Source organism: Poecilia mexicana, unplaced genomic scaffold, assembly GCF_051168715.1.
Source record: "Poecilia mexicana isolate PSO_F unplaced genomic scaffold, ASM5116871v1 scaffold_7, whole genome shotgun sequence".
Classification (NCBI taxonomy): Eukaryota; Metazoa; Chordata; class Actinopteri; order Cyprinodontiformes; family Poeciliidae; genus Poecilia; species Poecilia mexicana.
In genome coordinates this window covers 30,075,513-30,209,689 of record NW_028263376.1, presented here as the reverse complement: position 1 = coordinate 30,209,689, position 134,177 = coordinate 30,075,513, and the positions used below count along the sequence as shown (strand labels likewise).

General features: G+C 39.4%; 6 protein-coding genes and 1 long non-coding RNA gene across 9 annotated transcripts; 5 read left to right on the top strand and 2 right to left on the bottom strand.

Moving 5' to 3' along the window:
• Positions 1-233: 233 nt before the first annotated feature.
• Positions 234-51,927, bottom strand: espn (espin). The gene is made up of 14 exons (XM_088007438.1): positions 50,885-51,927; positions 43,742-43,935; positions 36,257-36,443; positions 35,937-36,119; positions 34,298-34,429; positions 32,023-32,278; positions 31,409-31,692; positions 26,510-26,671; positions 23,541-23,790; positions 14,656-14,801; positions 14,127-14,510; positions 5,573-5,651; positions 4,154-4,175; positions 234-3,067 (listed from the first exon to the last, which is right to left on the bottom strand). The coding sequence occupies exons 1-14, from the start codon at positions 51,182-51,184 to the stop codon at positions 2,920-2,922; spliced, it is 2,727 nt and encodes a 908-aa protein (XP_087863564.1). The 5' UTR covers positions 51,185-51,927; the 3' UTR covers positions 234-2,919.
• On the bottom strand, positions 9,464-12,528 carry LOC148158477 (espin-like protein). Its single transcript, XM_088007437.1, has one exon. The coding sequence runs from the start codon at positions 12,184-12,186 to the stop codon at positions 10,165-10,167; it is 2,022 nt and encodes a 673-aa protein (XP_087863563.1). The 5' UTR covers positions 12,187-12,528; the 3' UTR covers positions 9,464-10,164.
• A 10,651-nt stretch (positions 51,928-62,578) lies between the features above and the next one.
• Positions 62,579-63,384, top strand: LOC106915555 (transcription factor HES-2). The gene is made up of 3 exons (XM_014983217.2): positions 62,579-62,668; positions 62,764-62,947; positions 63,053-63,384. The coding sequence occupies exons 1-3, from the start codon at positions 62,579-62,581 to the stop codon at positions 63,382-63,384; spliced, it is 606 nt and encodes a 201-aa protein (XP_014838703.1).
• Positions 63,385-66,736: 3,352 nt separating this feature from the next.
• Positions 66,737-72,458, top strand: LOC148158476 (uncharacterized). The gene is made up of 3 exons (XM_088007551.1): positions 66,737-66,978; positions 67,104-72,328; positions 72,445-72,458. The coding sequence occupies exons 2-3, from the start codon at positions 67,861-67,863 to the stop codon at positions 72,456-72,458; spliced, it is 4,482 nt and encodes a 1,493-aa protein (XP_087863677.1). The 5' UTR covers positions 66,737-66,978; positions 67,104-67,860.
• A 134-nt stretch (positions 72,459-72,592) lies between these two features.
• Positions 72,593-74,466, top strand: LOC148158475 (uncharacterized). The gene is made up of 2 exons (XR_015763870.1): positions 72,593-74,276; positions 74,402-74,466. It is a non-coding gene; the product is annotated as an uncharacterized LOC148158475 (long non-coding RNA).
• Positions 74,467-79,985: 5,519 nt separating this feature from the next.
• LOC106915562 (transcription factor HES-2-like) lies at positions 79,986-81,024 on the top strand. Its single transcript, XM_014983227.2, has 4 exons — positions 79,986-80,212; positions 80,307-80,402; positions 80,522-80,609; positions 80,708-81,024. Exons 1-4 carry the CDS (start codon positions 80,123-80,125, stop codon positions 81,022-81,024), a joined length of 591 nt encoding a protein of 196 aa, XP_014838713.2. The 5' UTR covers positions 79,986-80,122.
• Positions 81,025-82,264: 1,240 nt separating this feature from the next.
• On the top strand, positions 82,265-132,790 carry acot7 (acyl-CoA thioesterase 7). 3 transcript variants are annotated; one of them, XM_088007436.1, is made up of 10 exons: positions 82,265-82,299; positions 82,408-82,567; positions 87,066-87,183; positions 88,487-88,643; positions 99,671-99,762; positions 100,874-100,988; positions 101,961-102,047; positions 113,834-113,950; positions 118,611-118,795; positions 132,288-132,790. In XM_088007436.1, the coding sequence occupies exons 2-10, from the start codon at positions 82,521-82,523 to the stop codon at positions 132,384-132,386; spliced, it is 1,017 nt and encodes a 338-aa protein (XP_087863562.1). In that variant the 5' UTR covers positions 82,265-82,299; positions 82,408-82,520; the 3' UTR covers positions 132,387-132,790. The 3 variants fall into 3 exon arrangements, with proteins under 3 accessions (XP_087863562.1, XP_014838710.2, XP_014838712.2); XM_014983224.2 differs by having other exon boundaries at positions 82,299-82,567; XM_014983226.2 differs by lacking the exons at positions 82,265-82,299; positions 82,408-82,567 and adding an exon at positions 84,937-85,154.
• The last annotated feature ends 1,387 nt before the right edge of the window (positions 132,791-134,177 follow it).

The following is a 134,177-nucleotide window of genomic DNA, read 5'->3' as shown; positions in this document are numbered from 1 at the left end:
AAATTAATTCATACTTTAATCAAGAGACTTGTATGAAAGTGTAGATGTGAGAAACAGCATTGTAAAATGCATTTGGATATTTTTTTGTTCAAAGAATAAATTATGTTTAACTTTTCTTGCACTTTTATTTGTTGTTTCTTTGTAAGAACAATAAATTTAACTAAATATGTTTGCAGAACAACTTTAAAAACATCTCAACATACAGAGGAATAAATCAAGAGAAACACACAAGCGATGTTTAAATGATCTGAGGTTTATTCTGCTCATTTTTATCAGTCTGAAGTTATTATGACAAGAAAACAAGCCAACATTCTACATCCAAGCGAGGCTGGGACATGTAATATGAAATCTGGAAAAAATGAAAAGACAAAAAAAAATCTAAGGGTCACTATGTACAGTTTATATATTAATATATATATAGAAAATTAAATGGCAATGACGTACATCACTTTAAATTTTAATATCATATGGCATCTGATGAGAAGTGAGTCAGAATATTTCCAAATGATCAATCAAACCCGAACAGATGAATTAAAGAGATTATTTGTAATGATGAGATTGCAAAAAGGGAAGAAAACTTTATTAAATGTAAATGCAACGATGCGTGCTCTATTTCAAAAATATTTATTTTCTAATGACCTTTAAACCAGTGGCTCCCTTTTTTTTCAATTTCTAACCCACAAAATTGAGTATTGCTGTTTGATATACACAAATTTAACTAACATTTAACGAGTGTAGCTACAAGACAGCCTTAACTATTGCACTATTTTTATCCATTTACAACTACAGATTTTATCTTTATTTATTTTATTATAACTTTTAAGGTAAAAAAAAAATGGAACAAATAATTATTTTTTAGTTTAACTTAAAGTTCTTTAGATAATCTAAAGACCACACACTTGGTGTTTCAAGACCCATATGGGGGTCCTGACCCAGACTTTGGGAACCACTGCTCTAAACAGATCAACACCGTTCTAATGTTATATGGATTGTAAAAATATTTTTAAATTTGTGAAGGAGGAAATGATGAAATAGTTCTCAGCCTGAACTCTTAAAGGATCTCTAAAATGTCTAAAAGTGAATCATACGGTACTTTTCAGACGTCTTCCTCATCTTATACGTGCGACTGGTCAGTGTAAATTTCGAACACGCTAAAGCACGTCAACTCACCTAGCTAGCAGTGCAGTTTATCATTAGTGTGCCCGTCTGTGAGAGACAAGAGTGGTCTCTCTGTGATGTGTAAGCAGATCTGTTCATCAAAGATTCATCCTGCAGCTCAGTGGGACGGAGGCAAGAAACAAGCAGATGGGTTCGGATCAGACGGCTGCTGTGGATCGCAGCTCTTTGTCTTATTTGTGTTTTTTTTTTTTTTTCCAATCTTAGGTTCCAGGTATCCTTGTTATTAAACATTAAAAACATGCTTGATTCTTATAATGCAGCGATTCACAAAAAGATTCACAATCATGATTAAACAACGTAGTTTGACATTCCGGTCACATTAAAACATTCTAATAATAAATTTGAGCTTTGTATTATTTTTCTGAGCCAAGAGCAGTTAATATGAAATTATGTTATAATTTTATATTAAAATTATAATTTATTTTTCTTAATTTATTATTTATTATTATTCCAGATTCTTTGGAAAATACCCTTATCGAATGAACATTAATAAGCTGTTAGCTTTGAGGTGGAATATAAATGAAACAACCAGTGGTAGTTTCTGCCAAAACACTGGCAGAATATTAAAGGGATAATTCAGGTTTAATTGAGGCTCCATTAAGAGGTCATAAGAAATTAATAGCTTGCCTGCAGGAGTCACAGGGATTTATGTCTATTTATTTGCACTGAGTGGATATTCACACAGAAACTGATGAATATTTACATAGGAAGACAGAGGCAGGAAGTGGTCTGCTATCAAGGACTTTCCTGTTGGAAATTAACTGACAGTCGAACATGCAGAGCATTTCCATAAAAAAATGACTTTTGTCACCACCGATGCTTTACATTTTCTGTTGGCTTTCCAGCAGGAAGATTAATAGTAACGCACTTCCTCCAAGCGCTTTGCACTGCATTCAGTCATTAATTTGTGTGTAAATAATCACCAGCTTTGGGGTAAATAACCTTCTAATCCAAACGTAACGACCAGATAATCAGGATTTAAACAAAATGAAGCGACTGAGATGGACATCTGCAGAAGGTAAGATACCAGCTGCTTATAACGTTCTAAGAAAACCCCGTCTTTGAGCAGCTGAACGATCCTGCAAAAGCACAATCAGTGCATCTGTGAGCTTGACGCTAAATGCCACGACTAAGACGAAACATCGATGGGACACTGCTCATTCTTATTGATGCATTGGCTGCTTATTGATTACAAATGATATATCTGAACTACTTTTCTTTCGATTACAGTCTGAAAAATAGACAATTTCATAGCAACAACAGTCTCATACGTCACGTTTTTCATCTACCAAAAAACTTAAATCTCCTACGTGACACATCTTCCAATAATTTGCGGTTTTGTAGAAATGTAAGCATACACCAGCTGTGATTTTGACTTTGTGTTCTTTAACAAGTGCCTTAGCAAAGAAAAAGAAGAAAAAAAAGAGGGTCAGTGCATGTCAGAAATGCTTTGCTAAACAATCATTTGTGTCCACGAGACTTTTAGTAAGAGGTGTAGGATCACTCTGCTGTGTTTCGTCCGAGCCGAGTCTCAGAGCTTGTGTGGACAGGCAGCAACCGCAGAAGCGGGCCTCAGTTACTGCGGGGCTCCGAAGAGTGACACAACAGAGTTTCAGGAGGGACGGGGAGACGAGCTCTCCTCACCTCTGTCTGTTCGGCGTGGGGTTAAAGAATGGAGGAGGGAGACACTTTGGACCGAGTGTGTGAGGGCGCAGAACGCTGCAGGGAAAACGGTCCAGGTCATTTTTTGGCTATGTCTCCTTTCTTCAGGATGATCTGCCGCTGCCAGGGGGCCAGCTTGGTCTCATCGTAGCCCATGGTCCGTAGTCGCTCCAGCTCCTGCTTCTCCTCGGACTCCTTTGCCTGTTTGGCCTGCTGTTCTGCTTTTCTACAAAGGTCACAAACAGGAATTAGGATGGCATTGGAATTTTGCCTAATAAAGCAGCACAATATTTTACCTACTTGCTTAGCACATACATATTTTTTTTGCTATGTTTTACACAATGACTGAATAGTGTCATTGTGAAGGTATATTTAACTTCAGGTACTCTTCTTTTAATTATTACTTTGTATCCTGCATCCATAGGATTAAAGTTTCCTAAAAAAAAAACAACAAAAAAAAAACAAACAAAACAAAAACAAAAAACAAAAAAAAACAAAAAACAAAAAAACCTTCCTGTTTCATTGCTTTGAATCTATCAAACTGTGTTGCCAGTTGGTATTTTTAATAGAGGCCACTCAAGAAATGTGTACACATCTCATCTTTGTGACTGGAAATGTTCTTAAAATCCAATTTAAAGAAGGATTTTGTTGTTGTTGTTGTGTAAATACAGCTCTGGTATATTACAAAACAATGTTCTGGACTGAAAAGGAGCAGGGACCCAGCCCAAAGCTGCAAATTAGAAAAAGTCTGACTCCTAGAATGCAAATGACAAAGAAATCAGGGATGAGTCGAGTCTTTTGCAAAGCAGCAGGCCACATTTCCTTCTTGTGGACCTTCTTCATGTCAGACAGTGCTGACTGAAAGAAATAGCCTTTAAGGCAAAGTTTTGTTCAACTTTTAAGATATTCAGCTGATAGTTCACTCCAAAAACACTTCCAGTAATAATCCTCTGTTATCCTATCCATAACATGACGCTGAAGGAAGTTTCCTACGATCAGCTGTGCTCAACCTGCTGTGCTGAAATATATCCAGATTTGATCTGGCATCTCAAACACCAGCTGAACTATTTGTTCTTGTGTTGTGAATTACACTGTGAAGAAACATCTGCATTTCTCTCAGTATTTGTAAATGTCTGTAACATTCGTTAATTGTGATTTATATAAGGTGATTATTTTTGACTCGACATTCAATGCGTCTACCCAAATTTGCAAATGAAAAAAGGGATTTCATTTTTTTTGTACCTCAATCCATTTAAATGGTTTATTTTGAATGTTAAAATCATTAGTGCGTGAAGCAAAAGAAACATCTTACCTTTTTTGTTCCCTGTCACATCAGGAGGTCAAAAACAAAAGAGAGAAGGCGTAAATATCTTGAAACAGTGAACAGGAATTATACAAGCTACATTAGCAATATCACGCAGACAGCTGCAGGATAAAGTCATTCTAATTCTGCCCAAAATTAGAATTTGACTAGATATTATTAAAAACATGAACATCCTGGAGTTAGTCTTCAAATAAGGAGCTATAAGCAGATTTCCATCTTTCCACCGCCTATACTTCCTGCCTCCTTACAGGGAAGCTGAAGCAAATTTGACTTAAATTTAGCAATGCAAAGAGAACGAGTGACTACATTACTTCTCTGCTTTAACATGAACGCTTAATGCAGCCAGAGAATGAGAGAAATCGTTGTTTTTTTTGTGTTGAAATTTAAAACAGACATCTAATGATGTCAGGATCGTCAAGGTTATGTTTTACTTGAATAGAGTCAGGGTACAAGGATATAAATAACATAAACAGCATTAAGGACCCTGTAATTTACATGCAGAGAAAGCAAAACGTATATTTCTCACAACTTAAAAAGAAGCAAGGTTGGCACTGACTGAAATAATTTATATGAAATAGTTCACAAATAGAGTTGATGTCCACTTTAAAATACTTACGATGTTTTTATTTACATGATAACTTCCCTTTTGAGGAGTTTGTTCATAACATTCTAATAATAAATGCTGTTGTGGGGATTTTAGAGAGAGGAAACAAACTCCTGAAGAGAAATAATCTTGGTTTCTTGTCATGCAAAACTAAAATTTGTTGAATCATGCTTTGTTGACTACGTAAATGCATTCACTCATCGTGTTTTTGCATGTCGAATATTATTTATCAACTGTGTTTTATTACTAACCATGCTTTCTCACTTATCTTCTTGTTAATGCTAATGTGAACTGGCTCAGGCTCAGATATGTGATTCATATCTAAAAACATTCTGACTGTGTCTCTCTTATTGATAGAAAAAGAAGGAAATTTAGCGATGCTAATTCCACGAGTGCAAGGAAAAAAATCTTCACTCTGAACTTCATCTACAGAGCTTTATGACACTGAATGAGTTGGAGAAAAAGACATTTCCAAACTGTGCAGTTTATTTCTCTGCTGTGTGATCTTTGTATATCTAACCTGTGTTGCAACTATCTTGGCCAGGTCTCTTGAGATCACAGGGAGAACACACGGCTGAATAATTAAAGCAAGCGAACGGATGGCTGAGCTCGGGAACAAAACGGGATTTCGCTGTTTGATGTCATGGCAACAAAGGTTGCGATCTACTTCAGTGAGGAAACTGGTGAAGTGAAGTGGCTACATATTGGTCTTACAAACATTTCCAGAACTTAAGAGTGTGAAACACTGTAAAAAAAAATAAAAATAAAAAAATAAAAAAAGAACAGCAGCCTTATTACTCACCTCTCCTCGTCCATTTTCTTCTTCATCATGTCCCTCCTCCAGGCTGGCATTGACGCCAGGCGCTTTGCTTCCTCTTCAGCCTGCGAGGACACAGAGAGGGTCCGAGATGGGGGCAAAAAAACGGGGACCCAAATCGGTCAGTTGTGGCGTTTAAACTCAGACTGTATACCTCAAAACCACCCAACTATTTTTAAGGATCACCAGCCGTGCTAAACAGACGACCAGTAAAATCTCCAAATACACGTGACATTCAATTGTTTATGAAGCAGTCATGTTTTTTTTTGTTTTTGGCTGTAGCTAAAAATTAGGAAAAAAAAAAAAAAAAGACATGTTGAACCTATGGGGTAGGAAAACAGCAAACTCCAGATTTGATGTAGCTGTAAAATGAACAGAATCAAAAGTGATAACAAATCCATGAGAGCATCAGTGGTGCTGCTGAAGTGTGTATTTGCTGGTAAATCCCTGCTCCGAGCTGAAAGAGCAGGCATACACCTGCAGGGAGAAACAGTGCTGAAACATGAATCCGACGTCTATTCATAATTCCAAGTACAATTTTCCTAAACAAAGGGCCATTATAAAAGACAAATACTCAACAAAGCACCCCTCTTTAAACAGTTGGATAAATTTTCAGAAGCAAACACACCTCACAATGTCTACTACCTCTCATCTTTTTTTTTTGTTAGGAACAAGACAAAGGCTGTTAAATGATCACATCACTGCTTTGCAGAATGTTTGCATTGAGAAATAAATGTAACTGGACCCTTTTTTCTCTTTGCGTCTGTAGCAGAGGGTGGAACAGCAGGAGAGGGGAGGAGAGCGCAGCAGTGTTAGATTTCTCATCCTCCCCTGAGATACGTTACCCCCTTCCTTTCTCAACCCTTTTACTAGAGGATTTCGCTGTAGCTATGGTGACTCCAGGTAACATTACCTGCTTCGTGAATTTTTAATAGTTCCCTAGGGAATTATTGCAAAGAAAAAAAAGAAGCTGTTAGAAATCCTTTTTTTTTTCTTTTTCTTTTTGAATTTCTAATTTGATCAAAATAAAATAAATTGGTCAAAGGTGAACTGTGCTAAGACTGGACACAGCAGTTTATTTTGCGCTAGTGGTTTCAATTCTGATTTTCGTATTAGTTCAATTTAGAATAAAATGCATATAAAGTTATAGTCCGCATGTACTAATAAGAGTCTGTCAACTTTCTAATGTTTAAGTCGTTAAACTTGAACTATGGTAATGTTAACGTTTGTCTTTTGGTGCAACCAATTATCTTGGGTTAACACAGAAAGTCAAAACATCTTCATGTCTTCCTTCATCTAGAAAATGTGTAACAATTTTGTAAACTTTATTTTCAACACGTGCTGGTCTTTGGCGCCAGTACTTGGATTTCTTTTTAAGTCACCAGACTTAAAAAGAAATGGCTGAGCTCTGGAACAAAACGAGATCTGGAACCATCAATAAAATTACCCCTACTACCTGCACATCGAACGTGAAGAAATATTGAGGCATTTGAAAATACGGTATGAGTTTATGGGATAGTTCATAAGCCTCTTACTTCTTCCTTTTTGAGCATGTTAAGATTATTGTGGTACAAAAAAGTCTGTCTTTTGCATTCCCTCTTCATGTTCGAAATAAATAAATAAAAATAAAGTTTGTAACTTGCTTGCAACTTGCTATTTTTTTATTTATAGAACTGATCTCAATCTTTCTGATGGTCTTTCAAAGATTTTTTTTCTCTAGACATTTGTGGTCTTTTTTTTGTTTTTCTTTTGTTTTTTTAAGAATTTCCAATCCAATAGAAGTTGAATATTCTCTTTTGTTAAGGGACTTGAAACCTTTTTACCCATTTTGTTAGTTGAATCAATGGAAAATCCCAAAGACAGAAAAATATAGACAGAAGAACATACACTAAAATATTAGTGTAGCTGACAAAAAAAAACCTGTTTGCTGAAAATTTGGCCTGGACTAGATGCGTTTCTGAGGTGAATAGGGTCTTTTCTTCTCCTCGTGCCTTTTAGTGGCTAAATACGATGAAAGGATCACTCTTCAAAAAGTAACAAATACATTTTGTCTTTGAATAGGAACCTTAAAAACTCAAACTCTTTCCTGGACTCCAAGCAACTAGCTGAGGGACAATTTGGAGGTGTGCAAACTTCAAGCTTCCCAATATTTCTTTTGAATATTTTAGATATGCACTACAAAAATATGTATTTGTGAATAGGTAGATTTTCTGCAAATAATTTGGAGTTACGCTCCAAAGAAAAGTCAGAGAATCATGAACTGTAACTGGGCAGGGATCGACTTTAATCGTCTTTTCTTCTGTTTTATAATTGACCTACAACTTTGATCTATAATCAATATTCTGCAGCACTTTATCACTGAAACTAATATGGATTACTATAAGTACAGACTCTGTGGGTGTCGTAATACTTAAAATCAAGCAATCGGTACATGAACTGATGAATGTGAAAGTGACTCCTTAAAGTAAAATGGGCATTTCGCCAACCGCCTGAATGACTTCCTTTGGGGCTGTGAGGTGATGAAGATTCACAGTAACCTCCTTATGGCTCCTGTAAGCCATGGATAGCATGACAGCAGGTGGCACTAAGAGGGTTACATGAAGGTAATCTTGATGCCACAGAATAGACACTATGAGAATATCGAAGCCACTGGCAGATCTCTGGAGGACTTCACACGGAGGAACCGAGTGTCTAAAGGGGCTCTGTCGCTGGAATCAGACTGGGTCTGAGAGGGAACTGAAGTTTAAGCCTGGTAGGCAGAGCTTGGGAAAACGATTTAGAACTTGTACAAACACAAAAATTTTCTATAAACTTTATTTTTGACAGTAACGTAGAAATCAGGTAAAAACACAATTCAGTTCCAGAATGTGAAAAAAAAAATCTGTGAAACACACCTTAATATCAGAAATAAAGCAAAACCCATAAATACTAAGGAATTTGTGCAAACTTCACATTTGAATGTTCCGAGAGTTAGAGCATCGAATATGAAATTCTTGTATTAGCTCACAGAAATCTGTCATCAAATTTTAAAGAAATTCTTCCCTACCACAAACCACAAAGTGCTCTTAAACCAAGACGACAATATCTGAGCATCAAAGTAACAACCAACTCATTGAGCAATTTCTATCAGGAATAAAATGATATGGTCTTTATTTTTTTTATATATTTCAAAACAAATTTTGAACTTAATGTTTGTATTTTCCGATAGAGCTTCAGAAAAAGACAAAACCACAAAAATGTGGACAGTATGACAAAAAAAAAAAAAAAAAGATTTTACCACACAGATTTTATTGCAGCTATGCTGTCGCTCCAGCTCATTGTTTCACACCTGGTTTGTAAATTTCTGCAGGTGGATTTTATTCAGGATTTATCGCAGAGTTCGGTTTGTTGTCCTGAAAGTTGGAACTCAGACCTGGAAATGATGCCACATCAGATCTCTTCACATTCTAGTTATAAGTCAGACAAACAGAGATGCAAACTACAGGTGGAAAAATACACTGATAAACATGTATTTATCTCCATTTTACTACTTCAAACAGTAAAGAAACATGTTAACAAGTGGGGGTTTTAAAGAACCTTCTGATGCCTCTGGTGAAATGATAAAAAGAAAATTGTCAGATGTGCTAAAGAATAATTAAATACCTTCAACTTGACCTTCACTATGTTTTTTAAATGTATACTTGATGTTGAACCTGAGGCTGATTGGAGAGCTGCAACTTTCCTTTCCGTAATCCAAGGGGTTTATGCTCGAAGTCTGGCTGGGAGCTCAGAAAATACAACTTCCAATTTCAAACACAATAAACTATTATTTTAAACTAAGCTTGTGACTAGAAATAAAAATAGTGTCAAATCACAATTTGACAATTCTGTCAAGGTGATGACCTGTTTGGCTGTTCTGTATTATGGACTTTTTTTTTAGTAAAACAAGCAAGCTAATATGTACTTAATGTGTTCAATGAGTGTTATTCCTATTATTTCACAAATTACAATTGTTTTCATTAGTCATGTTGGGAAGGATTATTTTGAAAAATAGAGCATGGCAGAGCTTCTCCTGTCAAATGTGATCACTGGATTATTACTGAACCTCCTCTCAATCATGATTGGACAAGGCATCTCAGCAGTCAGCCAAAAAGCCGCTGGTGTTTCATTTTATTTTATATCATTACATGGAATAACAAGAGGGGCCATTGATGGCTCAAACATTTGTGTCTTGCGACTGATGGAAGAACTACAATAGGACAAACTATTCACAACAGAGAATAAACAAATCACATTTTTAAATGGCAAATCTCTTCTGTAAAGATTATTTTGAGATCATGGCTTCATTTAAAGCTGCTCTTTATTTAAATGTTCTCACTTGAACTCAGTTCAGAACAAATCGTCAGCTCTGTCTCTCCATCAGAGCATATACAAATGGGAATGTCAGCACATCCAAATGAAGGCTATTTGCTGTAGTTTAATCCCCTAGATGACATGGCCTAAATGCTAACGCTCCCGATTAGTTTCCCTTTTCAGTAGGTTGAACTGTGCAGATTAGCCTCTCAGGTCCAGCACCATCTCTGGTGGTGGCCACTGCAGTTAGATGTCAAAAAGCTCCGCTTCCTTCTCCTTCCAAAAGGCAAAGCTTCGGTCGATGTATCTGATGATTTCCTCATTGCTGAACTCTTTGAGCTCATAAATAACTTTAATCGCATCCTCAGAAGTTTCATCTCTGGGTGAAGCTTGATCAACACGTGGTTCTTCTGCGAATCTAACTTTCATAGGTGGAAGGTCTTTCTTTGGTTCTGATCCTGCATTATCCATGGAGTTCTGTTTTGCCTCCACTTTTGTTGCACTTTCGGATTTCAGGTCCCTCTTCGATACAATCCCAGACTCATTTGAAGGCATCTGCTCATTGGTTGCCACAGTCTCTGGAGCATTGGCCTCCAACGAAGTTCTGTTGTCAGACACACCGTTCTTGGCAGCAGTAGGTGATACTGATGGAGGAACATCTAATTGGGAGGCTGGCGGAGATGGTTGTGTTGTCACTCCAGATGTTGTAGACTGTGGATTTGGAGGTGGGGGTGGAGGACAGGCAGGTGGAGGCGGGGGTGGGAGGGATTCATGCAGTGCAGACATTTCAGGAGATACGGAATTTAGAGATGCCGTCATCACACCTGCCCCATCAGCCACGTCTCCGAAATGCTTGACTTTTATGTCCTCAAAGCCATCTGCCCAGTCTCGTTTCCCACTCTCGATTTCCACCATCACTTCCTTGTGAAACTGTCTTATAACTTCCCATTTGTGGCTGCCAAGGCGGTCGAACATCTCGTAGCACATGAGGTGGCGGAACTTCCGCTCCCTGCGAGACATGTTCATTTCCAGTAACTGGAAGTACCCAAGCATGAAGAGGTCAAGGGTTAAGGTCTCATAGCTCACAGGGGAGCCATTGAAGTGTGGCAGGAAGTGCTCCGGCCAGTAGATCATCTGGGCCCGGCTTAGCCTCCGGATCTGCCGTGATGGGACTTGGCTCATAATTGATCTCCAGTGGCCAATCAGATTGCCAACCACTTGCTTTGACTTCATAAACATAATCATCTTATCATCTTCACTGTGCACTTCATCACCCATTTGAGCATTGAACTGGCTGTAGTCCTCACAGCCCACATCCAAGTAGTTTCCCCTCCTGCCTGTGTGTTTAGTCCAATAAGATTCTGAGATGGTATACTTCCTCCAGTGTTCAAGGAACAAAAGGACTATCCTCTCTTTCCTCATTTCGATGCACTCCTGTACATAGCTTAGATCAGTCTGCACCTCCAAGCTTCGTTTTAGGTGATTGTCAGTTAAAACAGGGTCTGAAGAAAGAGCCTGGTTGAACTCTTTAATATTTGTTGGAGCCATTGCCTCAGAGGAGACATACAACGGAGAAACATAGGCTTTGGTAACAACTGGTTCTTCAACAAGTGGCAAGACAGATTCTTCTACAGGTGGCAAAGGCCCATTGCTCCTATAGTCAGGAACTGTAGTGGCAGAGGAAGGAACACTGATATTGCTGGTTGGCTCTAGACTATAACTTGACTCACTAACCACTGGAAGTGACATCTTGCGTTTGTAAACCCTATCAGATGGGTCATTTGTAGACTGTGTCTGAGTTTGAAGCTCATAATTGGCCTTCAGGTTCTTCACAGAAACTCCACACTGCTTTATCTCCCTTTCCACGTCTTCTCTTGTTGAGAAGGACTGGGATCGCCCAATGTTCCCAGTGCCAACAGATGTTTGATACTGGCCTGCAGTAATATTCTTTGCTTCTTCTTGAGAATTTCCGGAAAGAATAAAATCCAAGATGTCTATCTCCTTGCCTCCAAGAGTGGCAAGGAGGATCGCCATGCTCTTGAGCAGGGTGGAGATTTTGCTGCACCAGGCTGGGAGATCTTCAGCTTGCCCGTGCACTTGTTTTGGATTGACTGAGAAATACTCCTGATTAAGAGCAGCAGAGACCGGTAGTAGCTGGTGAAGCTCTCGCTCCAGTTCCTCCAGGTCCTTCTCAACTTCTGACATCTTATGCATGACCTGCAGGTTCTCGATTTGTTTCTCAATTCGATTTAGGTCAGCTTCGGTCATCAACTCCCCAAACGGGCCTAAAATGGCATTGTGGACGTGGGAGTAGTGCCATTCCTGAGGTTGGTAGTGTCCACTTGACGCAAACTAAATCAGAGGTCAAAGGAGACCGACAGGACAAGAGGAAAAAAAAAAAAGAAGGAAGGAGGGTTTCCTTCAGCAGGATGTTCCTTGTTTCAAACACGCTTCAGAGCAAATCCATTCCAACACACAGGATTTACATGGATTTAGTGGTGCAATGGCACAACCTCATTACGGGCATTAAAGTCTGTGCTGTAATTTAGAGTCAAAGCAAACAGAGAAACCATTGTTCTTTTTGAATGAACCAGCAAAATTAAGTGCTGAACTGACCATATTTGCAGAAACTCAAAATCAGCTTTGAAGTTCCCACGTCTCTACTGCTGTCCTTCGGGAAATTGTACACCTATACAAACTATTATTCTAACACCTTTAAATCCTATTTGGGCCCTTGCTACAGGTACAACAGACACATCAGTCCTCCCAGCAACGGAGAAGACCGTATCAGGTGTGTGAACAATGCAATAAAGTTAAAACTGCTTGTATTGGTCATTGCCTAAGGAAAAATGATTACTCTACAGCAATGTGTTATCGGCAACCCTGGTAAAAATATTTAGAAAGTCTTAAAATCAAATGAAACGAAAGCAAAAATGAAAGACAACAATCCTCAACTTTTAAACTATTACTAAGCATTTTTTGTACATAAGCATTTTATCATTGTCAAAATGCTGTTTTAGGGACTTTGATGGCACTATTACTGGTTGACCTGTAGTGTGAATGGGGCCCATCATCACACCACTGAATCTGCATGTAAGGACTTGAAGCCACAGGAGTCCATCACCAAAACACCAGCTCACACTGTGTATAGTTTGGTCAAGTGTCTTGATGCTGTGATGGTTGATGTAGCCAAGTTTTAATTCACTTCACTTCAAAATATCTCAGCAATGTCTATGAGTAACAAAAAAGTCATGCAAAAGTACAAAAAAAGCAAAAACACTTTGATAACTGTTAAGTACATGTGTTAAGACTCTAACCTATATTTTAATTGTTGTTTGTGAGAAGACACATATGGATTTATTTAATTAAACCCTGTAAGATAAAACTCTCATGCATGCATCACAGAATGACATTTAAGTGAAATTTCTTCCTGCTGGATTATGCAAGAGGCAAAAGTGGCAACCTGTGCTTGCAATTAATGATTAATAAGTTAGAAATAATTAATTTGTATATAACCAGAGTCTTTGTTATGTTATCTGAGCCTAACAAGTGTTCAGATTGTGTCTGTATGACTTTCTAATCAGTACCACGTCTAATGATACTTAAAGGTAACACAAGTTAAAGCTACTGAAGACAAAAAGATAAATGCGGAGTGTTATCAGTTGAGAGGAGATGTGTGAAAAGATAATTTAAGCTGGAATCTGCTTTAAGAAGTTTCAAAATGCCTAAGAGAGGCAGTCTCAATTTCCAGCCCTGGCAGACCAACGTTCTGCTACTTTTAGGCGCTTCTCTGGTCCAACTCACATGAATGAGATAACTATCTGTGTCCTCAGCTCTAGCCCAGTCCTGCTAATGACCAATGAGTTGATTCAGGGCTTCTGAACCATGAACATATCCACAGGTTTCAGGACAGTGGCCCCAAAGGGATAGAGTTTGAAACTTCTGGTCTAAGATAAAACCTTTTCTTTGATGTTTAGAAAGTAGTTTTTATCTCGATTCAGTTACACTCTTCATGCACAAACAAAAAAATGATCATAAAATATCAAACATTCAAAGTACTAGCCATCCCGTTTGCATCATAGTTATAAAAAAAATGCCAATCCAATTTAATTTTTTGCATATTTCAAATTTAAGAGACCACAAAAGGGATAGCAGAAACACATCAACACACCTGTCATCTGGGCACAGTATCCTGCCACAAAACCTACCTTGCGTTTGTGCTCTTCCTCCTCCTGCATCTTGGCCTGAAGCTTCCTCACCATCACCTGCCTTTTCCACTCGGGGATGGCTTTCCCCTGCTCGTCATGAGTGGGCACCAACGCCTCAATGTCAGCGAGGCTCGTCTTCCTTCCCGACTCCGGCTGCGCCGCGCCAGCTCCGCCGTCCCCATTGACGACGGAGTTGGAGGGCAGCTGCTCGTAGCTCGCAGAGCCTGACATGTTCCTGGGACCAGTGGGGGTGGGGCTGGGGCTGGGGCTGGGGCAGGGGCTCGGGGTGACGGGCGGAGAGGTAACAGGCGGGCTGGACTGTGGGGGGGAGGGTGGCTGGGCCGGTGGGGTGGGTGTTTGGGTCTCTGGAGGTGTGGTGGTTCCCTTAAAGGAGATGAAGACACCTATTACACACCACAGTCATCCAAAGTAATTGTAATATCTGTGGCTGAACTGCTGGAGTCTGTGGCTCTGCATCGTCCACCATCTTGTAAATGAATTCAAAAGCGCCAAAAGGCTTTGGACCTACATTGTTGCCTGTCGTCCCCGTGTTGGAGAACACGGTGGTGTAGCCTTTACTGTGAGGCGTGGGCTTGAGGCTCTTTCCGGCTTTGATCTCTGCCAGCAGCTCTGAGTTGTCTCCGGTGGGGGACATCATGTTGAAAGATTTTGTGCCTGCGGACAAAGGGAGAGCGCGGACGAGTGAAACCAGGTAGAAAGACGGACGAGAGTGAGAGACAGATCCACTAAAGAGAAAAGAGACACTGGGTGGCGTTTCAGAACTTAAATATTTTATCCAATCAGGCAGATAACAATGATGAACCGGAGCGTGTTGAACAATGATGGGAGGTCAGTCGGGTCATCATGGATAAGCTGGACATGCATATTCGTTTACAGAGGTTTGCATTTATACTGTATGTGGGTCTGCTTGAAACATGTCTGATTAGATCACTGTTGCCTTAGCAACACCTGGACCCAGCTTGGATTAAAAGGTAACCATAACACAAAACCTGGCTACAAACTTCTTACTTTATCCCTTTATCTGAAGAGATACAATCAGAACAGAGCTACAAAATACACAATGTTCCTTTTTTTAATACAATGCATACGGCTTGCTAAGGGCTTGTAGAAGAGTTTTAGAGAAATGCCCTCAAGAAGGATATCAAAGTTACCGAATAATTATTTTATTCCTGTTTTCAACAGCAGTGTTTTACATTTATTGTGCTTTATTAGTTCGAGGAAAGAAATTAATCTCCCTCTTTTATCACCTCACGCTCTACGTATGTTGGGATTTCTACATTAAAGAAGGCATTTTGACTCAGTTCACAAAGTGAAAAGAAACAACAACAATTAATTGTTTTGGACAAGCTACAGCACTGGTTTAATTAGAAATACATTAGCCAATTGGCTCATGTATTTCTGACTAGAATAAGACTAGAATAGGATGATTTTCCACTAGACTGGGAACATTGGTGACAGGTCGTTTGGAAACATCAAAATCCTAACTTGCTCAGTCCATAAATGCGCCACACCAGGCCGTGCTAACAACAACGCTCCTCAGTTTGAAAGTTGAGAAGAAGGCTTGAAGTTATCTATTTACATTTTCAGGGTGTTAAAAAAAGATACCAGAGGAAGAACAAAAGCTGCACGAAGATGTCTAAAAGGGAAACAATTTCAGCAGAGGCATGCCAGATGCACTACAGGGCACTACAACGCAGAAATAAAACAGGCTTTGTTTTTAAATGTTTTCAGGTAGGAAAAATAAACTGTCCACCACATAAAATTAGCAAAGGAGTGAAGTTATGTGGGGGCAAATTTATTAGATAAAGCTGATCTCATAATGTATAAGTAGATCTTTATTCATTTGGTTTTTAATCTCTGCTTCTTTTCAACACAATAGATTTGGAAATGTTGGCTAGCTGCTGGAAATCTAAGTTGAGGTAGTAATTTACATTCTCAAGGGAATAAACACAACTGTGCTGTTACAATATGTTGCTGAAGACTTTGAATCACTTTGTATGTTTTAAATAAGCAAAGTCCTGCTTTACAGGGACACTTCTGTCACATGAGAGGCCTGTGAATACAATCTCACCACATTACGAATAATAAGAACATTTTATTTCCAGCAGGAAGGCTGGAAATAAATATTTTTGAACACTGCTCATGATAGTTCTTAAAGAGAAATCTGAATCAGCTAAAATGATTATTGATAAGTCAAAGCTCAACTAAAGCCAGATTTGAAAAAACAACCACAAATTTTTCATCGGCCCATCTCTAGCTTTAATCAGAGAAAAAAATTATGATAGAAATGATAAGAAAATGCATGTGTAGTAAAGTTGTCAGTTGTCTTAATAAAAAAAAATTAAAAACCTTTGGATTCATCTTTCACTGAGACTAATCCGTTTGTGGTGAGAGAAAGATGTATTCACGGTAAAAATAAAAAACAAAAACTTTTACAAAACAGATTTTCTATTGCTTTATTCTTGTTCATGTTTATTATCTAATGATTATATGAAATCTATCTTATCCTTAACTATATCGAAGGGTTAATTATAATACTCTTATCTACCAATACGTAGTTTAGCACACTAAAATTCATTTAAGCCTCAAAACTGCTTTCAATTTAGTATGAATGGGATCTTATCAGGATCCAAAAAGCCAGTCGCAGCCTCACCTGTTTCACAGAACGTTAGCCTTGAATGTAGCAAATGTCCTCAATCCCTCATTGTTTACCCAGCTTCTATTTGCAGAACGGATAAAAACAAAAGTCCCTCGGTAAAAGTGTTCCCTGTCGAGGCGACCACAATGGTTTGGACGGACACAAAGACTGGCTAGCGTGCCACCTCTCCTCACGCTCGCCCGCGCTCCCTTTCTCCCATGTAGGAGGAGAGAACAGCTTTCTACTAAAGACCCATCATCGCAGTTGGGGGAAATCTAAAGGAATCACCAGTAACTGGAAGTGACAGCAAGCCACTGGAAAGCTGGCCAGGAATTAACACACAAACACACGCACACAGAGAGGCCGTCAAATCGTCGGGTAGTCAGTCCACTCGCTGCCAAACCAATCCTCTCAAAGCTCGCACACAGTTCGCTTGGCATTTTGTTACATCTCATGCGACGTACGATATGGGATAAAAGAACCAGCTGGTTTGAGTTGACACGGTGTTTGAATCTGTTTAACTTTTCAAGTTACAACCACACACTTCCCCGTATTTTACAGAAGCTTAATTGGTAGATTAACACAAAAGTATTACATAAATCAGAAGAAAAAATGTAGTTTTCAAACATCTGAAACTTGTTACATGCATTATTCTTCCGCTACTTTCCTTAAATAACTTTAAATGAAATTCTTCAGACGTTCATTATGCAATATGTGGATTAAAACTAGCACTGCAAAAGCGTGTTCAAAGAAGATCAGGGAATGAAATGCTAACATAGGAACCCCGAGAAGCTAAACCACCACCACACCAGTTTACATGATCTGGTAGTGGCAGCATCATGCTGTGGGAAAGTCTTACTCCAACCAGGAGAGGGAGGCTGATCAGAGATAACATGAGCATGGATGGGTTGAATAAAGGACAATGCTGGTGGAAAATCATATACAGGTGGTAAAAGACCAGAAAGGTTCCTGCTCCAACAAGAACCTGCAGCATGAGCTTCAGTGGAGCAGTTTAGAGGAAAGTGTTTGGGTGAGTTAGAATGGCCCAGTTAAAGTCCACACCTAAATCCAATTGACTAAACACAGCTAAACTTAAAACTTTCAAAGCTACCAGAGACATGGCTTGGAAATTGGTATTTCAAATAATTTGTCTCATGAGGGCTGATAACAAATGTACAAAACAAAAGTTTTAGATTTTCTAAAAATCTTATAATAATAATAATAATAATAATAATAATAATAATAACAACAACTTCATGCTGGTCTGTCAAATAAAATCCAATGTAAGTTTAATAAAATTTGTGGTTGTATTTTGACAAATTGCAAAAATGTTCAAAGGCTAAGAAATTGTTTGACAAAATACTAACCTATTTAAATATAAACAGGTTAAAAACAAAGAATTATGACAAAAACCTCATACCTTAAGCCTTTCCTGACAGGTCGTTATTACAAAGATCCAGGACCGTTAATAGGTGAGTTTTAACGGGCTAAAAATCACACTGACGTTACACTTCAGTGCATCTGTTTGACTTTATGAGAAAGCAGCTGTGTCTCTGCGGACAGATAAATCCTGTTTAAAAACAGGGTGGGGACTCAGCAGGTCAGAGTGACATGTGGAGGAGTGACAGGTGCACAATGTAAGAGAAACAGCTTCACCTAATGAACATCTCTGCCTGCTCTCAGTTCAGACTCGCACTTTAGGTCTGCATGACACGTAGTAGACACATGGGGAAATTTAGGTGACAAATGTGTCTGTGGCCATTTCCTGGACTTGCAATTCAACACATGCATCTAGTCTGTCAAAGAGCAGCCGCAGCATATCAATTCAAGGCTCTTCGCTTTTATGGCCTCCATGTAGGGCTGTTGTAAACGAATATTTTAGTAATCGAGTAATCTATCGATTATTCTTACGATTAATCGAGTAATCGGATAAAAAAAAATTATAAAATGAAATATTGGTAAATCTGGCATAATACCGGTGTTACTATCAGATATCAATATCAGTCCAATTTTTCATATTTGAGCATCCCTAACAGTTGCTTTTTTGTAGTTTAGAAAACTAACCTGTAACAATAATAGCTCACTTTCTAAGTTAACCAGAAGAAAAGTTATAGAAAAATCTGAAATTATATTGAATTTAATAACAAAGAGGCAGGCTCACAAATATGCTTATAAAAAATGTCTACAATCCAGCTTTTAGTTTATGTATCCATCTTCAGTGAGTTTAATAGATTAATTAAACTCACCTTGCCACCTAACCTGTCACGCTTTGGGTTTGAAAATACGGGAAATGCCGCCTGGAGTGGGAGGAGAGGGCGAATGAACGAACATGGGGTGGAGGGGAGGAAATAGACCAGCGGACTGACGAACCGTTAGACCGGGGGACGAACACGGGGGGAAGCAATACGGGATATTTACGACACCTTCACTGGTCACACTCAGAAACTCATCTACCAGCCATGTACGATGCGCTCCGCCACCCGTTTCTTCAGACCGGGATATGAAATTTATTGTGCGGTTCGTCGGTAAAGCTACATTTACACGGTAAGCATCAGCTACTCAGCCGCCCGCCCTGTTCAGGCTATCCGCTCACCTCAGCGCTCTTCCCGCCGTTCGCTTTCAACCAGCAGCCACGGAAGAGAAATGCTGCCGTACTCCAGGCATTCCCCCAGTCATTTTAAGGATGCTTATTGGTTCCCCAAAAACGATAAAAAGTCGGGCATTATCATCAATCCATAAAATCCCCACGGGCCAAACTTGAAGATTGGACTTTATGCCGCTGAGACTTAGCTTTTGTCAACAACTCAGAGGCGGAAGTGAGAGCTCCGCGCAACGCAAATGAAGTCCCGGCCGGAACACGGTGCGCTAACTAATAAAACATAAATTAACGAAGCTTCGAGGCAGGTAAATTTTCCTCGAGGAATTTTAGTAATCGAGGTACTCGAATCATTCGAGGAATCGTTTCAGCCCTACCTCCATGTGACGTTTTGTTGTCTGATCAGAGGCTAGAAACAAATCCTATACTTCCTTAGACCACACTGCTCCTTACAGCGTTTGAGATAAAGATGCAGGGTGTAAAAACTGTCCCCCTCTTTCCTGCGGTAAAAAAAACCCTGCAGAACAAAAGAGCTTGACAAACTCTGCAGCCTATCCGGCCGGCCACCTGCCTCTCTGTGTCACCGCAGCAAGAAAAGCAGTAAAGTCATTTTGAGCTTTTTGTGTTTCTGGAACGGTTTCGTTTTATGACTATAAGAAGGGACAAATTAATAGGGACACAGCCTTCTTTATCTCTAAGCAGTTTATGGGTATTTAATTTATTAGATAACAGAAGGAGCTGAAATAAACCAGACAGAAGGAAGTTATAAAATATCTGATGTTAAGTCAAGTAATTGACACTTTACTGCAGCTGGTATTCAGCTTTCCTTTTTCTTCAAAGCTAAGAAAATGAATATATCCTTGTTTAACAGAACGTGCTTACTCACAAGCTGGAATCATCCAAAATCATCTTCCTTTTAAGGATTTCCATTTTTACGTCCTGTTGGTTTTAGAACAAAACTGTATTTCTTAGTTTCGTTGTACATCATTATGTAAAAAATAATATTTGTCTCCAAGTTTTTATTAACTGTGCTGACAGATGAGTTAAATAAAATAGATAAAGATTAAAGTGTGCAAAATAACCCCATTAATTATTGCGAAAATTATAGATAAATCAATAAAATAAGTAGTTTAAGCCTTGGATGACTTAAATGATTATTATATAATCTATATTTTTTTACAGCATTTCCAGTGGTCTAATATAAAAAAAATTAATTATCTGGATTGAGATACTTTATTATTGTTATTAGACACATTAAAAATTACTATTCTGTAAGTTGAATAATTGAACAATTAAACATTTTTTTACCTCCTTTACTGTCCTCCTTACTGCGCATGTTGCAATAACAAGTTATTAATAATAAAGCAATTATTTCTTAGCACAGAATATTGTCCTCTGCTGAATAAATGTGCCCAATTAAAAGGTTGGATTCTTTTATTTTTTTTCTCTATTAAATTAAATCATAAAGCTACAAAAAAAATATGAATCCATATTAAAGCATTTTAGTCACATTTATAAAGGGTAAAAATGTGAAAAGCGCTACGAATAAAATACATATAGATGATGACTTAAAAAATGTACTAAATAACTGCTTTATCACTTCAGAAAAAGACAAATCGATGGTTTCCTCCTGCAAACATTGAGCTCTATATTAGACGATCTTCCATTCTTCCAGCTCTTATTTTGTCACATGATTTTCCAACTCAACTTTTTAATTCAGTTTGAGGAGCTTCTTTGTCTCATATGTTAAAAACTATTTAATTCCAGTGACTGTAGAATAAAACCAGCACATTGTGAAGCTTCTGAGACAGTGAGGAACACCGGATGGATCTGTTTTAGTAAACAAGAAGAAAAAAAGTGTAAAAAAAAAAAAAAATAGTAAAATACAGTCGTGTGAAAACAATTAGGTTGCTCTATTACAGTCAGTATGTTTTTTTTTTGTTTGTAATTTTTGTAACACTGGATGCTCAACAGAAATAGATTAAATCATGTAATATATGTAAACAACAAAAGAACAGAAGAAGCTTTTTTGCAAAATGTAATAAAAATACATTATCTGTCAAGGAATAGATTCAGCTACTGACTATTCAAAATTGGAGTCAAAATCAGAATCTGATTTTTTTGCAAGGTTTCCACACAACCTTGTATGTATGTGTGTATATATATATATATATATATATATATATATATATATATATATATATATATATATATATATATATATATATATGTGTATACAAAGGCAGTTTTTAAAAAAGGATAAAAGGAACAGTATACATACACTTAGTGTACGTACTGACATTTTTTCACATAAAGAAAGGGGTTCCTGTTTTTTAAACATGTCTATTTTTGTTTCACAGCAGCGTAGCTGATGCCTTTTCATTGAGGCTCATTAGAGAAACAGCCTCAGAAAACAGTCTGGTTTTTGAAAATAAAACTATAAAGCGCTAATCTTTCGGTAAAAGTCCAAACAAATTGTTTCCAAGATAAGAAACTATTTGTTAGTGGCCCTTTTTCCTGACCCTGAAACTGTACGAGTCTTATTTAGAAGCGCCATCTCCAACAGGAGATGGTAGCACCTTATGATTCTGATAAGAGACTTAAAGAGTTCTCAAAAATAATCTGAAATCAGCCATTTCACGATACAAGTGGAGAACATTCGAAACCACTGCAACTACACCCAAGTTTGTCCTGAGAACAGACTGCGAGATGCTAAAACAAATCCCCAAAACCTCAAAATGGTCAACACAGAACCTAAAGCAAACTATTGCTACTGCTGATGTGAGAGTGCAAAGCAGACTGCAGCGGTTTGTTTCATGTAAGATGCACAAGGAACAAACATTTACTCTGCAAGAAAAACAAAAAGCCCAGATTGACAGTTCCCTCAGAAGAAGAACTTCTAGAATAGTGTTCTTAAGGCAGATGAATAAATAGAAACTGTGCAGAAAATCCACAAAATACTGTTTGAAGATGAATAGATTGTAAAAATCCTGGACCGAGTCAGGATCCTGATTAAATTGAAATGTCCTGAAGTGGCTTCAGAAGGACTGTACGACCTGGAAAACTCTCAAACATCTCACAGCTGGAGGTGAGGAGTGGAGCAAAGTTTCCTCATGTCGAACCCGGTGGAAACATCCCACTGAGGCTGTCGCATCTAAAGAGGCCAACAGCAGCTGTGAGAGGTTAGGGTGTCCAAACTATTCCTCCACTCAGAAACCACTTTTCTGCTCATATGTTTTACTTAATAAGTAGAACGAATGCAATTAAAAGACTTTTTTTTTCCCTCGAAAAAATGTCTGAATTTTTTTATTTATTTTTTCACATGGGTGCATCTATGAGGAAGCTAAAGTGGATATAAAGGTCTGGGAAGATCCCGACATCTATCAGGTTAAAGTCTCAGTTTGTACTTACTCTTCATCTGTCTAAGCGGCCCTCTGTCTGGGGGGGAGATAGAGACATTCCCGCCTTGAGAGCATCGAGGAAAAACCGCATCAGGCAACGAGAGAGAGGAAGAAAAGACAAAGACATGCAGAGGAAACAGAAGAAAGTGCAAAGATGTAATGAAAAGAAATAGAAATATTTAGGAGGTTGACAAATTCAATCATAGACCAACTTATTTTATTTTATAAAGTAATAGTTTTATCTTGTTACTCTTCCCCTTACTCCCGCTTTATGGATGGTTTACTTTCGAGCATTGTGCCACATCTGGATTTTCACCTCATATTTCTCCAACAGCTACTGAGGACTGTTCACAAGCAGTAATGCACGAGCAATAAGTTTAGTAACTTCTCATTCCCAACGTTTCCTACAAGCAGAGCGGAGTGTTTAGTGAGACAGAGTGATATCGGGCAGAGGGCCACTTAAGGAAATAACTGAACTCTAAACCAGATCTCGGGGTAACGGGACGCCCGCATCATTAATTTACAATCTGGTACTTAGAAGGCCAGGTTTGAACGCCGCTCAATGATAAATTGGTGGCTGACACTGACACACACACACACACACACACACACACACACACACACACACACACACACACACACACACACACACACACACACACACACACACACACTCTCCACTTTCTAAGAATAACACAGTAAAAGTATGCAAGCAAAAAAGTGGGAAGACTTGAGGAACAACAAAAGGAGGCACTCACTTCCTGATGAGGAAGATGGGCGCCTGTTGTCGGTGGAAGTGGGGGTGGAGCTGGGGGCGGTGCTGCCGTTGTTCTGGGTGGTTTGTGGCCCGGTGGGCAGTGGAGGAGGAGGAGGGGGCGTTGGCATCGGGTTGCTGGGGGGGAGAGGAGGCGGTGGAGGCGGCTGCGGAGGCGACACAGATTCCTCTGTGGTGCCATTTTCAGAGGTGGGGGCGGGACTCTCTGCAGGCTCCTCCAATAATACCGAACCCTGAAGGAAAGAGGAGGAAAACGTAGATGATGTCAATGACGTGACGCATCCTTAAAGTCGTCTCTTTCCTAGAGTTCGTTGGTGGTCAACGATCGGGCGAAGAGGACAGAAGTTTTAGCAATCATCGTCCCCTGGAGCGTCTTATTGAAGTTCCCTCTCAGCTTTTCCCATTTCTCATGGCACAGCCACAAAGCTGATTTTGAGATTTTATTTGTAAAGAACTGACATCGTTAGATTGTTTATTGGAGTGGGCAATATGGACTTACAATATATCATGATATTTTGTGGCACTATTGTGATAACAATAAAAGTGACAATAACAACTTATCTTTTTCAGGTAACTATTGCTGTGACCGCATGGCGCCACAGTTATAGCCTCAAAAACACAAACACATTTGTAATGCACTTCTTTAGGACACCATGAAGGAGTCTGATTTGATCACTAAACTGCACACAGTAACAACATTTAATCATATTTTCAAATTTATTGATACATTGAACAAACAGAGGAGAAAATAGTAAACCTAACAATCCCGACGGTTTTAATTGGAATTGGAATTAATTAATTAATTGGAATTTATTGTGGCAACAATTGACCTGTCCAGGGTGACCCCGCCTCTCGCCCAGAACGTTAGCTGGAGATGGGCACCAGCACCCCTCCGAACCCCACTAAGGGACAAGGGTGTAAAGAAAATGGATGGATGTGACAACAATTAAATAAAATTGTATTATAAGGAATTAATCTTATTCAAATGATGAATAGCATGATAAACCCCCATCCCAAATTGTTTATGTTGATTAAATAACCAGTAACACATTTATCATGCCTTTCTTGTGAAAAACCGTCAGCATATTTTGAGCTTGCATGATGAAAGTCCTGTACTTCTGCTATGAGGTGTAAAACTATTAAATTCTTGCAAAGGCTGCTGCCAGGGACAGATGCACGCCTTGTTCTCGTTTCCGGACGTCTCTAACCAGCTCATAAAGACACAATACCCTCACATGTATAAGGGAGCTAATATTACCTAATCCCACAGGGGGGAATCCTGCGCAGAAAACGGAGCGAATGGACCATCTGTCACTGCAACTGATAGTCCTGCACGCGTCGGCACGCTCCAAAACCATGCTGGAACTCAGCTGGAGGCGCATTAATGGACTGTGACATCTAACTGGATCTCCCACCGCCCCCCCGTCCCTCCCCCCCCCCCCGGCACTCCTCAGACACGTGCTCATCATTGTTGCTCCCTTCACTTTCCAGGCCTCCCCGGGGAGTTGAGGTGGAGGAGGAGGAGAGAGGAGGGGCATCCAGATGGGTCATGGCGGCACGTGCCGGTTCCCTTGATTAGCCCTTCCATCTGCTGGGGTCCTCGGAGACAGGGAGGGGCCCCTCTGGGGCTCTAATTGGCTCAATGTGGATTATAGCATGTGTCCCCCCTGAACACCCGCCACTCCTGATACTCGTGGGAGTTTCGGGTTTCTCCAGGGACATTGATCATTGACTCCAGCTGACTATTTATCCATCCTCTTGTGCTTGTGAAGTTATGTGGAAGCAAACAGGTGGTTTAAGCAGAAATTTACTAAAATGCTTCAGTATTTATCAATGAACCCAAATTAAGACTTATAACTAACTGCACATGTCCATATATGTAGCTTTAATCAGAACCTGTCATTTTGAATTAATTGTTTTGTTTTATGGGATTTCTTGCTGTGAAACACAAAGACAAACCAGAAACAGAAGAAGCATTTATTTAAATTACTTCCTAGGTGTAATCTATCTGGAATAAAATTTATTAAAGCGATTTGACAGGCAGTGTTTAGGGGCTTTAATAAATAAATAACAGGATTTTCAATATGCATTATTAAATTTATTTACTTTGATTTTATTTAGATTTCTAAATTTGGCAATTATCAGATTTGCCTCTTTCTTGTTTCGAGTGTGTAAATTCACATTTCATTCGCATTTATTAATAACAATATCAAAAATACCTGTACATAATATTATTATATGTACCGATAATATGATCTCTATTATTTTAGAGATAAATAGCAACTAAAACTAAATAAACTTATTTATATCAGTATGCTTTCACTTTTACTACTATACACTTTGCACTTTTGTTTTTAAGTATTAGGAATATTAATACTGTATAGAATAAAAAATAGATCCATTCTATTATGTAATCTATTGTATATCCTACTATACAAAACTATATTTGTTTTTACGTACTGAAATAAATTATTACTCATAGAAAAATGTTTAAATCAGATTTTTGTTGCCGCTTACAGGAAGCTTCATGTTCCAGTGCCGCTCATCCGTTTAGCAAATGACGCCTGTATAGAACATTTCCACAGAGGGGTGGAGACAAGAGGTGAGGTGATGGAAATGAGGAGTTGGAGACTGGAAAATAAAGGGTCAAGACAGTAAAAGATTATGTAACACACTGAGTGGTAACGCTCAGGCAAATTACTGCCCGTCAGTGTTGTAACCTTATGCCGATGCACATTCGCTCAGCTAAACCACACCCAAAGCTCTGACCTCACGCAGCAACAGCATGTCCAAGCTACCCTGGACGCTGCCAAAACACATGCTAAATAGATACGTTTTAATTTTCAGTGAACAGAAAATGAACTTTCTGCTACGTCAGCATCCAGCATGAGTGAAGCTTTGAGAAATCTTGTTTTGAGGCCCTTTCAACGTATTTAGATGTCTTCAACTTGCCTCCTCGTTGGGCGCCATGACTTTGCTCCCACGGGGCTCCGCCGTGTCGCTGCCCAGACTCTTGTAGTAGTCCCCAGTGCTGGGCTGTTTGTTGAAGCTCCTCGACTTCCTGTTCGAATCCACTCGCCGCAATTTCTCGTGGCTCTCCCCAGGAGTCAGCTGCTTCACCGATTTGAAAAGAGAAACGGACACGTCACCTTAAAACTCCCCATGCATGTTTTTTTTCCTAGATGTTTTTCATACTGTGTGAAAAATTAATCCATGTTTATGAATGTGTGTGGGTGGCAGGAGGAAAGCTGAACACCAACAGAACAATGTATTTACTCTGTTTTATTGCTGGATTAGCTCTCTCGTGGGGACCAAAGCTGCTTTATTTGAATAGCAGAACAAGGCTCTAATTTAGCCCATGTAAAGCCCTGGCATCCACTGTATGTTTCACCATCCACAGCCTGTTGGGTCACATCCAGATTTTATAATGAAGTGAATGAGTGAGCAGATCACTGACATAGCCACGTTCGTTTTAGGAATGTCACTTTCTGATTTAATATTGTGTAGAAAGCTGGATTTCTAATAACACGACAACAGTCAAATATTCTCAATCACAGTTTTCGCCGTACAAAATGTACCTGACAGGCTTTACATATTTAAAAGCTTCAGTGAGAAAAATGTTTCATTTTCACATGCCGGTGTAAAAAAAAAAAGAAAAGAAAAAGAAGAAGTGTTATATTTCCTGTTGGTTTCCAATATGTTTCCTTCATGCAAAAGGCCTTAAATTTTGCATAAAGTTATTGCCTGAAAACATAGCTATGCAACAAAACTTCCTGATTCCCATACTTTATTTGTCTGTGTTTCTCAAAAACTTGTGTTGCAAAAAAAAAAAAAGAAAAAGGATACAAAAAAATTCTACAGGTACAAAAATCTGTTTCAAACACTAACATGAAAAAGATATGCAAGTTTTAAAGCAAAAAAAGCTGCTTTGCCTTTCAAATCCAAGACTGAGGAACAGATTTGTATTTATTTACATCCAAAATGCTGGCACACAACTTGGACTTTTCTTTTGTTTTTTTTGTTTCACTTAACCCAAACCAGCACCTCGAGTGTCGGGACGTCTGACATTGACGTGAGTGAGCAGAAATAATTGACAGCTGACCCCTGACCTTCTCCCTTCCTGTGCGCTCTTGTGTTCTGAGTTCCTACAAGCTTCTTTAATTGTGTTGACTCCTGTCTGCTGTCAAAGAGACGGTCCCTGAGCGCTCATCAGCAGGCTGGGTAAAGCGAGCCCGGAGAGATGCAGATGGATCGTCATCCCCCGGGGAGACGGGTCGACAATAGCAAATGTACAAAGTGTTTTGCCAACCCCCCCCACCCCTGCCCCAACCCCCCACAATCTCTCATTTACGCCGACTCCTTTTCCTTTCATCGCACATATCTGTCTGTCAGCAGGAAGTGATATATGGCTTTTGTTCATGTGTTTCCTTATGTTTTTACATTTTATTAGCGTACAGAACAATATCAAGTTTGTTCAGTCTGTTTGTCGGACATACACATTTACATGTCATCAAACACAGGGAGGCAATTTGCGTCAAAAAATAAGATCGCTTCCGATGTATAATTTAAAACAACGAGCTTTTTTTTTGAGCAGAAAAACTAAACAAGTCTGATTTATTGCTCGAATGTAAAACAGCTGAAAAATGCAAATTGGAAGGAGATAAGCTTTGCAGAAAGAGGAGCAAAAAGAAAAAAAAAAAGAAAAAATGTCCTCGGAAAAGCAAACATCCTTTACCTTACTGCTAGTAGTCCACTGTTTCAGCGGCTTTCTAGTCTGGACCGAGCCACATCCGCGCAACCCAGCGGAGCCGATGGAGAGCAGCTGTCACCAGATCCAGCGCCTCACCTTCTCTCCGCTCAGAGCCTACCACTGTCACTCTACCTGGACTTCTCACTTTACCCACAGGCCTCATCAATAAGCTATTGGGCCAGCTCAGCAGCGGCTATGATGTCACCACCGTCCCGTTGACTGACCACACCCCGGACCCTGCCCAGTTCCGCTTATGCAAAGCACAGACTCCCATGTGTTCCTCTGGCCGTCGCCTTCGCCACACGCAAATCCTGAGAGGCTTTGGGATTATCAAAATATTCCAGCCTTCAGTGCAGGTGCAAAACCTTTCGGGAATTGCACTTGCAGCAGGAATAGTGCCAAAATAAAATGAATGTTCTGATGGATTGCATTCCAAAAATTAAAACTGGGACAGGCGTTAGCAGTCGTGGTGTTTAGGGAGGTTTGTACGCTGCACAATAAACTTTTGCTTTGAGTCAAATGCAGACAAATGAGTCGGGCCGTCAACAAAATCCACCCGAGGCTCACTGCAGCATTAGCATGCAGGTGGATTGTTTTTCACTGTTTGGTACACAGAGATCCGATTTGTGTGTCTTTTTGTGCACGTGTGTGTGCCTGTGTTCTGAGAACCAAACCTTATCTAAATTATTAAGACAGGGTGCGCCCTGAGCTGATCACCTGGGCACGGAGGGGAAAGCGGGTGACACAAGAGTTTCATTAAACATCTCCCCCGCAGAGTCACACAGAAACACACAAACACAAAGAGCTCGCTATGGATGCGTTCTATGGGAAAAACTCACTGACTCACCATTTATAACTGCAATGTGATCTATTTGCATTGCAGATGCATACACCCTGCCGATGCCTAAGCACATTTTTTCCTCCCTCAAACCAGCTGGCTGTGCAGCGTTTTAGCTTCATGCTGTTTGCATAAAAATATTCATCAGTCATTCTCAACCGAAGACCATGTGTCGTTTCTAACGATTTTATCCAAGCACAAAAGAATTAACCTGATAAGTCAAACATAGAACAAGAATTTTATTAGAAATTGTTAAATTGAATCTTTTTCAACATTTTATGTGACAAACCAACACCAAACAGCACACATTTGTCAAGTGGAAGGTAAAAGATTATTGTTCTCAAATATTTTTTTTACAAATAGGAATCTGTAAATTGGAAATATATATTCATCCTTCTTTATTCTGGCACCGTCAGATAAAACCCTGTGGAAGATTTGATGTAATCTAACTACAAAATATTACACATCTCAGTATAAATACAGCTTCTCTTGAGTCAGATGTTTGTTAGACCATATTAGAGAACAAACAGCTTCACGAGATCCATGGAAAGCCGCAGGCACTTTAGAAATAAAGTTGTAAAGAAGATTAAAGCAAAGCTAGGTTAGAAGACAACATCCTGACCTTTGAGAATATCAGATCACTGTCAAATTCATCGTCTAAAAATACAAATGACTTAACCCAAACAAAGCAGGAAAATACAACTAAACTGACAAACCAGGCAACCGCCAAAGAAGTAGCCATTGGGGTCGTGATAACTCTGGGCAACCTGTGGAGATCCAAAGCTCAGTTGACACCTACTAGTTTGAGCAAATGCGTTTTACGAATCTTATTTCAACAGGTTAAATCTCTGAGAGCTGGGTCTCATTTAACCCTTTCATGCATGAATTATGATCCTTTGTGTCAGGATTTCTTTCCAATTTTTTTGGATTTTCTTAAGGCATTAAAAAAAGGTAGGAAAAGAAATTTTGTAAAAAAAATTTTTTTTTTTTTTTTTTATGTGATTAATTGTAATTTTCTCCAAATACAAAGTTGTTATTTGAAAAATACATCAGTAGTATTGTTCTTTAGGGGTTATCTGAAATCACAATATTTTTTTTACCTGCAAGAGTCGTCTACAGTAGAAGGAGGGACCGGGTCGGTCGACAAGCTTTTTTTGTTTGTCGGCCATATTGGATTTAACAAAAATAATTTCTTGCATTTGCAGCTGATGGCCAGTAGTTGATAGTGTATTTTGTGATGCATTAGTGTCCACTTCAGTGGTCTGTGTGCATTTATAACATAAAAATCCACAAGAAGCACAAGAAAATGGCTTTTAGATAGTTGTCCACTGTGCATGGAAGGGTTAGAGACAGTGATATTTGAAAATTAATGTTACAGACACTCAAAATATCTCAAAAGATATTTTGAAAGGAATAATGGGCAAAAGATATGTTCAGTATGCACACATGCAAAGCTGCCAGAGACATATCCTTAACCCTTGTGTTTGCAAATGGGGTCCAACCGACCCCACACACGTAAAACTTGTATCATTTGCCTCTGTCCTCTACGTTTGCCTCAGTCCTCTACGTTTGCCTCTGTCCTCGCACACACAAGGGTTAAAAGAACTAAATAAAGCAAGCTTAACTTTTTGGATGTAAAATAGCAATAAGTTAAAAATCGTAAAGCACTTCACCTCGCAATCACAGTGCCAGATATGGCAGCAATCAGGAAAACACATTTCTCATGACAGAGTCAGATCAATCATTGCTGCGCCGCTAAATAAACTCATTCACATCTCTGTCAGAAACACAACTCCACAATGTCTGTATAAGCAAACCAGCAGAAGCAGAAGTGACATTTATATTATTGCCTCTCGACACTGCTGCTCCTCTTCAGACGTTTGAGTCATCTGTGGCCAGATTAATTAGTGTAATTAAAATCAAACCCATCACATCGGGCTTCGCAATGTGTCAGATCAGAGGCCCGGCTCGCTAACAAGCACCTTCTGTGGCCTCGTTAGCCATGCTGACACAATAACATCGTTGTTGGCTCACCGGAGAAGGCACACTGTTACAGAAGAGCTTCAGTCCATTTCATTAAAACCACTGGGGAGGGGGTTGGAGGAAGAAGCAGCTAATTGCCAATTTATGACAAACACACAGCTCTTCCTGTTTCTCTGTAAAACATATGCTGATAAAAAAATATATATATATATAATTTCTGGGACATGTCTGTTTTTGATGTTCAGAAACTTTACTGACAAACTGCCAACACCGCTCGTACCTCCTTTTTGCTGCTTTTGCTGTCCACGTGCCGCAAGTTGCTTTTCACCTTCAGGAACTCGGCCGACTGAGGCTCTTGTGGGGGCGGAGGCGCCGGGTAGCTCGGAGCCGGAGGGAGATTCGGTGGAGCTCGAGGGGGAGGCGGAGGAGGATAGGTTGGAGGAGGCGGAGGGTTGGGTACACCGTCAGCTCTGATCTCGTTCCTGCTGGCCGTGTCAGCGCCGATGTCTGGGTTCAGCATGTCCATGTAGGCCTGCATGTCTGAAATGGCCGACTCCGATGCACCTGTAAGAAGATGGCGGTCTCACAACAATTCAAGCAAAAATTACGCACTGGCACCGGTTTTTAATTTGCTCAATAAAGCTGAAATCGGGGATCTGATTTCCTTTTATTTGTAAGCGGTTTAAGTATGACTGAGAAAAAAATGACTGGAGTCACTACATAGAACTAAATTTATGTGGACACACCACTAGGGTGCAGCACCTGTACATAAAGCACCTGACATCAAAAGTGTAAATTTAAGGCAGTAACCAAACAGAAACATTGTAAAATACTAAATAAATGGATGAACAGATAAATAACAGTTTTAATCCCGTTGTTTAAAACGTCACAGACCTTGATGTGCGACTGAGTTCAGCTGGGTGGGAGGTCCTCGAGACATTGTAAGGCTGCTTCTCTTCTCTCCGGTGCTGGACTGGCTGGAGTTGGCAGAGTCGTAGTTGGACAGTGAGCTGGACGGCGAGCCGATGTCGAAGTGCGCTGCCTGGCTGGCTGGAGGCATGGTGGTGTTCGGGGAGGAGAGGCCCGAGTCCGGCTGCTTGGACTCGAGCTCCATCGAAGGGTCTCGAGACAAAACCCGATGCTCCACACTCTGTTGCAGGATTATGAAAGAAAGCATCACTGTACAGCGGCTCGCATTCACACAACCCGTTGGACTGTTTCAGATTTTGTCCGACTCAAACTTTAACACGTTTTATTGAGACTATTTTCCCATCAGTTCCAACTCTGCTCCTGCAAAAGAAAAGCATTTCTCTTCAGCCGCAGAAGAAATTTTGCGTGTAGAAAATTTTAGTCTTGTCTCATTTGTGATTCGATTACACACCAGTAAATCCAAGGCAAATGGTTACACTTCATTTTATTTAGGGGTATCACATTAAAGGGAGCTGAACACCATGCATAATTTTTTTCTTCCAATTCAAAATTAGTCCCTGCATTTAGTTGGCCTGTATCATATCAAATTATTACTGAAATTTGTGTTCGTAACATTAAAAAAATCTACAAAACCAAAACAACTCTATATGACTCATTTAATTAGAAGTTAACTGTATGCCACTTAGTTCTATTTTACAACTCAGAACAATTCTCATCATTATGAATTATCCATATGTTCAGACATCAGTTCATAAATCCTGTTGCCGCTCAGTCCCTGGTGAATTAAACGAGGAGAAAAGCATTATGAGTTTAATTACTGCACAGTAGTGAAACTTCTCACAGCTGATCAGAGCAGCTCTGGGGCTTTCGTCTTCTCCCAAAGTGCTCGACTCGTGTGGCTTCGTGTCCCTTGTGACAGAACAGAGAACATGAGGCAAAGGAGATATGTCTCCCCGGCACCAGCACTGTTATAATTACTCTGCATGCTCTGGGGCTTGAATTTGCTAGCGATGTAGGATGGTGGAAGTCAAAGGGTAAGTTAGTAATTAGCTGAAAAGCCTGGAATAAAGTCAGTTCGGTGAAAGCTACTTCACTTATAGTACATGCAACGGGTGTTTTACAGCTCAGGTCTCTGGGAATAACCAGAAAAAAAACAGAGTGCCTGGTGTTTGATTTGTGTTAGATTCACAAATAACCAAGTACAGTATGGTTACAGAATGGCTGTAATTAAATTAAATGCAATGAAAGTTTCAGGGTTGACTGAGTTAAATCTCTGTTTTGTTTGAGTTGCCCTCGCATGGACCCCACAGCCGACACTGCCTTATGTAACAGCAGCCATATTGAGGGCCCTGTAAATGAACTTGCACTGCCTCATTCATTGTGTAATCCTCCCTTATTAGAGACCCAGTTTTAGTGAGTACTTGTAAAGAATGAAGTTTAGTGCAGCGCTGCGGAAACTGTGAGAAACAAAGTGCGCTTCACTTCTTGTGTTTCGCCTGATTAACGTTGCTCAACTTCGGTCTGTCTAAATACTGGTGCAGTAAAAATTAAGGCATTTTCAGCAGACTGTTTACAGAAAAAAGTGCATGCTCCTAGCAAGTCTTTATACCACGGTTCTTTAAACTCCTAATCTACACGTGCTCAAAAGTACACATGCAGGCCTAAAAAGATACATGCAACTACACACCTAGACTGGCTGTGGATGAATAAACTGAGTTAATATTAACCTAGAGCTCCAAACTCAACTCTATGGAAATGTGATAACCCTTTGTGGATAAGAGAAAATTTACAACAAATTTATGTTGCATAGCTATTTACTTGGGAAAAGAAATAAACATAAATCAAATAAATAGGCCAAAACTGTCCCCATTATAATGGATGTAAATTTCTTACAATGACAGTTTACATTACTTTTTGTGTTTATAGTTTGTTAAAATAAAAATCGTCCAGCTCCTTGAAACAGTGTTGCATAAGCTTATTGTTTCGATGCAGCATAGGCGCGTTATCATGTACTTATGCTTGCTATCATTTCTGAGAGTGGCGGCAGGTTTGTTTCACAAAGAATATTTAATTATTTAAAAAAATAAAATGTGTTCAGGCTTGAAAACCAGAGGAATTTTATCACAAACCTCTCTTCCTTGACAGAGAGATTACCTCACAGCTTGGCTCGGTTCGCCAGCGGATCAGAGGTCAGAGGTCAGGACTCGTGGCAGTGGGACTTGTCAGCCACAGATCTTACCATGTTTTCCACTGTGCGCAGATACTTGGCACACTGGGAGTGGCCGTTGTATTCGGCCAGGTCCGCGGCCGTGAAGCCGTCCTGGTCCCGAATGCCCAGGTCCACGCCGTTTACCACCAGTATCTGACAGCACTGCGGAGCAGAGAGTTAGAGGAGGAACATAACTTCAGTCAGTCTGGATTACTGATGACAAACTCATCAATGTAATTACCTCTCAGGTTAATTGGTTTTGCACAAACAGTGGGAACAGTTTAAAGTACTGAATGAATATCTAGAAGGTTTAAATGTGGCCCACAGTGCTGAGAGATGCTGCAGTCTGCCAGAACTGCACTGTGAAAAAAATACATTGATACGTGAACGCTATTCTGCTTCTAACATTCGTGATACATACGTCTAGGAAATCAATGAAAATAAATCAGCCCTGAATAAAGACTTATTACAAAAATTATTTCTAATTGGCTCACAATGACTGAATATGATTGTTTTTGATTACCTATTTTTGATAAGCTAAAACAACGTTTAATTATAACATTGCTGTCCTATTTATGGATTATGACACGACTGGCTGTTGAACCTTTTCCACATTTTGTCATGTTGCAGCCACAATTTTTTTATATATTTTATGTGATTAAACCAAAGCAAAGTAGCTATAAATGTCAACTGGAGGAAAATGATACATTATTTAAGCAAAATTTCAAGTAAAAATCCCAAAAGTGTGATATCCACATTAGTGGTTAAACAGTGTCATGTCCATTCTGTCCTGTCCTCCAGTGTTTTGGGAATTTCTCTCAACCAGCTTTATGCCTCTAAAGACTCAAAGACTGGCTCATTCTTCAATGCAAAACATACATCAAATAGGAGATTAGGTTTTCAGACAAAATCCTAATTTATTTAGGTCTCGACTTCGCTGTTCTGATGCTATGATCTAATGTAGCTCTGATTGTCCTGAGGGAGGCTAAAGCTTCACTGTACTGACTTTCATCACCTTCTTCCACATTCTTGTTGTGTACCTTAAATGGATTGAAAGTCATTTCTGTATCCTTTTCACTTTCCTTCAGTGTAGACAAGACGGTTTGTACCTGTTGTCCCAAAGTGCACACCGTACTTCAGTCGTGATCGGCGCACATGCGCAGAACTGCCTCAGATTTTCACACATGATATCGTTTGGTTCTCCGGTATAACAGCTCATGATGTTCTTTAACTATACTTGATGAGGAGCTGGTTAATAAACCACCTTGAAGAGAACTACTTTACATCCTTCACAATGATGAACATTCGCCAAGCAGAAAGAATCTTTGTGCTGGTCTATCTCACAAAAAGCATGCGACATCCGTGGAAGTTTATGGCAAAATATTTATGGGGTATGAATACTTTCGTAAGAGCAAAATTTCAACGCAGCGTTTTCTATGAGCCTGACCATAAAAAAACTTAGTCAAAACAGCAGGTCACTGGGGAGAGGGGGGGAAACCGTACGCTAGACGCCAGTTATTCAAAACAGACGGGCTGTAAAACCCAGGATGGATGGATGAGCACAGAGAATGAAAACATCCTCTACTTAAATACTCAGATTATTCTTTTCTTTTATTTACAAAAGAGAAAAAAATTAACTTTTCAAGAGAGAACTTCTGATCACTCCCACCTCCAGCTCCCCGTTCTCAGCTGCGTCGTGGAGAGGGGTTCCTCCCCAGTTGTCGGTGACTATCTCCCCTCCATGCAGCAGCAGCCAGCTGAGCACCTTTGCGTGGCCACGGCTGGCTGCGAAGTGCATGGCCGTGGCCCCGTCGCCGTCCCTGTCCGCCAGGCTGATGTCTGTGAAACTCATCTGCAGGGTGAGAAGACAAGAACAGACTTCACTGGTGTTCATTGATTTCACTGCTCTTAGTGTAAATGAGAAGATGTCGTTAACAAATAGAAAGAAACAAATAAATTTGAAAGGATCTGACGTGCATGTCAACACACCAGCCAGACGATGACGGTGCTGTGGCCCATCTGAGCAGCAGCGTGCAGAGGCGTCATCCCGTCGTTGGCTCTGATGCTCGGATCTGCCCCACAGTTCTTGACCAGGTATTGGACGACCTCCAGATGACCCTCCTGGCAGGCCAGGTAGAGCGGCGTGGCACCATTCTTAGTTTGGGAGTTGACGACACTGCGAGTAAATAAAACCCACAAGCAATGAAAAGTCGTGGACAGCAAACCTGAGAACTGCTGCTACATTTGACCTGAAATTAGTGTTCTAACAATAAGTCATTAAAAAGGTGTTAAACAGGGAAGCTTTAATACTTCATAGTTATTTTAAACAAGATTGTGCTTTTCCCCCCACCCAATGGTAAATGTCTAAACAGCTAAAAAAAAAAATGCCATCTTAAATATAACCAGTGTTTTATGTCTTTTGTCAATATTCTGGTTCTAACATGTAGTGCAGCTGTGGCGCATCGTACTTACTAAGATTTTATGTGATCAACCAAAACAAAGAAGCACATTATAGTGAAATCTATCGAGAGGATGCAAAGTTTTTCAACGTTTTTCACAAAGAAATGATTGATTTGATATTATGTTTGATATATTTACAGAACCACCTAGACCCACCATTTCAGCTGTTAACATGAACATGCGTTGTTCATGTTTTAGGTCAACAAAAGTCATTGAATCGCCACACCAGTCTCAAGCCTTTAGCAGTGTAATGGACTGAATATATATTACAGTTTTCTAGTCACACTGACCACTCAAAGCACTTTACATGGCAGCCACATTCACCAAGTTATACTCACTAACATCCACAGATACACAGGTCAGTCGGAAACATAGGGACCCTAAATTAGAGTGAGGCCCTGGTTCCTTTTGGCATCCACTCAATCCATCTGCTGACCTGCTGACACAACGGAAGACACGCCGCAAAATGTCAGCAACGTAATTCAGTAAATTATTTGTTTGGATTATTATCTTTAACGGCCAATGAGTTGGATCAAGACAGCTGCCTGTTAACAGGTTTTCTACCATGACTTTCCTGTGTTTACGCCACGTTCCAGTTGTACTTGGAACTGGGAAATTCAACCTTCCCTGTCAGAAGTAAAATGTGGTGGAAACATGTTTATTTACAAGAATCTAAAATTATCTCAGGTCTGACATCAAACTCAGCTCCGAGTTTTGACTTCCCAAATAACTGGAGCGCAGCAATAGCTCCATCCATCCTCTAATAATCTCTAACCAGTTTCCCAGCAGCATGATCCTGCCACCACCAGGTTTCACAGTGGGGATGGTTCAGGCCAATTAGGTTTCATTGCATCAAATCCTTAAGTCAGTGGTTTATATGCTTGTCAGGATTCAATTGTTGAGTAGTAACACTGATTTATCCGTACTTAAGACAATAATCTTGAATCGCATTTCATTTCATCAGGCAACACCGAGGTGGATATTTGAAAAGTGTGTTTTCTCGTTGTTCCAATGATTCTGTCTATTCCAGATACGAGCCCTTGCTGGAAAAAGGCTTTTCAACATGCAATCCCTATTTTTAGCCTCAGCTTTAGACGAGTACGCACGGTCTGACTGTAGGTGCAAAACACATTCATCTGTTGCTAAAAGTAGACAAGCAGGCAAGCCCGACTGAATCTCATTCCCTGTTTTTTTTATTTTTTCCCCCACAGGTCCTTAGCCCGGCTCTCAAAGCTAAACTATCCAGCCCTAGTGTCCCTTCTTGTCCCAGATACTCTCTGTCGCAGCGGGATGTCACGGAGGAAACGAGTGCTTCCCGACTAAATCCCATAAGGTCGTACTTTATTTGGACTCTGACAAATGAGCAATGAGTCACTTAAGAGGATTACCAACCCGCTAGCTTTGCTTGACTCGCAATGTGCCTAACTGAGAGTTGCAAGTGGAACTGAGCCGCTACATAAGAAAGCTAAAGGGCTACGTCTCACCTTTGCAGAGGCTGCAGTTAAATCATGCCAAACGAGTAGTTTTAATATCAGTTAGGCTTATTCTGAGCTACAAAAGATAAACATGCACTGTATCTTAGTAGAAAACAAACGTTGAGGGCCTCTTTGAATGATTAAGTGAAAAGTTCCAGGTAGGAACAATTAGATAATAAATATTTCAACACAAGAAAAGGAAGTCGTCTGTGTTTCTGTCATCAGGAAGTGAGCATGTTAATAAATCTTTCATTGATGTAACTAAAGTGGGTTTCGCTCACATGTTTTTCTTAGAAGGAGAAAAGTGTATTTCTTTAATTAATCCTATTCACAAAACTTCACTGTGCTAAAGGTCACGTACTAAAGCAACCGGGACCAAACTCCTCAAAGTGGGGAGGCTTAGGAAGAGAAAAGGTGCTTCTGGAGAAGGAGTGTAGATTTCAAAGGGTTAGGAAAGAGGTTAGATTATTCTCTGACACAAGGCGCACCACCTCAGCAGGGACTGTACAGAAAAACTTCTCACACTGGAGTCGGAGACATATGATATATTTCCATTTCAGCTCCAGTGAGCATTTCGCCCTGGTAATAGTCTGACCACTGTACCTTTCCTTTCTGCAGTAACAAAGACTAAGGTTGTCTTCATTACAGTAATGTAATTGATGTCCTACAAATGGCCCTCCTGGCTAATGAAGGCTTTTGACAAGCTCAGTGTTTACGCCCTATTGAATGATGAAAAGTTTTGATGGAGAAATGGATGTCTCTTTTGCAACGTGTACATCTCACGCGTGTCTGTTTCATTGGCTATTTAAAAAGTGTTTAAAGTGTTTTACTGCACAGTTTTGAAAGTTTATTAAAGTTTCTAAAGGCCAAGGTTTTCTAAAGCATGAACTTTCTTCAAGTCAGGTGTCAGTAAATAGAGATTTACACAATTAAAGTTTTGTTGCACAAGCAAGAGGCACGGTACCAACACTTTTTTTTTTTCGCAAAAAATATTTTTTAGATTAGATTCAGAAACATTAAATAATCCAGAATGATGCCAAACATCAACAAAATACATATCTTGTGCACATATTAATTAACTGGAGATGGATGTTGTAATATTTTATCTAAACATAGTCTCTATGTAGCTGTAATGTCATGTTATGTTGCATCTTTTCATTTTAAACCTGTTGTGAAGGATGTTTGAAAGGGGCTTTTATCCAACTTGCACCAGGAACTTATTAGGAGGATTATAGAGCACAGGAGGTGCAGCTAAGCTATTGGTTTAATCAAATACTGCCTTATTTACTCATTTCTCTCTGTGAGCTAACATCTTACCAGCGAAGTCATTACGACACTAATATATAGTTAACGCCTCAATAATGGCATCTTGAAAATGTATTCTAATACAAACACATTCTCATCAGTTTTAATTTTAACCGTATATTGAATAAGAGGTTATCATTAAGTCTGTATCTCTCCCTGACCTGAAACCTTTACAAAGTTTTACATTCAATAGGTAAAAACTACAGGTTTTTACAGACTAAAGTTTTTAGATGGAAATGGAAGAAAAAAGGAAGGAAAGAAAAATAAGGAAGAAAGAAAAGGGAAAGATAGACACACAGAAGAAATAAACAAAATCAACAAAGTATTCAACGAAGGAAGGCGTAGCATTAGAAGATATGGGGGAAACAGAAAAAAGCAACATAGAGAGGGAAAGACACAACTTTTTGACAATGGGAAAGAGACTAAACTCTGAAAATATTTTTTTTCATACACTTATTTTATTCTTTCATATTTTTCCGGACTCTGTTTTCACTACTTTTTATGAAAGGGATTAAAATCCTCTACTTTCATGTTGAAGGCGTTAAATTTGTTAATCTAAAAGTCAACTCTATGCAGAACTAGAATTTACTAAGTTTCTATTTCGAGAAAAATATGGAGAAAAGGAGCCATCAGACAATATGTTCTCTCACTTCTGATGGAGCTTTAGATGGCTAACTTTCTGGATTATCTCAGCACAGAGTGATGTCCTTTTAAACTTCATGCTGGAACGGTCTCCAGGCCAAAGATCTTAATCTGCACTAATTGATTACATAAGATGTCTGCAGCTTCCCACTATCTCTCTTTCCCCCTCTCTCTCTTTCATTCATTCATCCACTTTTTGTGTAATGAGGCTATCTGGTCAGGCACATTGAGCTTTTTGTTTTGGCTCACTGGGAGAGACTGGCAGATAAAATGCTCATTTAGATGCAGCTCGCAAAACTATCTAGAAACACAAATGCAATGACCCATCCTGCAACACGACAAAATGAAAAAATATGTGATAAAAAAAGGACTGCATTTATTTCACACTAAGAGTTTTTTGTGTTTACGGATGTGGGATCAAGCTTTGGTCTCCACTGCAAGTTAATATTTGTGGAACATTTAATTGAAACATAACCATTTTTGGGGACATAATGATGTCAGATTTTGGGACCAAATTCTAATCTACAATTTAGCAAAACAAAACAAACCAACTGAAATCAAGTCCTGTACTCCTTTTACAGGACAAATTGCAAACCTGAGCATGTAATGTTTCTTTTTTTCCCACTAATTCTAACAAATAACAATTGTATCCATCTTAATATGTGAGAGGAAAATGATCTGATTTAAAGTTAGGCACGTAGTAGATGAATTAATTATTCATTAGTTTATAGTAACTTTCCAGGAGCCTTAAGAGGAAACATGATGATTGACCGATTTGTGACAGAGCCGTAGAATCAGGAAATCACTGAAATACAACCTGTCTGATGCTGTGGATTAGACCAGAATGGCTCAAAAAGCATAACATACTGCCCTGATCTGAAGACGTTCAAGAACAGATGAGAAACATCTTAGCTTTTAGTTGGTTTTTAATTTTTAAACTCATATTCCTCCTTGTTTCTCAGCCTGTTTCCTGTGTAGTTACTATCAATAAGAGCCACTAGCATCATAGCAAAAAGAAGAGCCAGGGAAACAACTGTATCCACTGGAGATATCCAAAGTGAAAACCAAAGTTGACCACAAAGATCCATTACTCCACATTTCCCAAAAAAGCATCTGGATTATTCCCAAGACTTTAGGGAAAATGTTATGTTGAGAGACGATGGTGGAACAATACTTCTGCTGTACCAACACATCGTTTCAGAATCAGAATATCATAACGACAGCCAAACATAGAGGCAGTTGTGTGTTAGGATCCTTTGTTGTGTTTGGTGAACTGAAACCTAATCATACTTTATGTTATGCAGCAGATAATGAACCAAAGAAACACCAATAGTTACACATCTGAATGACAGAAAATAAGAAGAAAAAAAAACAAAGGGTTTGTCGTAATTTGGACATAAATCTGACTGAGATACCTTGGCATAAGCAGTGGCTGAATTAAAGTAACTTTGCTAACAAGAGTTGACCACAATTCTTCCATGGTGATACAATTGCTTTGAAACATGAAGATGTGACAAACAAGCCAGCACTGTATAAATCAGTGGGGAGCAAATAGTTTTTCAGGACCGTGTATAACTACAGTAATTACAGTAGTCCAAACACTTTCTAGAAATTCCTTGTCAGAACTGCAGAATGATGTCTTTGTTGGCATTTTTATCATCATTAAGATATCCTGTTATGATTAAAAGTGAGGCATAAGTCGAAATGCAATGCTGAAAACAGAAAACACCATAAAGGTGTTGTTGTTTACCTTGACTGTATGTACTTTTAATGCCCTGCAGTCACCCTCTCATTATGTTACACCGTAATTAGGCTGCTTGTTAACAAACGCAATGATGCAACCAAGACAGTCCATGTAATCTTTGTGATTTTCCAGGTAGAAATAAAACAGAAATAACTGTTTAAAACTCAGTGATGCGCGTTTGCACATCACATTGAAGCCTGAACATTAAACTTCATCTCCACTGTGCATTCAGGGCTGGAGAGCAGAAAGTGGCTCCTCCATACAAATGGATTTGTTTCTCTCATTATCTTATCGCCATTTGGTGCTTCTGTGTGTCGCCGTGGAGACGACGGTAAACAGCAGCGGCGGGAGGGGCGGAGCGGAGGACTGAATGGGGCCAAGCTATCAGGGAGCTGCAGTGTCTCTGAGGAGCATTAAATTTTCAGCAGGTATGTACCCGTCTGGGGTGCATCCACACAATATTGGAGGTACAAAATGCGGCATGACCTGCCTTTTCCCTCTGAGGGCATCAGTGCATTATAGCTGTACTAAGAGGTCATGCTTTGTCACATTGTGTTAAATATATGGAATAAGAAATACAATAAATGTGATTATTCTTCTAAAGCTGTAAAAAAAAAAAGAAAAAAAGGGCATTACAACTGCAGCTGTTTTTAAATGCCAGGTAAAATCCTTGAGTAAATTTTGTACATCAAATATTCTGGATTTCAATAAATATTTGAAAATGAACACGCTGCATGTTCCATTGCAGCTTATAGTGGGAATGCACCAATCACCTGGCAAGCTTTCCTGTGATTGTTTCTTGTTCTGATTAATAAGCGTGTTGGAAAATGGCGGGATGAATATATGACAAACTCACAAACTGAGTTAAAACACCTCGGTTTGTGTTTCTTCCTCAAGAAGAAAAGCGAAGAAAAGCGCAGTCGGTCAAAGTTGGCGTCAGCGTGCGAGGACTTAAAGAAAACAGGAAATTGGTATTTCCCAGGAAAACCCTGATCAGTGCAGCTCATGTTTCAAGCGCTAGATCTGGTCAGATGCTGAACAAAGCGAAAGACACCGAAGCAACGGCCAAGTGAAACGTCACCGTTGGGCACCGTTTGTGCCCCAATAAGCCAGCCAAATAGACAAACCTACACAACAAACATTTCATGTCAGGCTTTTTATGTAAAACATAAAATATACATTATTAACCAATGTTAGCCAACTTGGCCAGTGAGCTCTACTTTTAATAGCAGGCTTGAAACTTTCCTTTTTGGTCACGTTTACAGTTACAGTAGCTCAGGCTATCCTGAGCTGCCTCTATAGTTATGCTGCCAGAAGCTCAGAATGCTACTGGGGCACAATGACCACTTTTTCTCACTTTCTTCTGCTGCTACTCTCCAATTTGCATTATTTGCTGTTGTTTCAACTGTTAACTTTTGGTTTTCTCTCCGTTTCTTTCCATAGATGCTGCATCTGGTCTGGAATTTGTCTTCCTGAATTAAGAGCATCACTGAGATAATACTGCTGTCAATTAATAGCTTTTCATCTCCTGCTATTAACTGTTTACCTTCATGAACATGGAAAATAATCCTTTATCAATTCATCTGTTTCTTTTTGTGTATAGCTAAGTATCACATTTTATTCAGAAAGCACGTTTAGGTAAAAAGTGTGTAATACTTTGGAGGGCTGCTGTATGTTGTACACACACTGGTACTGGCCGCTTAGTCCTGTAAACAAAGTCATTTGTAACCTCCTGCTAAAAATATCTCTGAAATCCCTCACATTGCCCAGATTAAGTCGCTACAGATAAGAGGAAACGGGCAACTTCAAAAGGGAGCATTTTAAACGCTGTGAAGAGACAAGTCTTACTTTGGGGTGTGTCCCAGTAACAGTCGGAGAGAAGCCAGATCTCCCTTGGCAGCTGCATAATGAACAGGTAGGGCTCCTGTGTCGGTGGAGGCCCCGGGGTCCACCTCGCCGCTCTTCAGCAGCCATTCGGTGATCTCGTGGTGACTGAAGCGACACGCAAGGTGGAGAACCGTGGCTCCAGAGCTGTCCTTGTCCTGCAAATCCAACCAGATGGAGAAACTGAAAAAGACACGCACTCACACAGTCTTCTTTTTTTTAATTATTTTTTTTATTCAGAACATAATCTGTTTGTGGAAGCCCGTAACGTCAAGGTGATCGGGACACATCTGCTAGATAGACTGAAACCAGCTGCCTGTGTAATTAAGAGAAACAAGATATAAAAATAAAAAAAAACTGATATCTGAATTGCTTTGCAGAAATTGTTCAGGCTCTGTACTGGTCCAATTAAAATTCTTCCTGGTCTTGGATGGGTCAGTCCCTGCATTTCTACATTGCTTGGCACAATTTTACTACAACATGGCAGTAAACAGAGGCTCTTTTGAACCTTTTCACTCCAGCAGAGCTGATTCACATACTCTGTTGTGTTTTATGTGATGCGACACGTTGAATATCCCACATCCGATTTAAACCTGGTACTTAATTCTATATCGCTATTATTTTTTGACTCATTTGTGAATTCCTTCCACAGTGTATTGTATAAATGGCATTTTAACTGTCTTTTTCTCCAAGTTGAAATGGATCTGCATGTCCTTCATATCTTCAGAGTTCTCTTTGTAAATACCGCCCTAAATACTGAAGCAACTTTGGGTCTTTGGAAATTAACTCTAAGCTTCTGGTTGCCCATCAAAATGAGTGGTTTTCAGAAAGTATTTGTTCTTTTTACAGATCCAATCTGATTATATTTTTTTGTCACGTTTAAATGTTTCTCGTCATCAAATACATCTAAATACCAGTCATCAATAACATGATTCAACACAAAATGCAGTTCCATAATCATGATGTTACTTATTAAGTAAAAACAGCAATCCAAACCAACTGGCTCCAAAGTGAAAAAGCTTTAGTCCCAGAACAATCAGTCAACCTTGGTAGCAACACTTCAAGCACTTTAAATTACAAGCAATTAATATTTTACATCACTGAGGAGTTCAGCCATATTTGAGGATTTATAAACATGAATGGCCTGTTTAATGTTACAATCGAACATCACAGAGTTTGACTAGGCCACGCTAAAAAGCGTATTTCATTGTGAGCCATTCAGAGGATTTGCTGGATTAATGTCCCACTGCATGACAAAAGTAGACAAAAGGCCTCGGCTTAAAGTCACAAAGTGATGGCCAGGAAGCCTCCTTCACGGTATTCAGAGTGACATCAGGATCAGAGCTCCACTGGCTGCAGGATGATGTTCAAATCCTGCAGAATCAAAGCATCCAAACCCAGTAAAGGGCAGTGGGAAAATAAATACATCAAAAAGGAAAACCAGAGCCAAAATATAGTAAGAGCTTATAGTGAATGGAGATTGCTAAGGAGTAGGCCATTAATAAAGAATAGTATTAGACAGTAGGGCTGTTGTAAACGAATATTTTAGTAATCGAGTAATCTATCGATTATTCTTACGATTAATCGAGTAATCGGATAAAAAAAATATAAAATGAAATATTGGTAAATCTGGCATAATACCGGTGTTACTATCAGATATCAATATCAGTCCAATTTTTCATATTTGAGCATCCCTAACAGTTGCTTTTTTGTAGTTTAGAAAACTAACCTGTAACAATAATAGCTCACTTTCTAAGTTAACCAGAAGAAAAGTTATAGAAAAATCTGAAATTATATTGAATTTAATAACAAAGAGGCAGGCTCACAAATATGCTTATAAAAATGTCTACGATCCAGCTTTTAATTTATGTATTCATCTTCAGTGAGTTTAATAGATTAATTAAACTCACCTTGCCACCTAACCTGTCACGCTTTGGGTTTGAAAATACGGGAAATGCCGCCTGGAGTGGGAAGAGAGGGCGAATGAACGAACGTAAGATGGGGTGGAGGGGAGGAAATAGACCAGCGGACTGACGAACCGTTAGACCGGGGGACGAACACGGGGGGAAGCAATACGGGATATTTACGACACCTTCACTGGTCACACTCAGAAACTCATCTACCAGCCATGTACGATGCGCTCCGCCACCCGTTTCTTCAGACCGGGATATGAAATTTATTGTGCGGTTCGTCGGTAAAGCTACATTTACACGGTAAGCATCAGCTACTCAGCCGCCCGCCCTGTTCAGGCTATCTGCTCACCTCAGCGCTCTTCCCGCTGTTCGCTTTCAACCAGCAGCCCCGGAGGAGAAATGCTGCCGTACTCCAGGCATTCCCCAGTCATTTTAAGGATGCTTATTGGTTCCCCAAAAACGATAAAAAGTCGGGCATTATCATCAATCCATAAAATCCCCACGGGCCAAACTTGAAGATTGGACTTTATGCCGCTGAGACTTAGCTTTTGTCAACAACTCAGAGGCGGAAGTGAGAGCTCCGCGCAACGCAAATGAAGTCCCGGCCGGAACACGGTGCGCTAACTAATAAAACATAAATTAACGAAGCTTCGAGGCAGGTAAATTTTCCTCGAGGAATTTTAGTAATCGAGGTACTCGAATCATTCGAGGAATCGTTTCAGCCCTATTAGACAGTGATACATAAAAGATGTCAGAAAATATATCTTTATGAAAAAGATATGAGTAACAATGAACAAAAAGGGGCAATTGCAATAAACTCACAAGAAAGTACGATACCCAGTTCCAAATTTACCTGCATATTTCCAAGTCATTTCTAATTTTTCAGACAAATTTTCAATGCGATGTTTCCTACAAGAACTAGAGTGCTTAGAAAGAACACATGATTAGTCTTATTGTCTAGATAATATCAGTGTTTTCAGTACACAGTGTTGACTCTTAACTTTTAGCTATTTCTACGTTACTTGGGATCTCTTATTTATTTCAGAACAACACAAAGCAGTGCAGAATTTGCTTATATTTTTGGCGTCACAATATTTATTAAGACTCATTGGAAACCCAAGCTGGAGCTCTTTATTGACTGGGATTAATTTGCATGTACTGGAAACACATGCTGTATCTGAGTCAGCATGGGGTTTAATTCATCATGTGAGGGTTTAACCACTGCAGCTCCAAGCACCCTTCCATAGTTCACCAACTGAGCTAACATTCTGTTTTTGTGACCCTCATTATACACTGTCAGTGCCGTACAAGGGGTATTAAGAATGCAAATCAAACTTTGCATATCTCATCACCATGGTAACATCTGACTGGTAAGTTTCAATCAAAAAAAGATGGTCATATTTTAACGTGATTCTAGTAGTCTGCGCCACTTGAAAGTATTGAAACCCTAACCTTATTTCACATGTAGTTATAAAACAGACTTGTACTACAACTGATCTAAACCTAGCTTTCAAACAGAGCTGGTTGAATGAATGATTTGAAAAAGATCACAGCCGTCTAACTTCCAACAGCTCACCACGCACATCAGAACAGAGACCAATCAGTGAAGTTGAAGTAACTGCCTGCAGATCTACCAAACCAGACCTACCTGCATAATCCCTTTGGGCAAAAAATCAAGAGGATTGTGTAGCACTAAATGCTTTGAAAAGCACCGTGGTCGTCTCCATTACTCAGAAATTTAAAAAAGTTTGGACTGCACTGCTCTGCACTAACCAGGATAACACCGTCTCGACTATAGGAGCCATCATTATCACCACTAGTTGGTGGTATTTCATTTTGTGTGCAGATTATGGTAGATGCAGATGTGGTGCTCTTATAGGTCAAGTATACTTCTGTTCAGGTGTTACAAACGAGGAGAGGCAAACAGTGTTCTTTGTCTAGAGTTCTGGTGGATTGTCTTTGTTCTAAATGGAAATAGCGAGATAAATGGACGGTATAAAGGAAATAAATTATGAATATCAATGGAAACAAAGATTGACATAGAGTACTTTAAATGTGTGTAAAAAAACAAAGCCTACTAAGAAACAACAGCTACCACTGTAAGATATATGACCTTAGCTGCAACACCAGCTGTGAAGTATGTTGGTGGCAGCGTTGTGCTGCTGGGTGTTTTTTTCTGCTGCAGGAACTATGGAAGCAGTCTGTACAGAGAGACAGACGACATCAGCAAACACAGCAAGGATTCGTCAAGAAAGCGTGCTCAGTGATCTCAAACTCAGAGTAAGGTGAGCAATCATCTTCTAACACAACTATGACCCAAATCCAACTGTAAGGGACAACAAATCGGTGGCTAAAGGAGCAGTCTGCGAATGTCCCCGAGTGTCCCAGCCAAAGCCCAGATTTAAATCCAGCCGAACATCTCTAGACAAACCTAAAAATGGCTGTTTACCAACACTGCCCGATCAGCCTAACCGAGCTCGAAAGGATCTGCAGAGAATAGAACAGAATACCGAGCTTGTAGAGACAAACCCTAGAAGACTTTAGCTGTAAATACAACATGGGCGTAGGTTTGGGTAGGGACGGTAGGGACATGTCCCGACCAATATTCACGGGATATGAAAAAGTCCCGACCAATTTTTGCCATATTGGCTCAAAGAACGTGGATCTACGATCTTTGATTAGCAGCAACAGGCGGTGCGCGGAACGGAAGCTTCTTAGTTTGACATTAATTATGAGCCTCCGAGACCGTGTCGGAACGGTGCTGTCGGGGGGGTGGGGGGAGGGGGAGTCAGTTGAATCGTCGGACGTTCTTTGATTAGCTGCAAAAGGCGGCGGCTAGCTGGGCACACGCGTCTCCTTCTGAGTCTCGAGACCATGTCGCCACCAAAAAAGAAAAGGACAGACATTAGAAGTTATTTCGCTACGTCGGCTGTAAGTACAGTGAGTGGACCCATAAGTTAGATATCTATCACGCAACGCATTTGTTGTAAAGTCCGGTGTTTAGTAAGGTCAGCACTGAATGTGAGGTAGAATAGGTCTGTTAATTATGTAATATTTTTTCACATAGGATGCTCAGACAGCAGAGCAGAACGATGGAGAGGTGGCTGGAGCTTCAGGGCTCCAGGTGAGGTGTTAGTTCTCAGATATGAAATATACTGTGAAATTATCTCAGTAAATATGGCATTTGAAGTGTTAGTCTTAAATTAAGTTAAGCTAGTGTGAATACAAACCAGGTTACGCTTTGTTTGCTCTATAGGAGGCAGTCAGTGTGAGTGCCAGTGACCAGGGAATATCCAGAGGATTTCTTTTGATCTTACTTGTAACGTTTGCTGAATTTTGTAAAGGAAAAAGTAAAGTGTTCTTGAACTGATCTGCTGAGTATGACTGTATCTGGTTGTATACACAAGATGTATGATATGGTTATGGTTGGGGGGAGGGGTTATTAAGCCAATGTGGGGGGGGGGTGTCAAGGTCCCCACCAAAACTTAGACCGAACCTACGCCCTTGAAATACAAGATGCTCATTTTCTCATTAAACACTAAAATCTGATTTTATTTCATTTGACTGCGTCAACTTATTCTTCTTCTAATGTCTTTTTTCTTTCATTTGTGGTAGCCGCTCTTCTGTGTGCTTGACCAAAATCGCAACAGTGCTGGAGAACATTTACTATCATTTGATGTTTGGCAAGTTGATCACAATAAAACAATTTAAGCAACAAACTCAAGAAAATTTTAAAAGTCACAGTAGGCTGGTATCTAAAACAGTTCAGGGCTGCATAACTAGTTTTCCTGCTAATGACAAAAGTACCCACATAGACTTCTATAGTCACATATTATGACATAACATTATGACCATCTGCCCATTGAAAGGAAACCCAGTGTCTTAGACTGTCTGTGTGACCTTCGAAAGTCAGTGTGGCAAAGTAAACATCTTGTAAGATGATCGTACTCCACCAGTTACTGCATAATTCATCAGTGATTATTTACTTTTTGCAAGAAGCAAAACAATAAAAGTATTGATGAAGTACCGGTAATCTTTTATATTCAACAAACTGCTGATTGTTCAGAAGATCTCTCAGATAAATTACATAGTTTAAGAATGTTGTGGCTTGCATGTCATAAGTAGTTTTTGTAGCAATAAACAGAAAATCTCATGTAAGCTACAAACCAACACTAAGCACTCTGACACTTGGAAACCAATGTCCTTGCACCATGGTTGTCAAACTATGGTTCAAGGATCACTAGTGGTACTTGAACTGCCTTTACTGGTAACCACTATGGCATCAATTATTCTGTAAGATACATTTGTTGTGATGTATCGACAATAAGCTCCAACAGCCATAAAGACGAATCGCTAATTATTAGCTTGATTATAATGCTTGATTGGACACATCTCAAAATCAGTGCAGTGGGAAAAAAAATTCTCTGAATTCCCAGTATGAACTGAAGTGGACTCCCAGTATGAACTGCAAAGTGAACCAGGAGCAATTGCTGGTTGATATTTATGCTGTGGTCTATTTGCTATTGAAACTGGAATTTGGATGTGGGATTAAACCAATTTAAGTGACTTCTAGTTCAGGTTAGAAAGTTAGAAAGTCAAAGGGGTTTGTTAACATATGTGCTTTGTGCCCAGGTTAATAACTAATAGCAATTCAAGCTGACAATAGTGTGTTTCTGCATAGCTGCACTTTCAAATCTTGGTTACATGTTTGCTTTAGCAGATTAAACAGTGTGTAAAAGTTTTAATGGCATACACTGTTGCTGCTGCAATCACCAAGTCTTAGATGGAGGGTCAACATATTAGATTATGAGTTCAGTTTTTGTTAGAGACTTCTGACATTCCCACTTGGAATCTGACGTCTAATCTGGCTATTCAGTTAACTTTTTTCAACTTACAAAACCGTGGAAATGTTATCTTCAGAGTAACATTTTAAACCACATTCTTCAACCAGTCATGCAAAGAACAGCAGACATCTTAGTTATAGAGGCCACGACTGTTGTTTGCTAATTCCAAAAAGTTTGAAAACAACAACAACGAAACTAGAGCAACGTACCTCTGGCTAGATTAGCTACTATTTTGACATGTTATATGAACATAGTATAATCTTTTTGTGACTATAGTAATAATAATCTTCCATAGAGTTAACGCCAGGTCAGAATAAACAGAACTGAGGTGTCTGGTTCAGGTTACTCACCTCCGGCCGACAACCCCCCTGGGTCAGCAGCCACTGTAAGCAGGCCAGGTTGCCCGTGGCTGCCGCATCGTGGGCCGGACTGGCCCCGTTGTTTGCCAGGCAGTTACCCTGCAGCCCTGCCTCCTCCACCAGAAAACGCAGGCAGGTCAGCTTCCCGGCCCGGGCTGCGTGGTGGACCGGCGAAGCCCCCAGAACATCCTTCACGTCGCTGCTGAGAACCTTCGCGGCTAAGAGCGTTTTGAGCGTCTGCACGTCTCCCTGCCTGGCTGCCACCAGCGTCCTGTCGCCCTCCACCACCATGGCTGCAGCCGGCTGCGGGTTAGGCGGCTCCGTCCCTCGGTTGCCTGCTATGACCCCCTCCCCCTCCCTGACTCAGTTCACCGGGCGGACAGGGTTAGCAGCGCTGCATCCATAAAGCCTCTGAACATGTCAGTCACCGGGTTAATTCTGTGGACAAGCTCGGTTATTGCTCCATGGGTCTCTATAAAGCGACGATAAACAGCGGAAAACGCCCCAGAAATAAACATGTCATCTTCTTTACATACTGGATTAAAAACTCACTGCATCCTACGCTGTTTGAACTAACCTCTGCTTTGCTGAATGAGTTATCCGCTTTAGCTCTGACAAGCAGGATTCTCCTGAACACCTGTTGCACAAGATCTTCTGAGTCCTATAAACTATTTTTATTTTGTGTGTTTACTTTTTCTACCGAGTTAATGTCTCCTATCATGTGGCTCGAAGAGTCCTGTTGTCTTTTAGGGTTTTTTTTTTCTCCTTCGAGCAGATGGCGACATGGGACGGTGCGCCTGATAAATAATCCAGCAGAGGGAGGACCGCTGAGCCTGTAACAAGTTGCTGCTCGCTGAAAATCGGCTCACAAATTAAAGGAGCAGTACGGACATGATGCTGGAAGTTCAGGGATTCCCGGGCGGTTCAACGGAGGAAATGATTAACCAATGGGATGTGTGTCTACAGCTAAACGCTAATTTAAGACTGTTCAAAGCATCCAGTGTAAAAAGCTCCACCAGCGTAAATTGTACATTAAAATGTTAAACACATGTGGTTTCCACATAGAAGATGTCCATCTGGTGGCTTTGTGTGGAATTAGTTTGAAGAAGGCTATATATATATATATATATATATATATATATATATATATATATATATATATATATATATATATATATATATATATATATATATATATATATATATATATATATATATATATATAAAACATCCATTAAAAGCAATCAACTCCCTGAAATATTAAAAAGTTACATGGATTTATTTTAACTTAACAATGCTGCTGTCTTTCTGTTGTAGATCACTTCATTTTGATTGCTGTAATATTTTCACGTGAAATAGTTTAACCAAATTCAGTTTTCTGTATTTTTCCACCCAAGACTCTCAGATTACAACTTTATAATTTGTAAGATATTTCCATTTGCTACTTTAGGCCACTTCAGGATTCCTACTGATATGCACTATATCTTACTGATTTGACCTGGACTAAGAAATATAAAATGTACATTAACAGTATTTAACTTGCATATAAGTGTTATCCCATTGTTTTCAGTTAGTGAGTATTAGTGTGATTTGAATTATAGTACCTTACAATTTTCCCAGGATTTAAAATAACATGTTGTGTACCCAATATTGGAATATCAAAAATAGTTTAACTGTGAAAACCACCAGACTGTAGATGGGTTCAGATGCAATAAACTGTTACAAATGCAATGATGTAACTGTGAAACAACAAAAAATTATTGCATTGCAAAATGAACTAGTGATGAAAAGGATGTATTCTACATGGATTTTTTTTCCTAAGGTGACAAAAGTACGTTTATTATTTAACCTTTACCAGCCAAATTATCTCATCATTTGAATTCTAATTTCCTCAAAGTAAATAAATAGATATCAGTCATGTGCACCATGGTTTAGTGTTTAATTTATCAGCCAATACTTAACACTATAAGGCCAAAGGGGATACAGAGGAAGCCTAACATTTAATTTCAAATACGTTTCACTTTATTAAAATGTTTGTAAGTCATTGTAAGCAAAGCAAAACTATACATTGCAGAGGTCGGTAATTGATTTAGGGCATTTAAATTTCATCTATTTGCAGTTACAGCAACCAAGTGTCACAATAAATATTCCGTAATATTTTTATAGTAATGTTGCTTTAAAATATGTACCACATAAACATTTATTTTTATGAACCAATCTTGGGACACACTAGTATGTGCCCAAGTTTGAGCTATGTGCTGTAACTGCAGTAATTATAACTGTAGTGCTTTTCCTCACCAAATGGTGGCAGGAGAGCTTCATAATCTGACACGCACCTGTAGTCTCCACCTGTAAAGGTGTTTGAGGCTCAAGTCATCATTTTAGCTTCTATTAATTCCTATCAACTGTTTCACACATGCCTCGTATATGAGGAAACTTAGAAAAGGACAGTAGATGTGGCCTCTCACGGTGTTTCTCAACTTTTTAGCTCCTGTGTTGTAAAAAGTAATTGTGAAAAAATCTGCTGCTCACAAGCGGATGAGAATCCAACCGACAGAAGTTGATGTAACAACACAAACACCAACAAACTGTTTTATGCGTTTATACAGTTAATCTCTTTTACATGTTATACAGCATTTTACTAAAATAATTGTTGCTATTTGCGTTAATTTATGAAACCATGCAAGTGATTTTCGATTAGAGATTCCGACTTTCTTTGAAAACCTGTAAAAATATATCGGTTTACACGCATTTCCTTTTAATTAGAATTAAAGGCAGTTTGCTCACGTGACGTCAACGAGTTGAGACTTTCTATTAAAAAGTGAAATCTGTGTGCAAAATTAGACCCAATTTGCAAAACATATGAATATTATTATTGGCCTCTTTTCGCTGATTATTGATAAATTGTTGTCAATATGTGAACCAACGGGAAACAAAAACAATATCTCCCTGGTATCTAATATCAGTCAGTTTAGTCTGACTGATTTTAAGCTGCTTCTGTGGGATGCGGCTGCTTTCCCTGTGGTCGTGAGGGGAGTTGGATGGGAGGGTGGTGGCGGGATTTTGGAGAGGCTCGTGCCTGGCGCGTGCCTCCTTATCCCATCTGTTGCGCAGCTCCAACTGTCACAGACACCGCACGCCAATTGTGAAGGAAGGGGAGGGGGGAAATTCCCACGAGAGGTCTGGTAGTTACAATTCCCCAGAGGAAGTGGATAATAATGGACCTCTAACAGGCTTTAAAGGAGGCACCAGTAGCAGAGAATGAAATAGGCCGCATCAGCACAATCCGAACATTTAATAACAGCAATATTATAACATGTTGGTTCTGATGTCAGTACAGAACTGCCCCCAACATGTCAAATAAAAACTAACTTTTCATACAACTTCTGTTTCTTGCATTAGGTTTCTGTATTTTTATTTTTATTTTTTTTAACCAGAAATAAGACACTATTTGCACATACATTTTGTGCTGATATGGATGCTGGGATTTATTCAATTTTCCTCATATTGTTATTACTTTTGCTGTGTTTGTTTTAATGTAGCTGTGAGTTTTTATAGACCCCCGTCTGTTTTGTTGCTCTGTACTGGAAATGTGTCCACTTAAGAACTAATAAAGTATTATCATATTCTGTTATTATGTATCTTTACCCAAAAACATGATTTCTCTCACTCTCAAACAATTGATTTTAAAGTAAAGACTGGAATCCTGCACCAAGTTCACAAATTCTATTTTGTTGTTGTTGCTGCTGCATTGTATCGCATTACAGCACATTGTATGTCTGACAGTCAAAGCCCGTCTCCTAAAACAGAATAATATTGACTCAAGCATTAAGCTGTATGCGGTGCAGCTGCAGCATCTGATGGCTGCTGTAACACAGGGTTTAATCGAGTGTTGTTAGTCTTTTCCCAGCGGCCCTCAAAGAGCTTCCCACAAACTTTGAACCAGTCAAGAGCTAAATCCCTATTGAACTGGAAAATAAAGGTGGAGGGTGGGTGAGGGGTGGGGTTGTCAACGGTTTTTCCCCCTCGGCCACTGGGAAAGCTGGGATATTTCTCGCACGCGTCAAACGTGCGACTGTTATTCAAATTGGACTCGTTTATTCAGGCGTGGGCCCCACGTCTATTGTATGTTCGCATCTGCTGCTGCGCGGGAACATTCAAATCTGGACGCTCTCAGCTCAAGATCAGGTCTTTTCAACAACCCATGTGGTTTTTGATTGCGGTGTAAAGTCTTTGAAAACCGACTTATATTCAGCCATTGCGTACAAAATTAGTGAAATCTTTACTATTTCAGCATTTAAAGTAGACCTGAGACCTTTCATTAGTATATAAACTAACTTCTATATATTGCCTAATTTATTTTATTTCATTTTAATTTTATTTAAGTGCGGTCAAATAGCTACTCCTAGTTGTAAAATAGTTTGAAAGTCTGACAGTAAATCTCCCGAGTTGCTGCAGATCAGCTCCTCGCGCCTTGACCCGAACCTCAGCTGGTAGGCGCGTGCCACGCAGTAATTGCTTTTGCATGGCTGAACTGGGACGCGTGCGTGCAGTCGTCCATCAGCGTCGGAGCAATAGGTTGTTATGATTTTATGTGCAACGTGTATTGTTTTGGGTTCATAGTGTACAGTCCATGTAAATATATTGCGATTGAAGAAAGTGATACGAGCTACGACAACATCTAAGTTTGTTTTGGATTCTCGCAGGCGAAAATTAACAGCTTTTAGTTTCCGTCCATTTATTCTAATAAACACTCCATCACAACATAAATCCCATGTATTGCACCAAAAAAGAAAGCACGCCACACAAGACAAGTTTTATTGAGCAGAAAAAAAGAAACACACAAAAGATAAATATTCTTTATTCATACATAAATTTCAAGATCCTTCCTTCCTTCCTTCTTTCCTTCCTTCCTTCCTTCCTTCCTTGGACTGTGCTTATATAACAGTTTGTTTTCGTTACACATTTCTGATTATTTAACATGTTTTGGAGATGTTTGTCTTATAAGCGTCATAAGGACATTTGTTCAATTGGAGCCAAATTGAACTAAATTTATGAGTTTTCATACACACTCAAAACTCAGTCACATCTGACCTTAGTTGCTTTTTTTTAAATGAAATTAATAAAAATTTATTGTAACAGCTATGCCGTAAGTTTTTGATATCAATTAAACAGTTGTTTTCTTTTCTTAAACGTTCACAAACATGTTGTAATAAACTTAATAAGTAAAAATGTGATATTTCGTTGCAGATCCCAGTGAGTTAATATCTGCAGTATTGAGCAAACTTTTTTATAGATCTCAGGACATTTTTATGTCTAACACAGAGACCTCTTTTGTGTCCTTGAACTCACCCTTCAGAAACGATGCTTCTCAGACAGCGACTCGGTCATCCGTGAGCTGCAGTGAGAATAACTATGGTCAGACTTTCTCACACCCAGACAGACTCATTAAGAGCGGGCTGACAGAAACAGGGGCAAGTGGTTATTATAAGCCAACGACAACAGTTAAAATTAGAAGCAACACCGAGCCGATTTGTTAACATCAGAAAAAACGTGTACATTTGTAAATGTCGGAAAATATGGAAATACAGCAAATAATCATTGAAAACCCCCGAGACAAGAGTCTCTGTAATAAGTAAAGAAGTGAAATAGTTGTTTAATCAGAATCAGAGATTCAATTATTGTGCTAACATTTGCATGTAAAATTAAGTGGGCAGGTTGCAGCTTACATGTGTTGTTCAACATGTCATGATCGATGTTAGTATAAAAAAACCCAACATCAGTATTCAAAAAACAAGACATTCTCCAAAACTTAAATTACATTGTATTACACAACAGTAGTGAGTGTATATGTTTTAATTATGCAGAATAATGACAAATCAAATCAACAGCAATGTGATGACACAAAGTTTGCACGCGATTAAATGGAATACTGCATTAAAGCGACACACATATAAAAACACATACCAGACGTGGCGCCGGCGCTGCTCAGCTGTCCATGTCCTGCAGGTCGCAGTTGCATTCAGCACCCTTCGCACACCACGAGTTTTTGGGACTCAGTGACAGGGACGCTGCTGGTTGTGGGCGGAGACTCCGTTGCAAGCCACGCCCACTGCTGGGCTGAGCCTTTACGCAGAAACACATAATCAAGTTTATTGTTTTATTGGAAAATTAAAATAAATAAACTGTGTCATTTTTCTTTTGCTGTTTGTTTCAAATCTGGCGGGTGGCTGTGTATCCATTGTGCTTCAGCTATGATAACGATCATAACACAAAATTGTAGAACTCTTAATGTTACATAATTGAATTTTACACATTGAAGTGAAATTAACAATGTTGCTTTCATTTTAGTGGTTCTCATCTAAAGGTTTAAGATTTCAAAAATACCCGTATTTTTATTTTTATTACGTCGCTTTTCTTTTTTTTAACGCATGCTCCCGTTGATTTCCCCTCGGACAGCTCTTAACAGTCTCTGTCTCTGTGACTTAAAAAAAACATAATGTAGCGGAGAGGAAAAAGCCATCTGCTGCCTTTGTTCACCCTGACTCGTGCTGTCCTCGTGTCCCTCATATTTCCCCTCAATTAGTACTTTAATGTTGAAACCCTCCAAGAAACCGTTCTTCTCCGCACCGGACTGCTCTTACCCCTAATATTAGGCATAATTTAACAAAAACATAAAGAAGCACAATCTAGAATTTCAGATTTGGAGCACCGTTTTCGCGCACATTGCGCGTAACAGCATCAGAGGAGTGACTGATGGTGTATGGAGCGCGCTCTGAGGCGCGCTCCATACACCAATAGCTGCTGATGGAAACAGCAGCTATTGGTAGAGAGGCCCATGCGACGCTGTGAGTTTACCTTCGTAGACTTTGAAGAGAAAAACAAAAAGACATACATGTGCGTGACCAGATGTAAGCTTGGAGCTTGGCTTTTGGCTTGGCGAGGCTTCGTTGGCCATACAAATCCTGTCTGAGCCATCGAATACTGCGCAAAAAAAAAAAGTTATTCGCTTGTACACATGGAAACGACGCTCAAGGAAGACGCTTTGCGCTGCAGACGGCTTCATCTTTTGAAATTGGAACAAGGACAAAAGGTACAATGGGTGACAAAGCGTCAGGAAATTAGTTTGGACGCAAATGTTCCAAATAAACTCCACCCTGTATTTTTTCGCTTTGTGTGTAAATTGGATAAGGAAATATTCTCCTATATGAATGCTTGTGTGACAGAATTTGGTCATAAAAACATAACCTGCTACCGGCGAAAAGTTTTTAAATATACGTACGTTCATTGTACGCAATTCATAGATCTTTATTTATATGAGATAGGTCTGGAATAACTCCAAATTACTGGACGCACTATCATCAGATTTATTTTTCCGACATTTTACTATAAATAGCAACTACATCCATCTATTTTAAAATCCAAATTTATAAAGCACATTTAAAACAATTTTCCTTAATGCTGTACATAAAAAAATTTTTAAAAACAAAACAGACATTTAACAGACTCATAAAATAGACGCCTGTTCAGGCGTCTGAAGCCCAAGAACAAGTTTTCGGACATATTTGGTTTGCATCACACGAAGATTAAGATAATCTCATCACTGGTCTAAAAAAGCAAAACCCTAATGTGCAGAATCATTTCAATCGATATGATAATCTATTTAATTTACAACCCTTTCCAAAAATGCTTGTACCTGATAATGCCTTTTACTTTAGCTCACATGACACAGTTAAACAACTCCCACGCTCTTTTATTTTTCGCTCTTTGTTACTATTGAAGCTAAAGGCTATCTTTTTTTGTTTTTAAAGAAAACTAGTGAAAAGAACATCCTGAAGAACACCAAGGACACAGTGGTCATTCCAGGGTTATAGTGTGAAAGACGTTTGACACAGGATTAGTTTATAAAACAGTGTCTCAAGGTTTGAAGATCTCAAACGATGTTCAGTTCATCGCCTGAAATGAAAAAAAAAGTCACAAAGGAAAGATACACATGTTCATATATCTTCTGTCGCCACATGAGCTGACAACCAAGAGACCAATAGATCTCAATGGATTTCTGTGGACCTCTGGAGGAGCTGCAGGGTCCCACAAATCTGGGCTTTGTGAAGGAAATCATTGTTAAATGTTAATTTAACAATGATTAATTAAATGTTAGCATTTAATTAAGGGGTATTGAATACACAACTGAAAAAAATGTAGAACCGAGGCTTTCAAGAACTGGCCCATATGTCAGTGGAAGATGTTGATCTGGGAGGATGATGCTAAAATTGACTTTTTTTTTTTGTCCAACGTCCACAATGGCAATTGTGAAGGAGAGAACGTGAAACAACCTTACACTAACAACAGTACCTCCAAAATAACCATAGTGGCAGAATAATGCTGAGGGGTTTGTTTTCTTAGCAAGAACAGGGAAGCTGCAATAGACTTCAATGGCCTAGTCAAAGCTCACACTTAAATGCAATTGAGAATCTGTAGCCAGACTTTAAAATTGTAACACCGCAGAAGATGGTCACCAAAACAAAAGAAACAAAAATATTGGAGAAAATACTCTCCATGTTGAAGTTCCTCTTATCAAATTTTAGTCCAGTCCCATTTATCGTTTCCGAATGCAAATGTACTCCACTCTTCTCAGAGTTTTTTTCTTAAACAAGTTAAGAAACATGTATCATTTTCCTTCAACTTTACTTTAATTATGTATTTTCTGATGGTAACACACACAAAAAATACACTGTAATTTGTGGCTGCCACATGACAAAATGTGAAAATAGGTAAGCTGTATGTTTGACAGAGCACAGACTCATAATTTGACTATCATCTAAAATACTTTAAACAGTTGTTCGTGATTTTTGTCAATAAATTCATATTGACAAAAATCACCTCCTGGTTGTTTTTCCTTGAGTATCTTTTGAGGCAAAAATAAGGCTGTTAATTCTATCGACATTCTATCAAACTTCACATTTATTTGTAACCTTTTGCAGACTCCATTATATTACTCACATACTCCTTTATATATATTACATGTCATTATTTCCATTATCTTATCTCATTCCATCATCATAACTGTGGCAGTCCTTCTTACTCTTTTTTTCCAGCAAGTACACACTGGAAGTTACTTTCCATCCCTTATCCAACTTTTCAGTCCTGAGCTAAATTCAGATTTAAATGTTTCCCAGACGCTTCAGTGCCATGTGGATGGTGGTGGAGGCGTTGATTTTGGCGTGGGAAGCCAGACGTTTTACAGGTTCAAAGTTCAAAACCAAAAGTCTGGAAGCCTCTGCGTGGCTCTGCTGGGAGACCGTCCGCATCATCACGGAGCCCACAGACGCTTGTGGTCGTCACGCCTCAGAGAAGCTGTAGGGCGCTGCGGCTCGTGCCGAACAATCTAAATGTACCAAATTTGAAGAGCAGAACTTTGAATGTTCTGTTACCGAGAACTAGTGTTTCTTTTAACATTTTTTGATCCATTGGTCCAACCCTGAAAATGAAGTAGGCCTAATAATTAATGTAATAATTAATGTTTCATTTGTGATAATAAAGTCTGACTAACAGTGTTTTTGAGCTCCTTATTTTCCTGATTAAAAGCTAAAAGTAAAATACACATTGGATTAAATTAATTCTAAAAGAAATTCTAGATATCTCTCTCTCTCTCCATATTTCCCGATTAACTGATTCCAAATGTTTTCTGTCCAAACTTCAACAAAGGATCATTTCGCTCCAGGCTTGCGCAGATGGATACCGACGCTGAAACCAAGACAAAAAAGGTTCCAACCGATGCCCCTCTTCCACGGGTTTTTTTTTTTTTTTTTTTTTGGTCTTATTTGAAAGGACCAGTTCCCAAGCAGGAGAAGATGGCAGTTATTTGGGGGCCCCATGGGGCAGGGCGCGTGCAAAACCCCCTATCTGTAAGGGCGTGACAAAGACCAGCATCATCTTTACCTCGATAGTGACATTTTTGAGTTGAACAACGATTTGATGTCGAACCGCTTATGGACACGTATTTGCCAAGCATGGTTTCATAAAGCGTTTGGTTTAATTTAGTCAGCGAATGTTGCGCGTAAAAATTGAATTTGCTCCATTTGAACATTTGATTTCTCATAAAATTATGAAGACTTCTTTTTTGATTTTGTGAAAACGTAGCTGCAGACGCAAGATAGCGGTTTCTTCTAAATATATGACCTTAGAGATATGTATATATATTTTCTTTTTTTACTTTAGTTACTAAAGTAATCGAGGCACAATAGCGCATTTGTTGCTGTGGCGCACGAAGCCGGAGCCTAGATGCTGACGGTGGGAACATGCATCAGGGGAGCGGTGGAGCGGAGGCAGACATGGGGAGGAGGGAGAGAGAGGGTCTGTGGTTTGGGAGGGTGGGGGATGTGATGAGGAGAAGGTTCCCATTTGTTGCGCCCATTGTGGCGCGTGCCGAACGCGTGAATCCCACCGTCAGCTCCGAGTCTGCGTCACCAAAAATCAAAGATTAAGTTCAACTCATTAAATCTTTTAGAAAAAAAGGTTGTGTCGTCTGAAATATTGAGAATTTTATTGAGGATTTGAGCTCTGATTGCGCGTTTATAGATCTTAAGGAACATAATTATGATGAGATGCTTTGTAAGTCTCAGATTTAAATACTCACTTTTGTGTTATTGGTGCAGTTTTTCTTTACATAAATATGTAGGTTTTATATTTTATATATCGTCTCCTTTTCAAAATACACATCCGTGAAAGTGCAAATCTCTGTTCGTTTTAACTCCATCCTGTTGATGACGGATCAGGCTCTTCTGGGGGCCCATAAGCAGATGTTAATCCATACATGGCGTGGCTTGGGTATCTGGTTCCTTTTTTTGTTGTTGTTGTTGTTGAATAGATTAATCTCGTCACTTTAGATTCATATTTGGCATTGCGTGTTTTGTTGTGGCAGAACGTAATTTGACTCTATAAACACATGAATCTCAAGGTCATTCACGTTTTTATCATTCTAATCTAACTTTTTAATGACAAACATCCAACAAGCTTTCTTCTTTCAAAAGGACACAGTTTGGTTCATGCATGAACTACAAGGTAGAATGAAATATCAGCCTAAGCAGAACTCTTTATAGATAATTGTTACTTAAGTCCCAATTTTACTAACAAAAGACGTGGGAAAGAAAGCAGATTTTCTAAACAAATTAATAAACGGAGTTGTGGGGCCTTGAAATTTCCAGAAGGATTTCAGTTACAGGACTCATGTGCAATTTGATCTAGGTCGGACGATAAAGTTTTGAATTAAAACAAACACACACACACACACACACACACACACACACACACACACACACACACACACACACACACACACACACACACACACACACACACACACACACACACACACACACAAAAGGGGAAAAAAACAAAACAAGAGAGCGAAACATGGTCACGAAACTCTGCATACCAGTGTACAAAACGCGGGTCCCCAAGAGGGACCAGATGGTCAGACAGCAACTCTGCTCATTTCCCCCAAAGGCATGGACTCTCCCCGCCCCTCAAAAAACACTCCCACCCCTCAAGCTCAATAGCTTGCGTTCCCTCCCCTCTGACGCCCCGGAGCCAGATAAGTAGGAGGCTCTCCGGCGCTCTGCCACACTCGAGCTCAGCTCCTCCAGGAGAAAGTACAAACAAGCACAACTGCAACAAGCGAACGAAATGAGTCCGAGCATCTCCGCTGAGGCTGGCCAGCCTCTTCCTGCGCGCTCCACTGTGGCCCAGAGAAAACAAGCCCACGAACTCAGAAAGGTAAGCAAACGAGAGTTCTGAACAAGCAGTGAGCACTCTAAAATGAAATGAACCAAAGAGCAGCGAAGATTTACAATCACTGTTATTCCTTCCAGACTTTGAAGCCCTTGCTGGAGAAGAGAAGACGCGCTCGCATCAATGACAGTCTCAGTCACTTGAAGGGTCTGATTTTGCCTCTTGTTGGCAAAGACAACGCGCGTTACTCCAAGCTTGAGAAGGCTGATATTCTGGAGATGACCGTGCGCTTCCTCAGAGATCTTCCTTCCTCCCCGGTCAAAGGTGAGCGCCATAACCCACTAAGAGGCTCTATTCCACTGACTGCCCCCTAATATTCTTCATTTTGAAATCGGTCCACTAATCACATCTCCAATCTCCTCCCTCCAGACTCTGCAGACAGTTACAGAGAGGGCTACAAAGCCTGTCTCCAGCGGGTCTCCGCTCTGCTGCCCAAAACCAGCCTGGACCAGGACGCGTGCCGGCGCGTCAACGACTTCATCCAGCAGACCATGTCCAGCACAGTCACACCGACCTGCCTGAACTGCTGCGCCCAGAGCTCCAGGACTCTCCCTCAGATCCAACACAGACTCTTGAGCCTCAAGTCCAGCTTCAGCTCCAGACTTGAGAGCAGGTCCCGCAGCGACCTGGGAGCCGGGGCCCCCATCCGAGCGCAGGCCCTCCAGCAGCCGGTCAGCGCTGCCATGTGGAGGCCTTGGTAGAATCTATCGGACGTTTATCCCATCTTTGTCTTATTATTATTTTGCCTGTTCTTATGTTTATTGTACGCATTCCGTCGTTCTAGCACTGAATAATCGATGGAACTGCTGTATATTTATATATAATGCGCTAATTTTGCGTTTGACTCGTGACGCCGTTGACTGCCTGAAGGCATGAAGTACAGATCACAAACAAACTGAAGTCTATGAACGTTTTAGAAAGCAATCCTCTTTTGGGGTTTCAAAAGAGACGGGCTGTAGACAACACATTGGTAAAACCCCGGGGGTTATTTATTTTGGAGGGTTGCACTGTGGACTTAAATATATTTTGGTCTGTGCAACAGAACAGTCTGTAAACACTATGTGTTCAATATAAGTATTCATTTTCCATTTGTGACATAAAAGCACTTGTTTCCTGACATGCGATGTTTTTTTTTTTCCTGTAAGATTTGAAATAAACGTACGCTAAACACAAACGACTGTCCTGGGTTTTTGCTGCAGTGGCTCAGACGTGTCATTGACCTTAATGAGAAGATTTAAGAGGAGGGCATGGGTGGGGGGAGAGGAAGGGAAAAGGCGCGCAATCGGAGAAAACCAGAGGTCAGAAAGAGCAAGCTGGTGCCGAAGAGCAGCTGGCCTATTGTTGGTGATGGAATAGGCGCCTCTCTGGTTACCGCCAAAACTGTGGGAAGATGCGTGTGAAGGGAGCCACCCTGAGAACGGGAGCGATTCCAACTTAGGAAACACAAGCAGCCATTATGCTTCTCTGTCCTCTTTGTTTTAGTAGCTCTTCATTAAAATTAATACCAGCTTTAAAGCCAAATATAAATGTCAGAGACCTCTCCGCAAGTAAGAGGAGATGTCATGGTTTTTGTTTGACACGAGTTAAGTTCAGAAAACAACTCAGCCAATATTATATTGAATATGAACCATTTATTTTCATATAAGGCCTAAATTAAGACGTGCACTGCAAAAATCATTTGCTAAGAGTAATGTATACTGTGTGTCTTTAATTTCACTAAAGATGGGAACACTGTAAATTCATTACCACATTTTTAACATAGAAAAACAAACAAACCAAAAATCATGTTTGTTTTTTTTAATCACATTTTGTCACATGACAACAAGCTGAAATAAATGTTATTGCTATTAATTAGTATTTTATTGGGTTGGTATTAGGAAATTAATGTTAATATTTTTTTCCTCACAAATGAAAAATGAAAATGTTGCAGTAGTAAGCTTTAAACTTTCAAACCCTGAACTAAGCAGGCTACTCCCCATCTTGTGAGAATGGTTTAAAACTTGTTCATGCCAAACACAGAGAACCAGGATGGTTACATGTAACCTTGGTAAAACATTATTTGTCCTTTCTCTGACATCAATTTCCACAACCCATCATAAGGTCCTCTGCACTCTGCTGCTACACTCGGATTTGTATTTAGTCTCCTTTACAAACAAGGTGCCAGGCTTTGAACGCCTGTTCAATCCATCATCTGCAGATGAAGAATATGACCCAATAGAAGAAGAACATTCATTGGATAATCAGTCAAAAGATCTAAAGTAACTCTGGAAGAGCTGCACAAATTCACAGTTTAAATTGACATTGGAAAATCTGTCTAAAAGGCAGCCTAGTTGTGCTCATAAACCTGTTCTTTGGCAAAGGCATTGTTGAAAGAAATCCATACGCAATGTTTATGCTTAAATGTTCCAACAAGCCACATTGATCACACAGCTGAATGGAGATGCTCTGGTAGACCTTAATAGACCTTGTGCAAACCTCGTGGTATAACTCTGCATGTCACTCTGAAAACACCGTCCCCTCTGTAAGAAATGATAGGGAAAGTGTCATGCTATGTCTAGTCTTTTCTTCAGGAGGGACAGGGAAGCTGTTCCGTTTCTGGTAAGGTGGATGGCAATAAATCTGCAAGCCTGCAGAAAACCTGTTAGAGGCTGCAAAAGGCTTGAGTCTGGGCTGGAGGTTGTCTTGCTGGAGGTTCAGCCTCCAGCAAGACAACAACCCTAAGCATTCAACAAAACCTACAATGGTTATATGACCAATGTTAACACCTGAGGAGGCCTTATCTGGACAATATATCACTCGACCAATTGTGTCCTTTTTTACAGCCTATGCTTCCACAGCCCTGTAATAAAATGAGAAATGGTCTGAGAAAGATTTTGATAATTATAAACCTCCCTTTGAGAAGATCCACTGCACAATCCTTTGATTTCCAAGCTTTTTAAACATAAAAATAACAACTTCTCGACAGAGGATTTAAAAAGTTTTATTTTTTTTCCAGATTCAGACTGCGTGAATCTTCGTACTGAGCCATTTTTTTTTTAACAAGAAAAATGACTTACTTCAACAGATTGAACAAAACAAGGTAAAACATTTCTGGTTTCTGTTGTGGAATGGTCCAACCAGTGTCCCAGCTTGAATCTGGAGGAGCTAAAGATTAGGGTGATGGCATGGAGACCATTGAACCTCAAAGACCTGGAATTCTTTACCAAAGTCCTCGGAATACCAGTGTAAACGTTCAATGAGCTGTGCTGCTGGCAATCAAGAATTTTTCACAGCTTATTGAAAGACAATTGTCAAAATGAAGAATTTTAAGACAATTTCAATGAATATATAAACATATACAAATGACATTCTCTTTACATTACTTTTGTTATCATTCAAGTGTTTGTTTTCTTATCAGAAACAAACATTGTGGTTGAATGAAAATTATCCCAAACTAATCCAGCCACACTAGACAGGGTCTAGTGGAGGAGTTAATGGGAGCTTTGGAGCAGTTTTGGTGTTGCTCCAGAATCTTCCTTTACTACGAGCTTGGGGTTTCCCTCTCTGGTGTATCACTGTTCATGAGTTCAGGCCCTCAATGGTTGTGTTATCTATGAATTCAAGATTGTTTTGTGTGTTTGAACTGTGGTTTGGAGGCAATCTTGGGTGAACAAGAACACTAGAGTGTGTTGAGGACGCAACCTTGGAGATCATTGGGTGGGTCTGAAAAGCCTACCTAACATGGAACGACACATCAAACCTTTGTCTCTTTACTTAGAGACAAAGGTGTGTTATCAGATGTATTGCCAGCAGTTTTTGTTTCAGCTCCTACTTTAACCAATAGCTGGAAAAGCTCTTGTGATGTCATTTGATCATCCATTTTCTAACACCCTTTCCCTTAGTGGGGTCGAAAGGGTCGCTGGTACCCATCTACAGCTAACGTTCCGGGCGAGAGGCAGGGTACACCCTGGACAGGTCGCCAGTTTGTCACAGGGCAACACAGAGACAGACAGGACAAAAACCATGCACACACACACACACACACACAGGGAGAATTTAGAGAGACCAATTGTAGCGAACGCAGTCAAGCATTTTTATGTATATTTTAGGAAATATTGTTTGGTTTGGTTAATAGCGTTATCTGACCACTTCAGCAATTACGTCATCACTTGGTCACGTGATGCTTTCGATAAAGGGCTGTAAGTTTCGTTTCATGCTCAGTTGGTTTGCAAGCGGTAATAGGAAAGACAAAGAACTGAAATTTGGAAGAAATGGACTTCTAGCAACTCCTAACCTTCTGGTTGGAGGGGCATACGGTATGGACAATTGAATGGAATATTCTTGTGTTTGTATATGTGTAATAAGTTTCATTCGAACAATTTATATAAGAGAACATGACGGTTTAACTGATGTATATTTGCCACTGTGTACTTTATTGCAGTGTTCACGGTGGTCTTGGGCGTTTATGTGACAGAAAATTCCTTTAATAAACGTTTGGAACCATCAGTCGGAGCGTTGCATCTTCATCAACCAGTGAGAAAAGTTGGGAGCAGCTATAGTGAACACGTTAACCGTATGAAGTGAACACGTTAACCGTATGAAGAGAACACGTGCACCGTATGCAGCTCAGCTCGAAGCCAGAGAACAACGAGGGAGACCGCACGGTGAAAGCAAGCTGTGAACTTCTCGCCAGCCATGCTGAGATGGATGGGGGAGAGGGAAAAAGGACCGTTGCAGCTTGAAGACTACAACTCGCCTGCAGCTTGAAGAAAACTACCGCTCGTCTTTCAACCTTGCAATCTGCTCGGATCGTTGCGATTGCAGTGACTTGCAAAATATGGCGGCGGCTTGCAATCAGGGCAAGGATTGAGACTGCGCCGTTTCCACAAGTAATCACAAGAGCAACAGCGCGCCGTGGTCGTGAGTGGTATCACCAAGCCTTTGGCTTTCAGGTTTTAGTTGATAAGAAACAGTATCACTTGTAAATATTTGAAATTAAGTGTGAAAGGCCATTGTGTGCATATTTTGTGTGAATATTTCTGGCCTGTGTTATTAAGGAACTAGATATTCCTACTTTGGATTTCCTGTTTGGTTCTATATGTGTATGCTTGATATTTGAAATTAATACTGAGGATTACTTATAGAGCAAGTTTAGCTTAAGGTTTTGCTTAAGATTTTTATTATTAATAATTCAGAAAATGGATCAAAGTGAAGAGAGTGCTCTTGTACTTGAGGGAGTAATTCAGGCTCTTGAAGAAGAAAAAATAGACTTACAAACCAAGTTAGAAACTGAAACAGATGCAACATTAAGAGACCAAATGACAGAACGCATTGCTGAAATTGATAACAGTCTGCAAGCACATAGCGTAGAGAGTCAGGAACCAATTTCTGAATCTGAACAACTTAGGCGATCAGAAAGAGAGCGTAGACCAAGCGAAAAATGGCTTAACTATGCAAAAGAAGAGAGTGCAAAAAAGGAAAGAAAGTTTATGTTAACTTATGTCAGCTTCAAAGGTGAGGTTCAGTACATTAGGAGCCAACTCAAAAAAGAATGTGACAAAGAGAGTCTTGAAAGTATGACAGCTACTTTAGAAAGATATGAGTCACACCTAAAGCAGGAGTATGACAGCTTACGTGCATTGACCACACCAAGCCAAGACATAAGACGGCGAATGGATAGCTGCACCTCAGTAACTAAGGAAGTAGTTGCTCTGTTGAAAATACGTTGCTCAGAAATAGGCAAAGAGTTCGATGCTGCCGCAGTGAAGAAATCACTCGTTAAATTACTTCAGAGAGACGATGCCAAATCAGTATATGGGTCTACTGTATCGAGAGCTGGCGCAGGTAGCGTAGCAGGAAGTCAAATGTCAATTAAAAAAACAGAAGTAGCTGCACGTTTAGCATCCAAACGTGCTGAAATAAACAGAGAGAGTGAAATAGCTGCACAAAGAAAGGAAGTGTTTGCTCAGCAAGAGAAGTTGAAAATGCTGGAAAACCAAAGGGATCTGGAAGCTATGCAAGCTGAATATGATGTGTATGAGGAGGAGGAAATGAAAATGAACGGAGAAACAGGAGAAAAGCAAGAAATAACTCTGCCTCCAAGTCAGCTCCAAGGAGAAAGGAAAAGTATAACTCTGTCTCCAGGGCAGTTCCAAACTCAACATAACCCAGTGCCATGTGCTCAGATTGTCCATGAAACACCAGTCTCTCCTCGTTCTGAAAAACAATCAGAGCAAAAGCTGAATGATGCGACACTAGTGCAAGCCTTCAAAGAATCTCTGATGTTAACAAGACTTCCGGCACCGGAGCCATCCGTTTTTACTGGCGATCCTCTGAAATTCACTGAATGGCGTACTAGCTTTAAAGCCTTGATAGAGACTACCTGTACAAGCCCAGCACATAGACTGTTTTATCTCAGAAAATATATAAGTGGAGATGCGCTGTCTGTGCTGGAAGGAACTTTTTACCGAAGTGATAATGAAGCATATACGCAAGCCTGGGATGCACTGAACAAGCGCTATGGGCACCCATTCATAGTGCAAAGAGCCTTTAGGAGTAAACTTAGTAGCTGGCCCAAGATAGGACCAAAAGAGCCACTAAAACTAAGAGAGTTCAGTGATTTTCTTGTTTCATGCAAAAATGCAATGCCTCATATATCAGGTCTTAAAGTTCTAGACGATTGTGAGGAGAATCAAAAGCTGCTTCAGAAACTTCCTGACTGGACAACCACTCGATGGAATCGAATCGTCACCAAGGAATTGGATGACTGCAAGCCATACCCAAGTTTTGAAGCATTCTCAAACTTCTTAGCCGAGGAGGCACGCATTGCCTGCAACCCGGTTTCCTCGCTTCATGCTTTGAAGAAGACAGACGAGAAACCAGGCACAGAAGTAAAACGCATCAAAGTCAGAACCCTCGTGACAACAACAAAGGTTGCTCAAGGGAAAGATCCTCCAGCTAAGGATTCAGGTGAATCAGCAAGCTCAACAGATAATTCATCTGCTGCTCAAACAAAGAAGCAAATAAAATGCATATGCTGTCAAGAAAACCACTTCATTTACAAATGTGAAAAGTTTGCTGCTCTGACTCTTGAAGAGAAGAAAGCGTTTGTGAAAACCAACAAAATGTGCTTCGCCTGCTTGAGAGTTGGCCATGTTGCAAAAGATTGTCGGAAAAAGGCTACATGCAATGTTTGTAGAAAAGGCCATCCAACTCCGCTTCATGACGAACCGGCTCAAGTGGAGAAGTCTGAAGCCAACCAACAGAGAGACAGTAACGCTACTGCTTCGTGTAGTATGAACATGGCGAATGCTGACCGCACTTCAATGATAGTCCCAGTGTGGCTGTCTAGTACTGTCAAAAGTAGCCCAGAGATCTTAGTGTATGCTCTGTTAGATACACAAAGTAGCAATACATTTGTCACTGAAGACGTGTGTGAAAAACTAGAAGCACACACTGAGCCAATTAAGCTCAAGTTGTCAACAATGACTGACAGGTCAATAGTGAATTGTCACAGAGCCTGTGGGTTAAAGGTCAGAGGATACAGTTTCGAAGAATGCATTGAACTACCACCAGCTTACACTCGAGACGATATTCCGTTGGAGAAGACCAGCATTCCAACTCGAAAAACAGCCAAAGGATGGACACACTTGCTTAACATAGCTGATGAGATGCCAGACCTGCTAGACTGTCCTGCTGGACTGCTAATAGGCTACGATTGCGTCAGAGCTCTAAAACCGAAAGAAGTCGTATCAGGAGCGGAGCATGAGCCATATGCAGTGAAAACAGACCTCGGGTGGAGCGTGGTTGGTGCCAAAACACCTAATACTGGTGGAGGAATAAATGCAGGATTCTGCTATCGCATCTCTGTAAAGGAAATTCCACCTATTACACCCGCATGTGCGATTAAGGCTCTTGAGAGAGATTTTCAGGATACAAATCCTACAGATGGAACGATCTCCCAAGAAGATATTCAGTTCCTACAAATTCTGAAAGAGGGAATCCATCATAATGACAATGGATATCTGGAGATGCCTCTGCCTTTCAGAGAGCGCCCCCAGCTCCCTAGCAACAAGCATTTAGCCACAGTTAGGCTGAAACATCTGAAAGGGAAAATGGACAAAAATCCCAAATACAAGGAGGACTATGATCAGTTCATGGTCAATGTTTTCAAAGATGGTGATGCAGAGGAAGTCCATGCAACATCAAAGGATGGGAACACCTGGTACATACCACACCATGGAGTGTACCACCCGCGAAAGCCAGAAAAGATCAGAGTTGTCTTCGACTGCTCTGCCAAATATGAAGGCACTTCGTTGAATGACCACCTTCTCACGGGACCGGATTTAACCAACGCCTTGACTGGAGTGCTGTGTCGGTTCCGACAGTATCCAATTGCAATCAACTGCGACGTGGAGAAAATGTTCCACCGCTTTCATGTCATTCAAGAAGATCGGGATTTCATGAGGTTCCTGTGGTGGGAGAATGGGAACACAGCGAGTGAGCCCAAGGAATACCGCATGAGGGTGCACATATTTGGAGCGGCATCATCGCCAGGTTGTGCGAATTACGGCATGAAATACCTCGCCACCAAATATGAGCATGAGTACCCCATGGCAGCAAGCTTCATCCGTAGAAACTTTTATGTGGATGATGGTCTTGTCAGTTTGGATACCGTGGAAAAGGCCAAGCAACTTGTCCATGAAGCAAGAGAAGTCTGTCAGAAGGGACAGCTGCGTCTGCACAAGTTTATTTGCAATAACGAAGTGGTCTTGGAGAGCATTCCAGAGAGTGAGCGTGCTCCACAAGTCAAGGACGTGGACTTAAACTACACAGAGCTACCAGCTCAGAGAGTGCTAGGAGTTAAGTGGAACATTGAAATGGATGTCTTCTCATTCAATGTGGTCCAACAAGAAAGAACAGCCACTCGACGAGGCATCTTATCCACAGTCGCCAGCATATATGATCCGCTAGGATTTCTGGCCCCCTACATCTTGACTGGGAAAAGAATCTTGCAAGAAATGTGCAAGCGAGGTGTAGGTTGGGATGAGCTTGTCCCACCAGAGTTAAGGCCGAAGTGGGAGACATGGCTCAATGATCTGAACAATCTTCAAACCATTCAAATAACAAGGTGCTTTGTTCCCAACAATCTTGGCACGATCCAGAAGATAGAGCTGCATCACTTTTCTGATGCCAGTAACGATGGCTATGGGCAGTGCTCGTATATCAGGATCGTGGCTGAAGAACAAGTGCATTGCACTTTAGTTATGGCCAAGGCTAGGGTAGCACCCATGAAGATTGTCAGTATACCACGTCTAGAACTCACCGCTGCCACAATCTCTGCAGCCATAAGTAAAGTTCTCAGAGAAGAGCTTGACTTGAAAATCGATGCTGAGTACTTTTGGACGGATTCACAAGTGGTACTGGGGTATATCAAGAATGAGGCCCGGCGTTTTCACGTCTTTGTTGCGAACCGGATCCAGAAGATTATAGACTCTACTGACCCCAATCGATGGTTTTACATTGAAACAAGTCAAAACCCGGCAGATTATGCATCTAGAGGACTCAAGGTGGCAGATCTAATGGCATCAGATTGGCTAAAGGGACCTAAGTTCTTATGGGAACAGGAAATTGTGACCAATCCAACAACCCCAGAGCTTCTCATAGGTGACCCAGAGGTCAAAGTCCTGAAAATGGATGTTGTGCAGGAAAATGACCTTTTGATAAGGCTGGCAAGGTTTTCAGACTGGGTCACTTGCCTTAACGTCATTGCTCGCATTCAGAGGCTGGCTCATAGGGACATATCTGGGCCTGTTACAGTAGAGGAGCGAAAGAAAGCAGCTCTTGTGCTGATCAAGGCAGCACAAAAGGAAGCATTTGGAGAAGAGCTGAAGCTGCTCAGCCAATCGCAAAAACTCAGGAGAACTCACAAAATGTATGAACTCGATCCGTTTCTTGAGGACAGAGTGCTCAGAGTTGGTGGCAGGTTAAGAAGGTCATCAGCGTCGCTAGAGTTCAAACATCCCGTAATACTCCCGAAAGAAGGCATCGTAACGCATCTGATACTTGATCATTGCCATAAAAGAACACAGCATCAAGGCCGAGGGCAAACACTCAACGATCTCAGAGCCAATGGCTACTGGATTATGGGTGCTAGTAAAGTTGTGGCCAAGCACATCAGGAGTTGCGTGACCTGTAGGAGGGTGCGGGGTCGAACTGAAGAACAGCGTATGGCTGACTTGCCTGTTGATCGAATAGAGCCATCTCCTCCTTTCTCATATACAGGCATCGACTGTTTTGGTCCTTTTTACACGAAGCAAGGTAGAAAAGAGTACAAGAGATATGGGCTGTTGTTAACATGCCTAAGCTCTAGAGCCATTCATATCGAGATGCTCGAGGACCTGACAACTGATGCATTTCTAAATGCATTAAGATGTTTCATTGCAATAAGAGGAACAGTCAGACAAATTAGATCTGACCAAGGTACAAATTTTGTAGGAGCAAAGAGTGAGTTGGGAAAGTGCTTGATGGAACTTGACAAGGAAAGGATTGCGACCTATCTCGCAAGAAAGGAATGTGACTTCCTTATGAATGTTCCCGAAGCCAGTCATATGGGAGGCATATGGGAGCGCCAGATTCGGACGACAAGGAGTGTGATGAGCTCTGTCCTAGCTCAGGCTAACGGAAGACTGGATGACTCCTCATTAAGAACGTTCTTCTATGAGGCCATGTCCATAGTCAACAGTCGCCCGCTGACAACAAACACCCTAACTGATCCCAAAGGTGCTGAACCCTTGACACCCAACCACTTACTTACTATGAAGTCTACAATACCCCTTCCACCTCCAGGAAAGTTCGTTCAAGAAGATCTGTATGCAAGAAAAAGATGGCGCAAAGTACAGTATCTCTCAGAACAGTTCTGGAACAGGTGGCGCCGAGAATACTTAACCAACATCAACCTTCGTCAGCAGTGGCATGCAACCAGACGAAACGTGCAAGTTGGAGATGTAGTTATCGTTAAGGATGAAAACACTCCCAGAAATGAGTGGCCACTAGCTAGAGTAGTTGAGGCACAGAAAGATGATGATGGTCTCGTACGAAAGGTGAAAATACAAGTAGGCCAAAATAAGTTAGGACCAAAGGGTGAACGCTTAACACAACCTTCATTTCTTGAGCGTCCAGTGCAGAAATTAGTTGTGTTAGTTGAATATTATTCAAAATAGCTCAGCATTAACATGAAAATCAGTCACCTATTGTAAGATCTATTGATGGAAATTTTGGGTAAAGGTTAAATTTGAAGTTATTGAAAATTACATGTTTTATTTCTTTGAATATGGTGAAAGTAAACCTTTTGTAATTTTGGTGGCAGTGTAGCGAACGCAGTCAAGCATTTTTATGTATATTTTAGGAAATATTGTTTGGTTTGGTTAATAGCGTTATCTGACCACTTCAGCAATTACGTCATCACTTGGTCACGTGATGCTTTCGATAAAGGGCTGTAAGTTTCGTTTCATGCTCAGTTGGTTTGCAAGCGGTAATAGGAAAGACAAAGAACTGAAATTTGGAAGAAATGGACTTCTAGCAACTCCTAACCTTCTGGTTGGAGGGGCATACGGTATGGACAATTGAATGGAATATTCTTGTGTTTGTATATGTGTAATAAGTTTCATTCGAACAATTTATATAAGAGAACATGACGGTTTAACTGATGTATATTTGCCACTGTGTACTTTATTGCAGTGTTCACGGTGGTCTTGGGCGTTTATGTGACAGAAAATTCCTTTAATAAACGTTTGGAACCATCAGTCGGAGCGTTGCATCTTCATCAACCAGTGAGAAAAGTTGGGAGCAGCTATACCAATTAATTAACCTGACAGTCATTTTTTTATACAGTGGGAGGAAGCCTGAGTACCTGGAGAGAACCCACACATGCACTGGGAGAACATGAAAACTCCATGCAGACAGGCTGAGAATTGAACCCATTACCTTCTTGCTGCAAGGCAACAGTGCTACCAACTGCACCACTGTGCAGCCTACTGTCATTTGATCAAATAGTGTAAATTATTTTATAGTGAAAATAAGTTGCATGAAGAACTTGGCAAATAAGTTCATAATTATCAAGTTGTATTACTAAATTCATGCAAAGAAGAGTTATATTTTGGGGGGGTTGGACATTTTTTATCAGTGTAACATGTGTAGCAAACAACCTTTATGTCATACTGATTTTGCAGAAACATGACCGAGTGAGCGCTCTAGGCAGCAAACTATCTTTTCCGGTAACCTAGTCAACATGGATTTAGGCAGTTAGGACAAAGGAAACAGCTCGTGAACACTTTGAATGTACTTTTAACGCTTTGAACCTTGGAAAACATTAGTGTTTGTAAGTATTTATTTGATTGGAAGACATGTGTTGTTTTTTTGGTCGATAAATAGCAATATTGTGTCTATTGACTAGTAATGATTTTTTCCCTTTCTTGTTACATATCAGTTAAAAAACGTTTCGAGTGTTGCATTACGATAAGTGTATTAAGATAAGTGTATTATCTTAATGTTTTGTTCAGTAACAAAAACACGTTTCTAAAAACTCATTCGTTAAGAAAAGCCGTCCTTGTGTGAAGACCTTTTGTTAGTTGTTCGCTGGTTGTCTAGCATATAGTCACATGTTGTGAGGACAGCACAGCCCTCGTGCTTCTGAATGCTAAAATTAATACTCTCATAATGGACTAAATGAAATATCAAATATTCTGTACTTTTTGTAGTATTTTTTAATATCTAAAAACATTTTTTGTTTTAAGCTTGCTTGCTTACTAGTAGAAAGCTTCTCTTTCATATAAAATAATTTCATAACTATAAGCAGGCAAGTTTCCCTATTTTGCAGTTGAGCTTTAGCTTTTCCAACTAAAGAAGAAACTTTTACATTTGACGCCTCTGTGTATATACATATTTGGTAGATGTTATCCTTACAAAATACTTGATTATTTTTGGCTACTGGTTATAAAATCCGTTACATGCTATTCTTGTTCTCTTGGACCTGTCCACATGAACATTTTAATACTCTATATTTCTGAAGGAGTTTATGTTTATGGCGGTAAATAATAATAATAAAAAAAACAATCCTAAAACTGCGCTTTTTTTGTTAAATGGCATGAAAAGCACTGAATGGCGTCTCTCTCCCACCACGCTGCGGTAAAAGTCACTTGCTCTGGAGCTTGTGTTTCTTAATTCCCATGATGTGTCGCTCCACGGTCAGACAAAGGCTCAATGTTATCCTGACCGCACAGATGGGTTTCTGACGCTGAATTTGCCTGAAAAGACAAACGAAGGGGGCTCTTATCGTAAGAAGGAAACGGAGAGGTGCTGAGCCCCTCCCTCTTCATCACCCTCCTCTGTTGCTGCGGGGATGGTGGGGGGTAGGTGAGGGACGCGTGGAGCAAGTGTGCCGCTCGGTTCCAGGAAAGGGCTTGTCTTTGTTACTTCACCACAAAATCATGCTGCTGGTCTTCATAATTCAAATACATAACATTTATCAATGCAAAAATGTCACATAAATTTAATGATGATAAAACATAATTTTAACCTATAGACAGCGTTGTTGAAGAACTAATTATATAAGCAAAGTTTAAGCAATTTGCAATTGGCAATAATCTGGTTGCCAATTTTAACAATGCAGACCTTTGTAATCTCAATTTTCATGTCCATATCCATTGTTTTTTCTTTCTTATTACTCTTAATTTTGCTCTTGAAGTATTGTTTGTCTTGTATTTTAATAGTGTTCTACCATGTGGATTTTTTTAAAGCTAACTGCGGTAAATTTCTCCTCCTACTTCTGCTAAATGTTATCCTTCCACTTAACTTTGCATTAATATGCTTGGACACAGCGCTCTGTAAACAGCCATCTTCTTCAACTTTTTGGATCTTACCCTTGTGTAGACCAAAACACAGTGCTAGAAATTCTGTATTGTCGATATATATATTTTTAAAATCGTACTCTTATCGTCTATTGAATTTGTGTTTAATCAACTGTGAGCTATGATCATCAACATGATCTTATTTCAACGTTTGAAATGTTTTTGTAATGAATTGAATTAGCCTATATATGGGTCATTCTATAATTGCAGATACATTTGATGTCCAGAGTCATTATTTTTGGTCTGGTATATTAAAATATTTCAATTTTTAAATGTTTTCGTAATTTATTACTCATTTTAATGGATCATAATATTTAACAAGTAAAAACATTTAAGTAAATACATTTAAAATTGTTTTATATAGCTGAAAAACCAAGATTTCTTGTTGTCCGAGTTGGGTACTGTCTTTTTTATTAACCTGAAAAATGATGCAAAAACCTATGTTTTATTATTTTTCTTTGGTGAATTTGTTTTTTCTGTCTTTTTTTAAACTGCCTAAAAGGTCAATTTAATAACAACATCACATTAAATTGACTCAAAATACCCTTATTTTTGAAAAAATATGTGTCCGAGAATTTTTTCTCAACTCTGTTACCATATGGTTTTGTCCCTGTAAATCTGGGAAATTGCCTTCTACGGCTATATAAACTGCATAAAATTAAGTCATTTACTTTTACTGATAAGACCTGAAACACACAGAGGTCTATGTGCCATTCTCTGGGAAATATTTTAGTTTAAAAATCACAATCACCAGGTGTTATCGTTTTCAACGTCAATCTTGTTACCAAAGAATCATGAGAAAAATACAACAGATTTTTGATCAGAGACAAGTTTTTTTAATGGTTTTTAAACCATTATCTCAGTGGTGTCATGTTTTTTCACAATTTCTACTCACAAGTGGAGTTTTTAATAAAAATGTTTGAAATTGTCAATTCTGTTACTGTCAACTCTGTTACCAAATAGGGTAACAGAGTTGACAATAACAGAGTTTTCAGTTCTAAATTATTATGGTCCTGTCAATTCTGTTACTAACACCAACTCTGTTAGGTAACAGAGTTGACATGTTTATGACATACTTTCACCAAAAAAAAAAGGAAAACTGTTGTCTAGAGCACCATATACATTGTTGGTTGACTTCTGCTGTGATTTAGTATTACTGACCAATTTTATTTCTAAAAGAATGATGGTTTTCAATGAGTTTTAATGAAAAACGTTTGACCCTATGCGAACAACTCTGTGAAAAGTTGAGTATCTTTTGATTGTTTAAAATGTATTTTTAAGTAAAACATCTCCATTTAAAGTATTTGGGTAGTAGGACACTTGGTGTAATGGAATAAAAATATTTTAGTCTGCTAGAATTTATTGTTTTTTTCACTCACTGTCTATATTGTCCGTAACAGAGTTGACATAACATACCGCAAAATATACGTTTTTTCTGAGAAAAAATTATAAAATATGTAGCTAATGTTTGGCAATTACAGATTTTTTTAAAGTTTAATACCTTTTCAATAGACTACCTAAGAAAATTTTTAAGAAATGAAAAGTTTTTTTTTGTCATTTCTTGAAGTGCCAAATGTATCTCCAATTATAGAATCACCCATATGTGTGTGTGTGTATATATATATATATATATATATATATATATATAGACACTAAGGATGACTGTATGGGAACACGATGTAACACTCCTGTAGAAAGAATCTGAGTCATGCCCAGAATCTTTTGTCCTCAACAACCGACAACGTTTTTCTTTTTTCTTTCTTTTCTTTTTTTATGCTTTTTGTGGCCAGAACTAATGAACGATAGCTTGGACGCTGAAAAACATCCAGACTCAAACTAAGGAAGAGTTAAATGGAGGTGGGGGAGTGGGAGAATGGCGTGTTGTGATTGGACCGGAATAGGACAGACCTATGAGATGCGTGCAGACGGGATACCCAAGCCAAAACACCGTGGAGATCATGTGTCTTGAATTTTGAAGTTTGGGCTGGAGGGGTACGGCGGGGTGGGGGAAAAAGGGATGAGGGGGTTGTAGGAGACGGTGCACGCGCGTGTCCCACTGCTTCGGATAAGAATCGGAGGGATCGAGAGCCACGACGCAGGAGATGAATGGGGGAGGAGAGATGGTGGTGATAAAATGGAGCTACAGGGTGAGGGTGGGGTCGGGGATTTGTAACAGACAGCCATCTGGTCCCCGTGGCGCGTGCTGCGCGCGTGGTTCCCCTGAGTGCAGAGGCATTTGATGGGCTGTCAATGTCGCTTCAGTTTTTTTTTAAATTCAAAACCAGAAACATTGGTGCACATTTTAGATGTTCGTTTGCAGAGAATTGAAAGAGAAACGACGCGTACTCAACGAACGCTTCGTGTCAAACTCGACTTAAACTTTCGCAAAATTCAAGTTCTGGAAAAAACAAAACAAACAAACAAACAAACAAAAAATACAAAACAAAAAAACAATCAAAATGGTGTAATTTTTATTTTAAGCAAAAGCTGTTGTTAACGAGCACCCCCATCCCCTCTTTATCCCCCGATTTTTCGGCCCCCACCTCTGCTTGAAGGGGTAGCTGCAGTCGGACACTCCCTACAGGTAGAGACCCTCCCCCGAGCCTCCAGACAAAAACTGCATAAAAACGTCATATGGATATGCTAAGCTTTTGTTGTCAAAGTATAGGAGCAGATGTTATATAAAACTAGCGTGGCTTGGGTGTGTGATCGGAGAACAAGTGTGTGTTTGAGGGGATAATTTTCTGAACACACACAAACCTGACCCCTATGTGAGTGATGCACGTACTGCAACCTGCTTTGGTCTGGATTTTCATTCAAAATACATAGAACAATTTAAACTTTGATATTATAAAGAGGACCAGAGAAGATCACAAAAAGGAACATTTAGGGTTAAACGTAATTATAATCAAATTACACCAGGACATCCAGCGATTCAAAAGCCTTCTTATCTATGTGTTATAGAGATATTGTTTGAAAATACATATACACAAATTAAAACATTTTTATCTCAAGTTACTTATTGTTCATGTCAAACTTCGAGAAGCACCAAAGCTGTGCTTTGTTGCGCAATTGCGCACTAATATTAGAGTTTTTGTTCAAAGAATGAATCGTAAAATAATTCAACCACTAAGCAAAAAAGAAAAAGTGGTGTTGATGTCTGTTTGGGAGTTTTGAAAATTACTTTCTGGTAGGTAAATAACCCACCATATGATTTGCAATGCTGTGCGTCTTTACGGACTGATTTCTCCAGCTTTCTGACGCAGCTTTTGTTTGGTTTATGTCTGTGGATCAAATTGCAGACACGCAATTTTTTTCCACATACCTTATAAACTGTGAACAGATGGTTATCTTATTAAATCCAATGCTTTTGTGTTGATTTTGTCGCATACGGGCCAGTCCGGATCGTTTGAGTCGGCTTGGGGGCGTAGCCGTGACGCACGGAAACCGACGCCGCGGACTTGGATAAATACCGAGCCATCAGTCCGTTAGCGACACATCCTCCCCGATTTAGCTCTTGAACGCTTCTGTGGTACAAAGACGACACTGAGAAATGTCTCCAAACACGATCTATGACGCTCTCCAGTCTTTTCCTCCAAGGCTGACTGTGGCCAAAAGGAAAGAGGCTCTGGATTTGAGAAAGGTAAGCTAAATGCCTGTTTTGTTTTTGTTTTTGGGATCAGCTCCAATTTTTTAGCCATATGAATGTAAACTCAAACTCTCTGTGTTCTCTTCAGACTATGAAACCACTGATGGAAAAACGAAGGCGCGCCCGGATCAACGACAGCCTGAACCACTTGAAGAATCTCATTCTTCCGCTCACAGGCAGAGACGTAAGCCTCTCTATTCTAATTTTATCAGAAGCAAAGTTAAAATGTGGCTCCATAAACTCAAGATAACTTTGAACTCTGCGTGTTTAACATTCGCCTTTGTGTTTTTTTTTTCTTAACAGAAAACCCGCTACTCCAAGCTGGAGAAAGCCGACATCCTGGAAATGACCGTGAAGTTCCTCAGTGACATTCCTCCTGTTAACGTCAAAAGTGAGTAAGAATTCTGCGCCTCTAAATCGTTTCAATCAGCACTTAAGCCCCGGACTCCATTTGTGAACATAAAAACTCACGTTTATTCGTCTTTTCAGGTCCAGCAGACAGCTACAGAGAAGGTTTCAAAGCCTGCCTCCAGCGCGTCCCCGCTCTGCTCCCCAAAACCAACCTGGAGCAAGAAGCGCGCCAGCGAGTCGAGGACTTCGTCCAGAAGTCCATGTCTGCGAACAGCGCGTCGACCTGCCCGAAATGCTGCGCCCACAACGCCAGGGCTTTCCCTCTGCTCCATCAAAAAATCCTGACCCTGAAAAGCTGCGTCAGTGCCAGCCTGGAGAGCCAGCCAGCGTCAGCAGCCAGCCGAGCGCAGTCAGGCCCGCAGCCAGTCCGCGTTGCTGTGTGGAGACCCTGGTAGAGCTCCGCAGTTAAAGATCCCTCATCTTTAACGACGAGGACTCTTTTATCGTGCTATTCTGATGTACTATTTTTAAGTTGAATTACTTGTAAATATGTATGGTTCTTTAGAACTTATTGTTGAAGTGGTTTGATGAAGTATTATATACTTGAGTTTTGCGCGCAGGTCCGTTGTCTTGTGTAAGTTGACAATGTTAGACAGTCGTATTCTTCTTAAATCCGCATGTATGTATACGTTCAATATTTAGTCCTCTCGCTGGATTGAATGATGAAGGGCTATTGAAACAGCCCTGTAAGACCCTGGGGGTCATTATGTGTACGGATTTGCACAAAAGACTTCAGAGTTCTGAATCAGTGCAAATGGACTTTGTAGACATTGAATGTCTCTGTAAGAGTATCTTCATTTGGGGACGTGCTGTACTTGTGCTGTTTGCAGCATCTATTGTATATGTGATGTAAATAAATAAAACTACGATGTCGTGGTTACGTCTTGAGTTGTTTTTTTCCCCTCTGTGCATACTTAATGGGGATTCGCTTGCTGCCTTAAAAACAATAAATGAATGAAAAATAAAATCAATTAAAAGTATTATTTTCAAATTAGAGCTAAAATTAAAGGGAAACTGGATTTAAGAGCTAGGGTGTAGAAATAAAAAAAGAAAAAGAAAAAAGAGACCATAAAAAGGATAAAAAAAATATACCTAAACACACTTTAACTGCAAAATCTAACCATAAAGCACTTAATATTTTTTGACATGTGCCTTTTTCTTATTTTTTTCTATGTTCTGGTTTATAAACAGGTGTAATTTTAATATATTGTGCTTTTCACTATCCTTTGCTTCTTTTTCCAAGCTTATTTAAACAGTTTTTATAATTTGGAGTTCACTTTAATTTTTCAAACTACTGCATATCTTATTGAGGGAAATTTATTTCAGCAGTTGAATTTTAGTTGTGTAAAACGCATCGCCAGACTGTGCCTGTTAAAAAGAGACTCTATAAATAAATATTGATTAATGTAACATTACATATTGGTGCAAAAATAGCATAGAATGTGAATCAACACGGGCACTTTATTGAATAAATAATTAATCGCACTGTTATAAGCATGTCTGCTGTGGGACAAATGTTTAGTTCAAATGCGCCACCTACAGACATGATCAAATGTAACACTGGTGAGGATGATGTTTGAGCGGTCTCTGCTGCCCCCTTCTGGTAAGTTAAAGTACTGACATAGTTTCAGTTTTTACTGCACAACGACATCTTATTTCACTAGAGCTCGGTATATAAACGCCATTCAAGTTTCCTTTACTTTATAAAGTGTAAACCATAATAATGAATAATCTGGTCAACATTTTTGCGGTCTCCGTTACTTTCCCCTTTCAAACAGTCCTGAAAGAGGCACGGTGACCACAGCAGCCCTGGGACGCCGCCGGGGGAGTCTGCCTGATTACTCAGTATCACGCAGGAACACGACACCGGCAGTCCAGGGGAGACCAAACCATGTCGTCGCCGGGGATGGACGAAGCATCCTCCCTCCAGTTATGCAGGTATGGCGTCCATGGTTAATTTTCTAATGTGGAGCGAAGATAAGACTCGCTTGGTTTGTCGGTAATGATGAGCACAGCGCTTTCTGCTCGCGCCGCCGTGTGACCGTTTGCTCACCCGGATGATAACCCAGATAATCCGCCGCTTCGGGACTCATTCTAACACAAGATGTCCACTTCGTCCGTGAAAACACCGCCTTTATTAAGTCAGCACTCCACAATATGTATTCTGCTTCGGTTTATCACAGCCTGCAGCTGCTGTTTTAAGGATCTTAGCTGTGACCTTAGCTCGATTAGCGACCTGGGCAGGAAGCGCTTTAACTGTCTAGAACAGCTCGTTATAGCCTAAAAGCTAAAATAAAGGTTAATTTTTAAGAGCAAGAGATCGATATCTCCTCTCCTGTGACTCCTGAAAAATCTTTGGACTTATGTTTTAAAGATATTATTAAAAATACACGACATAGAAAGAAACAGTTATTCAGCAGACTACTCTGTAGTGAATGCTAATCTAATAGCCGGTGTATTAAAAAAATCCCTTCTATGAATAAACTCACCATGTACGGCTGTAGCTATTCTCTTTCGCCTGCAGAGGGCGCTACATAACTCAATCGCAATATGTCTAATATCTGAGGTCGTCACATCCCAGTCTAGCTTCAAGCTAACCAATGGTATACAGTTTCATCGTTTAACCTACCAATGCCATTGGGTTTTTACTTTGTTTAATGAAACCCCAGTGACTGTAGATTGAATCTTCATTATTAATTGAATCAAAAATAAGTATTTCAACATGTTTTTCAGGTAAAAATTAAGAGACTTTTCCTTAGCAGGGATTTTGAAACTGGTTAGAGTTGATGAGGGGACAGATCAATCTAAACAATCCTATATGAAAACCTTTTAGAGGCAGCAAAACAATTGTTACAGAGACAGAGGAATGCAAATTCGAGTGTAGTGGCTCTGTCAAAGTTCAGAGTTCTATCTAATTTAGAATTTGTGGCACGTTGTGCTTGGGCTGTTTTGCGAAGAAGAATGTGCAAAACCTCTAAAAGTGCAAAGATTGGAGAGATAACCCAGCATAAGGTGCAAAGCTGATAGACATACAAATTTCCTTCTCCCTAAACATTATGCAATACTTTGAATTGGTCTATGACATAAACAGTAAAAGAGGTATGAATATTTTTGCAAGGCACTGGATACTGGCAGTTTTATCAAACACTTTTCTCACAGAAAATAAACTTAAGAGTACTGATTAGGATTTATGGTTGCATCCAGTTTAACAAGTTTGAAGCAGTCAGAACTTGAAACATTTCAGCATTTAAGCCTGCAGAAGCTTTGAAGTGATTCATGTATCGAACATTTAGATGATCAAAGAGTCAGTAAAGTTACACGTGTATAGAATGGCCGGAGCTGATCTTTTGCGCTTCTTTGAATCTTTCTTTCTACTATGCTGTACTCTACAACGCTGTAGAGCACTGAGTGCGTGTTTGTTTTAGAAAGCAAGAACATTTCACATGTGGGCGTGGATGCAAATAAGTAAAAGTAGTTGACTTGTTTGGTTGCAGGGAAAAGGAAAATACCTTAAAAGGAAATGTTTTGTTGCCAAGATGTCCATTTATGGGTTGTTTTTTTTCCCCTCCTGATACTGACGATAACTCTGCCTTCTTCACTCAGTAACTGTGTTGTTTTTCTAAAACAATCCAGCAGTGAAGCAGCTAATTTGTTTGCAAAATCAAAAGTTGCATTCTAACGAAGGCAAAAGACAAATTGCTTCAACCTTATTTCAGTGCGGATTGGAGCAATCAACCCAACTCTAGTTTCAAATCTAATTGAAAAAAGCTTTTCATATGAGAATAGAATGACTGCTACGACATAGTCAAAGGTGTAAAAACAAACAAAAATACCCACGGCATTACTCATTATTAACCACATTTGAACAGGAAATTACAAAAATAGGCAGATATCCAAGAACTTTAGGTGTAAAAATTCATAAAAAAACACTAAGAGGTGGGTACAATGTAGTAAAAAACTACAGTATGCTGAATTACACAAACATTAGCTTGAGGGTGTTTTTTTGTTTAAAAAAAAATCTTCAAAAAACCAAAGACATTTTAATCTAGATTTATGATTTATTTGAAAATCCAGGCTACTTTTTACTCAGGCATTTACGAAACAAATTGTGACCAACGGTGCGTCATTTTTTCACGTCACTACGTGATGTCATTGTTTGACACAATTCCTGTTCTTCCTGTCCTGACGACGTCAGATTTTATTTGTCTGTTGTTGAGTGTCTGCCGAGATCAGGTTCGTCTGGTCTCGGACAACTTTTTTAGCCGGCTTGGGGTTTACCCTGCATGACATCAGTTGTAAGAACATTGTCAAAACCAGAGATCACAGTAGCAGGGAGGCGTCGAGAGAGAACAGAGCCAAAACAGGGTGTGAAGATGGATTGTAAAGAGGCAGCAGATGAAGTGGACAAAACAGTAGCAGTGATGGAAAAACGGAAGCCTAGTCAAAGTCAACCAGGCTGCAGGGACGACTGTACAGATGTGGGAGCTGGATGTGAGGATGTGGTAAAGAAATTCCAACTCAGCAGGTACTTTATTGCACTGAGAAATATAAACTTTTTTTTTGTTGTATTCGGGGGGTTTTTAAACGCGCATAGCTTAATTATAAAAAGAATAATTTAAAAACTTAACTATTCACTGATCTTAAGTTTCAAACTAGTTTTCAACTTCATATCTAAACTTGTTACAGCATCCACACCCCTGCTGATACCACATACTACAACTGTTAAAAGTTCATCAGACTCATCAGGTTTCACAACACTAACCCTGTTTTATTATCTCATACTTATTGTGTTCGTAGCTGTGAAAGTCGCTTTGCTTTGTTCTGAGTCATGAACACTCAGGTCACTGTGATCTTACAGCTCTTGGAGCATTTTCAGTGCTGAAAACTAATTTTCCCCACCCAACTGAAAAATGTTTCACAGGAAGCCTTTTGCACTCACATGAGAAGCTGAGTGAATGGGGCGTTTTGTGGGAACTAAACCACATCGCAGTGAAAGATTAAGAAAGGTGTTATGAGATGGATTTCCTTTCATCATGAATTGCATTCTTCTGTTGTTAAGTATGACTTACTTTCTGATTCACAAGATTAGTCGGTCTTGTTAGACCCGTTCTTTAACTATGACAAATGTAAAAAAGAGAAGAAGTTTTCATGGGACTGCAGAGGATGCTTTCTCCTGCTTTACTGTTTTCTAGCAATGAAACCCACCAAGGACACAACAATCTGTTGCAGCAACCTTCATCAGTCTCAGTTGTGACTAGTCACTTACGGCCTCTGAGTCTTTCTTGTCTTTGTGAGACTGGCACTGTGCCTTTTGACTTGATCCATGCTAATTAAATACAATCGAGAATTAGGATTATTAGTATGATAACTTGAAAGTAACATATCACAGCTTAATGACAAGAAATTTGGACTAAAATGTAATACGACAGTGTATAGCATGCCATAATTGTATGGTTTTTGTTTAAAGGAGAAAAATAAATATCTAATGCCGAAGAAACATTAAGTATTGGCTGTTAAAGAATCTTTTTATCTAATACTTGAGCGAAAAACAAAAAAACGACAAAAAAAACGCTTATTAAATTTAGTGATAGTTTTTGAATGCTTATTGCAAAAATCAAAAATGCTCATTTTGTTCTTTGTAGAGTAACACTGGCATAACAAAGTGATTGCTAAGTTCTTAATCAAGCTGTCCACTGAAGGTCACTCTGAGGTCGACCTTTTAACAGACATTAAAGCGTGTGATGCGAGGCGGTGCTCCTTTACTTTCCATAACAACACTGTTTGTGTTTTTCACCATGAAACAGCCAAATGTGTCTTTGCTGTAAATGAGGGAAAACTGTATTAAGTTTCTTTCAGCCAGTTGACTGGAAGTGTGCAGAAACAAGTAGGGGAGGGGGCGTGATGTATTAATCTGCGCTCTATAAAACTGTAAACGACTTGGGTCACTTTGGCCCTTTTTACTGCATCTCATTGAAAGCACCCATTACTAGCATGATGGAAGTTTTTTTGCATTTCTGAAACCATAATTGTGTAAAAGTTTGGTATACCTGGAAACTGGTAACTGACATCTCCAGACAGCATCATAACCGTGTGAGGGACTTTATTAAATAAAGTCACTCACATGGCATTTTCCATCAAAATGGACAGGCCACATCAACAAAATAGAAACCTGCGTCTGTATAACTGTTAGCTATTTAGATTTTATGTGGATGTGTGTGTGTGTGTGTGTGTGTGTGTGTGTGTGTGTGTGTGTGTGTGTGTGTGTGTGTGTGTGTGTGTGTGTGTGTGTTCATTTTAAGTCTTTTTTTTTTTTTTACCTAAGTTTAACTATGACGCCAACAATTGTAGTGGGGTTCTTTATCTTACTCCAAAATTATTTATTAATGCTGACATGTTACCACCAGATTCTGACACTTAGTCTGTTGCTTTGCTGCAGGGTTATGCTGCCAGACGACGCCAATTTTATGGGTAACGTTCACGGCGGCATCATCCTCAAGATGATCGAAGAAGCTGGAAGCATCATCGGCACGAGACACTGCAACACACAGGATGGAGTAAGTACTGACCATATTTAGTCCTCATTATTTTTATTCCAGTGGTGAAGTAAGCAAAAATATTAGGAAGTCCTCTCAGCCCTGAATCTTCATAGTGCAGCACGCCAAGTTCAAGCATTAAACCATTAGCAGCATGACGCTGCATTCTGTCGCACAGACTGTAAATGCCTTCATCACTTGTTCCGATCCCCCATTTTGAAGGTACATTGAACACAACATCCATTATATGCAACAAGAAGAAAATACGGCTCATAAACTTGAGGCTAATCCTCCACACAGCCACCAGGGTTTAATTCCTGGCCTTGAAAACGTGTCTTACCTCTTCTGTTTTTGCTCATTTCCTGTCTGCTGCAAAATATTAAAACAAAACATTTTTATTTATTTATTTATTTTTATTTGAGATATCCGCTTTATTTCAGGTTGCATTAAGTGACCCATATTGTGGAATTTTTTTTTGTTAAATTTAGAATTGGCTCACTGTCATGGTTGTACTTTTCACCTGGTGTGGATGCGAAAAACAAAAAAACGGTGAACTTTAGCTCACGTTTGCTCCGATTATCATCTCATTTGAATCTCATCTGAGATTGTCATCTCACTGAAGATTAAATATAGACAGCATTCTTTAGTCAATGCTGCCTTTATGAGCTTAGATTTTGATGACTAAGCTCATCAAAATCTGATGAACTTAGTCATCAGATTTTGATGACTAAGCTCATGTTTAAATGATTCAAACATTAACAGTGACACAAACACATTTTCATAAAAGCTCGGTGCACAGCTTTAATCTTTGACCAGAGAGAAAAAAAAATAGCTGAACTTCAAATGTTAAAGGCTATGTTTATATGATTATAGGTGGCTGAAAAATGTGGGAGCAAAGTTAGAAATACATGAAACTCTACTTAATTTGACAAAGTTTTCAATTGTTTTCTGAGCTAATGAAGGTAAAACAGTTGGTGAAACACCATAGTTGCAGACTGAAAGTGGAATTCCAAAGTTTTTATGTTATGCAAGCTCATTTACAATTAGACATTTATTCTGTTTTGAACAGAAGTTGAGTTGGTGGTCATTTATGTTGGATTTTGGATAGCAACACGCCCCCTGACTGCAAAGATAACCTTGAGATATAGAAATCATTATTGTTAGTTGGACACGGCGCTTTGCTAAAGCATACTGGGATGACACAAGATGTCTTCCAGCGTTATTACTCTAAGTTGATTATTATTTAACTGCATCACGAGAAAAATGACTCGTCTTTTATTCTTCTTTCTGTAATTACGCTAACCTTTCTTTTCCCTTTCTGTAGGACCGATGTTTAGCAGCTCTGGTTCGGGTGGAGAAGACGGAGTTTCTGTCGCCTGTGTTCATCGGCGAGGTGGTCCACGTTAACGCCGAGATCACTTACACATCCAAGCACTCGCTGGAGGTTCAGGTCAAAGTCATCGCTGAAAACATTTTGACAGGTGACTCCACTTAACACCGACATTCAGTAAAAGGACATGTCCATGCATGCCATTAAGTAAAGGTCAGAGACACCTAATGCAAAGCGGCCCATAAATCCCATGCTGCTGTACACTTTAACAGAATTGATTGATTTTACATCCAGTGACGTTTCATGTCTTTGCGGCGCTTTAACGGTCTTGCAGGGAATAAAAACAACATGAAACTGTCAAGCACTAGAGGATTTAAAAACAGAAACTCACAAAGGCCCTCCGTCTGAAGTGAGATACAGATCATTATAAAAGCAGTGAACAATGGCAGTGTGAACCTTTCACAGCTCAGGAGGACCTGTATTTTATTTGATCAGCATTGTAAACCTTTTTGTGGTAACAAAAAAGTCCCCCAAAAATGTCATTCTAGCAGAGATGGGAGGATAGATGAACTTTTCATGATAAAAACCTATTGTTAAATTTTCTATAGCTGTTCTGCTGTTCATGGTTTTGTAGGTTGGAATTTATCTCTGCAAGACAGGAAGTAGGGGGGACACACTGAACCAGATTGCAAGCCAGAAATGTGGAAATGTGCAGAATTGAACCACAGTTCACTCCCTGAAAAAAGTGTTGAAAAAATTTAGTTAAACGGTGGTGGCGATTTTTTGGGTGAACTAACCTGAGATTTAATGACAAAATCCTTAGACCTCATTTCTTCCCTTGCAAACATGCACGGCATCTTGGAAGACCAGCAGCAGCATAATCCTGTATGGACCAATCAGAGATGCTTACAGTGAGCCAGAGTTACTCAATAGTGTTTGGGCAGGGTATGAAAATGATCCTTTTTCTTTCTGAATAGTTTGTTTGTCAATGTTCAGAATTTTTAGCAATGAACAGTGAAGAAAAAAATAAAAAAAAACACATTTTCTTGTGTGCATTAAATAATATCTCATGTGCACCAGAAAGTTCATTTTTTAGTTTTTCCTTCAATGTCCCACTAGGGGCTCTGTAAGAGCATTCAGCACAGTTTTGTCAATGTTTGATCAATAATATCCATTAAAAATAAATAAATAAATAAATAGAGAAAACAAAAACTATGTTACACTTGTACCCTAAACACACGAGTTTTAGGATTAAATGGCCTCAGAGCTCTGTACAACATGTTCAGCCTTACGGTTTTAAACGTTCATAAATATTTTGTAGAATCTGGATCTCATTTTCCTCTGAGCAATTATTATATTTACCTTAATTACGCTTTCCACACCATAATATCCTTGATATTTAAAGCGGTAATTTATCCCTTATGTTTCTATTGAGAAGGTTGAGAGTCTCACAGTTAAAGAAATTCAAATAGTATATTTTCTTAAATGTTTTTTTTTTTTTTTTTTTTCCACATAGCATTGTTGAGATCCTTAATGCGGGGGATTTTATTTGTCATCTATTCATTCAATATCAGTAGTTAAAAAATACCATGTTTGTTCAGTAGAGGGCAGCAAATCATACTTATTGTGTTAATAACGTTTCTAGATATGTAAAAATTGCCTTAAAATAGCTAGAACTGTTTTAACAAGATGCTGCATTTTGCACTACAGATTATTATTACAGGCTACTTAAACCAAAATTCGCTTCTGCAAGCAGCCTTGTATGAAGCTGCAGGAAAATTGACATTGAGCTGTGTTTTATATATGAACCTTTAAATACCATTTGCACAAAAAAAAGCAAACTAAGCTGCAACAGCCTGCATTTATATAAAGGTATGTTTTATCTGCATTTACACATGAGACAAATGTTTATTATTCAGCTTTTTAAGGCAGTTTTTGAACATATGGCTGAACTTTGACGAAAAAGTTGCAAATACTGCTGACTTTGCAGATTAGTTTCAAACTACATGTAGTGGTTGGTTGTGCTTAAAGAAGGTAAGAAAAAGATGCAGAGTGCAAAAGATAGAGAGATGAGAGGGAGACTGAAAAAAAGCAAACAGAGGGAAGCAGAAAGGCAGATGGATGTAGGAAACTGGCACGGGGAATTTGAGCAGAAGAAGAAATACTTTGCGAGTATGGAATTATGGTATGATAGATGAGGAAAAAAAGGACTTGTGAGAAACAAAAGAAGTATCCCCTAGACGGCTGTTGCCATAGCAACAGGCTCATAGTGGTTGGTTGGCTCGTTGCTGGGCCGAGCGCTCATTGATGGAGGTGGAAGCAGAGATATGAGGTGACAGGTGGAGAGCGGTGGGCATACAGGCAGGCATCTGCAGGGGCAGTCCGCTGTGGCCTTGACAGGAAGGACCCCTGAATGGCAAAAAAAAAAAGAAAAAGAAAAAAAAAAGAGCTCATTGAGTAAATTCATTCAAGACATAGGCTGAGGTTCAGAAGACATTCAACCATAAAATACTGAGAACATTTAATGTCAGAGGAAGTACCCTAAAAATACCTGTTGCATGTGGTGCTCAATTTTTCCTGTTCTCACCCACAATCCTCTGCAGAGTCTTGGCTTTATCAAAGTGCCTCTCGCACTGTTATGAATAATCATGAATAATTTGGAACGGCTAAGAGAACAAATCGATTAGCATAAGATTCATATGGATATTCTAGCTCAACATCCATCATTCTGACATGGTCTGTATTTCATAAACGTATTGCCTGCAAGTTTGCAGACCATCTGCAATCACTTCAGTGTCATTATGACTCACTTCTATCCTGCTGCATCAATCTAGTAACCCCCTGTTGCATTTACGAAGGTAAAAATGCCAGTATATAACCTTAATAAGTGTAGCATAAGATTAATGCCATTATTAGGCTGCTGATTTTTGTTTGAAATCTGAAATGAGACAGGTATTTTATAAAATATATTAAATAACGTAAAACAATTATTAATTTTCTTTTCCCAGCCAAATTAAAAATGGAATATTGAAAAAAAAATGTATACAGACTCCTTCTCAATAATTGGCATAAAAGCCTTTATTGACTTTACAGAATAATCAAGCCCTTATAACTGCTCACTAACTTTCTGCATGCTTTCACAGTATCTTTAAACATTCGTCCTTCACAATGTGCTTTGAGGTTGGAAGGTCCTATATAAAACCCTGTTTTGTTTGGATGTGTAAATTGGAATAACACATAAAATCCACAGTCTCTCACTGTATCACAACACTGTTAATTAACTTTTCTAATTATGTCACCATCTAATTTTTTCATACTTAATGATCACTTAAGCATCTTTGGCTTAAAGTGAATTTATCTATATCCCTAACTCATCAAATATTTATTAGTTGAATTAAACAGAAAATTGGTTGTGCCTTCGCATGTACTCCAAGCATTTGGCATGCTGAGGCAAGTAAATCATTGTTAATGCAGATAGAGCATCTGCATAATGTAGGATCATTTATGTAATGTAATGAACGAATGAATGCAACAAACGAGTTTCTGCTGGCTATTTCTTTTGCAAAAACTTTTGCATTACACACTACGCACAACGTCTGAGGCGTCTCAGGGCTTGAGCCGCTGAATTTGTCACAAAACAAATGCATAGCAATCTGACTATAGTGACAATCAAACTGCGTACACTATAGTATCAAATGCATTAGATGAACATGTGGGAGAACTTTTGTAATTAAACTTGCATATGCTTTTATGTCATTGAAGAATAAGGTAGACATGCAATAGCCTGATCTGTTTGGCCTACTAGAAGTGGAGCTGAGTCTAACTGAATCTGATTATATTTTCCAACATTATCTTTTCAACTATAAACTAAGGAATTAGGGATTCTAAAACGGTTGGTCTCAGACAAAGTCAGTGACATAACTATTACAAATTTCTACTTTTAGAATATTGGAGGCCACCATTTTAATGTCTTTTATAGCAAAGATCGTGCTGCGCATATTATTAGGTTTTACAAAAACTGCAATGATTTCCAACCATCCCTATGCTCATTATAATGAGAAAAGTAAACAAAAATGCTTGTATAAACAAATAGAAAGTGTAAATCCTTAATCAGTACTATGTAGACAGATTCATACTGATTAAGGCACTGAGGTGAGATCCTCTGGGATAAACCCTTTTATCTGTATCGACCAAAACAGAGCATAGGCAATCACAGTCATTCCTATAATAGCAAAGCAAGTTGTATACAGTTCTAATCATAGTAGTTTTAACACAAGGTAGTAAAACAAACATTCCAAAATATCTGGAAAATATTTACAGAGAACAAGAAGATCGACTATCGCTTTGTGCAGATTTCAGTCAAATGTACTGAATAGGAAGTGGGTCATGTCTGAGTGTATGTACGGACACACGCTCATGTTTGTGTGCGTGCATTCAATCTCAGTGTTTGAATGCATCTTTTTGTGTTCAAGCCTTAGTGGTATGTGCCCCTTTTTTTTTTGGTGGGTGGGCATGTCTCCCTAACATGTAAAAGCCAGGTTTATTTAATGATCTTCACTTAGATTCATCATTTTGTGACATGTGCACTTTACATATGCAAGCGCGTGTTTTTCATCAGCGTTTGGCCCTTTAAAAGGTTCCTGCGGGGCCGAGGGGGAAGAAGAAGAAGATAACGGGAGCAGACATTATTTGCTTCTGTCATGTCGGCTTAGCGTCAGGCCCTCGCACACTGTGGCCCAGTCAGATACAGATGCGCAAGTGGATGTACCTGCACACGCGCCCTGACGGGGACGCACGCGCGTACGTTCTCCACCGCGCCGCTGATGCATGCCGACGAGCGGGGAGCGCTGGGAGGAACAGGGGGCACACGAGGAGCCTGAAATGCTGACACGTTCGACGCAGAGAGAGAAAAAAAAAAGTCGCACTTCCACGCATCCTCACACCCACATGGCTGCACTCTGAGCAGACATCCCCCCCTTCTTAGTAAATGAAGCAGGACTGGCACCATTTTACACATTCAGGGCCAGACTTGAATAAGTGTATTTTCATGCAGAAGTTTGTTATAACTGAGCGTGCCTTTGTACAGCCGTGAGGGTTTTGTGGTTTAGTGGCTGATGACTAAGACTTGTGTATATAGTGGGTTTTTTTGTAGATACATCTTTGTGTTTATGCATTCATGTTTATTGTCTATGTGTGTATGCCTGCGTGTGTGTGTGAGGCAAAGCATCCAGGTTCCACAGTCAGTCAGGCAGCATCTCGTCAGGCGGGCCTCGGTCACAGACCCCCAGGGTAAGACTGCCTACTGTGGGCACGAGCCGTGATGATTGTCCCCGCTGGGGGATCGCACATGCGCACTGACACGCATGTGCAGTCACAGTCATGCCACAGTGCTTAGGGATTTTCTTGTACCCACCCATGTACAAAACTGTCTCGGGACACACGGATACCTCAAGTGAAGTACACACACCTTCTGAAGAGCTTCATGCGCACACGGCACCCGTAGCCACCCAGATCTGCTTTGCACACATGAGAAACACAGGTTGTTTCTATGAAAAGAGACATTTGGGCTTTGCGTGTTGTGAGGGACCAGACTCAAACAAGGACAAAAAATGTTCAAAGTAGAAAAAGGCTTCAATTTAATTCTTCAAAAAATCATCAACAAAGCATAAAAATTTAAAGCAAGAATAAATCAAAAGATAACAAATTTGGATCCAAATTAACTGAGGTCAACTGAACTCTAACTAAACACAAACAAAACTGACCTACCAAACAAAGAACAAAGGCTGCTTAAATAGGGGTGGAGTAACCCAAATCTACCACAGGAGGGATGTCTGACCAAACAAAAGAACAAATAAATACAAAATTAACTAAAGCATTCTATAAACAAATAACTTTGACTTAGCACAAACAATAAGTGAATATTTTAAGTGACAAATTAAATAATAATCTTGGCATCTCCCCCTTCAGTCTCAGTAGTTTGTGGATGGTTTGCCCCAGGATCCTCCACCAGCTGGTTCCTATGAGCAGCACCTCAAAACACAAATATAAATAAACCATTCAGACAGACATTAACTAAAGTGTGCACCCATTAGAATATATGTCTAAATGAAATATCTTAAACTATACTAATAAAGAAATAAATACTAACACTATGTGGTGGTGGTAAGGCCATCCACCACACATGTGCATGCACCTTTAAGCACAAGTTTACATAAAGGTATATTAACCAGATTATGCCCCCTCAATACACACATAGCTGAGAGGAATGCATTGTGGGTTGAGGCTTAGTAGTGACAGCTCTTGTTCTTGTAACACAATGACAGCTAACCCATACTGTTTGTTTCATGCTCACGTGAGACCATTTAATGTAAAATTGACATTAAGGTTTGAAAGACAAATGACTTTGGTCAAAATGCTAGTAACAGTATACCATCAGACCTTTCAAATTCTTATATCATCCTCTGAAAAAGATGAGGACACCTTTAGCAGCCTGGGTTTTTGTAATAGGTTAGAGTGCAATTTCTGGTGAAGACTCAGTTATTTATCTCAATGTAAAATGGCTAAAATTACACCCAGACGTATCACATCAGTAGCACATGGTTAGAACATCATTACTCAGTGTTTTATCATAGGTATACCCTGTTCAAACCTCAGACATTTTGTTTGTTGTTCTCCTGACTATTTGAAGCGAGAGTGAACACCAAGAAAGTGTTCACTCTCACTTGAACTAGATTAAAAGAGCTTTCTGAAGCCTTCAGAAAGAAGATTATATGCTATGGGATTTAAAGAGGTCTCGAAAGGATTTGAAATCATCCATTCAAGTATGTGGAAAATAGTTTACAAGTGGAGGATATTCACAACAACATCCAACAAGCCCAGGTCTGGTTGTTCAGGCAAATTCACCCTGAAAGCAGGCTGCAAGATGCTAAAAGAAGTCTCTAGAAACTCTAAATGTAATGCATGTGGAAAAAGTAAACCTCTACTCTCTAAGAAATACATGAGGATTCTACTAAAATTTCCTGGGACAACACTAACAAAGACCAAGATCAACACAGAATGCACCATCAATTCTGCTGTATCAGAGGGTGTTTGTGTTCTGGAAAGTCAGGGGTCAAGTCAAAGTAAAAGTCTAGATCTTGATACTGCGGGGGGGGCCACTTCAGACAAGCTGTTCATGCAAGAATCTTCTCTACAATCTCACAGCTGAAAGTCAGGAGTGGAGCAAACTTTCCTCAGACCAATGTCAGAGACTGGTAGAAAACTACAAAAAAGCATCTCACATAATATTAGCTAAAGGGAATCTCTGGGGGATTGTGCAGCTTCTATTAAAACATATTTTTTTTAAATATTTTTTTAACGAGTAAAACAACACACAATGTTTCACCCTCTGCCCCAGAGCTCTGAAAGATGGAGGAGAATTTTGGACAGCTTTGGTGAACAGATTATGCTCGATTTAGATTGTTAAGCTAACATCTTCTTTATCTTACATTCGTATCCGAAGAAAATTATGAGCAAGAAAAAAATGGGCAAATCCCTTGAACATAGAAAACAAATCTTAGGGCACATCCGAGATTTGCAACAGGAACTGCAGTGGAGCTAGTGTTAGGATGAACTGCTCTGGAGTTCATCAGCCGTAGAGCTGTTTTTGTCCCGCAGTCGATGTAAATTTAGTTCGAGACATTAAGTGCTGACAAAAGTGTTCTTTTTCTTTCTCCTTTTAAACATCTAAAAGCACTCAGAGAGCCTAAAGTATACTGTCATGTTTAAATTGAGCATTGGAAATTCACAAGAAAAGCGCTGCCATTAAACTTTTCCTGCCCACATGATTAATGTCTTCCTATCAGGCTGTAACATCTCACAGGGAGAACATAGTAAAGTTAAAAGTAAAAAAGGAGCCTTGGCACAGTGCATTGAAAAAATCTGCGGTTTTGATCACCGGAGCTGAGCACCAGGAATGATCCTTTCTGTGCTCCATCCAACCCTGGAACACTTTGTCCAGGATGGAGGACGAAAATAAATTTTTTTCTACTCCATTTTGGAAGAACTAAGAGCAGAGAGTAGGAGACAAAAGGGGGGAAACAAAATGGCAGTAAAAACCCTTTGAGGAGAAAGAAACACAGGCGGGCAAGAGGAGCAAGACCAGAGATCAAAGATGTTCAAGTGTTTGAGAAAAGAAACATGCTTTTAGGTATTTTTCAGGAAACGCAGGATGCCATGATTGATGACTTAAACTTGGATAAAAGGGGATTGAATATGGGATAATCCATGCCGGAGGGAGTCTTCCTCCACATAAGCACTGGTCCTTTAAATAGCCTCTCTGTTTAGTCTCTGGTGTTTTGCCTTGTGTTTGGAAATTCTTCTGTGGCAGCTTGGATATATCTGTCTTTTCATTCTTGCTCTTGGTTCTTCTCTGAATTGACTTTTCATATCGGCCATCTTTGAGATGGTCCTCATCTTATCGCCTCCCCTCAAGTTGAGGGGAGGCCAAACTGCTTGGTTCTCATTACTGTACACTGAAACAAGCAACTAATTCAATTGTGATGGTGGTTAAAACATATATGAAACAGAACTGGTGTTATCTGTTGCCTAGACTTTGAAACTGGAATTGTTTTTAAATTGTAGCAAACTTTTCTGCCCTTAGCCCTGCCAACTAACATGTTGATAACCTCTCTAGAAACTCTGCTTCAAAATGCAAAACTGTCTCTTTAAAGGAGATATGCATGTTTTTATTATAATCAGGAAATGAGTATATTACTTAGGGATTTTTTTTCTCTTTTGTTCATGGACTTAAATCCAAGGCTTGCTGTGTCTCATCAGACTAAGATCAATTTCAAAGCCAAACGCACTCAGTCAGTGAGCAGATTTGTGAGACTTCTGTTCCTGGAAGGAATGTAGCCAAAATCAGATCTGTAATTTATTTAGTAATCCTAAATAAGTGAACCAGCTGCCTGTTCTGCCATCTCTTCTGAGTAAATTAATTAAAATTTCATGTGACCACACGTAAAATCGAAACCAAACCAATGCTGGAGTTATTTTCTTAAAAACAACACAATTTCTCGTTTTCAAGGACAGTTTTTCCTTGAGCCCTTAAGATATAAGATTCCTTATCATCTAACGCAGTAAATAATCCCCCAAGCATAACAGGGAGGAAGTTTTGCTGTTTTATTGGGGATATGGTGAAGGATAAAGGAGGGAGTCAAGGCGATGTCATGCTCAAACATCAACATTGTCTTCATGTGCTGCAGAGGGATTTGGCATTCAGAGCCAGCTCCCTGGTTCCACTCTGGTCAGAAAAGGTCATCAGTCGTTCTGGGAATGCTTCGTTCCGGAGATTCTCCCTTCTGTCTTCCTTTTCACTCCTCGCCTTCCTCCCTTGATTGCGAGCACAATTCACTTAAAACTTCCAGCAGGAGCTAATAATAGACCGGAGCCTGGGTCGAGTTGAGGATATGTAAATACGTCTCTCTCACTCCTGTGGGCAACTTCCTGGTTGTTGGCAAGGGTTTGAGCCAATGGGAGGAGGAGTGGGAGAGAAGCACGGTGGGCATGGCAACAAGGCCCAGCTGCCTGCTCGGTTTTAACTTCAGCGCACAACATAAGCAGTGACCTGTAGGGTACTCTGTTCCCAAGAGTTTTTTGTCAAATGCTAAAGCCACGGCCCTTGACACTAAGATGACCACAGGCCACATTAATAGCTCTATTCCTGCTTATTTTCAGCTTAGCCCTTCTGTTTCTGAGAGACAATTTATTAGAATCAATGTGGCTGAAATGTGCATTCAGTTCTGAACCACTTTACATTAAGACAGCCATTTTAAGTAATGTGTGAATATTTTATAATAAGGTTATTAGTTTGGTTGTGGCCAAACATACAGGGGATGTCATCTCTGATCTAAGTTTCAGATTGACATTAAAACCTTCTTTCTGGACATTAACTATGCAAGTAAATGGGTTGATGGTTAAGGTTGGGATCAAAGTGTAATTGGTGTACTTAAAGCAATATATTGTGCAGCTCTGGCTTGGACGAACCTCTCAGATTTCATCCACACATGAACACGTAGCTATCAGAAAAGCTGATTCCCGGTCGGATTCTTATTTCTGTAATCTACTGTGTGAGTTGAATCGCTTTCCAGACCAATATCCCTGAATTAATCGTGAAATTAACCTGCCGTCTTCTCAGTCTCGAGAGTCCAGCTGTGAGGCACGTTAGCAGCTGAATTGATAGGAGCTCTCAATAATGCAAAATAAAAGGCTCTAATTGTTATTTGCCCTGGTGAACCTAGCTGCTTGTTCATTAGCTACTTCACTTATTAGTCTGTTATACTGTTTTATGAAGCTGTTCACTCCAGTAATAACTCGGTTATTATTGTTATGAGTATCGTCTTCATTAAAATGCCTTGAGTGTTGGGGCTAAAATGGGCTATGTTGCAGATGCATTTGTTTGTAGATTTACTTATTATTAAATATAAGCTCCATAGTTCATAGTGAAAATCAGCTACTTGGCCACAAGTTAAAGATTAGAATAGCTTTAGAGGGTGATTTCCTCTTTATTTCGTTTCCTCACGTGTGTGTCGTAATTCCAGCACCTTAAAACAGACCCTCTCTCTCTGTTTGTAAATTAAGTGACACAAAGTGTGGGACGAATGGGAATCGCTATAACAACCTCTCCTCCTGATTGCGTGATTTCAGTGAGTTTCTCGTCCTGACCTTAAGGCACAGACACAGAACTGGAACTGCTGCATTCAAGCGCGAGGGCCTTTATTTGGCCTCGGTGTAAACAACATGAGTATTTGTTGGGAACATTTATTGTGTGGAATGTCATGGTATTCAATGCGTTCTACACTTGTGGGATTCACAGCGTATAAATTATGCAGAACCTTGTGCTCACCAAACTTGGTCTAAATGATCGTTTCTGCTCTGAACGGACCTGGACAATTGTCTCCGAGTCTTTGTTGTTCTCTTCGTCTTCTTTGTTTGCAGCAAAAGCCGGATCTATAAACCGTAACAAAAGAACGGCTGAAAACTAAATTGGCCGTTGCGTCTTGTGTGGAGAGTGGATTTTGCTCCATTGTTCCTTTTAATAGAAAAAACATGTCAGAACGTCTTGACTGCCAAAAATAGCTGGAAGCTGCCCTGCTAACATAACTGGACAAGAATTCACTCTGTTCTTTGCTGTTGCAGGTGCAAAAAAGCTGGCCAACAAGGCAGCGCTGTGGTACGTCCCCTGTTCTCTGCAGAATGTTGACAAGATCATGGAGGTGCCTCCTATTAAGGTATGTTAAAGCTTGTCTTGGTCAGCTTAGAGCTTTTGTTCTGGGCTTGCGTTCTGGGGTTGTGTTGACCCCAGAATGAGAGAAATAAGTATCTTAACTCTGGTAAGTAGCAGTCTTATCTAAGTTTAGAGGGTTGGGGGAAGCTAATGGAGAAGCTTAGCTACCAGTAAACCAAACTAGGACCCATTCAGGAGAAACTCTCTTCCCGAACTCTCCAGGAAAGATTTCCTAAACTCTGTCACTTTTGTATGAAACAGTTGTTCATTTTTATGTGTAAATTTAATTAAACTATGTTACAATGCTCTCACTACGTGAGCTATATTTTAACACTTAATGTTAAAATGTTATAAAGTTGATCAATTTGGTCCAACATGAGTTCCTTTTCTCTAGCTCGCAGTTCTTAGCTAAATTTTAATTTATCATAAAAAGGAATATAGATTTTTTTTTTAAAGTGGAGGTTTTGATAAACTTGCTAGCATAACTTACTTTGAAACATCTGTTGTTGTGTTGTGGCTTTTGCATTTTTTTCCCCCTTCTGAGCCGTCATAGTAGTTCTTACACTGAGATTTTATAAAGAAAATGACTTTGATTGAATTAGTAATCTAAAAATAGAACTTTTATGGCAAACTTCAATGATCGCACCGGCTTTGAAGTAAAAATGCATAACAAAAGTAGACTTCTTTTGTGAGAGTTCTGTCGGAGTAAAATGGCACTGTGAGGTTTTTGTGAGCATTGCTAATGAGGAGGATATTAAATTCTCTTTTGGATTTCACAAGGAGGTTTGGGAAACATTTATTATTAAACAGTGGAGAAATATTCTTCTTCTTGGCACCTTCAGTCATGCAAGGAAACACTGATCAGTGAAGTGAAGCTCTTGATGAGAACCAGGCTCACTTTGTTTTTGTGCAGGAATGACCACCAGCCTTCACTAATGTTTAGTAGAAGTTTGTGCTGCACAAGACAAAGAAGTAAAACGACAAAGAAATTAAAGTTTTCCTTTTGTCACATACGTATGGTTTCACAATGTTTCTGCTGTTATTTGACGAAAAATATACAAGTTGAATAAATCAGAGCATACACATGTTTTCACTGTATGTCTTCTGTGTTGCAGTATGCTAGTGCAGAGAAGGAAGAAGAAGGCAGGAAGCGCTACGAAGCACAGAAACTTGGGAGAATGGAGACCAAAGCGAGGGTTGAGGAGCCAATGCCGCTTCGACCAAACCTAGGTACGCTGCAGCTGCTACTACCTGTTCGTGTCAGTAAATCAGGTTTCTTACAGTCTGGAAACGGCTGAAATTTCATTTGACTTTTTAAGTTCTGAATAAGTGTAAATAGAGGAGAATGGAATCATACTTGCATTTCTGTCCTCATCCTATCCTAATAATTTTAGTGTTTTAAAATCATCACAAAGTAGTGAGAACAGTGGGAAGTTGTTTCTGGGAAAGCAAGAACTTGATGTAGATGAGAATGAACTGTTTATCATGGTACAATCTGGAAACAATATTCAAATTCTTTGTTGCTGTGCAGTTCATACTGCAATTTTGATCAGTGGTTGTAATTACGTGAAGAACAAAGTGGAGAGTTCGGCGCCATGTAGAATGCAGTGTTCAGTTTGTGTTTCCATTACGTTCTCTTTCCCAGATTACTGCAGTTGTAATGACATCCAGACCATGAAGTGTAATACAGACATACCACATCTGTAATGTGAAATACCTGTGACTCAGAAAATATGTGGCACTGTGTGCTGGCTTGGGAGTTGTTATTACTCCTAACCCTAACCCCAACCCTACTCCTGTGATCAAATTCGAGTCACATTATCAAAGAGAACAAAGACAAAAGAAAGAGAAATCAGATTGTGAAGAAAAAAAGTCTTTCAATGTTAAAGGGTTGTGCCACAGTTTTACCTTTTATATGTGTAAAACACAAATAACATCAAGTGTGTTTTTATAGACGTATTTTTGTGCTGCAATTTCAAATATTGAACTACTATGCAACTCTTTTTTGCTAAACCATAGAGGATGCACCACAGGGTAAGTGAACAACATCAACATGTATGTTGAGAATGTTGGTCAGAAATCAGGCATGCCTTTCCATTTGTGGCTTGGTTTAGTTGTTGTGGGAAAATATACCTTTTCTATTTTTCCAGAATTTAGTTTGTGATAAGATTTTGTTTGTGTGTTTGTGTGTCCACATGGCAGAAAGGCACACAGTCGGCTTCAGCCAGTCCAGCCTGATCCATTTGGTGGGGCCTTCAGACTGCACAGTAGTTGACTTTGTTTATGGTGGTGAGTTTATGTCTTTCTTATGTTGCTTTTAACACATGTTACTAACAGGACAGTTTGTTCAACTGGCCGGAGGAAGGGTTTACTATGTCCCCTCCATGGCTTTAAAGAGAACTTTAAATGGTTTTCCTTCAACAATGGTTTTCCCAGTAAAATACTTTGAGGTTTTTTGTTCAAATGTGGCAAAATGCATAGAAGTATAGCATGTGGAAATTCCTTTGCTATTATGCAACAATAGAAATTAATTCTTGAACAAAATTTTTAAGAAAGAGCAACATAAACAACAGAATGTTTTCCTACACAATAAAAGAAATACACATATGAGTCACATACGTTTACATAGGGCAGGTTAGGAAAGAACATATTAAGAAATTATGTCACAATTAAAACCTCAGTAATTTGGCAGTACTGTTTCTCTGCTTTGCAAATACTGACTGTCATGTGTCTTGCATAAAACCAACAGTCTGCCAGAACAAAAAAACAAAAGACAAAAACAGCACTTTCAGGTCAGGTTGGAGGTCCTGCCTGTTGTGAGGAAGCTGAGAGCTGATGCAAACCAAGTGAAATCGAGGAATGTCCATCATGATGCTCTCTGCTACCTTTGAATTCAGTTAGGAATCAGTAGACTGTAAAAATGTTATTTTGAAAGTATCTATTTTTGTCGATTTTGAAAACTGTTTTGGTGTTAGACTTGAAATCGTTTCTAAAGCAGATAACGAGTACGGGACAAACCTGAATATATTCATTGAGATTTTACATGTAATGTTTACAAATCTTGTCTACCTGAAACAAAATGTCTCTTTCCTTACGATATTTTATTTTAGATTAATTCCTGTTAAACAGCTAATTGTACTTGGACTTATTTTGGCTATATCTATAAAGTTTTAGACTGAACAGAGGTGCTTAAAAGGAATTGAATGTCTTTTACTGCATCACTTTTCCAGGGAGATTATGATAATTAAAAATGCTGTTGGGTTTTATCTAGTTTAACTGTAAATAATTAGCGTTGAGCATTATTTACCGTCTGTGCAACTTAAGTAACTGCTTGAGCAGCTGTAGTTCACAGTTAACTGCAGGAGACGCTCCATTGTTATTAGAACAGCTGAAACGGGGCAGGATGAAAATAAATTAACAGTGAAGAAAAGTAGGGCAGGAGTGTGTAGCTGTAGGAAGATAAAAAGGTGTTTATAACAAATTATAAAGTGTCGTTTGCACTTTTTAGTGCTTCAAGTTTGTTGTATAAAATGTCTAAATAAACTGCAGAGAACTTAATTTTTAGCTTGTAATATTCAGATGGACCTGATTTTTTTTAAAAGGGGTTTTCTTGAGATGTTATGGGTACTCAGTATCTTCCCCCTTTCCCTTTGTATCAGTGTAAAATAAGAACATAAACACATATCCAGATTTGTTGGTGTAACTTCCTGTAGCCATCGGTCGGACTTCTAGTGATTATAAAACGGAAACCTTCTAGGATGCATTTGTAGCAAATCCAAAAATGTGTTCTCCAACACAAAGCAGACGCTTTCTATTAGCTGAAGTATATTGTTTATGACTGGATGTTTGTGCCTCACCCTGCCGTTTCTATTGAGGTCAGCTATATGTAGGGAGGCCATGAGCCCAGTCAAGAGGATGAACAGAAGAAAGATGTTGACTAAGAACAAGAGGAACTGAGCACTAGACAGGATAGGAGAGACAGGATGGAAAGACGAAGGATCACGGACAGAAAGATAAACGTTGTAGATTCATGGTTGCCTTTTTAATTTGGAGGGCTCGCTAGTAAATGTGTCCAATTAAAATCAAATATGGTAAAAGCATGCAGGTCATTTAAAATACACACACACACACACACACATACACTGTTGACTCTTTCATGCCATTGCTCATTAGGCAATGTACCCTGTTGTTTGCTTGCTGCTGCTTTTGCTACACTTATTTTGTTTACATAACCGAGTCAGGTCAGACAGTCAGGGTGCTCGCTCTCTCTCTCTCTCTTTTCCTCTCGTAGCATATCTTCCGTCCCTCCACTCTGCGGACGTACTGTATCCTCAGCTTAGAGAGCCAGTGGTTCGACAGTTACGTCATGGTCACTAACACATGATAATCCGACTGTCATAGTGCGTTATCTTTTGTTTCGCAGTTGTTTGGTCTTCTACTCTTGGCTGGCTTTGATAGTCATTATTTAGGAAGTTTGTTTTTTTTAATTATGCAACCTTCACCTTTTCCCTATTTTATGAAAAAGAAAACAGCTGAAACATTGACATTAAACAGTCTAGATTATCCAAAATAAACTTCCTCCTACAAGGTTTTAAATTGTGATTGTCTCAGAAATGCGGGGACAGACTCAAAAACAATTTGTATTAAAACACATAATAGATTAGATAGTCACGTGTGGTACGTAATGTAATAAAATGTGTCAGGTGATCTGAAATGGTCTCTGGATGGAAAGAATAAGGCTGAAGACAAATATGAAATGGTTGTGATCTCCAGGCCCTGAGGCAGCGCTGCATTAAAAATAGACATGATTCTGTAAGTGGAAATCGCTGCACAGGCTCAGGAGCACATCAAGTTTATTGTCGCTGAACACAGCTTGTTGCTGCAATCCACTAATGTAAAATAAAACCCTGTCATAAAAGAAACAAAAAAACAACCTTATTTAGGCTTGAGTTTCTTTGAGATAGGGTGAGATACAGACATGTCCTATAATTAAAAGCTAAGTTTTATATTCTATGTTCAAAAATCTGCTTTTGTGGCGATCTCAGGTAGATGTACAATGTGTCCATGTTTTACAGCCACTCAACAAAACATTCTTCCAGAGAACACTTTGCTCATTACAACAACTTCAAGCCAGACACATTGCTTGTGTTAGGACACCGCTGATATTATTCTGAAAGTATCATGTCATCAATTCAGAGTAAGCATTTGCATTATTTAAGATAAAAATAAGTAATACTCTCATTGGGTCACTTCTGCAAGTGATTTACTCTTGTAAATTTCTTAGAAATTCTTAAGTAGGCGGCAACTGGACTTTCCTCGTTTCTTGAAGACGTTGCGCCTCCCATCCTTCTTCAGAACTACAGAAGCTACTTGGAAGAGATGCAAAACATCATCAAGAAACAAAATGAATCCAGCTGTTTCATACTTAAGCACTTCGGATTGCCATGTCTTGGATGAATGAGAATCTTCACCAGCATATTCCTTACCAGTGGTTCTCATGGTCAGTATACATGGCTTCTTAGAGTTGTGATGCTCCTGCTACACAGTTTTACAACATGTCCAAATAAATCTGTGTAAAAAAAAAAAAAAATCCAGAATTTGAATCAGCTCTAGTATTATGGGAAAAAGCTAGCATAGAAGCACAATTATTTGTTTTGTAGATATTAGATTGTATATACTCACAATTCTGTAGATTACCTTATTAATAATTGTAGAGCCATTAATAGATTATATTTCATCTTCTAAATTGTTAGATTGTCCATTTTATTTTTTTCCATAAATATCAATTATGAAATTATAAGAAATCTTTCCATCTTACTTTATGAATGCAGTTGTGAGAAACTCAACAGAAAGGTTTTTCAGATTAATTAATTTTATTGATCAATTTATTTCCTCTGAAGTTGTTTGGATAGCTGATATTCCCAACAAAGTAGGGAATATTTACAGAGTCACACAAGCACTGTTAGATCTGAAAGATCAGAACATCTTTGGAAACACGGCTCATGAGTTTTTGCTCTGCAGCTTCAGTTTTGCATCCTATCAAGGCCTTTGTAAAACTATATAGAGGACAAGAGACGACCTGGAGAAAGACAGGCTGAATCAAAGTTTTTAGTAACTGGAAATTAGAATTTGGGCTTAGTTTACGTCGTCCTAACACAGTTTGTAAAACTCTAAAGAGCATTGAAAGTTCAAGGTTAAATGATGGACGCCTGGGGACAGTTACGAAAGATCAGATGTCTTGAAATATTCCAAATAAAAGCAAGATCAGAACATAGATCCCCACAGAAGTCTTTACTCTTTCTGCCTTTGCTCTCCTTTTTCTTTTGTGTCTTTACTTATGCTCGTTATCTTTTGCTCTCTTCTTTCCCCTTCGGGTCGTTAACAAGCGTGCCACCTGTTTCCATGGACACAGCAGCTGATTGCTACATGTGCGCTAAAGCAACTAACTACAATTTATCACCAGCTGGATTGTGCATTGTAAAGATTTACAGGCATATTTAGCACAGAAGTGACGTTGGCAGTTCTTAGGATGGTAACAGGAGAAAATGTAGATATTTTATTATGAAGTTTGATGAAGAGAGCGATGCTGAACCTCTGAACACAGAGCATGTGCTACTTGGTGTTGTAACATCTGTTCTCTGCTCTGGTCGTTGATCAGGGAGTGTTTAAGCATTTCAGTGCTGGAAGTAATCTTGTATGTTAAACACGTAGTTAAAAAAAGGAAATTGGAACAGAAAGAGTGGTATTACTTATGGCATTACTTATGGAAATAATGACAGACGTATACGGACTATATATATATATATATATATATATATATATATATATATATATATATATATATATATATATATATATATATATATATATATATATATATATATATATATATAGTATGTTGTTGTTGCAACTTATTTATTTAAAAATAGATAAAAAAGTACAATTTATACACATGAATATGAGGTCTATTCAATCCAATCTTGGAGACAGAACAATTACCAATTACATGCATTTCAATTTGATGCTGCTTATAAGACAATGCAGTCAGGATTGTCTTCTATCAAAGGATCTTCAGTGGGTGATTGAAGATGCTGTAGAGATTTGGTAAATGTACCTATAAAGGGTGATTTACGTCTAGTGGGAGGGCAAAAGACACAAATAGCATCATTATTGAGTTTACAAATCATGTTGTCATGACAGCTGCAGAAAAACAGAAAGCCTACTTTCAAATTTGCCTCAACAAAAGGAAAACAAGCTATCTATTGTGCACAATGCAATGAAAGAGAAGCTCAGCACCAGCCCATCTGTTTGCATTCTAGATTAGGGAATGAAACAGAAGTAGATATTCTTCTCCTTTATGTCTGTAATATGTGATGCAGGTTTCAGACAGGTTGACTGATTTCAAATACCTTTTACTTTTTTAGGGGTTGTCAGCTTCGACAAGCTTTAATTAAATTAACTAAAGACCCAGCAAACCATGTTTAAACCGTCTAAAGACAGATTCTGTTTACTTGTGCTGAATGTTTGACGTAGAATCAATGAAAGAGAAAACCACCCACCTTAATTTCATCAGATTGATTTAACACATCCGTAGCCGATAGGCAGATGCAGCAAGGAGGTCTGGATCCTGAGTGTGGATGTGAACAAATCTTCCCCTGACAACATCATCCAGTACACTAAGCTGTTTCAGCAAGTCTAAAAATGTAACGATGGGCTTATTTAACAAGGTTGGTGTCCTTTTTTAAAAAAAAAAAAAAAAAAAAAAATTATCAATGCGTTTTAACATCTGTCATCTTAAAAAGAAACAAAAATAAATAAATAAATAAAAACACGCACACAAAGAAAACAAGTTAGTTTAAGTTTAACAAAACACAGCTGACTAGTGCCCATTTTCTGTTGCCATGTTGGGTTTAGCTGGAGATAAAACTCCTGAAGGCTTTGGCATAGATATTATTATTCACACCAAGACATCTGTTCAGCCAGTTTAGCCAATACTAATTGGGACTCTTGAATAAAAAACACATAATGCAAATAGTTTAAACCATTGCATGGATTCATTTTAATTATTTAAAATAATAAACAATGTCATTAGCCAGAATTCAGCTTTAAACTTCCACACTACTGCTTACACTTTTACTAGTTCATCAATGAACGCAAACCAACTTTTCTCATATTTTACGTTCAAGTTCCGCATTTCTGAAGTAATATTCACAGAAGAACTGTATTTTATGTTGACACGAGGTTTTAGATGTAGTTACTACGTGAAAAACCTTTTCGCTGATTAACGACGTGTTCAACCTGAGAAGTCAGTGAAACACATTTGTTCAGCCTCAGCGTTAAAGTTTTTTTTTTTTTTTCCCTTCCACGGAAACATGCTCAGCACACAATTGTAATCTTTTTTTTTTTTTTTTTTGCAGCTACCAATCACAGCTCATTCCACCATCTTGATTAGTGATGCTGGAGGCAGCAAAAAAAGTAAATCCAAAGTGCAAGTTGCTGCCAGAACGTAATAATTACAGGCCACTCAGATGAATGTATATTTCATTGCAGTATCTTGGATCTTTTTTAGTCTGGATGGGATGTTGAAGATTTTTAGAGGAGATACAATTAGGAATTTGAAAAGTACCTAACAGATCAATGCAGATTTTTGGAGGTTGTAAAGCATCGACTTTGAAAACACAGAAAGCAACCAGATATCTGTAACTATACCAGTTTTAACTTTTTAGAGTATGGACCCGCAGCATCACATGACCTTTATCATCAAAGATATGATGGCTGAATCTGACATTCAGCCATTTTCTCTGGTTGCTTTTAGTAGATTCTCCATTTAGTTAAGAAGTGACAAATCCCACTTTGTACCAATAGGACAGAGAATGATCTCCTCCTACAACATGTAATAAGACTGAGGGATACTGAGACAGGGATCCTAGACAAGCATTCTTTGCAGAGAATTCATGTTGAAATGCACATGAAGAGGACCTCATTATCAAAGATCTGCTACTTGTTTCAAGTTATTTTAAAGCACTTTTCAACATATTCGTTCTTCAAATCCACCAAAAGCTCAGTGTTTTTCTCATTTGACCAAAGAACACAGTTCCAACTAAAGTCCGGGTAGGTTTAAGCAAATCCCACATATTTGAATGTGTGAAGACCGAAAAGGTTTTTTCCTTGCATCACTCCCAGATAGCCAGTTAGCATGTAGACGGCGTCTGGTAGTTGTTATGGTAACAATGTGACCCCCGACATGCCACTGTTTGCTGCGGTTTTTCTGATCTGTGGAGAATGTTTTTCCTTTCTTACCATTCTGCTCATTGTGCAATGGTGACAAAAGATACGTCCTCATCCACCTGAGTGGCGACGAGAAATGTGTCAAAAAAATAAAACTTACACTCATTTGTTGGGAATTCCTGTGTTTTTCAATGCGAGATTATGTTACTGCAACAAAAAGAGGGATTCTTTAGATGGCTTTTTAAACTTTTTACCTTTGGAGCCAATAAATATGGAAAACCCTGCTTTTCGTGGGGCTTACAGTTAATAAGAAAAGTCATCATGAGCTTAATGCGATTTGCAGCAACCTAAAGCCACATGCAGATTTGTTAATAAGCCACCTGCTGTTTACTAATGTTTACCTGGAAGCGGGATATGTTGGAGCAAACGCAGCCTATAGGAGTTTCGAAGGAAATGTGGGTGGGATTGGGTGCATTGCAATACCGTTAACAGGAGCGGTTTCCATAGAAACAGCTCATTAGGAGGCAGTTTGAGCTGTTTGATACTGTCCGTGATTAAAGGACTTGCTGGGGAGGGAATGAGCATGACGGGAAGAGATGGAAAATCATCAATAAAGATTGACAGAGAACCAAAACCAGGAGAAAGAGAGGAGAAACCGAAGCATAGTGATGAGAGAGCATATAAAGGAACTGAAGTTAGTCACACTTTGTGGAAGGTATTCCTTGTAGTGTAGGATGTTCTGTATCTTAGCGAGTGTTGAATTAAAAAGCTGGAAGTCAGAATACATAGTTGAAGGGCAGGGAGAGGCTGCCTTGAAGACTTCTTTTATCGTAGCCCGTGGACAGCACCGCACTCAGGTTCTGGGAAATCGTCACAAGGCATCTAATCACATAGGTATTCTGCCTTGTGGCAAACTGGGCTCCACTGGGGACTTGGTTGCTAATTGCCCCTTTCTCCCCCCATTTAGAGTGAGCTGTCTTCCCTCTTCACACACGCCACCGCTACCCCTTCCCTCCGCCTTTTTGTGTTCCCACCCTACGGCAAAGAGAGAGTCATGAGTGCCATGTCATCCAGTGAATGTGTAACGTCAGGCCCAGGGCTGTCTTGGCCTAGGCTGTCCTCGTTTGCGGTCTCACATTGAGGATTACTTCAACCTTCTACTCTGACTGTACAAGGAGAATGTTTTGTTTTTTTTGCAGGAGTTGCATTAATGCTTAAGCCGGCGGTAGTGATTAGCAAAGACAAGCATCTACAGTCGTTCAGGACAGCATTGTCCTTGACTTGCTCTGTTCAAGCATTTTGGTCAAATGTTTTTTATTGTGAGCAGGTTCTAATATGGATTTGTTGGGTCGAATATAGTAGACTAATTTGGTGCATTAAGCAAGAATGTAAATGGTGATGACTATACATGAAGTTAATAATTCTTGATGCTGCACCTTTTGTTCAATTCAGTTGAGTTCATTTAAGTTATATAACACCAATTCAAAGCCTGTAATCTCAAGGCACTTTAAATTAGATTAACAAAGTATCTTTACTCCAATCATGTTTACATTTCAGTTGATCCAAACAATGAAGTCAAATTGGTTAAAGTCAGGGTTTTTCAAACCAATGCTAATTTGTAATCCCTTGTAACACAGTACCTTTATTTGCTGTCATCATTTTGTTGAGGTCACCAACCACCACCTTTAAATGTTACATGCGCAAACATGACCACTCTAGGGTTTGCATGTGCTGGACACCGAGGTGATATTTTACATCCCAAGTGAGATCTCATCAATTTTCAAAACATAACAGTGGAAAAGTTCAAAAATATCTTCTCAACAGACTCAGGAAGGTATGCATGATGTTTTGTTGCATACAGAACGGGGGAGTCTGCCACCAATTTGAACTGTGAGGTGATCATTTTTGGTTGACAAGTTGGTTCATTTTCTGTCTTGCAATATCTGGTCTCAAATTTGCATACATAACCAGAGTAATACTCCTAGTGGACATACTTTAAAAATGCTGTTAATTGGCTTAAAGATGAGACTGTTGCTGGATGTCAAATTAATTGCATCTTTAAATCTTAATCAGCTCAGTGGGCCCAGTTTCATGGCAAACGCGAAGCAGCACATTTTGTTTATGCTCCCACACACTTGGCTGTCTTAAATAGAGCCACACAGTGCAGATGGTATATACCTCAGGGAGCAGAATCAGCCTTCAGCAAGCATCCTTATTGATTTTCTGTAACATAAAAGACACATAACGCAGCTCAGAAGGAACAGTCAGGGCGGCCGAAGTGTGTGGCGAACGGTCTGACTGTCTGTAAATGAGCACACATTCACAAACAGACACGTCACACATGCTCACAGACTGTCTCTGAGAAGCAGATGTCATCCCCTTGTTTTTCCCTCATCTCCATCCCGCCCACTCCATACAACGTGTCCCACTTTCTGTGAGGAATCATCAAACAACTATTTCCTTTACACATGTCACCAGCTGCCAGGGCTGAGTGTGTGGCATGGGTGTGGATGTGTGAACTCCTCTGCTTCCACGTTCTGAAGTAATTGTTGGTAAGCTTTAGCCTCGCTTCAAGCTCAGTGATTTAGACTAAAATCTTCAAGCCTGAAATTTAGAGATGCGCAGATATGAACTCTTGGGCCTGTTAATATAGCTAGAATGGCCAACGTCCGATTTTATTGGACATAGTCACCACCTTTTTGCTTCCAACTTTCTAAAACGCATAAAAAGATTAAAATAAAGATTAAAATAAATGCTGGTTTTTACTCATCAGAACAATACTAAAATGTTAGAAATAGACTAACATTTGCCAATAAATGATGTTCATCTCCCTGCCAAAATAGTAGTTCCACCTAGTGCCATTCTTGAGGAGAAAGAGTTAGCTAAAGCATTGATGCAAGGATAATATGCAGTCAAAAATTAGAGAAAAACTGATGATAAACCTTTTATTGTAAACAAAAGTTGGTATTTGTTGAACTTCCCAGATTTTCTGGTAAGACTCAATAAGTTTTCTGGAGTACTCTGCCACTCCCACACCATAATGAAGTCCTGTTAAAGGTCCTTTAAGTTCACCAGTGTGATTGTATTTGGGTTCCCACTTAAGTCCATCTCAGAAATGTCTCATTTGGTGAAAAAAATAAAAAATAAAATAGGTTGGCATGGTGCTCTTTGAAGGCGTAAAGCAGCAGCCACATGCACTGCTCTGGGTATTTCAGAAACTTCTGATTTTCTGTGATACTAAACTTCATGATCCATCTTTTAGGCTTACAAAAAATGGTGCAAAGAAGAGAAAAATATCCAGCAGGCTACAATTGTGTGGATGAAAATGCCATGTTGATGTCAGAGGTCAAAGGAAAATGGGTAAATTTCAGCTTTGACATTCAGGTGGAGAGCATTTATCCACCCAACTTAGTATTCTCAGCTCAGGCTGCTGCTGGTGGTGTGGTGGTGTGGGCGATGTTTTCTTGGCATACTTTAGGCTCCTTAGCACCGTTTAAGCATCGTTTAAATGCCACAGCCTACCTGAGCAGAGGTTGATGTCAAGATGGCTATTTGTGTCTTTTATTTCTAAGAATTTTAAGCAGTTTGATTACTAAATCAGACTTTTATCTGGTCCAACTTGTGGCAGTACTAATTAGGGCTGTTGTAAACGAATATTTTAGTAATCGAGTAATCTATCGATTATTCTTACGATTAATCGAGTAATCGGATAAAAAAAAATTATAAAATGAAATATTGGTAAATCTGGCATAATACCGGTGTTACTATCAGATATCAATATCAGTCCAATTTTTCATATTTGGGCATCCCTAACAGTTGCTTTTTTGTAGTTTAGAAAACTAACCTGTAACAATAATAGCTCACTTTCTAAGTTAACCAGAAGAAAAGTTATAGAAAAATCTGAAATTATATTGAATTTAATAACAAAGAGGCAGGCTCAAAAATATGCTTATAAAAAATGTCTACAATCCAGCTTTTAGTTTATGTATTCATCTAATTAAACTCACCTTGCCACCTAACCTGTCACGCTTTGGGTTTGAAAATACGGGAAATGCCGCCTGGAGTGGGAGGAGAGGGCGAATGAACGAACGTAAGATGGGGTGGAGGGGAGGAAATAGACCAGCGGACTGACGAACCGTTAGACCGGGGGACGAACACGGGGGAAGCAATACGGGATATTTACGACACCTTCACTGGTCACACTCAGAAACTCATCTACCAGCCATGTACGATGCGCTCCGCCACCCGTTTCTTCAGACCGGGATATGAAATTTATTGTGCGGTTCGTCGGTAAAGCTACATTTACACGGTAAGCATCAGCTACTCAGCCGCCCGCCCTGCTCAGGCTATCCGCTCACCTCAGCGCTCTTCCCGCCGTTCGCTTTCAACCAGCAGCCCCGGAGGAGAAATGCTGCCGTACTCCAGGCATCCCCCAGTCATTTTAAGGATGCTTATTGGTTCCCCAAAAACGATAAAAAGTCGGGCATTATCATCAATCAATAAAATCCCCACGGGCCAATCTTGAAGATTGGACTTTATGCCGCTGAGACTTAGCTTTTGTCAACAACTCAGAGGCGGAAGTGAGAGCTCCGCGCAACGCAAATGAAGTCCCGGCCGGAACACGGTGCGCTAACTAATAAAACATAAATTAACGAAGCTTCGAGGCAGGTAAATTTTCCTCGAGGAATTTTAGTAATCGAGGTACTCGAATCATTCGAGGAATCGTTTCAGCCCTAGTACTAATTATATCAATGAAGAAATGAGTAAGGCTGTTTTCCAAGTGTAATGAAGTGCACATCTAAAAATCATCATCCGTAAAAGCTTCTTTGTGCTTGGGTTTGACACAGGTGTAGCCATGAAGCTGATGGACGAGGTTGCTGGAATTGTTGCCTTTCGGCACTGCGGCACAAACATCGTCACTGCTTCTGTGGATGCCATCAACTTTCATCGCAAGATTAGAAAAGGTAAGGATAGACTGGTGAATGCACACTTGGATTTCTATCACTCATCTATTAAAGTAGCAGTGGTGAAATGAGCTGCACTATTTGAATTTAGCAAGTTCAGCAATTACACTGGATTAATAGAATGGGTAGGGATTGTAATTTTGCTTTTGAAGTTTAATGAAAAACAATTCAACTTTCCATTAAGTGTTTGACACGGTTCTGGTCATTTTGACACTTTGCCTTTTTACACTTTTCATCCAGGGAAGTTTTTTTTTTTTTTGTAGTGCATTACAGTAATACACCCATAACCTGAGTCAAATGATTTCTCAAATGCATTTTTCTAAAGCATGAGGAATCGAATTTATCTTCAACACTATGATTTTTGTAAAAATTGGTGGATTTTCAAAAGCAGCACATGAAGTTTTTTTTTTTTTTACATTTTTTCTTCAGACAGAACCTTGTCTAGACATCTAGTCCTAATGTTCAGATGTTGTGATCCCCCAGGATAAAAATGTTAACAATAGACTGGCTTCATCTCTACCCATTGTTGAATTATGAAGTGGAAAGGAAATGTCACAGCTCAGCACGACTGTGCCAGCTCAGCTTTGCATTTACAGTACACGTGTTTTCAACTACATCTCCTTCATTCAAGCAGGATAACTCGCTTGTTGTGTTGGTTTTGTCAATCAAGGTCTAAGGATTTAAAAGCAGCAGTGTGCAGGGCCTGAGATGTTGAAAACACCGGAAAGAGGCTGCAGAATAAGCTGAAGCCGTTAGAGGTGTCATGCAGGACTGGACCGCCTTGTCACCTTTTTTAGAACTTGTTCTGCTCTGCTTTTTGTTCAAAGTTTCACTTTACAAAGAACTGCATACAAATCTAAAACGCAGTATGAGAAATTTTTTTATTTAAAATCCACATGCATGTCCTCTATTTGTAGCTGTACCAGTGTTGCGCTGGTGTGCAAATGCATGTGCACATTTGTATTTGTCTTTTCTAGATGGTTTTGATGCAGTAGTATCATTCTTAAGATGTAGGAGGTCAAACACAGGGTATCAAAGCGTCTTGGGTATCAGTAAATACCCAAGTAGCAAAGATACTGGAATATTTCCCGTTATTCCTGAGTTAGCAATGTCTACCCAATAGTTTGCATTCATAGTCTCTATGGTAACCATGCACCTGCTGTGCTACTTTGGGTTTTAGCTCAGATATAGGTTTTCCCAGTAAAACCTGCACCGACCTGGACTGATTGATGTTTGTTACCAGTATCGCTAATGGATCAAGCAGGAAAAAAAAAAAAAAAAAAAACAGAACTCTCTTACTGGCAGACATGCTTTGTTTGTGTTTACAACTGGAAACAAAACAAAACAAAACAAAAAATCATCCTATTATCCAAGTGACAGAAATCAACTGGAAAAAAATGTGCAGTTATTTCCTTTGAGGTCATCTCTAATGCCCAGCTGCTCAGACTTTGTCTCCAGTTTGTGCGAGAGGGACTTTTGCGAATCAAAAAGAAAACATTCTCTAAAGGTCACCGACTATATCTGCTCAGAGTTTCTCCTTTTCATATTGTGTTTTGTTCTTTTATACATTTTCCCAGGGCTCAAGCATCAGTGTTAGTTTTATTTTAGCCTTTTATAACAACGACCAGTAACACTTAGTTCTCCCTGCTGCTTTGTGGAGTCATCTTGACCTCGGATGATTAAGCTTGCTGGTTGAGAATGATTTCTATACTGAACACATTTTTTGAACAGCTCTGGACGTTGAACAAGAAGACGGACTTTAAAAAAATAAGATGTTGTTTCGGGGTATATGTAACAAATCCCTGTAGTGTGTGTTTCAGGGTTATTTAGTCAAACTTTAGTTCATTTTCCTAGAAAGTCTCGTCCGTTTGTGGAGGTGTGAATGTGTAATCGAACTGATGTGAGCTGAGAAGAGCGAACTGTGGTCCATGTAAAAACCTAAGTCTCACTTCGGTTGATTTAGAGGGTTTGCCATTAAAATGTAGTTTTAATTCCATTTTTTCTTTTTTTTTGGGGGGGGGGGAATATGGGGGCATTTCTTTTCCATTTTAAAATAAAATAAGATTTACAATAATACGTGATGTATTGTTACAAAAGTGGAACTTAATAAAACAAAGCCCAAAAACACCAGCCTGTTTCACAGCTAAAACATCAATGTCACACAATATCCAAACCAAACTCTTTGCAAAACGTAAAGGAACTGTAATGTCAGATTGAAAAAATAAAAATAAAAAATAGTTGTTATTTAGAAGCAGGAAAGAGATGTTAGATTCTACCCATTGATGTCCGGTGTATAGTCACTGCTCTTTTTTTGTGATCAATTACTGCGAAATAGCCAGAGGTACAAATAATGAGAAGAAATAACACAAAACCTCAAAAGCTGAATGTCAGATGAAAGGACACACCAGGGAGACGGAGAGAAAAAACAGCAATGAAGATGGAGATAATGACAGTGTTTCATCTTAAAATCTTAAAATCATGTTTTTGTTTTATTTACCTAAATAAACATGATTTTGCTTTTATGCTTGTACAGTTTGGATGTTTTATGCTTTTCTTCATGATAAGCACTAGAGTCGAGATGAGAAAGTAGTGCAACTTCAACCAATTTAATACACTAGAGGGAAACATTTTTGCTCGTTGTTCATAAGATAAATGTTACTAACATAGACTGTCCCAAAGAGGGCAAATCTTCCGTTTTGCACGCTCAGCTCAATGTATACATCTTTAAGCTTCTACCGCAGGTTTGCTGCGTCAGACGAAAACGTGAGCCGACCTTCAGAGCTGCACACATGCAGGGTGTTTCTGCATGAATCAATTATTAATCACCGAGGTCTCTAAAAAGAAAAAAAAAGAAAAAAACCAGACCCATCATCAAGACTCATTTTTGACATAATGCCGTTGAGCTGATCTCACTTCTCTCTGCTGAGTTGTCTACATCTGTGCCAGAGGCGATTTATCTCGATGAGACTGGACTCGGTCCTGGTGGTGACATCTTAAAACACTCAAAGGGGCAGATGACAAGGGGGAAGATAAATGTCTTCAGTGTATCAGCCCGTCTACTTGTCGCTACTCATCCTGATATACAGCCATTGTACTACATCACCCTTTTACAGTTTGTCTGGGAAAGATGTTTTCGATCTGGATGTCACAGTTAATACATGATCTTTTATATATCCACGGCCCTCAGAACCAGCCATGTTTTGAATTAAGTTAGCGAAAAAATATCATAATTGTTGTTTTACCAATCTTCTACCATTTTTTATTTCTCAATGTCCAATGTTTCACCAAGAATAAAAAAGATCAGGAGTACTTAAAAACGTCATAGTTAACTATATTTTGATCAAAGTCACCAGCTTGTGTGTTTGCACATTAATAGCATTTTCCATAAGAAGAGCATTTTTTTTTGCATTCTGTACTTGAGTAACACGTCTAAATTGTTTCTTAAGGCGACAATTTTGGGTTGAAAACATTGTCTCTTTTATTACCCTGGCTTTTTATTGTTTTATTAGCACTTCAATATTAAGCCAGGATCTTTCTCAGCCTGCAGAGATAACACCTTCTCTCCTTGTCTCTATGGCAACAGTGGTAATAATACAACGCAGGGACATCAAAGAGAATAAAGGAATAGAACCAGCCATGCCCAGTTGTAGTGGCAGACTGGTTCTCCCACCGCCCTGTGGTGAACCTGAGAAAAGAGCACAGTTTTCAGAGAGAAAGGCAGCACAGATTACATTTGTGTGAGCGGATGAATGAATAAACTCTCCTCAGCACTTGTAAGACTGGCCGTCTCATACGTCTTGCTGTCAGTAAAGTTTCCTCCTGCTCCAAATGTCCCACCGTCTCGCCTCTCTGCGGCGTGTTGTAAGAAGCTGCTGAATTTTCGATGAGAATAAATAATTTCCCCCTAATCCTCTCAGCCATGCATAACAGCTTGTTATCTTCAGCATATTTCTCTCACTCTTGCTTTTTTTCTTTTTTTAATAAACAATGCTCATGCTTTTCTAAAAATCGTCCCCTGTTGCAAGGCGTATCTTTGCAACACTGAATGACAGTACACCCGATTACCTACAGGAGCCTCAATTTGTCACTCAGACCGATTGTTGATGAAATTGCTGTTTGGATTGATGAGAAACGTTAACACGTAGCATGCAGGAGTGAGTGAGAGTCTGAAGTGAGCTGCCTCTCATCCATATGAGGTTTATCTTCAAAAAGGTGTTGTATTTTTTACTTAAAATACAGAACAGACTGTTTCCCATAGCAGTTTAACATAACCTTTTAAAAAAGCTCACATACAGGACAGAATAAAATTGGAAATTAAAAGTGTTAACTTGCTAAAGCTCAAAATGTTTCTGGATCACTGCACATGTTCTTAATTGAATGTTCACTCAGTTTTTTTTTAATGATTTCAAGCTTTACTTTCCTATATGAATGGGTGTTGCTGGTCCTCATTTTTTGTCCATTGCAGCTTATTGTATTTTATTTTATTTTATTTTTATGAAATTAGACAAAGAAGTACCTGAAGCAAGTAATGAACGTCTCAGAAACAAAAGCGATTTTGAGATGTAAAACTAAATCGCATCGATAAATGCTACATGTACTTATTTAAGAAAAGAACTTGGTAAACCAATTTATTCAATGCCCTTCTCTTTTCCTCTCCAAGGTTGCGTGGTGACGGTGACGGGCCGGCTCACGTTTGTAAGCAACAGGTCCATGGAAATAGAAGTGCTGGTGGATGCTGATTTGCTGGTGGAGACGCAGACAGGGAAATATCGTGCTGTCTCAGCCTTCTTCACCTTCATCTCGCTTGACAAGGAAAATAAACCACTAAATGTCCCGCCTCTAAAGGTTGGTACTAAACATTTTTTTTCTGCATTTCAAACCATCATTAAAACAAAAAACAAAAGTCACAGTATCATGTTTCAATGGTCTGGCTCAAAATAAGACAAAAGATGTTTTATTTTGATTTTGTAGTCTACTAGATTTTGTAGTCTTCACCATAAATTTCTAGTAACACATCATCATTTAAATGTGTGATTTCTGTCTTGTTCATTTTGCATGCTGATTGCTTCACTCTGATTGTGACAAGGTTACTATTGAAGACTGTGGAGCGTACAAACACCTCCAATCTAACCTTTTCCTTTCCTAACTTAGCATTTAAATATGTTTGCTGTACATATTGCACTTCGCAAGAAATGAAAAGAGTTATTCTTTCTTCTAGAACTACAAGAAAACAATGAATTGTTTTCCTTTTCTTTTAGCTTTTTCTTGAAACATTTACCTGGACAGAACTTGCTCCTTCTGTGCTTTCAGACAGCTAGCATGTTGTAGGTCAAACATTTTAAATGTGCATGATTCCAAGTCTGAAGTGGTAGAGCCATTTTGACAAGGTGCTGGGAGTTCTGCTCTTCAGTTTCATTAGAAGTGTTAAATCTCGTGGCCAAGAGGAACTTTGTTCTTATTTTTCCCACGTCAGGTAAAATAACACATTTCTCTTGCAGAATGAACACAGGCCTGTTGGGAAGACTAGACAAGAAAAAACAGAACACAAATCCAATAAGTTTTATTTCAGTCAATTTGGATCAAGTCTTAATCTGCTTTATTTTTATGCACAGCGCTTCGCATTTTCTCACCTTTCTTGTGACATTCAAACAGTTTCTTGTGTTCTATTTCCTGCCCATCTCCACATGTTCAGGGCATTACTCAGTGACTTTATTTAAGAACATTTTGTTTTCTATATCTAACTTGGCTTCGGGGTGATCCAAAGTAGGTAACCATCCACTGACCTGTGCGGGATATGTTAGCCAAAACTTCCCTCAACCCCAGACCAGCCTTCAGGCTGCAGAGTAGCTGTCGAGCAGGGATTCCTCTGTCAGGGAGAACAGGACAGTGAGAACCGCAGGTCAAGAGATCCAGTCTGGGTCACTGAGAGGTCAAAAAAGATGACCCAGGCCTCAAAGTAAGGCCCTCTGATTATTTTGTTTAGACAGAACTCAAATTTATTTTGGTTAGTCTTACTCAAATTAGGCTTTTTTTAAACTTCAGCAATAGGTCAAAAAAACCTTTCATTAAAAGTTGTGCCTTAAATCACATTAAATATTGTTCCGAATGTTTATTTCAAGCTATAGAAATTTCCCTTTAGGCAGTAATAGTTTTCTCATTTGTTGCTAATACTAGCTAACTGACTGATCACTTATTTGGGAGCCTGATTGATGTTTCATTAGATACAAGACTGATCTGTTATTTAGGAGATTGATATTTATTGAGACTTTTTAAATTACCGGTACTTTGATACATTTAAGCATAAGCTATTAACCGACTGAAGTGAAGGAAAGAGTTTTTAGTCATTACCCTGATCTGATTTCTGAGAATTAAAGGCCATTATTCCTGAAAACAGTCCTTATTGTCTGTGACTGACTCAGCAGTTCTGGGGAGTAAAAGCAGAGGTTAACATGTGGACATGAAAGAGATGGATGCTGTTTGCCCTGGCTCTGTGCTGCATGGTGATCCTAACCCTGTTTATTATGCAAACATTATGCACACGAGCCATCTGCTTTGACCCGATGTATTTGAATTTTTTCCTGGCGCCACTCACCCGCCCTGACTCTCTCTATGATGATCCTTTGAAATCCCGTCCAACTCTTCAGAGAGATGTGAATTCATCCTGTCGGCGTGTGATATTTAAACAAGAGAGGGGCCCTTGAGATCCTGTTCCAAAAAATAAACAAAGGGTTCAATGGATTGCAATTAATTTTAAATGTAATATTTATTTTACTGTAAATGCGTAGAAATGTCATGATTCATAATTTCATAATTTAATAATTACTGTTTTTATGTTCGGTTTGGTTGCAAATTTTCCCTTTTTAGTTTAATTTGTTTCAGGTTTGCCCAATGCTATTGGATTAGATCGTTCCTTGCGATGTAGTGATGATGCTTCTCTCTTTGCTTTGCAAGCCCAGAAAAAGCTGACAACAGCGACATGAGCTGAATAAGCAGCTTCAGAGAAATTTGAAAGTCCAGCAGTAGGTCATTATTCTCTCAAGTGAACACTTGAACCACATTTACAAAGTTAGTGCCTGAGCTCATCATTAAACTTTAAGTACGTGTGGCTCGCTACAGAAGCCAAAGAGACGCATTAATAAATGAAGCCAGAGCAGCAAAAATAGTACCAGGCTGAAAGTGAAGAGTGAAGCAGATTTCTACCTCAAAATCCATTGTCTCTTCTTGAACAAAAATTTGGTCTCTGTAAAATCTCCAAAAAAAAATCTTTAAGCTTGAAATTGTAATTTTAAATGCGAGCACAATCAAAGATTTTCTAAAAGAAAGACAAACTTAGCAGTGTCAATATCTGTTTTTATCTCAGATTGGTTGTCTCATAAATTCTGCATTGAGTCTTTGGCTATAGGCATCCAGTAGAATTTGAAGGTGGACAGCTATTTTTAAAAGGTTTATTTCTTCCTGCTACTTCTTTTAGTTTTCACTTGTGTCCTGACTTGAAGCTCATGATAGTTAGATATATTTGTAAGATATAATCTGCTTGAAATTAAGTCACATTCTACGCTCTGGTATTGGCCAAGATGATGATCATATATTGCTTTGCAGCTGGACCTTCTTGTTCTTACCGCTTTATGCCATGCATTCACCTCTCTATCACCTTTACACTGCATGCGTCTCTGCTCCGCTCTGCACTTCACCGTAATTTAAAGCATGGACATTGTTCTTTAAATTCCACTTGGAAACTGCTAGCAGACTTCTAAATCAAAGTCAACAGTTTCAGTGATTTTATTGAAAGTTAGCAGAGTGTCTCACTGAATCATATCATTCCAACGGACAAGGTTCTCTTCAAGTTTTACCATTTCTAAGTAAATGATATAAGTTGCACAAATATAAATGCAACTTATATCTGCTTTTTCCTCTCTTCATGATGCATTTTTTGACTGATGTGACTTATACTCCTGAGCTACTTATAGTCCTGTCTACATATCTGTCAATATGTAGACAAAGGAGCCAAAAAACACAAAAAAAGCTCATGCATTTTCTTATCTGAAAAATCTTTCGGCTTACAAGCAACACTAGTGTTGACTCCCTGCCTAGGCTATCTGTTATCATTATGACATTTTTTGTACACTCATTCTTAATCCTTGGGTTGTTACTTTGCCTGAATCCTGATTACCAATGCAAAGTGGTTTTGAGCATACAGATTGTTTCGGGTAGATCAGGAGAAATCTTCCCTTTCTGCTTTTTTTTGTTAGAAAACAAATTTTCTCTTTAAAACAATTGCCAGTCACTTTCAGCTGTTTTGTAAGCTTCATTACCATCAATTGTAGGTACTGTTTTTTGTTTTATATGAATACTAAGGTACTTTTTGTTTCAGGAAAGTATTTTGAAATGACTTATGTGCTTTAAAATACACGGAAAGGCCAATTTTGATTGATTTATGTTTTATGCTTTAAGGATTTCTATATCTTCCATCTCAAAACCATCATACTTACCCTTTATATAAAAAAAACGATGTGCTTAACTACGAGACATCCTTCTCTGGTGATGCATCAGCTAGATAGTAATGATCATCAAACATGTGTCTCCTGCAGGTTGGCCTTTTCAAAAGCTCCGATGTTTCTTCCTATTTCCATTTCACAAAACCAGCCCTTTAGTTCGGCCATTGTCTGCCTCCCCCTCTGTGCATTCATTACCAGGTTTTCCATCTCAAACAGGCAGCTCGCTGCCTGGATTTCAATACTTGAAGATTTCAGTAATAATGTGAGCCTTTGTAAATTTTAATAGAAATAGTCATTCTAAGGAAAACGCAATGTTGTTTTAAAAAAGTCTATTCGACACTAAAAAAGGAGAACTAATTGGATCCCTTACTGCTGATGTAACATGCCAGCTTAACAAGAAGAAGAAGAATAGAGAGAAATTTGCACAATGATGCATACATTGTAGATATGTACCTCGAGTAAAAGGAAGCTGCCTTAGCAAGTGCAGATCTGTACGTGTGAGCCTTGGCTTCATGTGAACAGATCACTGAGCACAAATGAGCGAGAGAGGAACGCCGAAGCTCACTCTGTGCTATTTCCAGCTTTCTATTTACTGTGGGCTTTAACATGGCATGAGGTTGACTCGAAACGAGGGAGCGTGCGTTCAGTTTCCATCAGTAAGAGCAAACTATTCACATGTCTGGATCGCCAATGTCAACCTGTCAACCTCATTAAAGTCAGTGTTTCCTTTAAGAGAGATGATATCATCCACAAGATCTGAAAATGCAGTAAAGACAGTCATTTGGATAAAACTGAATGAATTTCACCTCAGACTACTTTAATGTTGTGAAAATGGTCACCTAATAACTTCTGTAGGGGATCAATAGAAAACACTAAAAAGAAAAAAAAATTGTACTTTCAAAAAAGTACTTTTTCTAATCCATTTGGCATGCCATTAAGGACAATGGCTTTTCCCGTTTTTGTGCAAAAGAATAGGAGAAAAGCCTTCCAGAACTTCCTCCTCACTTAAAGCTTTTCTGCATGGTTGGTTGAGCTGAGTGTTTTATAGCCAGAAGCTGGTTAGCACAGGAACTGGGCGGTTCTTAAATAGTGATCCTTGGATTTTATTCGGTTGTCCAGTCGACCATTAAAAACAGACAAAATGCTTCTGATGACTCGACGCTGTGCTGTTGGAACAAAGTGAGGCAACTTGGCTGTCCTGCAACAAAAACCAAAGAAATAAGTGTTTTTTATTCAAAATGTAATTTAGATTTTCCAAAAAAGATTTTCCAAACTTTTATACCAATCTTAACTGTGCTTCAACGTTTTTGTGTGCTACAGTTTAATAAATATAATGAAGCTGCTTAGCTGATCCAGCTTTATGTCCCATTTAGAAGCAGTTACTGTCAGATGGCTGTCTGAAGACGACAGAGGTTGATCTGCCAGCCCTGCTATTAGAGCTAAACAGTCTCCTGCCCGCAACTCAACTAATCCCAACATCGTTGTTTCTTATTATTCAGTACTGGCATGTTAAAGGACTATAGTGTTCATAAGACCTGAATCTGTTATCAGGCTCTTTGTTTTCTCTTCAGTTTGTGATCATTATCTTACCGAATGATGTACATGTTTAAAATGAGCTTTTTATGCTGGCACCAATCACTTTTTGGTTCATTGCGTCTGCATTAATGAATAATGGCCTGATACAACTTTACTTTTCCACCGTTATACAACTGCAGTGATTGGCCTGAATCCATTTACCTTGAATTCTGGTTGACTGATTAATTGTTAAGCCAATTAATTTAGTGGAGCAATTTAAACCAACTTCCTTACTGAACTTCGATTTTCAAATTGATTTTTCTTGTTTCCACTTAGCACTTTGATACTTTAAAACGTTAATATACAGTATTTAGGATGACTGTGGGATAACACGCTATTAATTACCCTTAAATATTAAAAGCTGCCATATGGATTTTGTTTCTTGGGGTTATGACACCTGATAGTTTCCCTGCTATTATTATAGTGATTGATTGTTAATCTGTAAACTGATACCTGGCTGTTTAGAAAGTCTGGATTGAGTTTCATTGAATAGCTTATGGTGTTAGACTGAAGGAGAGGACATGTTTGTTTGCTCAAGGTCAGAGTAAGGGGCTCTTGAAGTCAATTTAAATGTGTTGCTGCTGATTCAGACCAGTGGTAACATTGATGCAAGTTAAATTGAAATGTGTTGGAGTACTGTTTAATGCCTAGTTCAAATGATTTTTATGCCACTTTTTTGTCCCGATTTTCCATTTCAAACAATCTTAGCATGCCTTGATTATTGGAAGACATTTAAGAGCGTCTTAAGAGACATTCCTGCCATGTGTGGTGTACACATGGCAAAATTTGTGAAAAAAAAATTGTTGAAAAGGTTAAGTTGTCTTTTTGGGTTACTGCCTTTTTGCTATTGCCATAGCTCAAGTGGAACTGTGTTTGAGGAGTGGTGAGAAGTGGCCTGCCACCACCGTAATTATTTAGGTATACAATTATCTGCGCTCCCCTTTTAACTCTGAAGCCTTTCTATTGTTTGGGAGTCTGTTGTGCAAAGCTGTGAAGCACTTTGCATAACATTTTCCTCTTATTTATTTTTAGTTTTACAGGACAAAGACAGCACAGGCAAAATGAATTTGAGAGTTTTCAAAGCTTCGAATTTGTATACCAGCAGCAAATTGTTTTGTTGCGCTGGAATAAAAAAAAAAAAAAAAAAAAAAAAAGATTTTAAAAGGAACAAAACCAAAACATTTCTCTGAATGTATTTATCTCAAAAGCATGTTTTCTCAGCACAAATGGAGGGAGGCTTTCCTCCTCTGTTTCTGCATGTATGAATTCTCCAGTTGCTTGATGTTGCTTTCCATTTAGTCTTGCCTCTTTTAAAGATCTCTTTGCTGAATCAACTTCATAAAAGCTATAAATTTCCCTCTTTCAGTAACAACTCTCTCTCTCTCTCTCTCTCTCTCTCTCTCTCTATCTCTCTCTCTCTCTCTTTCTTTAACAAGCTCACATAAAAATTCAAATTGAAAAGGGCTAAAACCTGGGTGGATATCACCGGGTCTTCATTTCCTGCCGTGTCCTATAAAAGGATTGAATAACGTGGGGAGGTCAAACATAATGAGATTCAGCTTCTGTTTTATCTCTCTATTAGTGCATTATCTGACGTTAATTATGAATGATTTGCACAGAAAAAAAAAACATTTCCCTTTCAAGACTTTGATCAGCTTCATTTCACTCTAGAGCTCCACTCGTTTTTCTTTCCTCTCCATCCTCCATATTCTTTATTAGTCTAATCATTAGATTTCTGTCCTCTTGGGCAAAATATAACCAACCCTGAAAGCTAGAAAAACAAGTGTCAGACCATCCCTGCTAAAATTTTTATATCACCGAGGCGGTTTTTGAGCCAGTTGTGTTCTATAAATAGCCTGATCGAAAAGCCTGCCTCTGCTATTTTTAACTGCAGGTGCTTTCCCCCCCTCATTCTCAAATCCTTAGTGCCTCTCCAGTGAACTCGCCGTGGTTACTATCTTTAGATTTTCCTTTTATAGCGCAACACTGGGGGGGCGCGGTGAGGGACTGTACAAGAGTGGGTGTGTGGAGGGGATGGGTGGGGCGGGGGGATGTGGTAATGTGCGTGCACTGCTGGTAGCGCCGAAGTGGGGCATGAGGACAGCGTGAGCACGAAGGGCTTCAGGGGACTGTCTTCGCAGCGGTACCCTTGAAAAGTACTGAAACGATGTATGCGCTTTGCCGGTCCAGTTTGGAAATAAATGAAAATGTCTTCAAGCACCTTAGACCTGAGGACCTGAGCAATTTTTTTATTCTCTCATGGATTTGAAAGGTTATATTAAAGCAAAATGGTCAGTATTTCCTCTGCAACTGGAACGAGGCTGGCTGCCGACATCTAATGAATAAATTAAGCGCATTCATCCCTTTTGAGCTGGCAACAGATTTATCTCTTTTCACCTCTTTTATCCGTTTATCTTTGATTTTCTTTGGTCATCTGTCCTTCCCGACTCTCTTCAGATTTCCCACCTCCCTCTCGTTCTCCTTCCATCCTCTCTTTACTCCTCTTTTTTGTTGTCCTCTTCATCCTTCCTTCCCATCTTCCTCGTTCTTCATTGGCAGAGATTCAGCTAGCCTCCTCTGACACAAAAACAAGCCCAGTTCTCATGGCAACCTTCTGTGGTCCACATGAAACGATGCACATTTACTTCTAGATGCCCACCATTGAAAACGGCCACACGTGGGTTAACGGGTGCACTCGCACCAGAAACTCCAGTAATCCAAAGCACGGCACATAGACCACGGAGCTGTTTGTTCTCACTGAAGCAAAGCTCATGAGTCTGGAGTGGATGATTAATTATGCATATAAGGTTTTCAACATACCTTATTCATGAATTTGCAAAGATGCTTAAATATTTATGACAGATCTAAAGAAAATCCAGTCTAAAGTGTTTAAAATTTGGCCGCTATTTTCATAAGCAAACCGTTTTGTGGTGATACACAGTTTTAGTGCAGACATCCAAAGTGTGTTACATCTTTAAGTAGGACACTGTTTGTTGTACAGAGGAGGATAAGAACCATGCATGGGGAGAACATGCGAACCCAATGCAGAAAAAAAAAACACCCAAGTTGGGATTTGAACCCATGACTTTGTTGCTGCAAGGCAATAATTCCACCATGCAACCCTTTCAGTCGGTTTATTTACTGTCAAACATTTCTGATATTATTCAAAAGCAGTGTTTTGGTAAGGAATGCAGCTAGAGATGTGTTTCCTTTCAGTAACGGTACAAAGGTAGTAGATCCACAGGTGGTTAATGAATTGTGAATTTCCACAGCTGGATTTCACACACACACACACACACGCACACACACACACACACCCACACACGCACACACACACACACACACACACACACACACACGTTTGTGTTGCTATCTTTGTGGGGACTTTCCATTGACTTCAATTCATTTCTACAACCTAAACCTAACCTTTACCCTTTTCCTAACCCTAACCATCACATACCTAACCCTAACCAAAACTCAATTCATACCTTAGTCCTAACTCTGACCCCTGACCCAAAAACAGGGTTTCCCCTCGTGGGGACCAGGCTCCGGTCCTCACAAGGAGCAATTGGTCCCCACAACGTAGTATATGTCAGGAAAATCGTCCCCACAAGGTATTACAAACACACGACACACACACACACACACACACACACACACACACACACACACGCACACACACACTCACTCACACACACACACACACACACACACACACACACACACACACACACACAAAGGGCTTCAAAAAGGAGCACTTGGAAAGCTCTTCAAGTGTTAATGTGTGTATTTGGGCCAATGACGTCACATGAAGCGGTAAGACTCGGCACTCGGTGGCGAGGATCAACGGTAAGCTGTGAGCTTCAGCAGTAGGCTCCGTGGTTCAAGGTGATCAGCCCAGTAAACACCACTGCAGACAGATTTGGGCCCAAATTCTGAAGCCTTTCAGAGACTTACTGAGGAACAAAACTCAAAACAACAAAAAAAGCAGAATATGATGAAGACAGAGCAAGAAATCAATTATTTGGTCAGTCTCTTGATTCCCAAACCCTGATGGATTCTTCTTTAAGATTATCCAATTGGTTTATTTGAAACATAAAATCATAACATTGCTAATGCTAAAACAATACCTTAAATTCATGTGACATATATTGATTATTTTTGAGAACAAAGTTCAGAGTACCTACCTGTTCTCATGACAATTAATTAAATATGTGTCTTTTAAGCTAGAGAAATTTAGAACAATTCGGGCGTCTTTTGTAAAAATATTACAAAGGGGCACGAGTGCGACAGTAGTGTTTGACTGGTACAGAGCGACTGCGTTCCCTCTGGTATTTTCTATGGTGTTTTGTAAAAAAATAATCAAAAAGTGAGTGAATGAAAAAAATGAATGGAAGAATTTTATGCTTTTGAATGTGTAATTTTTTTTTTTATTCATAACTTACCTTGAGACAGCAACTGTTCCTGCTAACACGGCGATGCTGCGGCAGTGCGTACAGTTGTGGCATACAGAAAGGACGAAAACGCTTAAATAGATAACGTTTTTCTCTCAGGCTGCAAGGCGGTGTAGCTTCACTGGTGTGAACTGTTCTGTGGTGCGGGTTGCGACATGGTGGGGCTGACTGCTACAGCGAGCCACTTTCAGCCGTTCTGCAGCTCCCAGTGGAGCATTTAATTATTACAGGAACAATTTGCACAAAATAATCACAGCGGGTCTATGATTATAAAATCAGACTTTTCCTCCCTACCCCGATTCTCCTCTCGAATGGATTACATGCACTTGTTAATAAAGAGCAAGCCGTTTTATGGACAAAACTCAAAGCAGATCAGTGGCAATTAATGCCATCTCTTCATCTGATTCAGTAAAGAATGAACAAGCCAAAAAGGAATACATTAATAAATTATAAAACACCCCTTTCAAAAATGATTCAAAAATACAGTGTGTGCTTATAAAGGGTGAAGTTAACTATATTAAATGTAAACCGTGCATTTGACCATCTTTGCTCCAAAGCTACAATTGAAGCTCTGATGAGGACCAGGTTAGGTGACCAACACTCCGGATGGCAGCTTCACCTTAAAAAGAAAAAAAAAAAACACATTAAACAAGGCAACAAGCAGTGATAAAAGGGCTAATCAGTCCACTGGTGTGCAGTCGCCATGGCAACTTGATCGGATCATGTTAAAAACACAGATGTTGGTACTGATGTTGTTTTTCTTTCCTGTTTTTATGCAGTTGCTGTGAAACTTGTTCAATTTTCCTTTAGTTTTGTCTCTTTATAATCTTTGTGTAAAGCTCAGTTGTGACAGACTGATCATTGTAAAGATCGGTTAAAAAATATTCACCATCACCATTTAGAAGAACAGTTTATTTTACACAAAGTAATCAAGGCTGCTTTAACAATAATACTATTTGTTATCGCTGAAGCTCCTGGTTGTCAAATGATTCTAGGCAAAGATAACACTAAGTCTCAAGGTCTGATACCATTTGTCATGTAAGATCAGCGGCTTCACTGGGAGTCTGTAGGTTTTATCTGTTGTCTATTTCAGCTCTCAACTATTTACAACTTTCTCCAATCTCTCACTCCCGCCGTGTCGTGTCACCAACAATTATCCCAGAACCCAAAATAAGCACAGTCAAGTGCCTTAATGACTATCAGTCATTTGCACTATTCCTCATCATCACCAAGTGTTTTTAGACTCCTTTTTTTCCATTTCTGTTCCATTTCCCTGTTAATTTGACCAGCATTAGTCTGCATACCAAGTAAACAGCTGAGGCAGTGATTGGCTCCCCACACATGGTTTGAACAGGACCACACCTACAGTTGAAACCACATAGTTACAGACAACAAATATGAAGACGTGCTCATTTTTTCCTCACTGCCTAAAGTTAAATCAGACAAGACTTCTCGTATTTTTGGTCAGTTAGCAAACCAAGATTTTTTTTTCTCTATGCATTTACACCCATGACCTCTCTCCATTATATAAACACAATCATTCAGTTTTTCCTGATTACCGCCAACTTTTTGGCTAATGGAAAGTGATGACAGTCTATTGGAAGGAGGTTTTTACCGCTGACAGAGTGGTTTTCTTGTATTAACCTGAACGGAAACATCTCTAAAACCACATAGATAATAACAGATTCCAGAAAATAACAACATGCTGAGAACTTGGCACACAGAGCGATGATGGTTGAGAGCTTTAAAGTTCTCTGATTACACATCTCAACTGACCTCAGCTTGACCACACAAATCTCCCATCAGGTGGGGGAACGCTGCACAGAGACCGCATTTCCTCTGAACCCTAAAGCACCGTCAGGATTTTCTGACCACTTTCTCTCGGTCAACAATAGAGAGCCTCCTGACCTACTGCTGCACAGTGTGATTCAAAAGCTGCGCTGGTCTACACAAGAAAGACCTGCCGAGAGTAGTAAAGGCAGCAGAGCACATCGGTGGCACACAACTCCCTCTTTTCAGCAACTTTCCACAGTGACTTTCTCCACAGAACAGCCTCTTACATCTCAAGACCAAGTCGGGACGTAATTCACGCCATCATCTGCCATCTGGTAGAAGAATGAAGGCATATTAAAAGCATGCTAACAGATTGTGAAACAGTTTGTTCCTCCGGGCGGTCAATAGTGAAATTCTGCTTGCCTTCCTCTTTTTAACCTCAGCCTAAAAGGTGAAGCATCTCTCTATCATTACATACATAACTAGTTTCTTTTCCTGTTTGCACAATATAATTTTTTTTTGTCATCGCAACAAGTGATAAACTCGCTGAATTTATGAACACACTTCAGGTTTGGTTGACAAACTTAGTTAAAAACAGAATGAATGGGCTGCGTGTCCAATAGTGTACATTTGCTTAAAATGCTGAACTGTGTTGAGACTCGGTCTTCCCCCCTTTTGGAAACCCAACGAACTGGAATTATGCATTACTTTCAGCTGAATGGCAACAAAGCATAACTGGCTGAGCAATATGTTGATGGTTATATAACTGGTAGACGGCAAACAAACCAAGAACTGCAGCTGCATTCTCCTCAACCTGTTCTTCGACGATACGTTCACGCTGGTGTTTGTTTTCTCGTCACATTGGAGTCAAGATCCCCAGTGACTTGAACCTGCTAGGATCTCATGGCACAGTTGTTACCAGTCTGCCAGGTTTGCGCCTCACCCATCAGACTGGTATCTGCTTTAGCGTTTGCAATCTGATTGTGTCCTCACGAAGAAATTGATCTTAACATAAAAGTTCTGTTTGCAGTTTGCTTTAAGTCACGTGAAGGGATACAGGAAACATGTGGAAGAAGGTTTTCTTGACAGAGGAGACTAAAAAGGAACAATTTGCCTGCTGTGCAAAAGACTATCTTTGGAGGAAAGTTAGCACTGCGCATCACCTTCAACACATCATTTTCAATGAAATTATCGCTATTGTATCATCAAGTGGGAATGCGTTCCTTCGGCAAGGACAGAGAAGCTGGTTAAAGCGAAGGTGGACACTGGGAAAACCTGCCCTTATGGGCAACACACATCAGCAGATACAGTCAAGAAAAATATACTCTTTGTTTTCTCTCAATCATCCTCCACCAGCTGCATCCTGTCAACGGCTGGTGCAAATTTGGAGAATTCAAAGAGGGGGAATGTTCCTCCTTCGGCATGTAAAGCTACTCGATATGTCAAGGCTAGAGCATGCAGTATATTCCACCAAAAATTCATTCCAGGGGGGCAGAGTAAAACAAAATGTCTTTACTGAAAGGTTTTAGTGAAATCTGTGTGAAATTTTGAAAAGCATGTCTTACTTTCTTTAAAAATTTATATAGTGGATTTAGTTTCATTACAGACAATGAAGCTCCGTGTGTTTAAAGTTGTTGGACAGGTCAAGAGACAGGATCTGAGGGCTTTGTCAGAAGATAGTGGTAATCTTAAAATAGTCATTTCTTATTTACATTTGATCTGTCAGCTTATCCAAATTGCACTGTTTTCCAACTGTATTGCTGTTTAATACGACACTAGAGCCTAGAACCTTATAGATTCACCTTTAAACACTTGTGTTGATGGCAAATGTCCTCTGCAAACTTTCCGCGTCCGATGCAGAAAGACCACTTCACCGAGATGATGAATGGTGATTGCCAAGCGCAGGGTGGCAAATTAGATCAGAGCTTTCGCGCCTTTGCATAATGTTACAGCGGAGGCAGCATTCCTGTGCAGACTAATGTGAAAGTGACGAATGCGCGTCTTAAAGCAAGTCTTTTGTCCTTGTGCTTTTGTCCTCAGATTGAAGGAGACGATGAGCAGAAACGTTTTGAAGAGGGCAAGTCACGTTACCTCCAGAACAAAGCGAGGAGACTTGCGGAAAAGGAGCGTCAGCAGTGACACTGTGGCTCAGCAGAATCAAAACCCACGTCGTAACGTCGTAATGCACACGTTACGACGGAGTTAATGCCTCTCTGTTACTGTAGCCTGTTAAACCACATTCTGTGACCCCATTTTGCAGCAGCGCTACTCACCAAAGTGTTCCCGTATACATGTGTGCAATATCACTGTCAAAGTAATAGTACTTTTTTTTAAGTGTAGGGAGAGTTTTATGACTGTACTGTATGTAAAATCTATTTATTATTACTGTTTGTATTAACTGACAGTGGTATTGTAGAAATGCTATATCGTTTTGCAGGATCTCTAACTATACGCATTTGGCTTTGATGTCAGCCCAAAGTAATACTGAGAGTGGAAGAGAAATGATGAATAAGTGAGTGAATAAAAAAACAAAACAAAAAAGAGCCAAGCGTGAGTCGGGGGCTCTCGCAGTGTGTCCTTGCTTGTTTGATGATAATTATGTCATTGTCTTAGGCATGTCTTGGCAGAGAGGGCACATGCCAGCCATCTTTTCAGCACTGTGTCTTTCACGGAGAGTTCATCGGAGCTCAGGGGTTTTGACTCATCCAGCATCTCTTCCCCCACCTCCGTCTTCTTCCTCCTCTGCCTCCTCCTTCTCCTCCTCCTCCGCATGTCTGTCACACTCTGACTTCAGCCCGTGTCATGCTCGCATCCGTCTCCATCTCCTCGCAACGTCGCCTTCTTGCTCATTTACTCTATTTATCCTTAAGGCTCTTCTTCTGTCCCATCATCTGCCCGCCTCACTCTCAGTTTGCACAGATGAGAGATGAAGATTGCTTTTGGCCTTATAAGAAACAGAAAGTATCATTATTATATTGCTCGATGCAGAAGGTAAGATCGGGACAATGAATTATTCAAGAGAAGAGTCCATGTCCATGTGACTGTGTCAAAACTGAATTATCTTTCCAGTGAGAGGACCACATATAGTCTCCATTAAAAGAAAGAATACCCTCTTTCTATTCTAAGGCTTATGTGTGAACACATATGTTTCTAAAACGATTTATATCAAATTCGGATTGTGGAAACCACCCTCATTAAATATTCAACAACAATGAAGCCAAAATGGAAAAGCTGTTGTGCAAAACTATTTACACCCCAAATTTCAATTGATTGTAGAACCAGGAAGTCATCTGCTCTTACTTTTTCAGTTTCTGTAAATACTTAGAACAATATTTAGCAAAAATGTGATTCTTGCACTGGTTCATTTTCCATAAACTTCAAATTTAAGTGAAGTTAATAACTGAGTGGAAAGACTGACTAAAACAAAGCACAGCCTACAGTTTATTTGCAACCCAGCAAGAGTATTTTCTTTGGCATATTCATGTAGTTCATGTTAAAGCTATCGCCATCAACTGGTCAGGAAAGATATGAAAGTCTTTTCAGACTGGACACCCACAAACCACTTATGTTCTTTTAAAAAAATAGCTATGAGTTACAAAGTACCTAGAGTTGTTGAGGCCTTATTTTCTCACACTTTTATAGAGGAGTTTTGATCCACTTTAGTTTCCATCACCCCTCCACCACCATGCTTTGACAGCATAGACTGTACTTCTCTCAGTAACTCTTCCAAACAGGCCCTACTTGTTAAGTTGTTTTTTTTTTTTTTTTTTTTTTTTTTTGCCAAACATTGACTGTAACATTAGACATGTTAACTGAGGCTTGTTGAATCTGAGATTAAGTTTTTAAATTTCTCTGAGGTTTGTACTTTGAGACGATGTGCTGGACCTTCAAACCTGGCAAATAATATGTGGACTTCAGATTTTTACAATG

Coding starts and splice junctions, on each gene's coding strand:
- LOC148158477 (XM_088007437.1), bottom strand. CDS start 12,186: ATGACCGAAGCTGACCTAAATCGAATTGAGAAACAAATCGAGAACCTG.
- espn (XM_088007438.1), bottom strand. CDS start 51,184: ATGGTGGTGGAGGGCGACAGGACGCTGGTGGCAGCCAGGCAGGGAGAC. Junction 36,444..43,741: donor TTACTGGGACACACCCCAAA/GTAAGACTTGTC, acceptor ATTTACTCGCAG/TGTCGTCAACTCCCAAACTA. Junction 32,279..34,297: donor TGCGCACAGTGGAAAACATG/GTAAGATCTGTG, acceptor ATCCTGCAACAG/AGTGTGGAGCATCGGGTTTT.
- LOC106915555 (XM_014983217.2), top strand. CDS start 62,579: ATGAGTCCGAGCATCTCCGCTGAGGCTGGCCAGCCTCTTCCTGCGCGC. Junction 62,669..62,763: donor AAGCCCACGAACTCAGAAAG/GTAAGCAAACGA, acceptor TATTCCTTCCAG/ACTTTGAAGCCCTTGCTGGA. Junction 62,948..63,052: donor TCCTTCCTCCCCGGTCAAAG/GTGAGCGCCATA, acceptor TCCTCCCTCCAG/ACTCTGCAGACAGTTACAGA.
- LOC148158476 (XM_088007551.1), top strand. CDS start 67,861: ATGGATCAAAGTGAAGAGAGTGCTCTTGTACTTGAGGGAGTAATTCAG.
- LOC106915562 (XM_014983227.2), top strand. CDS start 80,123: ATGTCTCCAAACACGATCTATGACGCTCTCCAGTCTTTTCCTCCAAGG. Junction 80,213..80,306: donor AGGCTCTGGATTTGAGAAAG/GTAAGCTAAATG, acceptor TGTTCTCTTCAG/ACTATGAAACCACTGATGGA. Junction 80,403..80,521: donor TTCCGCTCACAGGCAGAGAC/GTAAGCCTCTCT, acceptor TTTTCTTAACAG/AAAACCCGCTACTCCAAGCT.
- acot7 (XM_014983226.2), top strand. CDS start 85,003: ATGGATTGTAAAGAGGCAGCAGATGAAGTGGACAAAACAGTAGCAGTG. Junction 99,763..100,873: donor TGGAGGTGCCTCCTATTAAG/GTATGTTAAAGC, acceptor TCTGTGTTGCAG/TATGCTAGTGCAGAGAAGGA. Junction 118,796..132,287: donor TAAATGTCCCGCCTCTAAAG/GTTGGTACTAAA, acceptor TTTTGTCCTCAG/ATTGAAGGAGACGATGAGCA.